General features: G+C 41.0%; 8 protein-coding genes and 1 long non-coding RNA gene across 17 annotated transcripts; 4 read left to right on the forward strand and 5 right to left on the reverse strand.

Annotated features, from left to right (window-relative positions):
- Positions 1-1,007: 1,007 nt before the first annotated feature.
- On the forward strand, positions 1,008-39,443 carry evla (Enah/Vasp-like a). 6 transcript variants are annotated; one of them, XM_085441875.1, is made up of 14 exons: positions 1,008-1,468; positions 21,435-21,603; positions 24,311-24,491; positions 30,034-30,091; positions 32,975-33,030; positions 33,908-34,843; positions 36,201-36,400; positions 36,537-36,652; positions 36,889-36,916; positions 38,176-38,218; positions 38,322-38,382; positions 38,605-38,662; positions 38,755-38,812; positions 38,894-39,443. In XM_085441875.1, the coding sequence occupies exons 1-14, from the start codon at positions 1,464-1,466 to the stop codon at positions 38,929-38,931; spliced, it is 2,007 nt and encodes a 668-aa protein (XP_085298001.1). In that variant the 5' UTR covers positions 1,008-1,463; the 3' UTR covers positions 38,932-39,443. The 6 variants fall into 6 exon arrangements, with proteins under 6 accessions (XP_085298001.1, XP_085298000.1, XP_085298003.1 ...); XM_085441874.1 differs by lacking the exon at positions 1,008-1,468 and adding an exon at positions 4,685-4,951; XM_085441878.1 differs by lacking the exon at positions 1,008-1,468 and adding an exon at positions 9,867-9,980.
- A 1,423-nt stretch (positions 39,444-40,866) lies between these two features.
- On the reverse strand, positions 40,867-45,980 carry degs2 (delta(4)-desaturase, sphingolipid 2). Its single transcript, XM_085441884.1, has 3 exons — positions 45,782-45,980; positions 42,563-43,305; positions 40,867-41,884 (listed from the first exon to the last, which is right to left on the reverse strand). The coding sequence occupies exons 1-3, from the start codon at positions 45,861-45,863 to the stop codon at positions 41,741-41,743; spliced, it is 969 nt and encodes a 322-aa protein (XP_085298010.1). The 5' UTR covers positions 45,864-45,980; the 3' UTR covers positions 40,867-41,740.
- A 716-nt stretch (positions 45,981-46,696) lies between these two features.
- Positions 46,697-50,864, forward strand: yy1a (YY1 transcription factor a). Its single transcript, XM_085441883.1, has 5 exons — positions 46,697-47,315; positions 48,260-48,410; positions 48,738-48,798; positions 48,951-49,109; positions 49,360-50,864. The coding sequence occupies exons 1-5, from the start codon at positions 46,817-46,819 to the stop codon at positions 49,540-49,542; spliced, it is 1,053 nt and encodes a 350-aa protein (XP_085298009.1). The 5' UTR covers positions 46,697-46,816; the 3' UTR covers positions 49,543-50,864.
- Positions 50,865-51,655: 791 nt separating this feature from the next.
- Positions 51,656-58,282, reverse strand: tpp1 (tripeptidyl peptidase I). 2 transcript variants are annotated; one of them, XM_085441882.1, is made up of 13 exons: positions 58,206-58,282; positions 57,711-57,785; positions 57,336-57,475; positions 57,093-57,243; positions 56,595-56,716; positions 55,485-55,651; positions 55,148-55,346; positions 54,781-54,969; positions 54,300-54,369; positions 54,071-54,191; positions 53,776-53,937; positions 52,867-52,992; positions 51,656-52,603 (listed from the first exon to the last, which is right to left on the reverse strand). In XM_085441882.1, exons 1-13 carry the CDS (start codon positions 58,214-58,216, stop codon positions 52,463-52,465), a joined length of 1,674 nt encoding a protein of 557 aa, XP_085298008.1. In that variant the 5' UTR covers positions 58,217-58,282; the 3' UTR covers positions 51,656-52,462. The 2 variants fall into 2 exon arrangements, with proteins under 2 accessions (XP_085298008.1, XP_085298007.1); XM_085441881.1 differs by having other exon boundaries at positions 57,711-57,788.
- Positions 57,849-61,596, forward strand: LOC146686530 (uncharacterized). Its single transcript, XR_014916778.1, has 2 exons — positions 57,849-57,939; positions 61,284-61,596. It is a non-coding gene; the product is annotated as an uncharacterized LOC146686530 (long non-coding RNA).
- Positions 60,369-66,489, reverse strand: mis18bp1 (MIS18 binding protein 1). Its single transcript, XM_085441873.1, has 16 exons — positions 65,529-66,489; positions 65,273-65,410; positions 64,859-65,145; positions 64,575-64,648; positions 64,283-64,404; positions 64,061-64,151; positions 63,784-63,899; positions 63,467-63,633; positions 63,317-63,386; positions 62,285-63,233; positions 62,029-62,207; positions 61,537-61,670; positions 61,306-61,448; positions 61,135-61,222; positions 60,988-61,042; positions 60,369-60,844 (listed from the first exon to the last, which is right to left on the reverse strand). Exons 1-16 carry the CDS (start codon positions 66,355-66,357, stop codon positions 60,741-60,743), a joined length of 3,546 nt encoding a protein of 1,181 aa, XP_085297999.1. The 5' UTR covers positions 66,358-66,489; the 3' UTR covers positions 60,369-60,740.
- A 1,160-nt stretch (positions 66,490-67,649) lies between these two features.
- Positions 67,650-73,742, forward strand: LOC146686532 (serine protease HTRA2, mitochondrial-like). The gene is made up of 8 exons (XM_085441859.1): positions 67,650-68,362; positions 70,403-70,607; positions 70,729-70,923; positions 71,038-71,070; positions 71,550-71,658; positions 71,796-71,865; positions 71,950-72,045; positions 72,596-73,742. The coding sequence occupies exons 1-8, from the start codon at positions 67,902-67,904 to the stop codon at positions 72,759-72,761; spliced, it is 1,335 nt and encodes a 444-aa protein (XP_085297985.1). The 5' UTR covers positions 67,650-67,901; the 3' UTR covers positions 72,762-73,742.
- Positions 73,743-74,224: 482 nt separating this feature from the next.
- hif1aa (hypoxia inducible factor 1 subunit alpha a) lies at positions 74,225-87,463 on the reverse strand. 3 transcript variants are annotated; one of them, XM_085441858.1, is made up of 15 exons: positions 87,144-87,463; positions 79,163-79,356; positions 78,685-78,836; positions 78,320-78,404; positions 77,646-77,755; positions 76,867-77,069; positions 76,563-76,669; positions 76,284-76,431; positions 75,782-76,128; positions 75,477-75,616; positions 75,242-75,364; positions 74,877-75,118; positions 74,682-74,781; positions 74,504-74,594; positions 74,225-74,413 (listed from the first exon to the last, which is right to left on the reverse strand). In XM_085441858.1, the coding sequence occupies exons 1-15, from the start codon at positions 87,173-87,175 to the stop codon at positions 74,253-74,255; spliced, it is 2,235 nt and encodes a 744-aa protein (XP_085297984.1). In that variant the 5' UTR covers positions 87,176-87,463; the 3' UTR covers positions 74,225-74,252. The 3 variants fall into 3 exon arrangements, with proteins under 3 accessions (XP_085297984.1, XP_085297982.1, XP_085297983.1); XM_085441856.1 differs by having other exon boundaries at positions 75,477-75,685; XM_085441857.1 differs by having other exon boundaries at positions 75,477-75,685; positions 79,163-79,353; positions 87,144-87,462.
- A 4,947-nt stretch (positions 87,464-92,410) lies between these two features.
- On the reverse strand, positions 92,411-122,083 carry prkcha (protein kinase C, eta, a). The gene is made up of 14 exons (XM_085440827.1): positions 121,506-122,083; positions 114,820-114,883; positions 111,453-111,600; positions 111,324-111,358; positions 111,127-111,209; positions 107,608-107,737; positions 107,383-107,516; positions 107,150-107,281; positions 105,829-106,002; positions 103,184-103,338; positions 97,605-97,743; positions 96,797-96,985; positions 93,248-93,394; positions 92,411-93,128 (listed from the first exon to the last, which is right to left on the reverse strand). Exons 1-14 carry the CDS (start codon positions 121,854-121,856, stop codon positions 92,979-92,981), a joined length of 2,031 nt encoding a protein of 676 aa, XP_085296953.1. The 5' UTR covers positions 121,857-122,083; the 3' UTR covers positions 92,411-92,978.
- Positions 122,084-127,319: the final 5,236 nt, after the last annotated feature.

Genomic DNA, 127,319 nt, shown 5'->3' on the forward strand with positions numbered 1-127,319 from the left:
GCACGGTTGAAGTTTTGTGGAGGTAAACAGGATGCCACTGTCGTAAAATTAAAAAGGACAGTGTGCTTTAATAAGGCATTGTGCGTGCATAAATTCTTAAAACAGATCATTTTAGCCCACTGAAAGGTGGTTGCTAGACAACGTGACAATATCATAAGATCTGATATAGATAAGAACCTTCAGGGATCTAATGCTGTGTCCACACTGGAAGCACTTCACAGCAGCGTGATAACTTCAGGCAACTACGGGAGAAATAAACACTGGGGATGCAAAGTGAGCGGAACCTCACATAAGTTTTTCTCAACTTGTGAGTGATTGAAGAGACTACCAGTGAGGATTCTCTTGACTAACATATGACCTGATGACTTGGTAGTAAACTTGGTAGTAGTACATTAAGACAATTATTTTCCACCACACCAGCCAAGCACCTCAGTTCTCTATAGCAACTATTCGAGGGAGTAATTTCTGTTAAGAGCCTGAGGTTAGTTAGAAAGAACAAAGCTGACCTCATAAAATAGTTGGAAAAAATTCAATAGAAATTAATAAAAGAAATGTAAAAAGCAAAAAAATATTTTAAGAAAATAATCATGTAAATGCAATGATGCAGGGCTGAGATAGATTGTGGTCGCCCGACCAGAGATATCGCTACCTCCAGGACGTCGGGCTAGCGATTTTGCGAGCCCTGATGCGTAAATCAATAAATAGAATGTAAAATCAAATTGGAAGACGAATAAATAGAGGTTTAATTAAACGGTAAAGAAATACACAAGCAAATCAAAATAAATATAAATATTTTTTTTTGTGTGTGTGTGTGTGTGTGTGTGTGTGTGTGTGTGTGTGTGTGTGTGTGTGTGTGTGTGTGTTTACTAACAATCATTTGTTTAGTTAGCTTTATTTTTGGCTCATGTGGGGCTAGACCAGACTACTTGTTTGCCTGCTGAGACTCTGACGGGTGGGGTACTTAGGGGGCGTCAGTTCCCTGCATGTGTGCGTCTTGGCCGCAGGTGGGCAGCATTGAGCCGGTCGGCTCGCACCCCCTCCCCTCTCCCTTTGCACGCCGTATTAGCATTTTCCCCAAAATCTGTCCATCTCACCAAAACACTCCGAATGGGAAGAAAATATGGCATGAAGGAGGCGGCTGACGACCACGGTTCACCGTCTTCTACCGAGTGCGAGCACCGACTGAACATGGACTTAAGGACACGCGGCGTAAGCAGCAGCGCGTGCGGAGAGCAGAGACAACGGAGCACAAAGCGGATGGAAGAAAACGCTCGGGTTGTCGCTTAGCGTTTCACGACCCATCCTCAGCCTGTGATATCGCCACAGACGCGCAGAGAGGACACAAGGTGGAGGCCGGCGGGCTGCTCCGAGCCTCACACGAGGGTATATACTGAAATAATAGCGGGACGTATTGAGCAGCCTCATCAGTGCCATCAGCCCCGGTTGAATAAAAGAGGAGGAAAATGAGGTAAGCACCGTATCGTGCGCTGTCATGGCAGATGCGCAGCGACACGGAGCCCTCTCCGGGGCTACATCTGCATTTCCACAATAACCTCGCTGGAATGATCATTTACTGAATAACTGCAGCATCTTCTCATATTTTATTGCCAGTTTTTCCTCCGGGTGCCCACCCACCCGGCCTCATCCCCTTCACCCACCTTCCATACGTGCGCCCTTTAACTGTGCGCTTTTATGTCATATTGTTAAATGGCGAATTATCGAAATGACTTCTCCGCTTTCCACCCCCCTCCACCCCCTTCTTTGTCACCGCCGGACCCACCCAGCGCATTGAAGGCAGGATTCAGGCCAGGTTGATGTTGTCATGGAAACGACAGCATCATGTATTTCCCTACATAAGCAATTCGGGTGCACCCGGTGAAGTGATAAAAAAAATAATAAAATACTGCTTTCGTTAAATGTGATTGATGCACCGCCGGGGTGAGTGGCTGCAGGAGGGGAGTGTGTTGGTGTGGTGGGTGGGGGACAGGATAAATGAGGGTGCTTATAACCGTGGCAAGAGGAGGAGGAGGGTGTTTATTCCGGTGGTTGCTAGGCAGGTTAACAGACCCCCACCCCCTCACCCACTTCCCATATACACCTACAGAAACCATGATGGTTGCATATATGCATACTATCCAGTCTGTGGCTCTTTTTGAAGTCATTCTACATCTGAGCTTATGGGCGGTATTTTGAGCCCTTTCCTGGTTGTGCTGGTATGCAGAACGCGCTGAGGCCCAGATCTTCTTCTTCAGCAGGAGGAGCAGCAGTCTTTATACTCTGTGCTATTTATGAAGCAGTCCTTTTATGTTTCCCCCTTCCTGCCTTAGTTTGACTCCTCCATGTCTCCGTAGCTGCAGTCAGCCTGCACCATTCCGTTTTACAGCCTCAGATTTACTCTGACAGCTCTCCTCAGATACAGTGCACTCTCGCTCTGCTTTTCCTGTAGCTACCAGTGTTGGTCTGTATCTTTGTGAGAGAGTCTGCTGAGAGTCTGTGGAATCAAAAAGGAAAAGGAAAAAGAGAGAGAAAGGGAACAAAAAATGGGATAAATCATATTTGTGAAGTGCTTCTGTTTTTTTATTTCCAGTCCCAATAATTCACCGTCATCCTGTAACCTCACCCAGCACAAAGCCAGTGGCTCAACTGCTCCAAGACGTAAACATGCAAGATTCATATCTTCCAGTCCAGTCAGATGAGCACGCCGTTTCCTCTTTTTCTGTAAAGCAACGCTGCTTGTATCCCATCCTGTGTGTTTGTCTTCACCCGAGGCAGATCTGCTCTTTGACTCAGGCCCAAAAGGGAAGTCTTAAATCTCCACAAAGCATCAGCGAGGGGCGACCTGGCTTTTATTTTTGCAGGGTTAAAGGAAAAAAAGAAAAAAAAAAGGGAATTACATTCAATTTGTTCAACCTCGCCGCTTCCATTTGCTGCATTTATGTGAGGGTGCGCATGCATTCATGTATGTGGATGCCCATGCACTTGCACATAAGTGTACACACGAGAGTGGAGTTATTTTTAGAGATTTCATTAAGGGGCGCTTCTTCTCTACCGTCAGTCTAGACCTGGCTGTTTCTGCATGCTTGTGCGTGCGTGTTACGAGTAGGCAGAGTGGACTGGGAGGAAGAACCGTGAGCGTGTATGTAGGCGTCTGTCCATTGCTATTATAGGACAGGATTATTTCTGAAGGGCTCGTTGTGGTGATTCACTGTGCAAAAAGTAGAAAGAGCGAGTGCACTCACTGCAAGGTAAAACGCTGAGTTATGCCTCCTACTGCAGGCTGATCAGAGAGCAGCTCCACGAGAGACGGCATCACCGCAGCCACAGCGCTCCCATTTGTGATACAATGATAAAGCCTGGATTTCAGGGGAAAGGAAAATGGCTTTTAGCTAGCAGTAATAGTGACAACTGAATATCACAAATGATTAATTGACTCTCACATGGCAGTCCTTTATGAATCTACCCTTATCTGGTTGTTTTCTATCTGCTCCTGTACATCATCCATAAGGCTGTGTCCTTTGGCGTGGTGGAGGTCAAACAGGTTCAGCCTAACCTTTAGTCTCTCCATTTTCACTCCCCAAGGGTTTCGCTAGATCCAAATATTGATTAGTATCAATTCCAAGGCTGGTATTGGTATCAGATCAATATTAACTCTCCAAAAGTAATCAATCAATATGGACGATACTTTTCTATCCTCTAAGTTCAGTATGTAGCCCCCTGGATTGTGTTAAATAATTCTTACATGAAATACAATAAAAGCTGAAAAGTGGAGTTTTTTGTGTGAACTCATTACTGTGGAAAGTAAAAATCACCGTGATTTAGTAATCATTAAAATGTCTTCAAAATCAGCAAACTGATGACAATGATTCATCTTATAAATCAAGACACGCTGCTCTCTTCTTAAAGGTTAAAAGTTCTGGTATCAGTATTGGTATCTGGCCCTGTATTTACTTGCAGTAACAACATTTTAACACTTTTTTTCTGTTTGTTGTGGAGTTCAAAGTCTGCTTGAAAGTTTTCGCTTAGGCCTCAGCCGAATGTCACTAATCCTGGATGCACATGAACTCAGACCTTCTGGGTGCCACTTTAGAACCCCGGATCCGTTGTGTGTTTCTGGCTATTTTCTTAAATCCATAAAGCTTCCTAATCTTTCAGTGGATCGCTCTTTGTTTGTTTCCTACACCTCGGCTCACTGCTGCAAAGAAGCTTAAAAGCCTTTAAGTTTGCTCCTGCCAGATGGACCGCCGTTGGAGGGCGAATTCTGATAAAAGCCACAGGGATGCCGCGAATATTACGCCACATCGGGGAAACTTTTGTTGCTCGTTACGCTCTGTTGTTCCTGCAGAGAACGGGAATGTTGTGTCCATTATGATATCTGAGCTGAATGAATGAACTGTTGCTGTTGTTTCCTCTTCTGTAGTTAATTAGTGATAAAAGGCTGACATGCAGAATCTATTTAAAGCTCCGGTATAGAAAGGGGAGTGTAAAAGCGCTCCTGTTTCCAATACAGGCTAACATGTAATTTCCATTCAGTGGAAATTATTCCTCGGAGGTTGAAAGACGACGACTTGGTCCCCGAAGCAGAGGGAGGTGACTGGTCTGCGCTGGTCACATGTTCTCTCTCTCTCTCTCTTGCATTCCCTTACTCTGTTGCAACACTCCTCATCTCTCTCGCTCACTCCTTCCCTCCTACTCTCTCTGTGTCTCATGCTCATGACTGCCTTGCTGGCGTAGTAGATTTTTTCTCTTTTTTTAAACTTTTTTAGAGGGATGTGAAGAGGGGAAAGACTGAGTTGACTGCAGCAGAGTTGGACAGCATGCGTATTGCTCTCTCTTCTCAAGGTTGACATTTCCCCCTCTCCTCCATAATCTCCCTTTTTTATACTTCCTTCCATCCCGTGCTCGAGGACTGTGCCCTCTTCTCCTGCGACATGTATTCCCTGGACGACTTCGGGTAAGGCAAAATGACTCATCAGTGATCGTCTCTTCTCTGTGTTTTTGGAGTTGTGTGAGTAAAGCTAAGGTTGGCTTTGGGTTGTGCGGTAATGATGTAGCCTCCTTCACTCTGTGGTGTTTCTGTTTGAAGCCTGGCTCAGCTTTCAGACCACACAATCTGTTTGCTCCTTGAAACAGAATTGTGCGCCTGCAAGAAAAACCCCTATTTCACCAAGCCCGACATGCCGCTGAATATGTTGAATTGGAGGAAAAGCTTGGAAAAAAATCTCCTCCAGGAGTTGCTGACTTTCTCTCCTTTCCTTTTTTCCACCCCTCTGCCTGTGATTCTTTGGAGCCAGCTGTTGCAGAGAAGTCTGATTGGTTACCCTCTAGCAGTCTTTCATTGGTTCAGTCTTTTCCTGGCAAATAAAGGAATGAGTTTCTTGCTGCCTGCCATTGAATCTGCTCAGCTGCTTACTCTTGTTCACGGGACTGATCCCATCTGACTCGTTGCATGTGCGTGCGTTTGAGAAAGGAAGTCGAGAAGAAAGAGATAGAAAGTGTTAATCTGACTGGCTGATTGAGTGAGACTCTCAAGAGAGGGTATAGTCCAGTATAATGTGGCCCTGCCAGATTAGAGCGGGTCATGGCGATTTGTTAAAGCACAAATACAGATACAGAGCCGAGTGGGGCAGAAGAGATAAGACTGATGGTTTACACTTGACCGCGTGCACTCTAGTAATCTCCATCACAGGGAAGATCTCTCAGCATCTCTCACAGTATGCTCACTATTTATGACAGTGTCATTCTGATTGTAATGTGGAAATAAAAACAAAAGTTGTCCAAAACGTAACCTCAAATTGTGAAATCAAACCTAATGCTCCGTTTTTCTACCGTCCAGACCTCGGCCCATTCTTATTCCCATCAACGACACAGGATACAAAGAAAAATACGAGCTCCGCAGGGTTGTATATTATTCTCCGGCTGAGAATGTTAATCAATCTGAACAGGCTAACGCTCGCTCTGTTCTTCCTGTGTTCTCGTTTGTGTAACCTACAAAGTATTTTCTCTCCAAACGGAAGCGGCGGATCCCTTTAAGGATCAGGATTAGTGACGGTGACGAGGACTGGAGAAGGTGGAGGAGAGTGGTGGGGGAAGGGTAAGACAGTGAAATGTGGGGTTGCCATCCATATTGTACTGTATGTGATCACAGTCGGTTAGCCTGAGGCCCAACTGGCATCTACAGGGTAATGAATAAGTGATGGTATTATGGAGGTCAGTGTGCTGATTTTACACATTACAGATGATCCGCCTGAATCTTTGTATGTACGATGAGATTTCCCAGTGTCGGTGGTTATTTCAGTTATTTCACTGTTCTCAAACATCGTGTGATGACGAGCTAAAAGATGTGACTACAGTTAAGTTACTGTTTCCCTGGCACAGAAAGAGGAACAGCAACTGGTATCTCAGGAGTAATGAATAAGTTACAGTATTATGGGGTTAGTGTGGGAACACTATTGACTATCAGGCAAACTGTTCATGTTTCATGATTAGTGCATCCCTGGTGTCGGTCTTTATTCAGCTCTACTTTATGTCTAGTTTTTCTTTCAGTGCTTTCAAATTAATTACGCTTTTTTTTTTTTGTTAAAATTCTGCACTTGAAAAGGACTTTGAGATTTTGAAAAATTTTGACATTTTCGGTGATTACCAGCAAAAAAAGAAAAAACAAACAAGCAAAAATAAATCAATTACAAAAGGTTTTTTTAGCTTTTCATAAGCGTATATGAGAGTAATGTTGTGAATCATCAAACACCCCATGACTATCACAATACTTCACCTATTGAGGCTTCTGCTGCACTGGAAGCCTCAGTAAAAGAATTTACTGCAATTTTTAACATTTTGCAATAAAATATCACCTTTTTTTAAACTGCAAATTATAATTTCGAATTTTAACTGTTAGTATATTTTTTTTATCTCACTTCAGTTATTTGAATGGGGTCAGTTTGGCTATTACATGCAATCTGATTGTGATGATGCAGCAGTTAACTGTGATAAATCACTGAAAATAATATATCTGCTGTTGTGTACATGGACAGAAATTCACATTTAACTTTCACATTTGCGCTCTGCAGCCTTCCTGTTCCAACAAGAATAAAACCAGTTGAGTGGAGATTTTTTCAGACTGGCAACACGTTGGAAATCTGTCTGTATCTTTGAGTGTTTGCAGTCAGTCCAACCAAGACTGCGACTGCAGAAAGGTTGCCATCTATCAGGTATGTCAGGAAGTGCTGTGTGGCAGGCAGGAGTTGGACCCAAGATGCAGGCACTCAGACTCGAGGGATGAACTCAAAAAACTCAGCTTTATTTGCTGACAGGGGAAAAGCATACTAAACTACACAGGGAAAATATAAACTTACACTTTGCAGGGAGGCACACGAGGAAACACACAGCTTGAGGGACGACACGACACTGACTCAGAGAAACACAGGGTTTAAATACACTGGGAAGTAAAGAGGGGAATGAGACACAGAAGGAGGGCACAGCTGGGGGAAATCAGAACTGACGAGACAAGGAAGCGTAAACTGAACACATTCATATAAGACACGGACCTTCAAAGTAAAACAGGAAGTATAACACAGAGAGGCGAACTTGACACGGTAGAGACAGCAACTAAGAAACACAGAGACATAACCATAAGGCAAAGAACCAAAAAACTAGAGATGATAAATAATACACAGAGGGAAATCCTGAAACACAAGAAGCTCAAAACATGCGAAGACACAGACCAAGAAACGCCGACTTTACACAGAACAAAAGGGGGCACAGGAAAACAACAGGGGCAAACTAGAAACCATAAAATAAATCACACAAGTACTCGACAAAATACAAAAATCACAAAAGAACTAAAAACGCTGGGTCAGGAGACCCAGGATCCTGACATGGTAAGGCAACCTTGATCAAAAGTGCTTGTGAGTGTGCAGTGACTTCAAGCTCTGGGAAACCATTTAGTCACCAATAGTTGCAGTCGGTCACAAAATGTGAAAAAATTCAATAAAATCATCAGAACGCTGCCAAGTTTTTGTGTAGAGGTAAGAATGTTCCTGTCTTATTTTCCCTCATGTGACTGAGCCATTAGCTTACTCTGATTAGGAGGTATTTTAGTGTCCAGTGTTGGATGGTTAATCAGTTCATTTAATGTAAGTTTGCTCAGCTAACATTAACTCAGGCTGGTGATGCATGAGATGAGCCCTCTGTGTAATAAAACTCCCAGACTATTTAATTTAATATAATAAAATTTAGATATTTGGTGTCCCTGTATCGATACAATATTGTCATGCAAAATATTGCAACACTATGCTTTAATTGCTATCGTCCTATTTTTTAAAATAAATATTATTTTGCTGTGGCATACATTTATTGGAAAAATCCTAAATAGAAAGAATAATAGCACCCTATGATCACTGTGAATGTGTCTTTTTCTTTCTAAGCAACAATGTGGCCTTCATGTTTGATTTTCGATGCGCTCGCTTTCCCTGCAGCAGTTTAGCTCTTTCCTATTATCAGTTTATAAATGTTAGTGAGCAGGCAGTGTCTCCTCCTCTGGGCACAACAGAGCCTCGTCTGCCACAGATCGAGCTTGTTAACATTTACCCGTCCGGCCACAGAAACGTCCTGCGGTCCAGCTGGGCCATCTGAGCCGCACACGAGCCAAGAGTAATTTCACTTGGCATGGCTGTTACCCCTGAATAACAAATCGCTGTTGATCGTGACCCCGGTTTAACCAATGTCAACGTGACACAGAGTGCCCTGTCACGCATCTTGGTGGTGGGACTCTGTCGTTTGGGTTGTTTGCTCTCTGAGCGGCATATGATGTCAGCCGTTAGAGCCGAGCGCATGTGAACCAGAGAGGTCAAAGGGTAATGCTCTGTCATCTTAACACTGGACTGCTGTCAGCCCAAGGTTGTGTGGATTTGTGTGTGAGAGCTTGAGAGGGAGATCGTTTATTTGTAGCCTGCAGGACAGCACACAGTGGACAGGGTCCTTTGCCAGAATCAAACCGGGAACGTTCTCTACCTCTGGTTTTATTACATTTGGATCGAATACTGCCGCTCCGCTCAACAATAACACCGATGCCTTCCAAAATGCCCCCACCTCCCTTTGCTGTCTCACCCAGGGAATCTAAACCAGATTGAGCGTTAGCTTGTGAGTTATTCAATAGCTTTTAATGGACATTTAGCACATACACACGCATGCACGCACACACATGCACACACCACCTCCAGTTAATGTGCATGCCCCGTGAGTGTTCATCCACTGTCCTCAGAGGTGGAGGACATCCCAGTCAATAGTAGCTGACCACAGTATAGACCACTGGTTGTTAATTCGGGCTCGGCTTATTTGGGTAGCTATGGCAACGGCAGGTCAGGAGGAGGGGCGGTTGGAGATAACAGCAGGACCCCCCCCCCCCCCTTCATACATCCAGTAAACTGTAGTGTGTGTTTGGATTTGTTAGGGGAGGGGGGGGTGCTGCTGGTTGAGACGGATATGAGGTAATCTCCCTTGGGTTTTCAGTACAACAATAGCGCAGAGGTTCAGTGACAATCGCACATTCACAATCGTGTGTTAGGGATCGCTGGCTGGTCAGTGACTTCATCTCTGCCAGTCTGTCTGTCCGTCATCGCCTTTGTTCCTGGATGGAGGGGCCATCCGTCTGGATGTGAATGCAGCACTGCGAGAACTCGGGAATGTTCTAAATCTCATTTCGCTTCTAAGTGGATGATTTTAGTTACTCATGCAGCTGTTGCTCTTGTGCGTAATTTCTCGCAGGCTTTCAGGAGAGGATTAAACCGCTTTTAATAGGTTAGAGTTTAAATGTAACGCAGCAGCACAGAAGGGAGTTTGTGTTATAGAGTGACGCTGCTGCTGCTGCTGCTTTGTTTTGTTTTCCTGTTGACCAGCATGGACATACACCGGTTGCAAGCGCTGCGTTACTGCCTTCCTCAGAGTGTCAGTGACTCGGGATTGTTTTACAGCCACATCGCTGCCAGGTTTGTGCTGACACTTTGTTTGACGTCTGTCTGATCATTTCTATTTCCTGTAAGTAAGTCAGTGAGGATGAAGGGTGAAGATAGGAAGGAAGATGAAGGAAGGATGTCAAAGATGATAAAAATAGTTTGGGATGAGTAAAAAAAGTCTGATTGTTTAGTCGATGAGGTTTGATTATCGTCCACAAAGAAAGCACTGTAATATTCCAGCAGCACAGACGGACAAATCTTTCCCTGCTGTATTTTAATCAGAGCTGAAATACTAATCTGTCATCTTAATCTGGCCTCAGCAAACTGACACAGAATGGAGGTTATTTTGGATTAGTTATTGTGTGCATGGAGAATGTTAACTTTGCCATAAAGGTGGAATGAATCAGCTCTCTGTTTTTATGTTAAAAGTGCACAAAAGTGTGCAAAGTTTTGACTCTGATGTGTTTTGATGACTGTTCGCCTGATTGCAGCATTCCCATCAAAGCCAGAGATGCTGCCAGAAAGATGCGGTTCAGCGTGTGCACGTGATGCGACGCCGAGCATCTTCTTTATTCTAAACACGCTGCAGCTTCACACAGAGCATCTCTGAATAGAAGAGCTCTGTAAGGGCTCTATACATGTTTAATTCACACACGTGTTAAAGACTGCTTAGCTTCCGGCTAGAAAGGCAGCCTTTCAGGCCAGTGCACTTCCCCCCTCTCTCTCCTGGACGATGAAAGATCGAGGGAAGACATGGAAAAAGAGAGAAAGAGGGATATTTGGTCGCTGCTGATGTTCCAAATGAGAGCGGTAGGATCAAACAGCTCTGTTGGCTGCCTTGTTATCACGAGGGAGAAGAAGAACGAAAGGGGGAGGCTGGGGGTGTGAAAATAAAGGACAATGAGGATTTTATGACGAGATGTGCAGCCGCTGCTTAAAACTGACTTCCCGTCTAATACATGCAACTCCTGTTGTGTCTGCTGCAGCACTGAACACTGAAAATGCATACGATATTGTGAGCAATGTTAAATTTTTAAGTAAGAACAGGCATTTCATACAAAAGTACTGTTTCATATTCATTCTAAACTGCTCTTCAGAAATTGTCCCCCGACTCCAAACTCCTCTCAGATGGATATGTATCCTCGTGGTAGATTTATAGCCCCTTATTTTTCACACACATTATTGGCTTTTCGTCTTTCGTCTGGTTTGAATTGAAGATTTATTTGGGGGTATTTTAGCGTTTATTGGTGGTTGGGACAGTGAAGCAGATAGGAAAGGAGGGGGAACAACATGCAGGAAAAGCCTGGGGTGGAATCAAACTCATGTGCCACAGTGGCCTTGTGCCACCTACCTAAGCCAGCCAACCCAGGACCTGAACTCTATATTTTAAGATAAGCAATAGTTGTGTATCTGTTTCTATTTATTTTTCTTATAATTAATTGACTCCTCGAGTATTTTAAAATCATTTTATTTATTTGACCTGTAGAGGATATTCATTTAAACCTAAACCTGAATGAACAGGGAGAGAAGTGGCAGTGATAGGGGCAGAAACACAGACTGACGAAGGACACCAAGTACACAAAATATACAACATATAGATATCAAGTGTAATAAGCAAACTGTCTGATCATTGTTTATGTTTTACATGGCTCTGAATGAAAAGGATTATGCTGCAGAAGGATTCAAACAACTGAACCTTTTCCACAGAACAACTGGGGCATTTGGCTAAGAACATAAGCACATTAATGCAGTTTGAAATTAATGCCATTAAGACCACATCATTCTGTTCTCTCTCATTTAGGCTTAGTTGCATTTTGCAATATTGTGCAGTATTCGTATATGAGTGGGGCGGGGGTCAGATAAATGCCCTGTGATCTATTAAGAGTGAGGCACAACATGATGGATCTGGGATGTGAAAGCCTTTGTGAATCGGCTGTGTGCTGTTGCTTTAAAATAGTCTTAGTTGTCTACTTAGCGGGACTGTGATACACGAGTTCAAAGGTCTTTTGAATAAGTACACCTCTGCTGTAGAATTAAATATATGTTACATTTGTTTTTCAGATTTCCAACTCCATATTTTTACTCTTGAACTCAGGAAAAGTACTTAAGGTGTTTTCACAGCTACACAAAAACCATCCTTTTCTGGGTGCAGCTGTCTGTAAAAAGCCCGTTTAGCTCCTCTCCCTTTAAGCCACACTTTTTCCGATTGGTCAACCCTCTGTAAAAGGAGATTTAAAGAGCTAAACAGCATGTGGGCGGGGCTCCAGGGCTCATATATTAAGGATATCCGCTCTCACTGACATCATACAGAGACAAGAGTGAAAAAAATCATGTCTGATACAGATTGTTTAGAGCAGTCTAAAGCCTGAGCTTCTCCCTCGTAGGCATTATTTGTACACTTACCCTCATTTTTTGAAAAACGTGGTCCATATTTGATATAATCTTCCATTATTATGGGACTAAATCTGTGACGGACATTAAAGAAAAGCAGAAATGGTCCCTTTAAGAGTCAGATTTGGCATGCTTGGCAAAATGCAGACAGCAAAAACACTGTAATTATAACTCTGTGAGTGTGTGTCACTCTTATTTATTTTTAATGACTGTGCTCCATATAGTTTAGTAGCAGTGTTAGGTTACATGCGGCAGTTACTACAACCCCTGCAATCTGGCCCCTGCCTCATATCTCACTGCATCCTTTAAACAGACTAAGTGTGTATAGCTTGCCGGGTTACCAGTGACCCAGCTTCACACTGTGTGTGAGCCACAGTGAGCTTGTGCTGTTTTTAGTTCCTCGGGCCTCCTTCCCTGCCTGTGCCTGTGAACACTACTTTCCCCCATGGAGCAGATTAGAGGTCTTGTACGAGAGTTAAGCCCGGGTTAATTTAGATTTAAGGCTGCAGTGAGGTAATGATCTGCCTGCTATGCTCTGTCTCTAATCCAGACAGACCTCTTCCTTCTGTCAGCCAGACCCCTTCACCCACTTAAACACACACACACAAAGAGAGAGTGGCATCCCGTCTCTAAATGTATGGCTTTGCCCTGCTCTAAAGCCACGGGGGCTATAATCCTCATTGTGAGCATAATAATAACACTAAACTGGATCCTTACTTTACAACCAATCTCTCTGTCCCTGTTTCTGGCCCTTCACTAAAAATATCTGTTACCATGTAATGGTGTATGTACACTATGGGTACCATAATATACTGTGTGTGGGTGTATAATTATGTATTTCTCTTCCTGTTTGGAAAAAAAAGGGGCAGCACCTCACATCACATCATAAGACTGACTGCCTCACCCTTAACGAGAAGATACTAAGAACCGAGGTGGATTTCTGGCTACTGTGCATGGTGTTAGTGGGTTATGTCTCTCCTTGTAGTTACAATTAATAATGTTTCAATGGAAACTTTTACAACAGTGGTTGCACTGTTGGTTGTTTGACTTCCTGACCTTTCCTACAACCAAATTTCCAATATGGGAGCAAATTCCTCTGCAGGAATGAAACATTTTTCACTTGAGGCTACTAATGTTTATTTCCCAAACATCTCCCTGACACTGACTGCATTTCTTTATTAGCTACAGCACCAACAAGGGATGCATAAAGCTGTGTAATTATCACTTCTGCTGCCTCTCTGGGTGCTTTATTCTCTCTCGGCTGGCTTTCGTTGTGCGGGAGGTTATGGTGGGTTTTTGTTTTTTTTAGGCTACTTAATTAGCATGAAATGAAACTCATTAGTTGGATAGATTAAGCTGTATTTGTGGCACCTCCAAGTTGCAGTGAATGATAACTGATGTGACAGTTGACAGAGTAATTAAGTGAGATTTATGGTGACGTGAAAGGCTGGGGGAAAGCAGAGGTGCTGAAAAAGACCTCGGGTATGATAGCATGGCATGTGTCTTATGTTTGGTCTCACTGCTTCTCCTTTTAGTTAATTAATTTTAGATAAAAGTTCTCCCGTATTATTAACCATGGCCAAAGTTTCAAATAGTATCCTCTATTGTGGTACATATGTAAAAATATACAGTAGGGAGCTGTACATTTTTATAGTAGATTACTGTTTTTTTCCCCTGCCAACGACAGAACTAATTGGATGGAAATGTTTAAGCACAAGTCATTAATTCAGAAGTGTTGTCATGGTTACTGCAGTCATTTTAGTTTTGCTGTGATTGTTGTGGGCGTGTGATGTGGTTCCCATTGATTACGTGCCTAAAAATAGTGTAGAGAAAAAAGTGTTATAGTTTAGCTAAAAATGGGCCACCGTGAACCAGAGTTCAACTTAGAGTAGTTGTTACTATGAGCAGTACAAGGGAGTAGGAGAAGAAATTGTTGTAATTTAACATGCAAATTTCTTGCAGTGCAGTGTTATTCCAGGAAAATTTAAAGGGAAAACTAACCTTCACTAACCTCTTTTTCTGTCATAGATTTGTCATGCATTTGTATCAACAGATCTCTGCTGACGGTGTATTTCTGTGACGCTTTAGTGTCCTTTAATAGTGTTTTTGACATCTAGTTTTCACAGAAACAAAGGCCTAACAATCCGATCCACGGTCATGAGCCGGCCATGCAGGGTCGTGCTTAATGACTCATCAGTTGTTCAGATCTGTTCGGGTGCCTTCCACTGTGAACCAGCAGGATGAAACAATTACCCCAGATACAAAAGCTAATTGCCATGATAACAGAAGCCCTGCCCCCCGGGTGCTACCCAAAGAAGACGCCTCGTGCAACCCACCACGACCCACTCGCATCCCTGCCAAGGTAGCACTAAATACAGCCAGTGATCTAATCTTTGATTTGCCAGACCTCACAGAAATATGAAACTTCTGTTTCTAATATGTCTCGACCCCTAACGTATGCTCTTAGTATTTTCTGGTCGTGATCAGTTTGAGGAGTCATTTCTGAAAATAACTGATCTCTGAGGGGAAACACTCAAATTGTATAATATAGGATTTGTGTGGAGGAGGGTGGGGTGAGGCAGGCACATATGTCTAACCATGTGTGCAGGGAAGTGCTTTGCTTAATTCAGAAGCCTGGGAATGTGGCCTCATTTTTACCGCTCGCCTATGAGGCTTTATTTGACATGAGGAAGGCTTCAGTGCACCAGAAGCCTTCATAGCTTTCTCTGTTCTTCTTTTATTTCTTTTCAATCACTGCCACTGTTCTCTTCTGCTACTTTTTCTTCTCACCGCACTCGGGCTGCCTTTGGGGTGGATTTATTATTCAGCTTTAGCCTACTTATTCCAGAAAAAACAAGGTGCAACGCTCAGATGGGATCTATTGGGGAAATCGCATCCACTTTTTCCAGGAAAGAACTTGAATATTCAGAGTACTTGTTTCCTCTGCACCAATACAAATACACCAGCCACTTTATTAGTTACAACTAGGAAGTCCTGGATTGGACTGCCGCTCGCCTTCAGAACTGCTTCAGTTCTTTATGGTATAGATTCAACAGTTGCTGGAAACATTTCTCAGAGATGCTGGTCCATATTTTGCACACAGTTGCTGCAGATTTGTTGGCTGCACATTCATGATCCAATCTCCTGTTCGACCACATCCCAAAGATGGTCTGTTGGATTGAGATCTGGTGGCTACGGAGGCCTTAAAGTGTCATCATCATTTGTGACTTCCAATTGTAAGCAGCCATTGATACAAAGAAGGATGAATGCATGCTTTCATGTTATTTACACCAAATTCTGACATTGCTATCTGATTGCTCAAGCAGAAATCGAGACTCATCAGTTCAGGCAATATTTTCCAGTATTGTGCTGTCCAGTCAAAACAGCATACAAATTGTAGCCTCCCTTTTGCTGTTCTTTCTGACAGGAGTAGCACCTGGTGTGGTCGTCTGCTGCCATAGTGCTTCTATGTGCATTGAGAGATGCTCTTCTGCATACCTACTACTTACTATTGCCTTCCTATCAGACCAAAGTAATCTGGCCACTCTCTTTTGATTTTTGCCCAGAGAACTGTGGATATTTTGTCTTTTTTTTTTTAGACGATTCGTTAAAAGGTTGTGCAAACATATCAGCAGTTTTTGAAATACTCACCAGCACGTCTGACCCCAACACTTACCTAAATCACCTTTTTTCCACATTCTGATGTTTAGTTTGAACTTCAGCAGTGGGTCATTTTCACATGTCTACATGCCTAAATGCTTTGAGTTCCTGCCATGTGATTGGCTGATTAGATATTTGTGTTAACAAGCAGTTCAACAGGTGGAGCCAGTTTAGAGGCTATTGTATATTAAATAAAACATGAATGTACAGGCTTATAGAACTGCTTTCTGCTGAATGCAGGTCTCATTAGCCTGTCAATATAATGTAAAAAACACATGTATTTCTTTTTCTATTCATGAGATGAATTATGCACTTTAAAGATATAAGATGTAGTCAATAAAGAACATAAGAGTGGCCTGGAGTCTGAAACTGCCCAAATGATCAATGCACTATAGTTCATGCAAGCTTTCTGCACTTTGATGAAATCGCTTTCATTAGCCATAATCAATACTTTTAATTTAGCATGCATGTAAAAGGTCACTTGTAATGATGAGGCCATAGTGAAATATTACCTTACTCTGCATGTCCTCTGAGCTCTACACAGCTCAACGATTTCTGTCTTTTACATTTTAACATGGCACATAAATAAAGTGCAGATGTGACATTTTAAAAGCAGACTGCTATATAAACAAAAAAGCCTGCTGCAGCCGTAATGTATGTCACAGAAATGTGCCAAAAAAATCAGTCTTTCACAGAAGAACTTTCTGGTCTATGTTGGCTGTCTCAGTTACATAAAATGAGCCTGGCTCCTGCGTTATAACATGCTACTGCCAGCCCAATTGCAATTATTCATGCAGTTTTTTAAGCTACTCTTCGTATTGTTTAGTCTTAGCCTAGCTTTATTATCACACCTGCAAAGTGTCTACCTATTTTCAGCTACTTATATCTGCAGTCGTATTCATTTGGTCACTACCCACAGCTTGGGACCATAAATGGGGGTGGTAGGCCTGTTCAAAAATAGTGTTAAGAATTGATTAAGTATAAACCTCAATATTCCGCTGTCCTCTGTACAACCTTGAACATCAGTTTGATTCAACATGTTAATTTTAATGTCACTGATTTTGATATTTAGCCACAGCTGACCTTTTTCAGATTATGCCATATCGCCTTTCGTCACAAACACATAGTCACAGCCTCTCCTGTGTGTCATCTCTTACTCAGTCATCTTTGCTTTCTGCCTGAAAATCAACCAGTTCACTTTCTTTTTTAAGGTGAGCTATCATTCTAATTTACAGATTTGTATTCTTATTCTTAGACTACCTATTTTTATTACACTGGGCCTTAATTCTGCACCTCAGTTCATCTGCTGTCCTCTCCTCCTCCCACTTCAAGCTCGCTTTCTTCTGACTTGATGCCTCTGGATTTCAGAAGGCTTAAACAACAGATTGCTGGGTTCATAGCCAGAGTTTTATGCCTAAGATGATCATATTAAAGATATCTCCTCGCTTTCACATCATGCGGATTCTTAACTGGAAATACAAACTGCCTGAAAGCAAGCGCATAGAGAGGTTTGAAGCCTCTGCTTTCAGTTCACCGGCATCATTTGCACAGTTTGTATTGTTGCGTTCTTTGAAACTGAGCATTTTTAATATGAGCATCTACTATCCTCATGCTCTACCTATTTTCTTTTCTCTCTTGTTCCTTGCCATATGATCTATACTCCAGCACCCCCAAATAGTAGATCACACACAGAAGCATTTAGCACACTATCGAAATTGGTGAGAGCTCCTGTGTTATGGTCCTAATTCACACTTTTATACTCCTACAGTCCTCCTGTTTTTCCCTTTTTTTGCTTTATATCACATGATGTGTTGATTGAGTAACATGCAATGTCTAAGGATCAACTAGACAAGACGGACATTTTTTTTTTTAACTTGTTGAGGAGAACTGAAACCATCCAACCTCTGGCACAAACTGCTCCAGAAATAGGGTCTGTTTTTGTAAGAAGATCCATCGCAGAGATGCAGCCGCCTCCCTTTTCCCCGCCCTGATCTGCCCCACTGGGACTGCGGTGGTCTGTCAGATCTCTGAAGTGGAGAGAAGTGTCTGTTATGTGATTAGAGGGTCCGTTAAACGTATTTAGAGGCCGTTTGTACTTGTCCCGCATCGTTTTGCATTGCTAGATTATAAGTTGATTTTAACTCTAAGCTTGGCTAAGCAGAAGCAATGTGTTTGTATCTATTTTAGATGCCAAGAAATGTGGAGGTTAAGGATGAATCATACCTATCAAATACACAGATCAACCTGCCCAATACTGTACGGCCCTCATCGTGCCACCAAAACAGCTCTGACCCATCAGGTCATAAACATGGGAGCCTTTTGGTCCACTTGGTTGTGGGTTAAGTCTTCAGTATTTTCAACACATGCTTGATCAGATTTGGATCGTGGGAGTTTGTGTGTTTTCATTCCTAAATAACATTCACTCAGTTGCCAGGACTCCTGATTTTTCCAGCATATCATTGCAGTGCAATGGCATGATCGGTGTTATTCAGGGGTTTTAATTTTGTCTGATAAAACTTGCAATTCTTTCCTGCAGCGGATTGCTTTGTGTTTCAGATTTGTGCTATTTTCAGGGGACTTCATATTTCCGTCTGCCCGCCTGAATTTCCTGTTTCATTTTGAAGTTCCTGTTTGTCCCCAGACAGAGATTTTTTTTTATTGTGTAACCATTTTCCAGGCATCAGCGCTCACTTTTGTCTTGCTTTTTACTCTCACATGGTGATATTGCTGCCGGTTAGCTCAACAGCAGTTGTGCAGTGGGGAGAGATGGATACTTGACAGAGGGAGGGAGGTTGTAACCGTGGGAGTCCGTCTGTCAAGCGAGTTTTAAAGTCTCCTCCCTTAGGAGCGCTGCGATGTGCTGCTCACTTTGTTCAGACATTTTTACCCAAAAATGATGCACTCGACACAGCTGTCATGTGTCAGAGCGGTGCTTTTATTTTGACATTCCCAGATAAGTGGTTTCGAAGGGATCGGAAAACATTTTGACAGCAGGTTATTTTATACCACTAATAACATTTCTTATTTTACAACGTCTTTATCAGAAAACATCACTTCCTTGTCTGACTTACATTTTCTGAATAATATAGGAATTTACTGCATGGGTGAATCCAATAGAAAATGCTGCTATCTCATCATCGCTGACTTTTTTGTGAGGCTGTTAAAACAACCACAAGGGAACCAGAGAGCAGCTGATTGCAGGAAAGTAAGAGGAAGCCGGCTGAGACCGAACATGTTAGTGCTGCACCGGGGGGTCTCTCAGGTGTCATGCTGTCTTCCTCCTGCAGAGCGGCACGTTGAAGGAAAGGATGTCAGAGAAGGGTCTCATACGGTGGCATTTCAGCGCTGATGTCCTCAGAGCCTTTGCAGCAAATCGTGGCTCCTAATAAATTCTGTGCAAACCAACCTTCTTTTCACATCTCCTGTATTCTAATTTTTGCCTCATAACTTTTGCACTGTCCACTTCCTGCTGTGACAAAACAAATTTCCCACGTGTGGGACTAATAAAGGTTATCTTATCTTATCTTAACTTATCTTAGCCGTCTGTTATTTTTATTGATCATTTAATTTTAGTAAATTGTTCTGTCTGTAACAAGGTGGCATATAATAAGTTCAGTGGCACTTTTAAATATTCTCTCTGCAATTTTGCATGCATTTTTTTGTCTTTTCAGTCATTTGAAAGTCTCAGTTGACTATATTCATATTGAATTATATATTCTATATTAAAACCATATCCAAACTGTAAACCTAAAGGCAGCTACAGTTTGTTCATTTATCCATTTTTGAAAGGACAAATGGGACCGGCACGCCCTGAATAATTCACAGCCTTTAATTGTGCAAGCATAAGAGAGCAGCTGTGTCAGCTGCTGAGAACCTTGACATTATTGCCAATTGATCCACTTGCCAACCAAAGGACGAGAGGACATAGACTGTATATAAAAGATGGACACAACAGACTTACACACTAAATATCTAATCTAACAGAGAAAAAGGTCATGCAATAGGAACCGCTCCTTAAAGCGTACCATGCCCTTTTTGTTGTATGTGTTCTTCTGACTGAGGCCATATTTTACCAAATGAACTTTATATTTCATTTAGTTGAAATGAACAATTGAGATGGTAAACTGATTTTTGCTCAGGTCATAAATCAAGTAAGAAATAGGGTCATTTTCCCATAGACTTCTGTACAGTCTTGATTTCTTTTATAGCTATAGCCGCCCCTTGTACCGGATGAAGGCGTCACTTTTCAGTCCCAGGTGCAATGAGAGGCCTCTTATAAATATAGTCTATGGTACCTCCCTGTGAAATGTGAGGAGTTTGCTGATTTCCTATATTGTTAAAGCTGGAATGAATTCTGTGATTTGTAATCTGTTTCTGAATATTTTTGCCAGCTAATCCACTCCTTCAGTGTGGGAAGTTTTGTTATGCTCTATGTTATTTTTCACAAACTGTTGCAGAGTTTAAGGCAATGTGCACACAACCAGCGCTTTGTTAGTTTTCTTTCTCCGGCCCTCACACCTTCAGGCTGCTAATGTGTCTAACGTCCAGAGAGTGTCAATCTCTGAGGTGCTGAAAGTGGAAATTTCAGGAACTTGAAGTTGTCACCTGTTCTTTTCCTCGCCACCTTCTCACATGTGCTTCTACGCTGTGGCTTCAGCAGCATGAGTTCACTTTTAGGAGCGCGTGCTGCTAAAGTCAAGGCGGTCGCCACACGCAAAAAAACGAGTTAAACTTTTACAAAGCTGCGTCCGCTGTAACTGATAATTTTGTGATGTGACTTGTGTAAGCCACATCAGTCAGTGGCCAAATGCATCTCTACACTGAAGTAATTTCTTTGCAGTTCTGTGGTTGTGAACACGGTTATTTAATGCTCACTGGTAGCCGTGTGTCCTCTGACTTTTCATTAGCTTCTTACCAAGGGTGCCTGTAGCTGGCAACATGTGTGCTGATCAAACACATGTTTTTAACACAGTGTGTCATTAGCCAGCACGCCACACACACTCACACACACCCTTCTGCATCGATGCCTGTTTTGTTTTTTTATGAAACTGCACCACAGTAAAGGCCACAAGGAAAAGGGGAATTTTCCAGAGTTTAGTTTTAGTTTGAGGTCTTGTTTATAGATTTTAAAAACAGCAACCCGTCCTTTACTCAGCACATGCACGGCACATATATAAGCTGTCAGATTCCTACAGTGGCAAAATGTTCCTCCTTAAGTGGTGACTGAAAAAAGGTGTGGCTCGCCAGTCCCAGTGGCCCTCGGCTCACCAGAAAATTACACACTAAATCTGTTTCACTGGTTTTATTTTATTGACTGCCGTTATATTTGCTTTTAAGGTCAACGCTGACAGTATAAAGAGTGAAACGAAGCACTTTTTCTAGGATGTTTACCAGACCTTCTGATCTTGTGTTCCCTCTCCCCTTCTTCTATACCAGTGAACAGAGTATCTGCCAGGCGCGGGCCTCTGTGATGGTCTACGATGATGCCAGTAAGAAATGGGTGCCCATCAAGCCTGGGCAACAGGGCTTCAGCCGAATCAACATCTACCACAATACTGCCAACAACACCTTCAGAGTGGTGGGCGTTAAACTGCAGGACCAGCAGGTGAGAGTCACAAGCAACCAGCAGCGCACGTCGCATGACGAGTGGATGTTTCGCTGGATAGTGTTAGTGACAATTCAGTATAAATACAAATCTATTGATTTTTCTATTTCCATATAAGGTTGTAGATTACTATTATTTTTATAATTTACTGTATCACTAAAACAGAGAGGATTTCCAATTATACACTCACCAGCTACTTTATTAGGTACGCTTTGCTAGTCCTGAGTTGGACTTCCTCTAACCTTAAGAACTGGCTTAATTCTTAATTTTTTATTCAGCAACTCTCACATCTGGAGACACAGATGTTGCTTGACAAAGACATGATAGCATCACACAGTCCTGGAGACTTGTCTGGTGCATGTTGATTATGTCCAGCACATCCCAGAAGCACTCTGTTGGATGTAGATCTGGTGACTGTGGAAGTAGAGAGAACTCAAACGGCATCTCAAGATGTAGCCTCAGTTTCCTTTTGTTAGCTGGCATTAGTGGCACCTGGTGTGGATGCTGTAGAACATCTGCTTCAAGCATCAAAATGCTGGACATTCAGAGATGGTCTTCTGCACTGATACTTACTGATTGTAACAAGTAGTTATTTGAGTTTCTGTTGCCAACCATCAACTCAAAGCCGCCTGGTCATTATCCTCTGACGTCTGGCATCAATAACTAAACTGCTGCTCACTGGATGTTTTTGTCTTTTTGGACCAATCTGAAATTCCAGCAGATGAACAGTTTCTGAGATACTCAGACTATCTGACACCAGACCACATTGAAAATCACTTAAGCCAACTTTTTCCTTCATTCTGATGCTCGATTTTAACTTCATCAGGTCGTCTCGACCATGTTTACATGCGTAAATCCATTCAGTTGCTGCAAAGAAACACTGCTGATATTCATGACTGGATTTGTGTTTTCACTCCTGTTTTAATGGTTCTTTAGTTTTATATGGTTCAGACTGCTGATTTCGTTTATCTTCATGCAGTTGTTATTGTGTCATACGCATGCAAGATAATAGCTCATGGTTTATAGATTGCATTTCAGAAAATGTAATCCCTCTTTTGCTCTGCACGTGGACTAGTTTAATGGCCGGCTGAGGCATACCTGCTCAGACGTGACTACAAATAAACTATAAACCAGGAAGCTTCAGCTACAAAAAAATCTTCCCTGCTCACGGGTCTGCATATTCATATTCATCATAAAGATGCAGTTAAATAGTTTTTATAAGGTTCTTAATAAGAGCAATCAATAAATCATTGCTACAGTCTACATACTAAATACTATGCTAAACCCTGTCCCTTATAAACACATGTTTATTCCCCTTTTTTTTAGAATAGTTAAGCCTGCAAGAATATTTATTAAGTAGGGGTGTTTTTTAACACATTTCACCGTGTATCTTCAGTATCATATGTATTTTCAGCTGTATCTTAATTTAATCGTTATAAGCTTTGATCTTCAAGTCCCTGTAAGCTTGTTTTTCTGTAGTTTGACCACAAGTGTGCAGTATAGAGTGAAATACAACATGATCTGAACAGAGACAGTTTGTTCATCATCTATCATTTGATCTGGAATAAAATGTACAAGATACATGATCTTGTTAAAGGCACTCAGATTATTATCAGACCGTTTAAAAGCAGGAATTCTTCAGTTCTTTAGATAGATGATATTTCGGAGATTGTGCTGCACACTTTACACAGAATATGCAGTACGGAGCTGCTGCTGCTGGGTGCGTTCAGCATTACAAGTCTAGAAGGACTTTGTTTAATGCTTTCAGTTTACTCAGACAGATCATCACTAAAATGATTTAAAAGAAGAAAATGTGGACAAAATAAAGATCATTAATCCCCCAAATGAGACAAAAACAACCTGAAATCTTTAACAAACAAGTTTTTACCTCTGTATTTGTTTATAGTTTCATTAGAGAGACAAGTCGGAGCCCAACATAGGTTTGAAACAAAAACTGTGACATTAATAAAATCATTTAATCTACGCAGCTGAATTCCTGCTAAACATTTCAGAATAGGCCTCATCCTCTGATGAACTGCTAACATTGAGTCTGATGGCTGTCGATCATGTTACAGACAGAAGCCGTCGTCGTAATAGCATATTTAGGATGTTCATCATAAGAGGTTTTATTGCTGTTGCTATAACTACAGTTATAAATTTTTTCCAAGTACTTATATCTTGTATGAATAAGGTTCATTGCCTGGGTCTACCTGCTATGACCTTTAGCATAATAATCAAAAATCTAGCTATTCCAGTTAGGATGAACTTCTTTATAATGTTAGCAGAGCTTACTGCCTTCATAAAAAGCAGGTAGACATGTATTTATTTAAGGATTTTTCTGGACAGCTCATATATATGTTCAGCATGTCACTGGTTAATATTATGCTCATCAGGTATGCAAGTAATTCCTGTGAGCACAGCAGCCTCATCCACTGTCTGCTGAAAGGAGGGTTCCCCTAAATGGATATAGCTTTTTCAGCCAGGATGAACTGAAAGCTCAGTATAAGATAAATAAATTGAACTCTGAGTCTTGTAAAAGTATGTCAGGAGAGTCATTAATAAAACATATGGATGTGAAAATTAGAATAATACATCTACTTTAACAATAATAAATTCTAACCTTGGCAGAACTAATTGGCAAATATTGAGTTCCTGTCTTAGATGATCACATTCACGTACACCTATTCTTTTCTTTCTTCCAACAAAGGTGGTGATCAACTATTCCATAGTGAAGGGCCTGAAGTACAATCAGGCCACCCCGACCTTCCATCAGTGGCGTGATGCCCGGCAGGTCTACGGGCTGAACTTTGCCAGTAAGGAGGAGGCCACCACCTTCTCCAACGCCATGCTGTTCGCCCTCAACGTCCTCAGCTCACCTGACAGCGGAGGTGAGCATTTGTCAGTAATGGAATAAGCACATGTTCTTGATCACTGTTGCTCCTTTTTCTAGCTATTTAAGCATTCACTCAGTTACCTTTTTATCATTCAGATTTCTCATTAGAAACAGGCATTCTGCTTTTGCGTTTCACTTCCTGGCAGGCTAAGGACATTTTCCGAATGCTTGATTCAAATTAAATCGTTCCTCTCTCCGCAGTGAAACGGGAGATGAAAGCTTCTGAGCTGTTAGCTGTTGGTGTTGGAGAACTTTAATGTTTTAAGTGGAACTTCAGGAGGATTTTGGGTCGTACTTCAGGCAGCTGTCTTCAGTTGTTCATCTGTGATCAATTTACATCTATTTTTATCTGAAAAGAATGTCAGGTTACTGCAATGAAATGATCCAGGTTGTTTTCAGCTTGTTTTCATTACCTGGGTGTTCTTCAGTATGGGTACTTGCTCATTCGGGGAAAGATTTGCACAGACAGCATGAGCTGGTTTAAGATACAATACATGAATATAGCAAGAAAGTATGTATGGCTGGTTACACCCTCAGAGGTCTAACTGCTATGCTAAGCTCTACTACACCCTGCTGGTTAAATGTATGTACTGCAGGTACAGGCTCAACGGTAAGCCAAACAGCAGGCATGAATTGAGTCCCTGGATTAATATTTTTTATTATATGTATTTGTGCACAGAACCATTCTAGAGATTTAAGGATTCAGATCCCGTTTCTGTTCTGACTCCAAAAAAATGTATTGCTTTGAGTGGTGCCAACCGTAACTTCAGGTTTCATGCAGATCCACCCTTGACCTTTCAAGAGACAAACGAAAATACATAGAAAAGAAAACAAAAAAAATTGATCGCATGATCTCCTCAGCAGAGGTAAAAATAACAACATGAAAGGGCTGTTGGTGGCTGCCTGAAATTTGAGATTTTTCAATGTTTTTTTTTAGAAAATGACAAAAAAGAGATCAGGATATTTTAGTTCTTTGTACAGCTAACTGAATAAATTCAGTTCAGGCCTAAATTCAGTTTAGGCCTGAACTGAATTTGACACTAACCTCACACTTATCTCTGGTTTACTAAATAGCTCCTGAGTATCTCTGGTTACAAGCTACTTATAAGCTCTGTGTGTGTGTATGTGTGTGTGAGTGTCTGTGCATAGATACTGTGGAGATACTGAGAGAGAATATCTGTGAGTGTTTAACTGCGGTGTCATCCCATCCCACCCTTGTGACCCACCCCCCATTGGTGGCTAAAATATCTCATAGGGAGCCTGAATGTCGTACCCCGTCATGCTCATGTGGCAGCTCTCCTTTTTTTGGGTGCATTTCGATGTGGGATCATGGGCCTCAACATGCAAGGCATTTCTGCTCCTGGGACACATATCTGTTCCTACTCGACAACGCTGTTTGTGCTAAGCTTCCACACTGACACTCTAGTGTCACGCAGTACTGATCGCTGGTAGGCTGTGGAAAGTTTCCCACCATGATCACTCCAGAGGTTTCACCTGGAGTCCTCAGGCAGGTTTCTTCAGCCATCATCATCCTCAGTAAGTGCCATACATGCATGACTGATTAAATCATCCAGCAGTTATGGATATCTTTGATCGTCTGAGACTGTTGGAAACATGGAGGGAAGTTAAATATTCACCATTTCTTTTGATAGGAATCGTTTGGTTATGAAGGTAATTGTGCATTGTGTTCCCTTCAGTGGTGAAATGTGTGCACTTTGGTCTAATATTGAGCAACTTCAGCTTTGTTTCAGTGTTTTTACATCCTTGCACTTCCTCTACATTACATTCCATGTTAAACATCCAACACATTCAGTTCAGTTCATTTTCAGATCTTTCTTTGTCTGCCATTTGTTAGATTCTCCACTCTGCTCTTCTCTAAATACCTCCTGAGACTCACAGGTGTGTCCAGTATTTTACATGAAAGGAAATTTCAAGATACAGATTTCCAGCTAATCATTGTCAGAACCCTAGATTTGTCTTTCTTTCCCTTTGAAGGTCTGCTGTGAACCTGCACTAAGTTACCACACTCAAGAAAAAGTTGTTAGACATTGACCAGGTACACCAATAAAATGCTACATTTACTTGAGTAGTGTTTTTATTGCAGGGCTTTTAGTTGATCTATCAGCACTTTGTTTTTTAAGCAAACAAAAAGAATTATGGGTACACTCAGTTAAACTGCAGGGATTTCAATCTGCTCAGTTAGGAAGGAAAAAAAACATTGTGAATCCTTTTGGCCTGCTCTGGTGCAAATGAAAGGAACAACGAAATAGAGTGGTTTAGCCACAGACCAATGCTCTCTCTTTATCCTGCCTCACTGATTTTTCTCTAGTCTTGCTTTTTGTTTGTGACCTTGTCACTGCTGGTAGCATCAGACCTGCAACCCATTTAGGTGGCAGGGGCTTCCTACCAGCCCTCTGCCCCCAGGATGGCTGCTAGGAAGGCTTGCTGTGTCTTCCAGCACAGTCTCGAGATTGTGAAGTAGATCCCATTATATGAGGAGAGCTGGGCAGGGCTGTAGAGTGGACAGCACCGGGTTATGAGCACATTTCCCACTAAAGATGTGGGGGCCTTGTGTCACCCTCATGGAGTCCGATTAGAGCAGTTTGGTGAGAAATCTGCACATAGCCCGATGGAGGTCATTTATTAGGGTTCTGGCAGTGATCCTCCTCTCACAAAGAAGCAGATACAGGTCCTGCTGCTGCGTTGATACCCTTCTCTGGCCTTGTCCAGCTCGCCTTGTGTAACAGACACACTTGAGACTAACCTAGGAGACACAGCAGACCTTCCTGTGACAGCATCCTGAAGCAGGTGGATTATCGGTGCCACATGAATGGGCTGCAGGTACTGTCACGAGGAGTAAAGAGAGAGCAATGGTCTGTGGCTACCACCTGTAAAACATTTCCCTTTTTCGGGGTCTTCTTGTTGCTTTCTCTTCAGTGCACCTGCTGTCAATTTCATTTGCACCAAAAGCAGGTGAATGAATTCACAATGGTTAGTGTTTGCTAACCAAGCATACTGCTTTGACTGACCTTCTGTCATATTGTGATAATCAAGTGTTCTCTTTTTTACTGAGCAATGCATTTAAGGAGCTATTTTACATCACTGGTTGTAGTGATGGTTGTAGCTTACCGGCCAGACGGCTGACGATCTGTCCAGACACTCACAGTCTGTGATTACAAGCAGTAAAAGTATCATACATTTGCACTGTCAGCCATAATGAGGCTATGAAGTCTACCTGAGTTGTTGCACACATCGGGAAAGGAGAAGCAGAATCTCATTACACTCTGTGATGAATTCATGGTAGTTTCTACTTGAGTAAATGAGGCAGGTTATCTAAACTGACAGCTTAGTGGAAAGTACAAATCAGAATCATATTTACATAATACTTAAAGTAATTTATTTGTGGTGATAGAAAGCATTGTGTATCCATTTGTCTGTTTTTGTCACCTCGTGCCTACGTCTATGGTAGCTGTTGTTTGTAATGTGTTATCTGTGTGTGTGTGTGTGTGTGTGTGTGTGTGTGTGTGTGTGTGTGTGTGTGTGTGTGTGTGTGTGTGTTAATGGAAGGGAGGGGGAGGAAGAGCTGCTTCTTTGTTTTTATCATCACATCTAATGTACACACAGTCAGTGGGCTCCTTAGCTCCAGTAAAATGTCTACAAGCATGATCAGGTCCCATCCTCCCCCGGGGCTCCATGTTCTTCCCTTGCCCTCACCATGACAACAGGAAGAAGCATATACGATGCTTCGTGTCAACAGCAGAAATACAAACAAACCCACATTTATACATATTCATGGACACACAAACAGCACAGCGCAGGCTGACGAGTGTCTCGTTAACATCTGCGACGTTACTATTTGTTGAAGGGTTGTGAAGTCTTGATATTGTGTTAACTGGCTCGTGTTTCACGATTGAGTCCCTGAAGTATCACTTTAAAAGTAATACATGCTGTAGATGTTAGCATGTGCATGAAGGAAAGTTAATAATTACCACGAGATAACGAGCTGAATTTATGGGAGCGTCAAAGACACGTTCAAGTCTTCTGTCGCTTCTGTCTTCTGTGCGTATGGTTAAAGCTAAAGAGCCATTAAAAGAATCGAAAACCAAACCGTTTTCAATTTGTCAGCATGAATTGTAGCTTGTGGTAACTGACAAGTGAGCCCTGGATTTAAATTTCTTTCTCGCCATTGCGCCCGAGTATTCTCACTGTACCGGTTCGACAGGTACACCTGTTCAGCTGCTCGTTAAAGCAGAAATTTAGTCAGCATTATGTCATGCAGGTGAAGGATGTTGAAAAGAGAAACTATTGAGCAGTGTTGTTGCCAGAGGTCAGAGGAAAATGGCTAGACTGCTTTGACCTATTAAGAAGGTGACAGTAACTCAAATAACCATTTGTTACAACCAAAGTATGCAGAAGATTCTGAAAGCACAACACCTTGAAGCAGACAGGCTACAGCAGCCCACTCCCATCAGCTAAGAGCAGAAAAGTGAGGCTACAATTTGTACGTGTTTTCCACTGCACAACAGAAGGAAAACTGTTGTCTGGTCTGATGAGTCTTGATATCTGTTGGAGGATTCGGATGGTGTGGTCAGAATTTGAGTAAACAACATGAAAACGTGGCTTCATCCTGCCTCGTAATAATGGTTCAGGCTGCTGCTGCTGATGTAACGGCGTGGGGGAAATGATCCAGACTGAGCGTCTCAAGCTGCGACTGTGCCCAGTGTTGACTGCCCCCATCACCCCGCCTGCTGCCCCACATCCTCCAGACGCAGCGAACGGAAATATCACCCGTCGGTGATCTTGATGTCACGCTGGGCGTTGAAGTTTAATGACTGGTATTCTGGTGATATGTGATAAGCGTTCCCCCCGTTAATAGCTGCTCCAGAATGAGGTGCTGACTCCTTCGCTCTGTCTGTAGTTGGTCAACAAGCAAAAGTGCTAAACTGAGATGATCATGTGGCTGATGTTGATTATCCAAAACCAGCTACTAACAAGAGAGATTAGATGTATTTTACTAAATGAATTTTGCTGTTTTGCACTATATGCAGTATTTTTTAGATTTTTCTGTCGGGTTTCTGTTTGTTCCACTTGTTTCAGTTCTTTTCTCTCGTGTTTCACAGTTGAAATTTCTGTGGCTGGCAACTTGTTCAGCAATTATAAACAGCTTGCAGGCCTCCAGGGCAGTGCCTCACATGATGCTGTTGCTATCTGTTTATTCAGCTTCTCTCCCTGAGCACACTACTTAACTGTTTTCTGTCATTTGAGTCCTTTTTTATGTGGTTTGTCTCAATATGAAAAAAACTCCCTGTTGAACTGAGAAATGTTGAACATTTTTGAAGCTGTCTTTGCTTTTTTTTCTGTCGGTGCGGTCACAAACGAGTGTTTGGTATGTGGTGCTATAAGGGGTGATATTCAGCACAAAGGGGAAAGTGTTGGAGATGAATAAAACAGTAATAAGGGCTTACGTGTACACGCATAGAAGCTGATTATTTCTGTGGTTTAATTGCTTTTTTTTCCTCTTATTTTGTGTCTTTCAGGCCCAGTCGTGCAGCGCCAAAATGGGCCCTCCTCGGACGAAAACGAAGCACAGAGGAGGTAAACTTTTACAATGAGAGCACGAGCAGAAATAGTGTAAAACATGTAAAGCTAGTGGAAGACTTTACAAAACAGTAAGCTAGTCTGTAGATCCAAACTCGCTAGTTAATGTTAAATGTGTAAGTATTAAATGGGACCTATTATGCTTTTTCTTATTTTCTGTCATATTTTTATACCGTTACAGTGGTGCATGCTCATTTTTGAGCCAATGATTCAAATAGTCCAGTCAGCATGCACAGGTAATCCCTTTGGGCCTGCGAGGCTTTAGAGCCCTGTAGACACTCTTTGATCTGAATGATGTCACTAACAGCAAACATGTCAGGCATTGGCTGTAAATACAGAAGCGATCCATCGTATTTTACAATCTCCTGTTTGCGAGGGTTAACCAATCAGGAGAAAGTTGGTTTCAAGGATGAGGGATAAGATAAGATAAGATAAGATGACCTTTATTAGTCCCACACGTGGGAAATTTGTTTTGTCACAGCAGGAAGTGGACAGTGCAAAAGTTATGACGCAAAAATTAGAATACAATAAGAATAAATACAGTACACAACTGTACAGAATAGAATAAAATAATATACTATATACAGTAGAATAAAATAGAATAAAAATATACAATAAGATAAAAATAGAATACGAATGCTATATACAACTGAGTAAAAATACAACGATGCCAGAAAAGATTATTGCACTTAGTGTTATTGCACATGTGTGGATGTGTGTGTTTGTTCAGTTAAAGTCTTTGTTGTGGAGTCTGACAGCAGTGGGGAGGAAAGACCTGCGAAATCTCTCCGTCCCACACCGTGGGTGCCGCAGTCTCCCACTGAAGGAGCTGCTCAGTGCTGTCACAGTCTGCTGCATGGGGTGGGAGACGTTGTCCAACAGGGATGACAGCTTAGCCGCCGTTCTCCTGTCACTCACCACCTCCACTGGGTCCAGAGGGCATCCTAGAACAGAGCTGGCCCTTCGGATCACCCTGTTCAGTCTCTTCCTGTCCCCAGCAGAGATGCTGCCGCCCCAGCAGACCACACCATAAAAGATAGCAGAAGCCACCACAGAGTCATAGAAGGTCTTCAGGAGTGGGCCCTCCACCCCAAACGACCTGAGTCTCCGCAGCAGGTACAGCCTGCTCTGCCCTTTCCTGTAGAGGGCGTCTGAGTTATGAGTCCAGTCCAGTCTGTTGTTCAGATGAACACCAAGGTACCTGTAGCTGTCCACAGCCTCAATGTCCATACCCTGGATGTTCAGTGGTTGCAGTGGAGAATGCTTGTGCCTGCGGAAGTCTACCACCAGCTCCTTGGTTTTACTGGCGTTGATCTGGAGGTAGTTCAGCTGGCACCGGTCCACAAAGTCTTGAGTCAGTCCTCTGTACTCCTTGTCGTCCCCATCAGTGATGAGGCCGACTATTGCAGAGTCATCAGAGAACTTCTGCAGGAAGCACTGGGTGGAATTGTGGGAGAAGTCTGCAGTGTAGATGGTGAAGAGGAACGGAGCCAGAACCGTTCCCTGTGGGGCCCCCGTACTGCAGACGACCCTGTCCGACACACAGCCCTGAGTCCTCACATACTGTGGTCGGTCGGTGAGGTAGTCCAAAATCCAGGTAGTGAGGTGATGGTCCACTCCAGAGTTCTCCAGCTTGTCCTTCAGAACCGAGGGAAGAATAGTGTTGAAGGCACTGGAGAAATCAAAGAACATGATTCTCACAGTGCTTCCAGCGGTCTCCAGGTGAGCGAGGGAACGATGTAGGAGGTGAATGACGGCATCATCCGCGCCAATGCCAGGCTGGTAGGCAAACTGAAGTGGGTCCAGTGATGAGCTTGTTAGGCGCCGAAGCTGAGCCAGGACCAACCGCTCCAGGGTCTTCATCAGGTGGGATGTCAGAGCCACCGGCCTGTAGCTGTTGAGGTCCTTGGGGCGTGAAGTCTTTGGCACTGGTACAACACAGGAGGTTTTCCAGAGCTGTGGGACTCTTCCCAACCTCAGGCTCAGGTTGAAGAGGTGCTCCATCACCCCACACAGTTGGTCCGCGCAGGAGCTAAAGCAAGGTTAGGGTGCCTTCTGGGCACCTGCTGGGCGAGGTGTTCTGGCCATGTCCTAACAAGAAGAAGGACCCGGGGTAGACTCAGGACTCAGGTGATTATGTTTCTTGGCTGGCCTGGGAACCCCTCTGTGTTGCCACGGATACGCTGGTAGCACTGGCTGGGCTAGACGGAGGTCTGGGCTCTTCTATTTAGGCTGCTGCCCCGCATCCTGGCCACAGATAAGATGTAGAAAATGGATAGGGGTTGACAAACGCCTAGTCTAGGACGAACAATGGAACATTTTGAATCATGACGAGTTTCTATAGCAGAGTGTAAGGATATAAATGGAGGTAGCTTCCAGTTCAAGAAAATAAAATCAATGTGGAAGTGTCTTAAACCTGCATTCTAACTGAAGGCCACCAGATGGCGATAGCTGTGGTTGCAAGAAGATTTGCGCTCCACTATAAGTCTATGGGAGAATAGTTTTCTGACTTGACCTCAGTAAACACTTTCCTGTTGAGTTTATGGGCTTAGTCAGTCATTGTGGGTCATATTGAATAAAAACTGAAATTTGTTTTCTAAATCTTTGTCATGATAGGTTTCAAAACGGAGGATTATCTTATTAACAACTGGTTAGCTAATGAGCCAACTGTTTACAATGAGACCTTTAGAAATGATTGGATGATGTCACGGTAGATGCGTCTGCTTGTTATACCATCTGTGATTTTAAATTAGCATAACAGGTCCCCTTTAAAACGATTAGTAGTGTTTTTAACAGAGACACAGTCAAAGCTACACATTAGGCTGATTTATCGCCACAAACTGCAGCTTTAAAGAGTCGTGAAAACCTTGCACTTGATAGGATGATGGAGCAACATCAGATGCACAAGGAGAGGGAGCGACGGACGTCAGGATCAGGTGAGGTTTAGACAAACACACCCACACCCTCATATATAAACATGCACTCTTTCTGACACTCGCGCTCACACTCACACACTAACAGGAAGCTCTAGAGACCAAAATGAATGGAAGGGTTTGTATTCACCTAGCTACACAAACATTTTACTGACTCTGGCTGTCAGTAAACAAACTGTTTGCCCCGCTTTTTGTTTTTTTGTTTTTTTTGTTTTTTTCCATTACATGATGGACGTTATCGCCATTTAGTCAGGCAAAGCACACTTTACTTTCCCAGAGCAAACAAGTGATTTCATCATTAATACATAGCAGAGATTCCATGCTAGCAGGTCCTAGAGGTAAATAGGCTTCCCCAGTGTGGTTTGTGTTAGTGTTTCCCCCCTTAGTTTCAACCACGACTCCCCAGTCTGTATGCCCTTATGCTTTTTTGAACCCATGCACACATATAAATGTTCAAGTCTGCCTGTTAAATATCCATACAGACTTAAACATCCTCCTTTTGTCCCTGCCGCCACCGGCAATATCAGTGCTCCCCTGCCCCTGCAACATGCTCTACTGCCATCTCTTTCTTCCAGCTACTGTTGGGGGGGGGAAATGCCATATGCTTTCCGATCATGGCTCAGTCATGTTGCATTCTGCTGCTTGTTCTTTTTACAATATTTTGATTCTTTCTTATTTGCTATTGGCTTCTGTTTTTTGGACTGCTCCTGATTTTCTCATCATTACTTGCTTGGTTGCTCAGTTGGTTGCTTTTCATTCTTCTCACGTTTATCTCTTTTCTGTTTTCCTTTGTTTGTTGCCCTCCTTCGTCTGCATCTCCTCCTCTTCCTCCTCCTCTCTCTCTCTCCTCTCTCTGTCTTTCTCTCTCTGCCCGTCACAGTCGTTTCCACTCTCCAATATAAAGTGTCCACCCCTCCCATCCACCCAGACACTCCTCCCGAGTACAGACATTACAGAGCTAGCACACTGCCACCCTCCTACGTCCGCGTGGCATCCTCCTCTCCTCCCACCTCCGCCTCCATGTCTCCCTCTCAGGAGAAGGAGGCGGGAGCCGCTAGGGACAAGGCCCAGCTCTCCTCCCAGCTCTCCACCTCGCTCGCATCAGCCTTTTCCCCAGTCCAGGCAGGAGTGACCACCCAGGGCCGACAGGTCCGTCAGATCCCCCTATCTCCACCCACCGCAGCCCGCCACCTTCACCTTCAACAGCAACAACAGCAACAAGACACCATGCTGCCCCCTAAACACGGCACCTGGTCTGCTTCACACTTGCAGCAAATGTACGCCCAGTTTCCCCAGTCCTCGTCCCCCCCAGTAATGATGGCCATGCCGGTGAAGCAGGGTTTGCCCCCGCAGCCGGTCCTCCCGGTGGCTCACCCCCTCCCACCTGTAAGCACTAGGATGAAGCCCCCACCTTTCGATCCCAATACCGTTACAACCCCTCACCAATACCCTCAGCACCACCCACACCCTCACTCCAACGGCCAGCCAGACGATTCCTACTCCCCTCATTCTCAGCACCTGCCACTCACACCACAGTACTGCGAGGCCATCCCACTGCCCCCTCTCACAAGTCAGACACCCCCAGGCCCTCCCCCCAGCCACCAGCCCCAGTACCCATCCACTTTCCACCCACAGCAGCAGCAACAACAACAGCATCAGCAGCAGCAGGTGTACCACCAGCAGGCCCAGCCCCCTACCACCACCACCACCTCTTCCTCCTCCTCCTCGCCCCCCTCTTACACTGCCATGTCTGACGGGGGCTCGCCCAAGAAGACCCCCTCCCCTGTCCCCCAGCCAACCCCCATGACCAGCAGCAGTAAGTATGAGGAGGAGAGCGGAGGAGGTAGTCCCTCAGCAGAGGGACATGTTTACATAGTGTGTGTAAATAGTGTATGTGTATGTGTGTGTGTAGAATAGGTTGTTAAATGCACCACACCTGCACTGTTAGACAAGAACATGAAAAATATATGTGTGGTATCAGCAGTTAAAGCCCAAACACACCCAGAGGTCCACCCACAGTTTTCTCACAGGGTGTCATCAGACTACTTCTCAGGATTGCTAGGGTGTGAACGTAGTCTGCTTAATCTGTGTAAAGCTGTCCCACTTACAGGGCGAGACGTGCAGTGCTGTCCAGTCGTTTTAGGCACTAAAAGTAAAGAGAAGATATTTTAATATGACACGGATTCATCCATTTAGAAAACAAAACAAAACGTCACCTTCTGCCTTTAAAACAACCAAGTTCTCCTTTCGCACTCTCACACATTTTCACTGTGCTTGGCAGGAATGTTTTCAAATCTTGCATAACTCTCCGCACTCCTTCTGCCATTATAAGCTCTCTCGGTTGCTTCAGCCTCTTTATTCCCGACTCACAGCGATCCGCTCCACAGTATGTTTAGGATTGATGTCATTCTAACCGAACAAATTCCCTGTTGGTATCTAATAACACATGACAATGAGTCATGTGTTATTAGTGCTATTGGTTTTATGACAGTGTAATTCCCAGGAGAACTTCAACCAACTTCCGTCTCACCAGGTATATAATCAAGCAGAAATGTAATATACTTGTGTAGGTGTGCAGAGCCTTTAAGACAAACATTTACGCGCCTCTTTTTATAAATATACATATTTCCGTCAATGTAGCTCAATGCAGCAGAACAATAGGCCTTTGCTGCTGACAATTTCTTCAAGATTCCCAGCAAATCATGCTTCACACAGTTACAGCGCACAACCCTAAAATTGAAGAAACACAGGAATTCAGGATTGTATTGACAAGTCAGTGGACCTGAAGTCGTTCCTGCTGTGCAGGTTTTTCACTTTGCCTGACTTGACTATCTGCCGTTATCGAACAAAATACATTTGAAGCTACTGTCAGATCTTTGGTTTTATTGCTGGTCCTGGAATTATTCAAAGCCTGTAGGAAAATTTAAAGCATACCTCTATCATCAGCTGGCTTTCACATAACCTTCCCACAAAATATATATATATATATATATATATATATATATATATATATATATATATATATATATATATATATATATATATATATAGATATAGATATATATATATATATGTCAGGCCCCCAACCTTTAATCAGGATTTAATCTTACTCCTCCCAAGTGTTCTCATCTCTGCACGTAACCCATCTCTGCTTTCTATTGCACCTCCTTCAGCCGCAGCTCCAGCACCTATGGCTGGTCCTCCAGCCCCACCACCACCACCTGGTCCACCACCCCCAATGGCCGTGCCGCCACCCATGCCCCCTCCATTACCCGCTGGTGGAGGGCCTCCTGGTGGCCCACCTGGGGTCCAACACCAACCCTCAGGACTGGCTGCGGCACTGGCTGGAGCCAAGCTACGTAAAGTGAATAGGGTGAGCCTCCCTGCTTTAGTCTGAGGAGGTTCAGACTAAAGCAAGGGAATGTTATTAGCATATTTTAGGCAGAAAGGTTCCACCTACCCCCACGGGAGAAAAAAAGGAAACCTTTTTGTAATGTGTCTGTGTTTAGGATGAGAGCAGCCCTCCTGGTTCTAGTGGCAAAAGTGACTCCAACCGGTCTAGCGGTGGCAGTGGCGGCGGAGGGGAGGGACTGATGCAGGAGATGAATGCCTTACTAGCACGCAGGTCAAACAACTTTCTAAACACACACAAACTTTTTACCCCTTCACCTGTCAGATCATGCAGTGACACAGAAACCTGTTCCGTTAGCCTTTTTGTTTTCCTTACAGTAAATATCTATCGAAAAAAATGTTTCTGGGTTCGTATCATATCCGTGTCACAATCTATTCATACTAGTTTCTGAATTCTCACTGAAAGCTCACTCTTTTTACACAGTTTCCTCATTCCCTTTTCTCTTTTAGACGAAAAGCTTCTGAGAAACCTGATGAAGTAAGTTTTGTGCTTAAAGATATAGCTCAACATTTTTGGGAATTTCCCTTATTTTCTTTATCATCGAGAGCTGGTAGAAAAGATACCAGTTTCAATTCATTCTTTTAAATGTGAGACTCAAGCCTAGAGAGATATCCAACCTTTGAAAAACAGATGATAACAGCTAAACTAACAAGTTATTGACAGATCTTATGTTTAGCATAGAGATTACAGACCTGATATAAAACATGGACCTCGCCACAGTTACCTGGACTTATATTTTTAGCACTGTAATTGTTGTTGCTTATTTTTTTTGGAGCCAGAAGTTATCATTTTTGGATCAACGATTGGAGTCAAACTGGGAAATTGCATGCATAAAGTTTATCTGTGCATCACATGGCCATGGATGGCTTCTCAGTGCTTGGAGCTAAGTAGCATATAAATAGAATAGCAAAGATTCACTCACCAAAACTTCAACACTGTCTTATCTGATGATTAGATCATTTACACTAAAAAGCCCCAACACTTGTCACTTGTCAGTCAGCACATTCATGCCCTTAGTAACGCATGACTTAAAGGCGCAATCCAGTTCAGCTGATGAGTTATGAAAGAAACTCATCCCCCACACACTAAAGGGATAAATAAGCTGTGGAGAACAGGGTGTAAACACGACTTCTAAAGGTCTAAATCTGAGCATTTTAACATGGGACTGACTCAGTGTTAGCACTGGTCTCAAGCGACCAGTCCAGGAATTGTAGTTTTTGTGTCATGAACTAGCTGTGTGGAGGCAGATGAGGACCCAAATGTAAAACTCACAGAGACAGGAACTGAACTCAAAATCACTGCTTTATTGCAGGCCTTACAACGAAACAGAACTAAACTGGGAATACTAACAGAAGACCGAGGGAACACAGAAAGACACACAGGTTCAGGGAGGAGACATTGACAACGCGACCCTGAACTGAGGGAGACATGCACATAAACACACAGAGGGTTAACGAGGGAAGTGGGAGCACACGGGGAACACCGCTGACACAGATAATCGGAACGAGACAGGCCAAGTAGACAGGCCAACATGGCCCAGGACCATGACATTTTGGCATTTTGCTGGCATGATTGGTATCAGTGTTTAAATAAAGCTCTAGAAGCGTGACTAGGATATTTTCCAAAATGTGCATTGTTTTAAGGATGTTTTTAAAATATTTCAGAGATGTATGAAATTACTTACGGTTATTAACAATACTCAATGTCTGATAATCAATATCTGTCTCTCCTTGAAGGATGACTCAGGTGGTCGGGGATCAGGTCAGCAGAACTCAACAGGTATTAACACTGATGCTTTATCGGCTTTATCTGCACATATTTCAGTATATTTTAGTCCGTGGCGTAGCCCCGTTATCTGATTGTAAGTATTTTACTCTGCAAGATGCTGTGAAGAGGCCATGGGAGCGATCCAACTCTGCAGAAAAGTCCTCACTGGTGTCCAGGTCTGTAGATAAGAGGAGGAGCAGGAGGAGCAATGTTCTGAATATGAAATGGATATCAAACCTCTAGCATTACCCACAGGGATTTAGGCATAAATTTGTTTCACTGGAGCAACAGTGAAGTGTTGAAAATTCACTTTTATCAATGCAAATGATAAAAATATGTAGCCTGTTCTACTTCACTGTCCACTGTGTTTTTAGTCACTTCACCCATTTGCCTTTCAGAGTAAGGCCCATCGGCAGCACTAGTGAAGCAGACACAGAGTTTGACAGGATGAAACAGGTTGGTTTAACTTCCCATGTAGCATAAAGCGCATTATGGGTTCACCCTGCGAAACTGAAATGAGACTCACGAGCTTGTTTACTGCCCCGCAGGAGATTTTGGACGAAGTCGTGCGCGAGTTGCATAAAGTGAAAGACGAGATCATTAACGGTAAGCAGCAGCCGTCCTTGTGAAGTTAAACAGCAGTGTAGCCTTTTTTTTTCTTAAATTGTTTTTTTTATTTTCTCTCAGCCATCAGACAAGAAATTGGCAGAATCAGTACATCCTAATCTCATCCGAGCGTACAGATGGAAGAGGAGGAGCAGGAGGAGGAGAGCGACGGAGGAGCTGGAGGAGGACGGACACGCAGATGCACAGACGCGAGGACCAGGGAATGTTCTCTCAATGTTTCTGTGACCTCATAGACGCCATCGTTCGAGTTGCAGAGACGTTGTGGCAACATTTAAGTCTGCTGGACAGCAACAATAAAAAGAAGAAACAGAGACAAGAGAGCGCGGATTAACGAGAGGGACGAGCAGAAGAAATGTGGGGATGGATTAAAGGAAGACTGACGTACAGGTTGAACTCAAACAGAGGTTGACAGATGGACTAAAAGAAGAAGTGAGGAAAAGAAGGACGTTCGTGCTGAGTTTTGGTGTTGTGGTCCTCTCTGTGCACCTAGACTCAGTCAGCCCAGTGTTGCAACTCTTTGTTTGCCGTTCAGTCCAAGTCTTAAGAAGAAAATATTTTTGTTTTCTAAGTTTTTACTGTTTTATTATTTAAAAAATGTGGTGATAATGATGATGATGCTGTTGATGACAATGAGTATTTTATTGATATTCTAGAGGGAGAAAGGAATCTTGCACACCCTACGTCAGCCTTTTATATTTTCTATTGTTTTTGTTTAGTTTATCCCTAACTCGTTGACGATAACAAGCACAATATGGGCACAGTGGCTCCGCATACCCACCTGCCCTCAACTGGCATATTTAAAAAAGAAAGAAAGAAAAAAAAGACTTTTTACGACCTTGCTCATACTGGCGTTGTGTATCTAACCTTTAAGAAAAAAATAGCTTAAACCACTTGAATTACCTTAATTTCCACCATATTTAAAGGCATAACAATTTTTTTTGTTTTTAGCAATGAATCAGACAACACACAAAAAGTCTGCTCTGCAACTCCAGTGTGACCGAGGTTTCTCTGTAACTGTTCGGACGTGCGAGATCACTGAAACTCGGGGATCATTCACAAAAAACAGGCCGATAACTTTAAATGTGCCACCTGGTTTTACCTAGGTATAAAAAAAAAAATGTAGTATTATATATATTAGTCACCCTATGCTTTGTGAACCCCACCCCCCACCAAGTATGCATGAATACCCCATCTCTATGAATAAGTTTATTTGGTTTGGGGACAAAAAAAAAAAAAAAGACACACACATGCAAAAATCTATATAAACGGTGGTACATTTACTATAGTGGTTTGTTTCTATGAACGTTCCCTTTCTACAAGATGTTAACCTTGATGATGGTAGCAATGTGGGGAGAAAAAAAAAGTGAAGAGGATTGGTTGCTCTGGCAATATGCAAACCTAGCTAAGTGCAAGAGATGAAAAGTAGGCCTTTGTGATGGTAGCTAAATGTGTATTTGCAGGAAGGCTTTGGATGAATATCAGTTGTTGCATTCTGTTCACTCTGTCCGCTCTCAACTACGTTCTCATTTAAAAAGCTGGAAGTAAATTCATTCATTCAAAAAAAAAAAAAAAATTGTCAGCTACACAGTATCCTGCTCACTGTGTGTGCGTGTGTGTGTGCGTGTGTGTGTGTGTGTGTGTGTGTGTGTGTGTGTGTGTGTGTGTGTGTGTGTGTCTCACTATCTTCGAGTTTGTCTTAAGCTTGAAGGCATATTTTTCTTCGGATACCACAGTGACAAAAGCATTAACACACTCAGGAATGCAGAGTTTCTCCTTATAAAGACTTTTTATGTAGTGCATTTTTTTAAATAGAACTTTTATAAACAAGATAATGCTTAAGACTGAATATACATTAGGTTGAACAGTCAGTGGGTGGACAAAACAACACAAACCCTGCATAAAAACAGTAGCCATGCTTGTAATTTACCGTTTGTGGTGGCTTGTGATTCTTGTAGATGCTTTCTTTTTCACCCCTGTGCTTCTTGTCATTTCACACGCTGGTATTTTATTCTAAGGATAAGCGGACGCGACTGGATGGATGGATGGTATTTTATTCTTTATACCAGTTAGTGTGTCACTAGAAAATAATTTAAAATGGCAAACACTAAATCCAAAAACAGAAAAGCTGTATGATCAAAGAGTGGTCATAAGAGGCTCCTTAGCAACACCGATGTAAATGAATACTTCATGAACATGTGTTCAACCTGAAGAAACACCAGTATGGTCATTTAACAAGCCTAACACTCTGAGATAAAATCCTTGTACGGCGATGCAGCTGCAACCAAGCAGAACGAGGCATCACAGAAGAAAAGGCTCCTCTTACTGGAAGGTAAGTTTCAATGCTTATTTTCCACTTCAGCATTGTTCTGCATGACGGATGTGCAGCTGCTAATCTAAGCGATTGTGCTTCTGCAGAAACTCTCACGAGGCTTGACGAACGCTTACAATCAGGAAAACTAAACGGCATGGGGTAGTGACATCTCCATAAAACCACATGAGAATGTATGTGACCTTTATCCCGAAGTTATGGCTTTATGTCGCCTTCAGTCACAGATAAGAAAAAATTTACCTTCTTTTTTTCCGCAATTCTTCTTTGTGCTTTCTGGGTACAAGTAGATTTCCACATTGCACAATGACACTGGCTGTCTTTTTATAGCAGGAATAAATAACATCCAGTCATATGAGGTGAAATCTCATTTGTGTAAAATATGCAGCTGAAATGTGCACATTGCCTTATAGTAACACGAGTGCAGCACTGATTAGATAACAATGTCAAACATGTTATTGGGCTTACGTATGGTAACATCCACACTATGCAACAAAACTAGACTTTCTGTTGTGGTTAGCCGACGTCTGACAACTACAATTCACATTCTTGCTTAGCAGATCAATCAATCAATCGGAGATCTATTCCTGTTTGCTCAGCTTGTACTCCCGTTTGATTCTGGAATAGGGCCCGATGCTGTCGTCAAACACAAAGTCCCACAATACACGGCTCCAGGAAGTGTGTTGAGGCAGGGAGTCGTAATACTCGGCTGCGATTTCCTTGACCTGCCAGTTAAAAAAAAAAAAAAACAGAAGTTAAAAATGAAAGAGAAGAAATATCAGTGAGAAAGAAGGTGGTGTAGAAAGAGTAAATATTGCAAATGGTGAGTGTAAAGCCTGCATCTGAAGTGCAGAGTTAATGTGTTTAGGATTTGAGGGCTTTTATTTATTCGACCTAATTCGACATGACTGTATTTGACTAGAACAAGTGCAAACAGAACAGCATATTGTATGATATTACACAAAACAGTACGTCGGGGTGAATGCAGCTCGACATATCCTGACTGAAATGTTTTACTAGACAATGAAAAGGGGGGCGTGAACGGGGGTTAAAATGTAACTAAACAAAATAGATTTTTAAAGAGTTCTTTAAACTCGTGGTCAACAAACCTAAAGGCAGTTAACTTGTATTAAGTGCCAACACTGTCCTGATAGAGGCGGCAGTTAATCATTTAAAAAACCTGCCCATTAAGCTCATAAATACTTGCAGTTAATGGGAAAAAGAAATTAGATTTTTGGCATTTCCCAGTGTCTGTTGTATTTAGGTTCTAAAAGTCAGGAGAGGCCCATATCATCTGTCCACAGTATTCAGTGATATAACTGTGCTCATTTTTCTACGCTCAGTACATTCAAGTCCAAAGTTATACTGTTATAAATCTATTTCTAACAGTAATATGTTCTCACCTGAGGTAGTTTACTGCCGGGTATGCTGGGAAAGTCGTGGTGCTCCATGTGATACCCAACATTGAAGGTAATCAAGTTCAACGCTCCATAGTAGGAATATGTCTCATGTCCTTTAAGGAACATGTAGTGCTCAGCTATGAAATGTCCAGAGATCGGATGCAGTCCCATACCCAAGATAGATCCCGCAATGAGGTAAACGATGGGCTTCACCCCCCATAAATAGTAGATAATTAGGTCTACTACAAGCTGAACCATTGCATTCTGGATCTCAAGCCGACCGACTGGCTTTGGGTTGACCACTAATGGGCGCAGGGCGTAGAATAATGGCTGGAGGAAGAGCCAGAGGATCTTCCTGGCTGGGGTGCAGAAGAACCATCCCTCAAAGTCTGTAGGTATGTCAACATCAAGCTGGTCCCCTCCAAGATACCGGTGGTGGTCGATGTGGTACTTTTTGAAGGCGGCAGAGTAGGGCAGCCCGATGGGTAGGTTGGCCCACATGGCGAACCAGCGGTTCCACTTCGCCAGCTTGTTACCAAAAGCCACGTTGTGGGAGATGTCGTGGATAGCCAGAGTCAGGGAGTGATTAATACAGCCTCCAAATGCATAGGCCCAGAAGAAGATCCATTTCCAGGAGAGGTCCTGGACCAGGAAGCAGGCCAGGAATTGGGTCAGGACCATGCCCGATACCACCCACTTCAACTGGGGGTCTGGACCCATCAGAGACTTGATCTGTGGATATTTGGCTGAGGAGAGAAGCAAGAAAAAAAGAGGGATGGAAAAGAGCAAAGGCAGGAGTAATGCGATTGTTGAAAAAGAAAGAAATCGCAGGAGTGGCAGAGGACATGTGAGGAAAGGGAATAATAGATTAAAGGAAGCAGTGAAGAAAATGAGGATAAAAGAAATGAATTAATTATTTTTTCTGAAACAGTGACTTGCACAGCATATGTTTCACAGTAATTTTCCTAAGGTTGCTCTCAGCAAACAAGCTGTGAGGTAGCTGCCCTTCTCTTGGGAAAACCATGCTGAGAAAAGTCAGCTTTAATTGGCAGAGGTGTTGTTTTGCTGCAGGAAATGAAACTCAGGGAGAAACAAAAGAGCATTTGAAAAATCATTCTTTTTTTTCTTTTTCTTTTTTTAAAAAAAAAAGACTTTTACAATTAAAAAAATTTAAATAATTAGGTCATACAGGTTCTGATTTGTTGCACTGGCCCCACCTTATGGGAACAGCAAAGAAATTTGGGCAGGTAAGTGAAAAAGCTTTGTGCCAAGTGATTCGGCTACTAAGACTTTACAATCACACCATACAGAGCATATCCTATCATGCATTACATCAAAGTTAGCCACACACCATTGCGGGATGTTGCATGCAAATCTGACCTACTTCCTTAGTTTCAGGTTGTGTAATGTCTCTATGCAAAACTTTCTTACCTTGGTGACTAATAGATTAAAGATACTGGGGCTGGGTCCCCGTGACCGTTTCATATTTTGATAGTCTCCTCTACGGACCAAATCCCCTTTATTCTACGAATGTTTACCCAACAAGAATTCCCTGTTGCTTCCCTGCAGTCTCCCATTGTGAAACAATCATTCATCAACATACAAGCATTACATCAGCATTAGTATTGCTTTCAAATCTGTGGCTCAATGTGAGCTCACCTCCAGAGCGTCCTTCCCTTTTTCCTAATTAAAGCCGTTTATGGACCATAAATTTTCAGATGCTGTCACAGCCTGCCTCCAGGGTATGAAGTTAAATCAATGACCAGGCATCATAAAACTCCAGTAATAACTTCTTAATGTGCCCATGCAGAACACATGTTGTAAAGCCATTAGAGAATTTTGACTTCATCATGTCAAACAAGAAAGGCCTTTCATTTGCCTTACTGTTAGATCATTTTCCAGCATAGAGTATCAGCCAAAATTAATTCACACATTATTCTGTTCAACATGTGGTGGTTGATCACATGTGTGGTCTCATAAGCATCTGTAATGGCAGGTACTGCTGTCCTTTGAATGTGCAGTATAATGTTAAGTTTATGGCCTGTGAGTCCCGCCTGAACCTTCAGTCTGCAGACGTGGAAAAAAAAAGCCATTTAATTTATTAAACTGTTCAAAAGGTGCCCCTTCCATCAAATGGTAAAGTAAAAGGATCTGAAGCACAATTACCTCTAACACATTTCTCCACCACATCCCTGTCCCCTCAGAGCAGAGGACAATAAACAGTTTAATAATTTAGGATTTTGTAGTGTCAAGAAACCCACCACCTACTAGGTGTGTCTTTCACACCCAAGTAAGCATGCAAATACTGGGTAAAGCCAAGATTAAATACACTTCAGCAGCAGAGCTTTTAAAATGGATCAAATGACGGATCAGATAACCTATTAGTTTGTGATACATATTTTATAGGCAAGGGAAAAATAAAAAGAAATAAAATGGAAACTCCAAACAGTTTGGATACATTCTGTTGGCTCATTCGTGTCATGATTAAAGGATTTCCCAGGAACCTGTAAAACCTTTCTTATCATTTAAGGAGTAGCATTCAGAGTGTGACAGTCATGATTTGGAAAAGTGAACTGTCACTACATTCCTATTATTTCACAAGTTAGGGGGTTTCGAAAAAAAGAAATGTTGAAGTGAATTAAATGTGTCACTATCACGAGCTTGAAACATGCTAATCCTCTTTCATAACCCGTGTTTCCTTTTAAGAAATAACTGACTTTAGTTTTAAAACCGCAATCAAAAGTAAACATGAAGACTGCAACATCAGATTTGAAATTCCACTCACAGCACGCTGTACTCGTATTTATTTAATTGTTCGTTTGCATTGATTTTAACTGGAGTACACTCCAGGTACACGCTATACCTTCGCCAATAAATACACGGATTTAAAGTAATAAGTAAATCGATCTCGTCGCACCTAAAACAGTACAAGTATGCGTAACTTCAAGTACAAGTAATAAAACTATGTGTTTATCATGAGCGGCATGTTCGTTTCTACGTTTTCACTGCATCCACTGTGAGCTGATAGCTCGTTAAGCAACTGCTTGTAAACAGGTTTAACCGGCTACAGTTTTATAAGTAGAGTATAGACAGGGAAAAAAAAAATTTGACCTCAACTGTTAACACGTTGACTTCTAAAGCGCAGTTTCTGGCGGATTTTAAAAAACAATCTGGACTTTTTTGGGTTGTTTTAAAAAAAAAAAATCTTCTGTCATTTCTTACCCAGAATTTCCTTTCTTCTTGAAGTGTGCGGCTGGTCAGTGTAGACCCATTCAAAGTCGCCTCTTCCACCTGTCTTCCCCATGGCTATCTACTCTGCGTGTGAGGCATCCGGCTCCGTGTCATCAAACCTTCGAAGTATCGGGACACACCCACCTTGACAGGTTGCAGACAGAAGGTTTAGGGTGTGGTCTCACGCCCCTCCTCCGAAAGTTGACGCAGGGCAAACCTGCTTGTGCACCTGCTGAAATGTATGCAACCCCGCAGCGAGTGTTTTCTGTCGTGGAGACTAGAAACCTTTTTTAATATGTTGTATTAAGGGGAGGTGGGACTGTAGTGGTACTACAGTAGGCATATACTCTCAAAGAATGAGTGAAGAATTTAACTGGAAAACACACACAGCTTACACACAGTTACATATTGTAACTGTCAAGGTCAGAATTTTTTGCTTTAAGGTTAGATATCAGTGTTTATGTGCTTCTTTTGTTACATTTCCAACTCATTTGTTTCCACTACACAAATTATCTGGCATGGAAAAAATAGCAAGCTTTCCCGCTTTTCAGTTATTTGCTGCTTTTTTGTTTGATGTATTTGTAAATTGAATATTTCTAAGTTTGATAAGAAAAACAAAAACAATAACTTGTCCCCTTTATTTAATTTATAAACTGGATCATCAAAAAACGCATTTTACTATATGATAAAAAAAACCCACAAACTGTGAACCCATAATGTATAATGATGTGTATGTTACAAATAAAGACATTCATAGAAGATGTGTATTATGCACATTTATATTTATTTCATAAAAATGTGTGTGTAATAATCTGTGAACTAAACATAATCTACCTGTCAGGGCACTTTTTCCTTGAATCTCGCGAGATTTCAGAACTGGAGCGTTGTGGCGGCGAGAATACACTAGTGAGACTGTGGAGTTGTTGTCGGAGAGAGCGAGAGGGGGGGCCGATAGAGAGTAGAGAGGAGGGAAGGCTAGAGTGTAAAATAAATAGCAATAGGAAGAAGCAATACACGAAAGTTATCATGGCATCGGGGGACACCCTGTACATAGAAACGGATGGCTCAGAAATGCCGGCCGAAATAGTTGAATTGCACGAAATCGAAGTAGAGACAATCGAGACCACAGTTGTTGGAGACGACGGTGAGCACCAGCCTATGATCGCCTTACAGCCTCTCGATACAGATGATCCGAACTCGATTCACCCGCACCAGGAGGTGATTTTGGTGCAGACGAGAGAAGAAGTGGTGGGTGAGGATGACTCCGAACTGCACACAGATGATGGTTTCGAGGACCAAATTCTTATCCCAGTGCCCGCCGTGGAGGAGGACTATATCGAACAGACTCTGGTTACTGTGGCCGGGAAAAGCTCGTCAACAGGCCGGATGAAGAAGGCTGGAAGCGGAAAGAAATCGGGCAAAAAGAGCTACCTGAGTGGGGGAGAAATGGGCAGAAAATGGGAACAGAAGCAGGTCCAGATAAAGACGTTGGAGGGGGAATTTTCAGTCACTATGTGGGCATCGGGTAAGTTAAGTGAATTCCTGCAAGCTGGCGCCTCGCTTTGTTCTCAGGATGTGTGTCGTGTGACTGGGCCCTGCTGGGGCCTTGTCCTCCGCCAAAGTAGGAAACATTCCCCAACTCCGAGCCACTTAAACTCCATTTGAAATGTTTTTGTTTTTATGGGAAGCCATGTTTTATGTGTCGATGGGCGCCGCCATATTTCCCCGGTCTAGAAAGTATGGCGGCCCGAAAAAATGGCGTTTATTTGGCCGACGAAGATGGCGGCGAGAGTGGGAGCGAGTGCAGCTAGCTCCGCTAGGCCGCTGTGGCGCAGTTCAGTTCAGCTCAGCGAAGTCGGTGGAGGTGGTGCATTCAGGAACCCCTCAAACATTACAGTTTTTCGTCTTTAGTCACGCGTTTTTAGTCACATGATTTTAAAAGTACAATAAACTATGTATTTTGTTTCGGAAACTGTATCATGTTTTTTAATTCTTTGCGTGAACCCTAAAAAGTGTGATTTTATCAGCTTGATATAGAAACTGGTTTTGAACTGGCTATTCAACACATGGAGAAAATGAAAATTGAGATGATTAAAAAAAAACACCGAGTTTTAATTTAAATTTTATTTGGAAAACATTTTTTGTAAACTTTGTGCAGCCAACCTCACCTTACTTGCGTTTCTACAGTGAATCGTTATGTATTTAACGCAAAATCTTTTAAATTTTCTGTTTTTCCTCACATTTTATGTTGAATAGACTGTCACACAAATGCACCATTCATACTGTTTGGAAAACTGTTTATAGTGTACTTTTGAGATTAAACCATTTGCAACTCAACAGAAATCACCTATTTAGCAACAACCGGATTTTCCGTAATATTTAAGTAGGAAATTAGTGAGGGCACATTGAGCTCAAAATGCACTGTTGTAGTTATGGATTTCTTTTAAAAACTGTTCCTCTATCTTTTAGATGACAAAAAGGACATAGACCACGAGGAGCAAATCACAGGAGAAAACTCTCCTCCAGATTATTCGGAATACATGACAGGGAAAAAGCTTCCTCCTGGAGGCATCCCAGGCATTGACCTGTCAGACCCCAAACAGCTGGCAGAGTTTGCAAGGTAAGTGGTGATAATGTTGAAACACATTGCAGCTTTCAAAACAAAACTGTATTGGCTCCATGAAAGACAGACAAGCAACACTGCTGAAAACTCTGCAGACCTGATAGATTAGATGCAGTTTTGCACACTCTAGTTTTGTTTTGTGTGAAGTGCAACATTGAGCATAAATGCAACTCCACTTTAACACATGTAAATGCATGCATTTACATGTGTTAAAATGCAAAAAAAAAAAATAGCACTGTATGCAAATAAATGCTATTTATCTGTTTTCTAATGCTAGTTTACATGCAGCTAGTTTACATGCAGCTACTTCCATTTCTGTTGCAGAATGAAGCCGAGAAAAGTAAAAGAAGATGACGCGCCCAGGACGATAGCCTGTCCACACAAAGTGCGTGTGCTCTGCATGTTGCAGCTCAGAAGTTTGCTGATTGCTGTGTATTTGTTATGACACCTCTTTTGAGAATATGCAAGTGTGTTATGCATTGGCATGCCATTATGTGCAAACAAGTTAAACTAACTGTGTTTCCTCTTCCCTGTCAGGGATGTACCAAGATGTTCAGGGACAACTCTGCAATGAGGAAACACTTGCACACCCACGGACCTCGGGTGCACGTCTGCGCAGAGTGCGGCAAAGCGTTTGTCGAGAGTTCGAAATTGAAGAGGCACCAACTCGTACACACGGGAGAGAAACCTTTCCAGGTGAGGTCTCACACGTGGCAGGCTATCAGTTATTTGGCTTTCTCAGACAGCCTGCAAATATTTACTTTGATTTAATAGTAGGACATAAAAATACTTATGGAAGTGTTTACCTTACTCGGCTGGGTTTGTGTGTTTTAAGAGTGGTTATATGCAAATTTTGCTATTTCATCATAAGGCTACTGAGCTAAGTTATACATGAGCTAAGTTGAGACATGAAGTAGCATTAACACTCTCTCTGTCTCTTTCCCAGTGCACATTTGAGGGCTGTGGCAAGCGGTTCTCCCTGGACTTTAACTTGCGCACACATGTGCGTATTCACACTGGAGACCGTCCGTATGTTTGCCCCTTTGATGGCTGCAACAAAAAATTTGCCCAGTCCACCAACCTGAAGTCTCACATCCTCACACACGCCAAAGCCAAAAATAACCAGTGAATGAGCCGCGCTTCAGACGAACGACAACACAAGGAAACACTGGAGGATTTGACCTGTATGTCCGCTCCTTCGACAGCCAAATGATCCCTTGGCCTGCTTTGTTGTGACATAAGAAGTCCCTTTGTGTTGCCTCTAGGGTAAAACGTTTAAACGGAAAAAGGCGTCTTCACAAACTTTTTGATACACAGAGGTTTTCAACAAGCAACTTGTGAGAACCCCAACCCCCTCAGGCCTCTTACCCTACTTTGGCTCTACCTGGATGGAACAACTTAACAGTTTCTTCTTGTGGAGATGTTATTTCATGGATCTGCACCCAAGAAACTTATTTATATCTTAAGACGAGCAGTTTAAAAAAAAAAAATGTTTTTGCAATATTCTTCAAATTTGCGTCAATCCTTAGCAATGACATATTTTCAATTTTGTACTTTTCCCCAAGTGTGCATATTGTACACTAATGAACAAAGCCCTTTTCAGACATGGGATCTGTGAAAGTAATGGTTTTCTGTCCTTCAAATGTAGGTCATTTTTATGTTTATGTTTTTCTCAAAGTTTTATTTAGACACACATGACAGTGATTGGCAGAGTCGCAGTACGCATGCAGTACTTGCCCTTCCTGGAAAAGCCTTGTTGACTCTGTGACAGCAGGTTTTCTCAGGATCGACTCTTTTCACTGTGTTTTTAGTTTCTTCTGTCATTGTCACTAAGAGCAGGTTGTGTGTATATGTGCTGCTCAGAGAGCTGCACACAGGCTCAGAGAAAGAGAGATGTCTCTTCTGTTTATTGAAAGAGGAATGTCTTTATCATAAATTAGAACCTGATTTTGGAGAGATTTGTATGTATTGCTGTTGAGGGCATTCCCTCATGAGTTCAGCTTCAAAGAAAAGTTTAAATGGAATCATGCACAGTCAAAATCACTCAGATGCTCCTCTCTTAATTTGACTGCATGCATTCAGATTTGTCTTGAAAAGTTAGAAGTAAACGTTTCCAGGTCCGACCTAACAAGATTGCCATTTAAGGATAAGTGAACATGCACTTGGGCAGGTGACGCATTCAGGTGCCCTCAAAATTAAAGAAAGGGATTGCATGTCTGAAAGGGGCTGTAGGCTCTGTGGTGATGTATGTAGTCAGATTGTCTCTGTAGCTCTTCTTCGAAGAGGTTTCGGTTTGTTTTACCTCCTCCCTTTCTTCCTCACGAGTGTGTTTCGAGGATGTGACTGGGTGGTCTCTGCATATTTTCATTTTCTACAACACAATATCCTGTAGATCATAGACATGTGATTTTCAATAGTAATCAGTGATTAAAATGTTTCCCCCTTGCACTACCAATGCAAAACGGTGTCATTTGTTCTCAGTTTGAAATCATTCTCAAATATTTTATACTTAATTTAAAAAACAAAACTAAAACCTCCATTGTCATATAACCGGGATACTTGTACATGTTTGATACTATAGAATAATAACAATGTAACAGGTTAACTTGTCGAAGTCTTTCACAGGGAATTACCGAACTTTGGTTTCCTCTTTCATTCAAATAGAAATAAATAAGTGGAACTTCTTTTTGTTTAATCCTTTTCCATAGTGCGTACACACAAATGGTAGTTTTGTCAACTTTTGCAGTTACAAAGGTTCATCTGTAAAAATTAGTTTGTCGGCTTGTTTTTCTTCGCGTGCCAGGATACTGAAAACAGTAGAGGCCAGAGGCCGTGTTGACATTTACATTGGAAATGACAGGGCAGAATTTTCAACTTTAACCAGTTTGTATAAGGTCTTTAGTCATAACCCACTTCTATTACATTTATCTATTTACACTTATTTTCAATGCATAATTTGCAGATTATTCTTGATTAATAATAAATTAAAATGTTAGCTTCAAAGTGTGGCGATTGATGAATTCACCCACAGGTAAATGATGATTGAGACTGGGAGGAGACAAAAATCCCTGAGAGGGTTGTGCCACAAAGGCTGATTGTTGTAAAGTCAAATATGTAGCTCCGGCTCCTGTGGCAACCCATTGTGACAGCCAAAGGAAGCTCTAATAAGCTCACATTTCCAAACTGCAACCATCATAACATACTTTCAAACATCGAGGATAATACTGAACACCCATCTGACATTTTGTTGTACATAATCTGGCTTTAATCAGTCCACAAAAATAGTAAAGGCAGTGCTTTCACAACAAGTACAACAATGCTGGTGGGTAGAATTGCTGAATCACTTCAAATCCACATATTACAACACATCTTGTCATTTCACAGCAGCAAATCAAGATTTCAAAGGTCCTCTTAATCAGCACACCACAAAGTATGTTCCCCTTTTTAGTGCACATACATGAGCGGTGTTTTAAAAATCTCAAACAACACGATGACTTGTACCTAGTTTATCCCTGCCGAGTAGTTAGGAAGTCTCATTCCCTGTACAGATCAGATATTAATCCAGCTCACAGTCATTAAGAATCAACAGCACTATTTTAAAACAAGCCGTGCATAAGAAGTGATTACAGTATATATTTCCACCTTTTCAATAAAGTTATTTAATCTTTTTGCATAGCCAACTGTACGTCCTCACTGTGTATCTAAAGGGATGGATGTAAAGCCAAGAATATCTCAAATCTGGGTCAGTTATAAATGCAGTGAACAGCAGAAAATGGCAGCTGTAGTGCAGTATTAAAAAACTACCACTATAATTATCCCTGGCAAACATACTTGAACAGTTTGAAGCCTTAAAATGAGATGCGATGCAATTATCCTTAAATGATTCAGCAAACAAAAATCTTTAGGAGTTCAATAATCCTTCAACTTCAAACGTATACCTGAATAAAACCAAAAGAGGCAACCTAGAGTATAGCTATTCGACCCTTTTGCCTTTGGCATTGTGTGTCTGCCGTCTACTCTCAGAGCAGGCGCTGGTGGGTTATTTGCAGCTAATCACTCAGGAGGACAGCCAGCAGGGCAGGATAGTTTGGCGTACCCCAGCCGGTAACAGGATCCCACGAAGGTGCGGCACAGAAACCCTGCCCTTGAACCTGCTCGTCCAGACAGCCATAGTGGCAACCTTCAGTTACCTTGAGACAAAAGTGAACGGCATTTAGGAAACAGACCTCGACCATGGATATTTGGTTTCTTGTTTTAAAAAAATGCCTTAGTGAACACCCGTCATAACAGTAGCAGCGTAAACAAAGCTTGTTTTTCGGTTAAAGCGTCGCAGTGTCTATGTTGTGTAATCTATACAAGTGGAGCATTCTTCAATAGTTTGGTAACAACAAGAGTCCTCCAATAATTACTTCAAGTACTTATCTACAGTAATAGTATAATTAGCTGCACTTACATCAAATAAGGCCTTTCCATTCAGCTTATAGAGTCGGGGGTTGAGGAAGCCCAGGGCAGGCAGGCCCTTCATGAAACGTTGATCATTGATGAGGGAAAGCATACCTCCGACTACAGGGGTCGATGCCTGGATGGGTAAGCAATGCATGTGAGATACAATGAGCCACAAGAAGCAGACATTCAAAGCAAGTGATTTAAGGTAAGTGCAGACTGTTGGTGGTGCAGCAGGTGGTGAATGGGGGTGGCTACACTCTGTAAACACAAACATTTCTTTAACTGAAATAAACCTCCCATGATGTGTAAGGCTTTTGTACCAAATGTAAAGGAATCTGAAGAGCGCAACATGGGGGAATGAAGCATCACCCTTTTAGACCTTCACTCATTTTAAAGCAAATCCCCTGTAGCTATTGAGTTTGCCTGCTCAGATCCATCCTAACTGCACAGAGTCTGTTCTGGAAACTACAGGTACAGGTATAGATATTTATGTACAGATGTATGATTGTGCATTTTTGTTGTATGCATATCAGTGTGTAGGTATGAATGCACTTGTCTTACTCTATATGAGCCATTGGCTGGTGATTTGAAAGTCAGATGAATATTTCTATTATTCATTAGACGGGACCAACTCAATTTCAACCACAGAATCTGTGTTATTTATATAGAGATGTCTAATGTATTTGTTATGTTGCTTCGATGAATGTCCATACACGTCAAGTGTACTTTGTTGGAAATAAACTTATCTGTCCAAAAAAACTAAACCTGCAACATTTTAGGAGCCCATAGAGGAAAAAAGGCACCAGCTTCGTTTAGTCTGTCAGTTTGCCCATTGGGCTAATTTTATGGTTCTTCTGTTTCTTTTTTCCTCCTCTGCTACATTGTCAATTCTCTATTTGCTACAAAGGATACTGACCGAGGTCCCCGACACCCACGGGACAGGCACTCTGTTGATGACCACCCAGTAATTATCAGATAGGGCAGCCATGTCTGGGTAAGCCCTTCCGCTGGTATTGAAGTATGACTTAGGAGGGAGGGATGCCGCTACAGTCTTTAGATAGCTATTCACCGCAGTGGTCTGTGGGAACACACACAGAGCACAGATAGCACTGTTTACACTGACTTTTGGGGGGGGAAAAAACACACGATGATCACTGGATACATAAATGAACGGAGATGTATCATGTATCACTAAAGGCTGATGATTTTACCTGGTAGTCGGGCATCTTAAAGATGTTGCTGAAGCCTCCACCACTGATTGAGTCTGTGACTTCATACGTGACCTTATAGGGGTTCTTGAAGGATGTGCCTCCTACTGTAGTCACATATGGGCTGGAAACAAGAAGCTCTTTAAATCAGATTTTTTTTAATATAGTAAACTATCTGTTGCAAATAATTACACGCTGCTTTAGTTTCACAAAACTGGAGTTGATGTTTTACCTTGAGGCAGGGAAACTGGGCCTGAAGGTGTTTTCTTTCCCCAGATGTCTGCATCCAGCACCACTGTCACCTGAACACGACACAAGATCAGGGTGATTATAAGTGAGGTGGCAGGTGATGGTGCAGTAAATTTTACTAATGACTGGCAGCCTATTGACTGTTGCTTTGGAGCCGTGATAAAAAGCAAGCAGAACAAAAAGGTATCGCGTACACATGCCGTGCCATCAGGGGTTCAGTATGAAACAATGGTGCTGTATTCATGTTTCAAGTGACATAATGATCTGACAATGAGAGTGACTTTACAGTCAGGTGACATATTGCCAAGGAGACAAAGCCTCTTATTTTCTTTACACGATCAGGTAAAGAATTCCCCAGTTATTCAAGTCAAGTCTCATTTTTAACCAAGGTGACGAAAACCACAAAAAGCACCACAACATGTCACACACATGTTACTATTACAAATGTTACTGTTATTACTGACCAGAAGCAAAGAGCAATGAGATTCCTCTGACGCCGGCCTTCATGAACTCTGTGTTGATGCGTGTCATGTAGGCTGCAGAAAGACTGTCTTCATCATCTCCATAGCTGATAGTGTGAACCCAGGGCAGGTCAGTCATGTTGCTGAGCAAAATCATCCACTGGAGGAAAGGCTCCTGGGACTCATGGCGACCTGGAGGCACAGCAGAACAATTTAAAGGGAAAAAAGAAACGTTACTCTGTGTGGAGGTTGGTTTTTTTTCTTGCTTTTAACTCCAAGCTCTGACCTCTTTGCTAAAGGGTTTATCATTTCTATATCATGATTTTGTTTTGAATAATCTAAAAACAGAAAGACAAACTCTTTCTCATACCTGGATTGGTGAAGACCCAAGTGGAGATGTTTGCCCCTGTGCTCATGATGTACTCTACATCCAGACTGGCCTCTATACCAGCTTTTCCTCCCCCCTGGGTTCCTACAACTCGATCCACCTCAGACCGATGCTGGAAGGCACCACCGAACATGGCCATGAACTCAGCCAAGTCGGCGGGATGGTAATATTGCTCCAAAAACTAAAAGAGAAAGCAGCTAGCTACAGTGAAAAATTACACCACGTTATAGTCAGATTAAAGACTTGGAGCTGAAGGTTATATGGCTAGTTGCAACATTTAACCTTTCATCCCTTAAATAATAAGGTGAGTGTATCATACTTGAGCTACAGCTTGGCTGTTGTTCTGAACTGATCCCACATCAGCTGATGTTAGATTGTAGCGAGTCCTTAAAACAGCAGGAGTCACCCCGAGGTGAAACCCTGCCTTAGACTTCTGCTTCTTGCTGAGATCCAGTCCCTTAGGAGGAAGACGGTGAAGTCCTCCAACTGCAGAAGCATACACAAATTTAAAAAAAAAATTAAATCCCACATCCACTTCCTTAACCACTTATGTACTTCAGAGTCACGGGGGCGGCAGTGTCAATGCAGATCCAAACCTAATCATATGAGATGCTCTCATAAAGTTCAAAGACTTTGCCATAAAAATGATGAAGTCTTTGAACCCAAATATATCTCCTCACCTGCATCTCAAACCCACTTTTTGTGTAGTTTCTATTTATTCCTTTTTTGATTAGTCACTGAAGTGCCATTCTGACCACTTGCACGTTGGTATTTACGATTTCAACAGAAATATCCGAGAGAAACCCACAACTTCTGTGTAAAAAATTACCCTGTGGCTAAGCACCGGCACCCACACACCAAGCAACAGTTTCTAAGGAAAAAGTGGTTAGCAGCGTCACCTTACACCAGCAAGGTTTCTGATTTCAATTCTGGCTGTACTTAAGGTGGTTAGAATAAAGCACTATATGATGATTAAAAGTGTGATTTGTAGGACTTTAACAGGTCATTAACACTGCAGAAGCACTGAATACATGTAAACACACACACACAGGTCAGGGTCAAACTTGGGTTCTACTGTAACACCCTGAAGCTTGTGAAGGAGAATATTTGGTGCCACACTGGAGTTTTCTTGGCCACAATGACAATTTAAGTAACCACCCAAAAATTTAGGCCCTATGCGACACTATCCTCTTCCCCAAAATAAAATTCCTGGTAAAAAAAAATGTAATGAAAAGGTTATTGAGGATCCAGTGGGCAGTAGTGACATCTATTCAAGTGGACTGAACGGGACAAAGAAGCGATCTAAAAAAAAAAGTTTTTGCAGCAAAATGTGAGTAGGTGTATTTTTTTGCAAGCAATCGTAGAACTTTATGACCTAGGTCTAAAAAAAACCAACATAATAATTAGCAGCTTTTGAAATGGAGCTCACCAAAGTCAAGGTGATGATGAACGTCATCGGGAACCGAGTATGGAGCTGAAGACCTCACTAAATAATGTCCATCTCTCATATAACGGTGAAATCTGCTTCCTGGAAGTAACCTCTCTGCAGTCCTGAGGGAAAAAAGCAAACAAAAGAATTCAGTACAACTATCATTTACTGTCATTACCATGCAAACACATGCAAGTCCATTTATGTGTGTTTAAAAAGGAAACAATGTAAAACAGATAAAACAGGAACTTCTAGTAAGTGAAATCGACTCCTTGTCTCAGCCTTGATTTATGAATTTCATTTTACTCCAGGTCAATGTCTGATTTTTTTTTTAACCCAAAACCGCATAAAGAGGAACTATATCACAAGATACAAGCATTAGTGGGAGATTTACACTGCTACAGAACTCGTGTTGAAGAAGTGACTTTGCGCTTTAACTGTGTCATGAGCAAGTGAGTTGAGTAAGCAGAACAAATGCTGCCAAAGAAATATGCTTACTCTGCAGTCATGGTGCACTGCAAAAAGTCCTGAGTGCGAATCGTAAGGCAGTTTGTAATCCCATGACTCTGCAGCCAGCGATGCACCACTTTCTCGGTCAGGTCAGAGGGACGCACGAGGGAGGCTACTTCCTCTAGACTGAGATGCTTACCTGGAGTGCAAACGAGCACAGGTTAACGTTTAAAGGAGTATTTCTTTCTGTTTTTAAAATGTAAAGGTTGCAGTTATCGGATAGATCCATACCATACTGAACTGAGTCAGGGTCTGACACCAGCCTGAGCTTTTCCTCCAGCAGGTGAACATTCTGCTGCTTTAGGGCAAAGGTCAGTTCGAGCTCTTCTGTGGGACCAACCCGATCCACATGAGCCCACTCCTGTGGTATCCTGTGTAAAGAGGAATAAAAATTTTGAAAATGTATTTTAACAGTCAGAAATTAATGGGAAGCATTTAAATGGCTGGGAGACCTGGTATAACAGACTTATTAATAAACACGGCACCCAGTAATTAATTACATATGAATCATACCTCACTTTACAGTCTATAGCTAGCAGAAATCCAGATGTAACTTAAAGTAAATAATACATATCATAACAGATTTAAAATTGTATGTTTGCTCACAAGACATCCTGGTCTGACTCCAGATATCCACTCCAGACCACCGAACTGAATAAAAAGGGCAAGGAGAAGACCAGTCTGCTGGAAGAAAGGAGAAATCAAAGCATTGAAAATCAGATACACCCAAAACAAACCCGGAAGTTTTGTCAAAACTACAATTAGCACCTAGTGTTATTTCAGGTCGGTAACAAAACATGTCTTGGTGCATCTTTGACGTCTCAATGTGATTCAGGTAAGAAGGTAAAATTAAAATCATACGCATTTCTTCATGCCTTCATGCACACATAGCGTTATGCTAATGCTACATCTATTACAGAAAAGCGCGGTTTAGTTTATTACAGCTTTAACGTCCCACGGCCACTTTAACCTGCTACATTAGCAGCAGCTATAGGTCACCAGTGACGTAAAAAACGTGGGTTAGCTACGTTTAAACAGTTCACGGTATCGCACTCTTCATTATTTATGTAAATAAGCTCTGAAGTTATCTAAAGCACTCACAGTTTGTTCATGGTGTCCTCTCCTGTTTCAGATTTCCAAACTCAAGCGACCAGGTTAGTGTATGCGCACTAGTCATGTGACTTTGTTTTCACGTGATTAGCAACCGCTGCCCCCCCCTTCCCCCTCCCACCACCGATCCTTTAACACGTTTGTAATGTAGTATGTTCTGCTAACTTTTATTTTTGGTTTATTTATGTTTGTTTTGTTTTTTTTACTGCACGTAAACGCTGCTCCTTAACAGTATTCAAATAGAAAAAGTAAACTGGGTTCAAATCTGTGTCACAGCTTCACTTTTGCTGGTTTGGAGGCAAGTTTTGTAAATTTCCTGCTATGGTTTGGATATTTCTGTCCACTCACACTTCTCCTTCACCACTGTGGACTTGGAATGAAAGAAAAATTGTCTCCCCAACTAAAAGCAAAAGAACAAAAACAAAAAAACTAGCTAACTTAAAATAACTAGACGGTAGAAAATAACTAAAATAATATTGCAAACTTAAAAAACCTAACTATAATAACACATACCAGTGTGGAAAGACTAAATTGAATAATACACATATATTTACTAAGTTTGTATTGTAAGTCTGGTATATTTCTGTTGTGGTACAGTACTGTGCAAAAGCCTGGAGTCAGCTCTCATATCTCAATATTTTGCTTCCAAGTACCCAGTCCTTGTACCTGGCCTTTTTCAGAGGAATGCTTTCTTTGTTTGTTAAACCACTTAACACTGACTTATGAATCGTTCAAAGATAAAACAGGCACTTAACTCAAGGACTGAACCAGCGTTGTGTCTACACATAACAGACAGGTCAACAGCAAAGAACTAATTTTAAATGGTTTCTTTAGGCACTTTGTTACTAGCAGCCTGTCACAATAGGCACACAGTTTTGCAGCATTAAATAGTATTTTGCACCAACAAGGTGATTCCTAAAGAACTGTTAGCCAAAAACTTGGCATATCTTGGCATGGTGTGCAAAAAAATTGAGGAAAAAATTGAAAGTGGATAAGAAACGGCAGGCCTAAAAAAAAAAAGATCCACAGCAGGAAAAGCAGTTAGTGAAGGTTATATCCTTCAGAAAAAGGAAAAATCCAGCAAAGACCTGAGAAATGCATCTGCTATTCACTGAAGCCTCATCACAAATGTGGCTTCAGTGAATAGCCACAGGAAACAGCAAGAAAATGAGGACTGGGATAGGTCTTTTCTATTGGAACTGGACTGATCTTATGGAGGGATTAATCCAGTTTTGACATTTCTGGCTCATCATCATCAGTATGTACAGAAGAGAAATCTTGTGGTACAGTATCTGTACAATGAAAATGAAAATTCTTAAAGAATCAAGCACCTTCTTACCTTACAGACCCAAAATACTGTATCACCTGAATAGAGTACTTTGCTCTACTTTTCATTCCTAGATTTAAAAGTAGAATAGGAAGCAGAGCAGAGAGGCCCCTCTCCTGTGGAACCAGCTCTCAGATTTGGGAGACAGACACCCTCTCTACTTTTAAGATTAGGCATAAAACTTTTCTTTTTGACAAAGCATAAAGTTGGGACTGAATCCCTTAGTTAAACTACAAAAGGCTTAGGTTGCTGGGGCTCCCATGATGCACTTTTTCTTCTTGACTCACTATGTGTTTATACGCCACTCTCATTTAAATATTAGTTATTAATAACTCTTTGGCTCTCTTCCAGTGTCTTTTTGTTCTGTTTCATTACCTCCAATCAGTCGCGACAGATGACTGACCGCCGTTCCGCTTGAGGTTTCTTCCTGTTAAAAGGAAGTTTTTCCTTCCCACTGTCATCAAGTGCTTGCTCATTGGGATCTGATTGTTGGGAGTTTTTCTGTATTACTGTAGGGTCTTTACCTTACAGTATAAAGCACACAGACAACTGTTGTTGTGATTTAATGCTATATAAATAAAACTGTACTGAACTGAATTTTAATCAGTGGTGTTAAGGATCTTGTCATAATTATGAATGTGGACAGTACCATGTGGAAGCATTACTGAAGCAGTGTGAAATCGTCTTGACAAAGAACAGAATAAAAGGCAGCCAAAAGAAAGTGTTGAATTTCCTTCAGGAAGCCTGTAGAACTCATCCTGAAGACTACTTGAGCACATCAACACCAACAACCTCTGTGCAACTAAAGCATAAAACAATAATTAACAATGGGGGAAAAAAAGGTTTATTATAAGTAACCCTTTGGTATATAAAAAAAAAAAAATGCAGATACACAAAAACTATATTTACAAGGATGTACTGCAAGACAGCAGCAGTTCTTTTTTTATTCTCTATTAAAATTGATTTTACATTTGCAACTATTAAATGTAGACCACATTGTCTCAACACAAAAATATTTATACGTTACAACATTGGAAGTTATGTACATTGAAGTGGTGAGGAAGACTGGCAACAGATGTTTGGCTGTTCATGTCTCAAGGTGGGGGGATCCCACCTTTCCTCTGCTAATTTTGACTCATTTGAAGAATTTCAGATTTAAAAATAAAATGAACAACATGACATTTCATTTCTGGCTTTGATCAGTCGTTATCTGAGAAGTAGAAATCCTCCTCCTCTTCTTCACTTTCAGACAGCGCCTCATTGTTTCCAGGGAACATCTCCCAAACCACGAATGTATCGTTTTCTAGTGCAAAAGAGGGGAAAAATAAATAAAACATGTGGTCAAAGACAAAAAACCAAAACTCTACCTGTAAAGTTATGAACTCTTTTCCTTTTATCTATATATTCCTTTTGTACAACTGTTACCTAATTCTTAAGGACACTTACCCGTGTTGCCACATCTTCTCATTGTTCTTTTAGCTGATGGTGTGGGTGTGAATCTCTGAAAGTCAAAAGAAATACAGTGTTGTGTGAAACAAACTTCCATGATGAAAAATGTCACAAATTACACCCAATCTGTTAGGAAAGAAGTACCTTTGAAGGAAGTGGGAGCTTGCAGGCGTTAAACTGATTTTTTTTAATCCTCTTCTGCAGTTGGTACACGTACTTATCGTCATTGTCCCTTTAAAATCGAGGCAAAAATTAAGTGAAAACGTTGTTTTCCTGCACTCATCTCATTTCAGGTTAGAACAGACGTTCGCCCACCTGTTTGGAGAACCCATCATGCCTGGAGTGATATGCAGACACTGAGGAGTCTTTACTTCAGGGAAACGTGCCGACATTGGGGTCAAGGGTTCCAGGTCCGACACTGCCAAGTCTTCTTCGTCCTCGGAATACAAGGAAGGGAGCTGCGTGTCGAGGCACGGTCAAGAGGAATGGTTAGTTGTTGTTTAGTGTAACGACTACTCATAAAAATCCTGTGAAAGGGAGACAAACCTCAAAGCGCTTGTTCTGCATGTATTCAGAGCTGAAAACGTCATCAACATTGTCCCTGGGCATAGTCTCCAAAAACTGACGCACTTGCTGTTTTCTCTTTAGGGTTCCCACTCGAGCTGATATCACAGGATGATCTGTAACCAAACACAGGCAGATAGGCATCACCGGCTAAGGCTATGTAAGAGTGCTAAATTTGTGTATACTTTGTTCAAATCTGTGTAACAAAACAAGCTCTAGACTGTATTTAAATTTTAAAGAATTTATTACTCAAAGAGAAAACAGTAGATCAATAATGAAGGTACCTGTTGGCTGTATGCATGAGATTGTCCCATTTTACTTAAAGAGTATAATGGGACACAAAGTAGTGAATAGTGAAGTAATACTTTTCAATGCTGGAAAAATATCCCTCAAAGTTATTAATGAAACACCTTAAAATGGTACACAAATTAACTAACTTGCACAGTCGACATCCCAGAAGTGTCTATTCCCTACCTGGAGCTTGGGGCGGCTCAACCTTTTTCTTTTTGGGTTTCGTGGCTTTCTTAGCAGGACTGTACGATGCTCCCTGGGATGTGTGCTGGCTGTGGCACTCTTCTGCAGAACGGGTTCCCACCATCCGTGCTACCTTTGCCCAGTAATTTGCCATGTGCTTAGGATAGTAAGACACAGCCCTGGCAAACAGAACATAGAAAAACACGATTATAACCACAAGAGAGCGACAAGGCTTTACTGCGGATACAAAACTCACTCTTGTAGTCTCATCAGCTCTGCCTCTGTCCACTTATCCTCATCGTGCTCCGGCGGTATGCTGCCCTCGTTCGTACTGTGTTTCTTGCTGGATTGCGTGGGCGCAGCCAAAGTCTTTGTGGGTGCTGGTGCTCTGGTGCATTTGCTTGACTTGTGTTTTGGTTTGTGCCTCATCAAGTTATCTGAATCCTCTGACTTGGTGGATGAGGACCCATGTTTTGGCTGAGGCCTGCTACGAGCATTTCTACTGCTTTTACTGTGCGCTCCTTTCCTTTCCCTCCGTCTCCTTGTGGGTAACTCATTGTCCGATGACAGATTCTGGGATGTTTCATCATTCACTGGGGGAGATTCTAGGGGATTTGTGATCCGTTTTCTTGTATTTACTCTTTTTGTAGGCCTGCGAGTGGCATGTGACCCATATTTTTGGGACTTCAGTGCTGAATGCTCTCTGTTATCTTTTTCCTCTTCAGATCCTGGTGAGTTGTTTGTGGCAGAGCTGTGGCTCGACTTTGACTCCCTGTGAGTGCTCCTGCTGTCTTTACTGTGTCCTCGCTTCTTCCTCTTAATAGATAACTTATCATCTGATGACAGATGCTGTAATGTTTTAACTGAAGGAGTTTCTGGGGAATTTATGATAGCCTGTTTACTTTTAGATAATCTTGCTGAAGCACTACAGCTGCCCTGTGACTGTTTCTGTGATCTCTGTGCTGAAGACTTTTCATTATCACTGTGGTGTTTTAGGACAGTGTCCACATGTAGTTCTCTTTCTTTAGCAGGACACTTTTGGCCAGACCTTGTTATTCTTCCTGCCCCCTCCTCAGGGCTTATTAGTAGCTCTGCAGCAGGTTCGAGAAAATCAGAGTGATTCCTGTCTGGTTTAGCCTTGACTCTGTTGCGTCTGTGAAGAGGAGCCTTGACCTTCCTCAGTAGTACTGATGCCTCCTTTTCACCTAGGATCAGAGAACACAGTTTTATGCAACATGTACTTTAAAATCTCACACTGCTATGACTAAAGCTCCAAGAGCGTCTTTACCTTCACTGCAGGGCAAGAACACACGGACGGGCTCCTGCGACATCCCTGTAGACAATGTTGTATTGACCTCCTGTGGAATATCAAAATGAATATAGTTGAAGTAACTCACCCTTAATTATAACACACACAAGCCCAACTTTAGGTGCTTACAGAGTTGCAGATGGAGGTATTATAACATTCATGGATGGTAACGTTCATGAACGCATCTAGAATGACGCGCCCTCCTTTCCAGTACTCCAAAGGTGGTTTGATTACTCGACCGCTTCGAGACACTTTCATGCTAGAGGAGGGGGCACCCATGGGAGGGCAGGATTCAGCTAGAGAGAATTAACAGAGAAAGTAAAATTACTTTATTGTAAAAACAAAAACAACAACAATTTATTCATGCCCCCAAATCCACTAAAAACAAACAAACAAACAAACAAAAAACAAACAAACACGTCACCAGGTTTGTATCGTGTACTTACATGTCATAAAGGAAGTTTGCTGGTTCAAAGAACTGTTGATGAGGGAGGCCTCCGATTTTTTCTTCGATTTGATACCACTACTTTCACTTTTCTTCTGTCTTCCTCTGCCTTGGTTGCTACAGGAAAACAAAATTTAGGTCTTAACCAAGCCCAAAGGTGTAAAACAACCAATCTAAACAAATTATACAAAAAATAATTAATTTAGTCACAATCCCCCTGCAAAAACAAACACAATATATTGACCGCAAGAGCAGGGATGTGAAATTAGTGTTCTTACTCTCTCGACTCTGTCAGCATCTTGTTGTAAAGCGCCTTCCAGTCAGGAGGAAAACCCTTTTCAAACTTTTTCAAAAACCACCTGGGAAACTCTGGGAAAAAAGAAAGAGTAAATCCATGTAATACCATGCATAGGACTCTCTCTATACAGCTTTGCTTCACCCTTTTATCCATTTTTAATTTCTTCCCACGCACAATTGGAAAAAGGTTCAAGTCAGCTTACCGGGTTCAACTTTCAAGTTCATCTTCCCAACCAGGATGTAAACCCTGCCGGAGACGGTCTTTATCATAGAATTAGAAACCCTGTGCATGATGACGTTACTGTTCCATGGTATGTTGTCTTCCCTGGGAGGAAATGACCAGCAGTTAACTATGAACCTCATTAAAATCTTTTGGATGAAACCAAAAAAATGTCTAAGTCTAATGTCTAAATGTCTATCAAATGAGAAAAGCAACCTGACATCATGTCATTCTCCTCATTCACAAAGTTCAAAATTACATCAAACAACACTTACCCGTGGATTCCATCAACAAAGAGGCCCTTGCTGTTCTTCCTCAGGAACCACTTTTTGAGATAAATCACACTCTCCTACCAAAGGAGGGAAACAAGGGGACAATGATGAACCAGAGAAAACTTGTATAGGGAAATGCAAACTGCCGCTGACCTACTTTTTCAATTTGCTCTTGAAATGTAAATGTATCAGTAACTGTTTTTCTTCAAACAGTTTTCAGGCTCAACCGACACAAGGCCTGCCATTTGTTCACTTATATTTCATTAAGAGGCATTTGTTTTACTCACGCTGGGGAATGTTGCTTGCTTAGGCCACTTGTTGCACTTGAACACAGTCTCTTGTCTCTTCGGAATCAAGATCTTCGGAGAATTGAGCACGAGCGGGTCTTCGAGCAAAACGGGCTTCGATGACACAGCCGAGGTCAGAGCGTCAGCTGAGTGGCAGTCAGCTGACTCTGATATGCGCCGGCTTACAGGAACATCACTTTCTGAGGTGTTTGTAAACACATTGTCGTCCCTCTCACCAACACTGTGAGGTGTGGAGAGAGGGCTGTCTCCGGACTTAAGGGAGTTACCTATGGGAAAGATATTGTGCCATAAGCAAAGGTGTGTTGTGCACAGTGACCTGGGAAAACTCAAACTATATCTATAGAAACTGCTTAAACCGGATGTGCTGCTTTTTTAACACCATGGCACACTCACCTGCATTAAAGATGTCCCTCGTGGTATTGATAGCTTCATGAACTCCCCGCAGTTCCCTTTTGCTTTCTCTCTCCTTCATATAAGCAAACATCTTAGCTGGAGACATTATAGGAATTTTTTCCAAAACAACACCACAGCCTGTTTCAAAACAGAAGAAATATTTTATTATTATTCTATTGTAGACGTCTACCAGGTGATTTCTATACACCTCTATATTCTGATGTAAGGTGGGGAAAGGCAGGAAAAAATGTCTCACGTCTCTCTGCCACGGATTTTCTTGGTGTGAACATGTCTTCGGGGATCCTCTCTGGTTGGTCAGTGGAGCATCCTCTGATGTTCATCCAGGTGCTGTGGGTGTTCTCCTCGCTGACAGCAGGGGCTTTCCTCTGCCGAGGCTGACATGTGAGTTCATTTCTCACCTCCTCAGTGCTGTTGGTGTTGACTTTGTTAAACTCCTGCTGCTCCCATTTTCTCTTCCTCAGCCTCTTCACCATGGGGGAAAAGGCACTGGCTGTAGACAGGGGTTTGTGGAGAGGAGCGCATTCTTCATCAGAAGCAATGCTCTTGCAGTCACTTTCGACAGGTTGAACCTTCAACGGAGTCGTGCTGGAGAGGATGAACTGATCCGCGTCTCTGACCTGAGGAGGTTCTTTGTGGATATGATTAGTCAGAAAGAGAGGGTGAGATATGGCTGTCGACTCCAGGAAACGTCTCTCGCTTCTTGTGCATCCAAGTCCCATTTCAACCACTGGAAGCGTTTCCTCCAAAGGTTTGCGGATAAAGTCTGAATACGAATACGGAGAGGTTTTCTGTGGACTCTTAATGGGCGAGAGAATCAAAGGCTGGGCTTCGTTGCCGAACCTCTGATTCTCATCGAACTCCTCGGTCACCCAGATCCTCTGCTGCTGCTTCCTGGGCGACTTTAAATTAACTCTGTACTCCTCTCGAGCGTTGTTCGGCGGACCGTTGTCGTCTTTTGCGCACATCGCTTCCTTTTGCACCTTGGATTTGAGCTTAGCAAAAACTTTGGCCGGAGATTCAAACTGCGGTTTTGTCTGTTGTAATAAATGAAAATACGAAGCCATGATTCTCGAGCTGAAGTTACCTGACTGTAGATCCGAGGCGTTAGCTAGCAGCTAACGAGCTAGCCCGCAAATTTTAAATTTCTCATCACCGCCGCCTTTGGCTCAAACCGTGTGACGTACTTTCACAACAAGTACGTCACTGCCGCTCATCTCTGGAGTTTTGTTTTTATGAATAAAACTTTATTTAAAAGTTTGAAAACGTATTCTTGCAGTCTGTAAGGTTTTTTTTTTTTATTATTATTTAACACGAAAATACAAATAAATATGATACTTTTATTACTCACCAAAGGTTGAGCATGTAAAAAAAAAGTAAATAATAATAATAAATGGATAAACGAAGAACTATACATATATAATATTCAATATAATTCAATCTAAAAATGTCAATTAAATTTAAGACTAAAAAAATGATAACCAGTGTAATATGACTTCAGAAAAGTAACTGATAATTAATTTCTTTATGAAGAATTTAAAAAAAAGAAGATGACTCTTTCACGTGAAACATACAGAAAACATAAATACATAATGTTAATTTCTTTCCCTTTGTAATTTTCCCAAAAAAAAAAAAATTTGCTGTTGAGTTGATATATATATATATATATATATATATATATATATATATATATATATATATATATATATATATATATATATAGCAATGTAATTGATATGTTTGTGTATTTTAACTTATATTTGTTCTTTATCATGTAGTTTAAATTATTAAATTCTTCTAGTTTTACACACACATTCTATTCTCTTTAATTGTAGCCATGTATTACTCTAACCACTTTCCATTTGTGGATAAGAGCTCCCCAAGAGTAAAATCACTTAACTTAAAGTCTTTATTTGCATAGCAAATAATATAAAAAGATATATCTAATATTAGATTCAGACAGCTTTTCCTTAACTTTAAGGATTTATCTGTAAAAGCAATAATATTTTGGAAATTTTTATGTATTTAATTAATTTATATGTCATAATTCATAGGCCTAGCAACTTATCATACTTTCCATTGGTACTTGTACTTAAGGAGAATACTATAACGCAATTAGTATGCACAGGCCTTATTTATTGTACTCTTTTTATTGTACAGCGCTTTGTGACGGTTTTTCTGTAAAACGCGCTTAATAAATAAACTTTACTATCTTGATAACATGCATATACATGCAAAAATATGCAAAACCTGACCGTTTCTGTTGTAACTCACAGACAGTTTTGATTTTTTTTTAACCCCTGCATTTTCTCCCCTGCAGAGGGCAGTAATGAGTAAAGAACCCACAAAAGTCCAGGGAGGAAAAAACAGCACCGAAGAAGAAGGTGCCTTACCACGCAGGCGCAATCTTAGTGACATTACCGTGTTGAGTGTGTTGTGCTAAAAATTAATAGGTGGGGAATATTTTTTTGTATTTCCGTTATTCTGACTGGGCTAGATAACGGTACACTTTAAATGAAGGCGCGTGAATAACAGACTGCTGCAAACATTGGGATATAAAGTGCTTTTTGGCTGCCTTCAAACCGACGTTGAGCGAGTAAAGTGATGCAACATGGCAGCAGCGGCTGTCAATAGGGGCTTTCTTTCAGCATTAAGGACTCAAAGTTGGTGTCAGACCCGAGGACTTAACTCGTTAGCTGAGAGGACAACCAGTCGTGTCTCTGCTGTGATATGTAACCATGAGGCTGCAGGAGGACACACAAGCCTGGACAGGAGAGCTCAAGCTGGGGAGAGAAGAAGAAGAAACGGTCGGGACAGCAACAGAAGCTCCTCTTTGCTCACCTCTGTGTCGGTGGGTTTGGGGCTCTGTGGTGCGGTGCTTCTGGACACTGAAAAAGACCAAAAGGGGGACAAAGAATTGGCAGTATCCCGGGGATTTCTCCAGCACATCCTCCCATCGGCTCAGTGCGCTTCTCCCTTCAAACCAGACAGCCCCCGATTTAAGTACAACTTCATTGCAGATGTGGTGGAAAAATCTGCTCCAGCTGTGGTGTACATTGAAATCGTGGGCAGGTGAGTTAACTAGAGAGGTGCCATTGACGGTAATAAATGTCAGTGAGTTTTTTTTTCCTGTGTCTGCGTGTGACTTATTCGGTTATGTTCCTAAATCAAGATTTCAGACAGCTGTGAGAGCACACACTGGAGTTAAACACTCAGTCCCAGAAGCTGATCTTGCTTGCCCGGACATGTACCAGAAAACACGAGAAAAGGGTCTTGTTTGTCTGTTTGTTTTTGTTTTGTTTTGTTTATTACAGATGTAACAGAAAAGGACCCAAAGCATTTGTGATTTTATTTTCAAAAAACATCATCAGCTGCTGATATACTTTAGCAGTGGATAGTCTTGTTTTTATCAGTAAGTGGAATCAGGTAAAGTCCTGACAGTCAATCCCCACCTTTACTTTTTGTGTCACAATAACCTTTTACTGTGTGTGTTTAACTTGAGCAACAGTTCTCATAAAGGTCCTTTTACCTGACCTTTTTCCTGAAGAGTTTTTCTTTTTTCTTTTTATTGTTGGTTAAGCTACGTAATGCTGACTGATGAAGCTGAAGTAAGATTAAAAAGGCACTTAACTCACTGGAGGAATAATGGACAACTTGCCTGAGAACCAGTTTTTGAATTGTGTTTTTAGGCACTTTGTTAATGCAGCTTGTCAAAAAAACACATAGTTTTTTTTTTTCTTTAACTGAATCTATGCAAAATGCCAAAGATAAGAGTTTGAAAAGCATGAAGTAGTATTTTTGAATCAAGATGACTCCAAAAAGGTATTAGCTGAAAAATATGTCTGTGAAGGTTCTCAGTCATCCAGGTCATCGTTGTCTAAGGAGCTTGGAAAGAAAAGCGTCTGGACTTCTTTAAGTTACTTGAAGACGTTTCACCTCTCATCCGAGAAGCTTCTTCAGTTCTAAGGTCAAATGGTGGAGAGTCCCAGATATAAACCTAGTGGGAGTATCCCCCCACAGAGGGACAAAAGGACCCCCTGATGATCCTCTAATCGCCTGAGCCAAGGTGTGAAACTGGGTGTGGGTCCCAATCAGCCAGAGTTTCGGGTGTGTTCATTGTGAAACCTGGCCCCACCTTATCATGGGCCAGGTTTCACAATGAACTCATTTTTGTCCACACCCAGTTTCACACCTTGGCTCAGGCGATTAGAGGATCATCAGGGGGTCCTTTTGTCCCTCTGTGGGGGGATTCTCCCACTAGGTTTATATCTGGGACTCTCCACCATTTGACCTTAGAACTGAAGAAGCTTCTCGGATGAGAGGTGAAACGTCTTCAAGCAACTTAAAGAAGTCCAGACGCTTTTCTTTGCAAGCTCCTTTGACTATTAGCTGAAAACATGACACATCTCAGCAGTGCGTCCTTAAAAAAATTGAGGAACCTGGACAAGTGGAGGACGTTTCCTTTTTTCTTTTTTTTTCTTTTTTAAAGAAGAAGTGACAGGCCTGTCTAACAGTCTGTCTAAATAAAATTCAAAAGAAGACAAAATCCAGCAAAAAACCTGACACAAGACCTGAGAGATGCATCTTTAAAACACAGTGCACTGCATTTCAGCCTGTGATGTTGGGGATGTCAAAATTTATGCAATCGCAAACAGAAAAGTAGCGTCAGATCTTGATGCTACATGCTACATCTGCCAATCCATCTTTTGATTGGTGACAGCTCTATTTTTTTATTTTTTTTATTTTTTTCAGTATCACAATGATGTCAAACAAAATCAAGCATATCTGGGTAGAAAAACAAAGACTATTACTGAAAACTACAAAAATGATTACAAGAGAACTTGGAGTGTGTTGATGAATGAAGGTGATCACACCAAATATTGACTTTAAAACTAATTAGAACTGTACAAACACCGTTTTTGCCTCATATACCGTTACTCTATGTTTGCACATGTTTCAGTAAAAACAAGGAACTTATATTCCTTTTTCCTAGACACACATAAAGAAATGAGGGGTGGCTCAAGACTTTTGCACAATACGGTATCTCCTGCCATATAAACTAACCCTGAGAAACCAGGGTCAGTAAGATAAGCTGCATTTACTTCTTTACAGACACCCGTTCTCAGGACGAGAGGTCCCAGTGTCAAACGGCTCCGGTTTTATCATCAGCAGCGATGGTCTCATCATCACCAATGCCCACGTTGTAGCCAACAAGCGAGGCGTCCGTGTGAAGCTCACCAATGGAGAGACGTACAATGCCATCGTGCAGGATGTCGACCCTGTGGCGGACATCGCCACCATCAAAATCTCTGCAAGGGTGAGCAAGAAAATACAGGCCAGTCTCAGTGAAAGGAGCTAAACTAGCATGTGTGCTTTCACCACAGACAGAGAAACACAGAGCTTTATTTCAGATGCTCTTTCTCTCCCCTGACATGCAGAACCCGTTACCCACTCTCACACTCAGCCAGTCGTCTGACATCCGACAGGGAGAGTTTGTGGTTGCCATGGGAAGCCCATTTTCGTTACAAAATACAATCACATCGGGGATTGTCAGCTCAGTGCAGAGAGGCAGTAAGGAGCTGGGCCTGTCCAACTCCAACATGGAGTACATACAGACCGATGCAACCATTGATGTGAGTACTTGAATAGAATATATTTAAACTGGAATATGTTGATAGTGTATTTTCAGTGACTCAGGCAGCTCCTGTCGTGTTTCTAAATGCCACATTTGACTAATTGTTTTTCAGTTTGGAAATTCTGGAGGTCCCCTCATTAATCTGGTGAGTCACAAGTCCTGTTTGTGTGTCTCACTCTCACACACTCACTCTCTCTCTCTCTTTGTGATGCAATACAGTGGCAAAACCATTGCGTTGCAGCCTGTTTCCGATTGATGTATTCTAGTCTATTGAAGTGTTTATTTTAAGTCACACAGCATGCAGTGCTGGAATTAAAGTGCTCTCCAGTAAGTAGTCATAAAATGTGCCTTGATTTCAGCCACAGGTATATACAAACACATGCTGATTGGGCTAACACCACAGAAACTAAAACCATGATAATACTTTGAGTGTTTACTGAGCACACCCATTAAACACTCAGTGTCCTGGTGAAAGAAGTGTGGGGTTGATGTGCGATTAGCCCGAACAATTTAAATGGCCAAGTCATCTCAGTTGATGATGCGCCAGGTGTTTGTTGACTAAATGTTGTTGGATCTGATCTCATAGTTCCGCAAATCAGAGTGCCTTATCTCTCCTTTTATTAGGATGGTGAAGTCATTGGTATAAACACCATTAAGGTTACCGCTGGCATCTCCTTTGCAATTCCGTCTGATCGTGTGAGGCTTTTTCTGGAGAAAGCAGCCAAAAGAAAAAGTAAGAAAACGATCAAGAATCAAAAGCAATGCATCGCATCTTTTTATGTGGCTTTCTACCTCATGGTGTTATAAAAAATATGTTAGAAAACCTGCAGTCTTTCATGAAGTTCACACATCTTTTCTCACCTCTCCCAGGCACTTGGTTTCATAAGGATGAGACGAAGCAGCGGTACATTGGTGTTATAATGCTGACGCTGACGCAGAGGTAAATGTAGCGAGCGATGCCCCGTTAGAGCAGCAGTGCGCAGTGTTTGATCTAAAACAAGGTGTTTTCTGTGTGTTCCTTTAGGATCATTGCTGAGCTGAGGTTGAGAGACTCATCTTTTCCGGATGTGACTCACGGTATCCTGATTCACAGGGTAATCAAGGGCTCTCCAGCTTACAGGTAAGCATAAAGGATGCTTCTTCTTTCAGCTCCTCAAGTTCAGCAACTTATATTGAGGTTGCTTTAATCTAATACATGTGTTTGTGGTTGTAATTAAGATGCAGGCATATGTGAGATGTTTGTACAGACTTATAGTGACTTGGTGCACACAGAATAAATTTTTACTTTTGTCATTATTGCTGTATTAAGGGGAATTTACAGTGGCCCTGAGGGTTCAAATGCATAGCAACTTAAGAAAGCACCAGGAAATAGATGAAAAACACAAAGTCGAAGTTGAATGAAACACAGTAAATGTAGACAAAAAAAATCTCACAAAACACAATGTTTTTGGGGACACAATGTGACGGACAACTGCAGAAGTGACAGAAACCAAAACGTGCGAAGGATTGCACTGAGACATCAGGATTCATCTGTGTGAAGAAAAGGCAAAGTTATGTGTGTGTTAATAGCAGGATTCATAACTGAAGAGGGTCTTTTTGTTTTTAAAGCTGTAGATATACGTTATACGTTTGTTTTTGTTGGTATATAATTGTCGTATGTCTTGTTTCAGAGCTGGCATGCAAGCCGGAGACATTGTGCTGGAGATAAACGGGGCCAAGGTGAACACCTCAGAGGAGATCTATGAGGCCGTCCGCAGCAGCGACAAAATCACTATGCAGGTGCAGCGAGGACAAGAGATACTCCGCCTTCACATAACTCCCGATTATATAGATTAATGCAAACTGCATTATTTCATGTCAGCCGCTGGACAGAATGAGTTGTTAGCTTGTGTACACCAGAAAACTGTGAAACCTTACAGTGACTGTGTTCAAAAGAAAATGTTTGCTGTTTAATAAATTAGATTTTATGTAAAAGTTTTCTTATATTCTCCAGTATTTCACTAACATTTGGAGAGGTGTCAGCTTACAGTGAATGTGTAGGCATTTTAGCCATAGTAAGTGTTACCTGTTTAAAACTACACTGGTGCAGTCTTCATGGTGCCATTTTTCATTAAATGATAAAAGCCATGATCACTGTTTATTCACGGAGGGGTTCTTAGTGAATTCTACCTCTTCTTTCTTACTTATTGCTCAGAGTAGCCAAACTTGTGTCTCTTGTAATGATTTGTGTCAAATGCATTATTTGTAAAATAAAAGCTCACGGAGCCTGAGAGGGTGCACTTTATTAAAGCCATTTAATGTTGTTAGGACAGCAAAAGGAAGCAAGAGAGACCCAACACTATGGCAAGGATGAATGGTATTAAACTGACTACCATTACATGAGCACAGAAGTCACAAATGTTGCCGCTATGATGATGATGATGATAGTAACATATGAAGTCGCACTGATTTAAACTGCTTTGAGTATGTCACACACAGTAAAGACCAAAAAGGAAAAAATTACATGAATTCAATTCATGAATGTTTAAAATGCCAATTCTGCATGAGAAGTAAACGTGAGGAGGTTATTCAGATTTCATTGAGCACTCTGAAGCCATAATGAGCAAAATAAAATTTCCCTGGTATATGTACAGTAACACACACTTACAGTAAAGTAATAAAGTGACATGTACTGGACTGCTACACAATTTCATGTATTAACCTCAAAGACTGATAGCTAATAAATTGAGATAACATTTATTAAACAATATTTTAAACAATATATTCATACTTCTGGACTAAAGACATCTTATTAGGTACGAGTACTACAACATACAAGTATGGGAGGAAAAATACAATTGTTCAAACCCCATTAAAACTACTTTAAAAAGGCTTAATATATATTGCTGGTAATATTTTTTCTTTTTAAGAAAATATAAATTGTGCGACTGAAGCTTACAATACACTGCTGGCAGTGGCGCCAGATTCTGTGGTGACCAGCTGGGAATGGGTCATCCGTCAAGGCGCCGTGTGCTGAGAAACTCCCAGGAAGAGAGGAAAGAAGAAAAAACTAACCAAGAAAGGACAGCTGGACATCACGCGATGCCTGAATCGCTCGCACTTAAACCCAATTGCTGCTATGGTGTTTGTCACGGTGGAATGCTGCAAATATCACAAGATGTGCACAAACAGCAGCCAAACTATAATAAACTCATACAGATACATAAATAAGTGGGGGTGGGAGGTCTTGGAAACGTGTGTTTGTGTTTTGGAGGGGGCGTTGGGGGTTTGGTTGACAATGTGAGGAACAAATTGTAGTGTCCAGCAGTGAGCAGGCTAAATATTGACTCAGTTGATGTGGTCCAAAGCACGAAGCAGCTCCTCTCCCTGCAGTAAGTACTGACCCTGTAAGGGTGCATTCACCTCGCAGTCGTCGCGGGTGAGGAGCGGCAGGCCGAAGGAGGAACTGGTGGCCTCTGAAGTGCTGCCAAGCAGGCGACTCGCCAAATCTAAGATCGGAAAAGATCCAGTTGAATCTTTGATGTTCAATTTCAAGTAACACAGTAACACTACTTACAAAAAAGAACTAGTTTATTCACCTGAAGACAGCAGAACGATGGTCCTGGTTGTACCAGACCCTGAAGGCTTCAGCTTTTTGCCCTTTTCAACCTGCTGCTGGAGCGAAGTTCCCTGAAAAATAAATACATAAATAAATAAAGACGGTCCCACTTCCAGAAGTCAGATTATACCGACTATGCGTATGTGCTGAGGACTAACCTGTTCTATAATCTCTTTTAGGTCACAAATTTTTCTTTTGCGCTGTGCATTCTGAACTGCGAGGGTCCTCAGCGGCATCTTTTTCTCCAAATGTGGGGCTCTGCAGCACACAAAAAGTAGGCCTTAACTAGCCTCTAAAAAAGGCCATAAAAATGTAATTTGGCCAAAAAAATTAAAACGTTTAAGAGATGTTACCCATTTGCCAAGATGGTGGGAGGATGAGGAGCATCTACAGGCTCCACAGGTGGTGCTGGGGAAGCTGTGCGACTGCCTGGCGCACTGAAGGGGGAGCTGGGATAGCTGTGGATTGGAGTACTCTCAAGGGACTTGACTGATCTACAAGACAAAGGCTCTCCTGGGGGCAGGCTGAGCAGCTGGAAATCATCATCCATGGGAATGTATGGAGCTAACATCTCCAGATCAAAGTCCTCCGTTTCCTTATGAGGAAACAAAAAATCAAATGGATAAGAATACAGAAAACTCTGGTGTTTATGTGATTCATGACTAACTTAATTTAAAAAAAAAAAAGTAAAAAGTGATGCTTTTTCTAGATTTACTACCTGTGTGTTGAAGGGTGTTTTGGGCTCTGTATCAATAGCAAACAGCTTCTCAACCAAGTCTAGCTTGAAGTCCGAGTTCATCTCTGAATCCATGGGGAAGCAGAAGTCCAGTGGACTGCCGGGCTAAAAAGAAGAGAAGTCAAAGGTCATTTTTTTCCAATAGATATTACTGAGTGGTTAAAAATATTAACTGTCAATGTCTTATGTTGACAACAAAATAGTAAGTCAGTTTTACCGCTGGGGGCCTGTGGCTGGTTGTGGTAGTAGACTGGGCTGGAGCATAGCTCTCAGACTTTGAATCTTCAGAGTTAGTGCTGGAAACATCCAGAGGCTCACTGGGTGGCAGAGGGGAAAGAGGCAGAACCAGCTTGTCATCTGTGGAGGGAAGCATTACATCGTTGTAGAGAGGGACATCCTTCAGAAGATGGATATCTGATTCTGTACCTGAGGGTAGACAAGGTCAGAATCGTTTCATTTAGCAAGAAATAAACCAAGTTATGCTGTTTAAAGAAGTTTAAGTATGTTTAGTCGGGTACTAACCGGGGCAGCTGAAGTGCAGGGAGACGATCGTGTCTCCGGCAGCTGGTGCCAGCATGGTGAGGGCTTCAGGCTCTCCCTTTAGGTGGTCATACAGGTTAATCGGCAGCTGGGTGACTGCCGAATCAGTAAGGATTTTGAGTATGTTCATCTTTGGGCTTTTCACCACCTCCTCCTCCTTCTGCACTTCCTCCTCCTTCTCCAGTTCAGCCTTCTTTGGCTGGACTGGAGAGAGCTCGACCTGGCTGATCTCGACTACAAGCTGGTCTTCCTCCTGCTGTTCCTCCTTTACCGGCTTCAAATCTGCGGTCTGCTTCACTGACAAGATCAGTTTCTCCTCCTGGATGCCACTACAACAGAGGAAGGACACGATGAAATTATGCTGCTGTAAAATTACTACCAGTGTATCTCAAGTAAAAAGATAATCCTAACCCTTACCTAAGGGTAAGGGTTAGGATTATTGTGTTTCCTCTGAAAGAATGACTTCAGTGAGACTTCAGTGTACCTGAGCACGAAGTTGACACAGACAACACACTGTGGCTGGGAGTTCTTGTTGTTGTAAATGACAGTGGCCTGTGTTTCCACCCACACGAAGCCTCCTTTCTTAGCCAACATTCGGTACTGGCCTGTGCAGACTTGGCCTTTTGCAAACACTAAAAACATCAGGGGGAAAAAGAAAAAAAAAAGAGGAGAGAAAAAAAATTAAGTTAGGCAAAATTAAACAGCTAACATCTGTTTTAAACTTTTAAATCCAATTATGTTTAACATTTTTGTTTATTCTTACAGTTTTGGTGGGTCTTGGTAAGGTGGTCTGAATCCAGAGCATGGTAGTACTCATACACAGAACGATCCAACAGGTCCTCTGGATCATAACCCATGAGATCAGTGATCCTAGAGAAACAAGCAATTTATTTAGATTGAATTCTGTAGTACCTACACTGAGCACTAGATGGCTCTGTGTCACTACACTACAATAGATAGAGCGACGCTGATGAGCGGCAATAGCGAGAACATAGGTTTAAGGAGCTGATTTAGATTTGATCCCTGTATCTTAAGCATATAAGACTTACTCCCACTGGCAAACTAACCTCTCATCACAGTACGTGAACTTCATGTCCATCGTGTGGCGGCTGAGGAAGGTCTTGGTGTCCAGAGGGACCTCAATGTTGGAGGGGTGCGGGATTGGATCGCAGATCAAAACCAGGTAGGGCACAGGTGGCTCCTTTTGCCCGTTGGTGCCCTCTTCGTCCGGGCTGTCATAAACGCGCACGTGACCTGTGCAGTGAAGCACCTGCAGGAGGACAACAGTTGTGTGATGATTATGGGATGTACTTTTGTATTTTGTGACCACAACATATTTTTTTTACTTTCAGTCCTTTGACATAATCTGTAAATGAGAAGCATTGCAAATTTAAGTATGTTCATTTCCTTCACACAGTAACATTGTCTGCCATAACTCAATGTAGTTTGCATCATTCACTTTTATGGATGCAAACTAGTTTTCAAACACACTGATCATAAGCTACGCTGACTTTATTCTCCCTCAGTCATCAGCACCTACAAAAATGACATCACGTGGACAGCTGCTTACTAGTCTTGTTTTCATCACTCCTCCCTGCTCTTTAGCCCACAATAGCTGTCATCACGTGGCTTTATTATTGCCAACAGCACAGTGGTCCAGCTCAAAGGAGGCCAGGCTTTATTAAAATGTTCTGTGAAATGTGATTGACTCAGCCAGCAGCCGTGGTGTTGACAAACCGAGATGAACAACGCACATTGGAAACGGCAACACAAATAAATATATTATCACTTATTACATTACTGCTTCTGATGGCAGGTCTGCGAGTGTGTTCCCACCACAGCCTACCTTCCATGTAGCAGATTTGACGTTGACAGTGCGGCCCCTGCTCGTGAGGGTGCACTTCATCCGCAAAAAGAAGCTACGCTCTGTATTTGGCTCCTTGGATTTCTTGGAGCCTGAAATCACAGAAGCAGGAATAATGGAGCCACAATTACAAAAGGGGGGAAGCTGCTTCTTACATGCTGTTTCAATGGTGACCACTTCCATTTATTACTGCCTCTATTTTAAATCTTCATATTTCAGTGTTGGGCAACTGCCAATTTGCATACAGGAGACACCGGGGTGCAAAAGTGGTTGCTGCAACGCTACCAGCCGTTATAAGTGCACATACCATCAGTGTGCAGTGAGTCCAAATCCAAGCAGTACAGAACCACGTGTGGGTTCCAATTAGACCTACTGTTAACAAATTACCAGTCACACCAATGTTATGAACCACAGGTGTAAGCACAATTTGTGATTCACCACAATCACAAAACTATAAGCTGACATGACCTCATTGATCGTGCTGACCTCGTGACTAGATAGAGGAAATGATCAATTGTTCTCACAGCTTCTTGGTATGAATTTATCGGCTCAGATTGAACTGCGCTTCCTGCTAATTGGTTGACCTGACACAGTGCTGCGCTCGTTTATTTCTCCCTTCCTCTGTGTTGTAGGTTTCATAAAGAGACACTACTCACCGGGTCTGTGGATGAGCATCTCCCTCAGCTCCTCTTGGTCACAGGGATGTGTGAAGTCAAACACACTGTGTCCAGTCAAGTCAAACTGCAGAGTACAGAGAGAGAGAGACAAAAATGCTTAGTAACAGTTAACAAATACAGGATCTAACCTTTTTCTAGAAAGAACCAAATTTCAAATCACTTTAATTCCAAAGACACACAATTCAGATCTGTATTTGCACAAAATTAACTGTAGAAAATACTGTACTATATTATACAGTCAACGCAAAAACTCCTCCGCCCTGAATTTTGCACTTTTGTCTCCTCCGATCAATCTCTTGCTCTGTGCTTCTCCCTTCTGACACAGCAGGTCAAATCAAACCAACCTGTGCAAGCCCGAGGCACTTGCTGACATTCTCGGAGAGATAGATCATATCTCCATCCTCGGACAGCACCATCAGAAAGCCCTCCAGAGCTTTTAGGTAGGAGCTGTTTAGCTGAATATCAAGCTCTGCATCTTCCTCTGTTGTTGGCTCATCTAGAGGAGAAAACAGAAGGAGGAGAGGAGGGAGAATTTGAGGTAGAGGGAGGCAGGGGGGGAAAAGCAAAGGAAAAGGAGATCAGGTAAATGGCATGGAAATATCCTATTATTATTATATCACAACACGTTGTTGGCAGAGTTTATTATAAACAATTCAAATTTACACTACGGACCTGTAACTGAAACCTTATGGGGCTACATGACATAAACAACAATGGCTGCACAATTCAATAATCAGAAGAGTGTAAAGAAACACAACTGTGCACCAAGCTGAACTTCTCATTATTAGGTGGAATAGCATACAGATATATACAGATACCTACCAGTGGAAAGCAGTTTTCTCATGCGCAGGTAACTGATGGCGAGTCTCATGATTGAGGCCTTGTCCAGGCTGGAGCTGACACTGTGGGGCAGGGGCAGCTGCTGGGCCAGCTCGTAAAACACCTCTGACTCCTTCCCACGCCGACATCGTGCTGCATCCCTTGATTTCTCCTTCCTGCGCTCTGAGCTCGCTCTGCTGGACAAAGGTAGTGGATCAGCCACAGCTCTGACACATACCGGGTTTGTTATGCACACTGCTAGACCTGACATCCCTCCTTTCTACAGCCTACAGTGTCTAGAGAATGCTGCGGCAGCTGGAGTCTGCAACAAGCAACCTCACGGCCAAGCCACCGTCTAGACCCCCGTCAGACTCATTTACATGCATAGCTATCTGCAAGCATCTTATTGGCTGTTGACCAAAAGAAACTGAGTCCTCCCACTCAAAGTGATTGGCTAGGAGGATAGTCATAGATTCTCCTGTCTCTTGGTGCACGGCCAAGCTACAGTGCAACATCAATCATCATGATGTTTACAAGCCTGGTTCAACCAATCTATGGGGACGAGAGATGACAATACCTGCACCAACACAGGGTAAACACACAAGCACACTAACACAGTGACACACTGCGAGTGACCTTCACCTACCAGGACTAACAAATGATCACAGTTTCTTTCATTTATGTTAGTGGCTCATGACTGCTTCTGCTGACCATAGCTCCAGTTTCGATCTTACATTTAATCCAGGCAGTGATCGAAGGTCTGCCTAATGGACTCTCAGAGGACTGTAAAGAAGAAAAAAAAAAAAATCACAGGAGCTGACGGTACTTTAAAACACCCAAAATCTTTAAAGTGATAAAAATAGATAGCTACTATATATATATATTTAAAAAAAAATTAAAAAAAATCATGCTCTTGTTTTTATATTCAGCTGGACAGAAAAACATTCAACAAGGCACTGATTTGGTGTTTTATTTGCACTGTTGTGCAATACAGATTCTTTTATGACCACAAACATAAATACACTGGAAAATCATCATCCTAATTGTCAACCACACTGCTCTACTTCAACCCAAATGCATTTAGCTGACACTGGACCAGCATGACAAGGAAATGTCATGGATGGACGCTCAAAAGCCCTTGGCTATGAAACACACACCTAATTGAAATTGATCTGTTACGCACTTGCAGCGCTGACCAAGGCCATGCTGTTATTTGAGGCTCTCCAACAAGAAAAGGGGCCGGCTAACTAAAATTAGCTTACTGTATATCAAATCACCTGGCAGGGTGTCAGGATGCATTTTTTCCATCAACTATATAATATGTGCAAACTCCTGTGCAACGTAATTAGTCCTTTGGGGCAGAAGGATTTGCACAAGTCTAGGCAAAGCATTTGTCCCCCAGGAAGTCGCAAACATGGTGCTGAGAGCAAAAAAAGCAGTCTGTAAACATGTGAGGCATCTCCCAACAAAGCTGCACAAACAAAAATCTAAACATGAATGCAGTGACCACTTTTCAACCCAGGGAAAAAAGAGAGAGAGAAAGAGCAAAATCATACTGGATAACAGCCAATCCACACATGTACACGATCTCTTTCCTTCTTACTCCACTCCTCAACCGTCAAACCATGCATGTAGATATAAACTGGAGAATCTTGAATTCTACAGTGAGGAAGCCAGCACCTCTTTAATGTTGGGGGAATGTCAACCCATACCTTCATCATCTGGTAAAACATTTCTATCCTGGAGTAAGTTCGGGATACAATACCCACATGCACAGGGCATGAAGGTCACTGAGTGGTTTGATGACTATGGAAATGATGTGAGTCATATGCTGTGGTCACAGTAACAAATTAAACACTTATGGGAGATTTGGGTCCGGATTGTAAGAGGGCTTCATCTTCTTCACCCAAACACCAAATAAGGGAATATCTTCTGGAAGAATGCTTTCATCCAGAGTTTCTGAGAATTGACTAAATCAGTGCAAAAACATTGCAGCCCACAAACCTTAGTAACACACTTCCTTGTATTATTTTTCCACTTGTCGCCCCTTTTTAACTGTAGCAATTGAAAAAGCATATGATGAAGTAGGGCTGATTGAGTATGACAAAGGTCACAATAAAGATAATTTTGGCTAATATTGATGACAAAAATATTTAAGGTTTCTGAAAGCTCATGCATTTGTTGTTCGTCAAAGTTCTTGAAACCAAAATCTTTCAAGAAAAACAAAAAAAACTTTTACTAGATTTTGATAATCAAAGTCTGTCTTACACATCTTTACATTAAATGTACTTTTTCTCAGTTTCTTTCTTTCTTGCCAACCAAGAAATCCGAACTCAATTTGCAACTCAAGCCAAAACCCAGAGCACATTCAGGACTTTAGTGAGCAAGTTAATCATCTTCCAAATGAAGTGTGCAGGTAGCCACAGTTATGCTAATGCAAACTGAGCAAAGTGGACAAGCAAAGAAAGAGAGAGCGGTTCTGTTAAAAACAGCCAGAGTTGGGACAAGATAAGGCTAACTATATTTACTGAGGAGACTCCATCTGTTGCATCACTGCAAAGCAGAGGGACATTTGACGCTGAGCATTTTCCATTTACCTCGCTATACACCAGCATGGCGAGGTGTATAGCTCGCTATGCTGGACCATCATAAATGTTGACAAAAACAGCAGCAAAACAATCAAAACAGAAATGAGGAAAAAGATTAGACGAGACTAAAACTAACGCACATTATCATCAAAATACTTTGAATAAAACTAAAACAATATCAAGTGACAAACTGAGACTTTTGGTTGTGTATTAACCAAGAGGAAACCTCTTGAAGATTGTTTTTATATGTAATGTAAACAGATTTCAAGCCAAGCAGCAGTTACACCCATACATGCATGCAGATTCACCGTTACTATTGTCAATACCATGGACAAATATTTACAACACCCTCTGTAAACTCTGTTGGACACAGCCAGGATATCTGGTCAAAATAAGAGCAGTTCTGTCTGTATGTATCACACAATCACCTCCAGCCTACTCAATTAATTAGGTCAATTTATCATTACAAACTAAAGGATCACAAATGGTTAATATAGCTTTATACACAGGACACACACTGAGAAACTTCTCTTGCTGAGCAGCTCATCATGACTGAACCATTAGCCTGCCATACGCATTTTCTTTTGTAGTTGTATCAGGTCCTCATGCAAATCCTGCCCAAATCAAGCAGACAAGTAATACTGCACCAGAATACAACCCTACTGAATAAAGAGCCATTACAAAGGTTATTTATCTCATTTACCTAAGGCTTCATTGAACAGAACAGTACTGTGTACCTCTTATGAAACCTTTAAAAGCACCACTGATAAGGATACAGTAGAGAAGTAGTAAATTTATAGGTCATAAACAACAGCAGACAGTTTCTAAAGTTTCCCATTTGGACAATAGTCAAACACCACCTTCACTTTTGTGCTTTTCTAATTCAGTTGTGACACTAAATTCCAAAAATCTAAAACCGCTACTATTTCATAACCGCCTCCACCATTTCCAAGCTTGAAATCAGCTTCCCTAGGAACACCCAGTTCACTTGATGTTAAAACTAAGGCCACCAGAGAGGCCATCATTATGCAACAGGATTAAAGCACGTGGTCATGTCTGCCCAGCTGCCCTCTACTTGCCCTACAGCAGTCACATTTTGTAGTATTGCTCACTTTAGACTTGTTTGTGAATTGGCGCTATTACATAAACAAAATGTATTTGGCTTGTAGCCAAGTGGAGTAGAGATTAATAGAAAAACAAAACACTCCACAATAAAATTCAGTGTGAACAACGTTAGCAGTTCCCTATGAAACTTGTTACTAGAGGCTGTCCCAATTATTATTATTTTTTTTTTAAAAAGACAAACACTCCGTCCTGTTCAGTGTGACACCAAACTATTATATAACCAGCTCTGGAGAAACAACACTGCCCAATGTAGGGAGAAAATCAGAGCAGGGCTCAAAATAACTCATTTAAAAGTCAAATTAATCACTTGCATTATAGCTACATGAAGTAATATTTTTGTAAATAGCAAACATACACAAACTCCTGTGTGTTTAGTGTGACATTTTAGCACATCGTATTGGTTTTTAAATATTTTGCACACAGCAGTGGATCAGAAAAGTGAAATTCTGTCCAATAAAGAGCCATCTAAATAAAACAAACAAACATTAAACTGAATGAACATTTGTGGTGACTGTAATAATACACAGACACTTTATTGGACACACCTTGCTTGTACTGGGTTGGACCCCTTTTTGCTTTAAAAACTGCTTTAATTCTTTGTGGCACAGATTCAACAAGATGCTGCAAATTTGTTTGCTGCCTATTATGCAAATCCTCCCAATCCACCACATCCCAGAGGTGCTCTACTGGACTGAGATCTTGTGACTGCGGAGGTCATCAGAGTACAGTGGGTACAGTTTGACATGACTTGAGCTCTGTCAAATAGCGCATATTCCTGCAAGGTGCAGTCACCAGAAGATAGATACACTGTCGTTATAAAGAGATGGACAGGGTCAAGAACAATACTCAGGTAAGCTTTGGTGTTTAAACAATGCTCAGGGAAGCCACTAAGGGGTATAAGATGTGTCAAGAAAATGTTACCCGCATTATTACAACAGCAGCATGAACTGGTGCTACAATGCAGGATGGATCCATGCTTTCATACTGCTTACACCAAATTCTATTGTCCAATTTTTATGAGCCCATGTGAACTATAGCCTCAGTTTCCTGTTCTTATTTGGCGGGAGTGATGCCAGGTTTACAAAGACAAAAAAAAAAAAAAAGAAGAAGAGTAATTTCACCTCAAGTTAAAATAATTTCAACAAGCCATAGTTACTACAGCTGATTACATTTATTCCATGAACACCCACTGACTCAACTGCAGCTTTGATAACAAGAGCAACTCAGCAGGACTTCTGGGTGTTCTAGTCTGACTGACTCACCAGAAGTGGACGTTACAAATCAACTTCCTCTGGCTTCCCGTGTCTTTGTTGACCATGCTTTGATTTTAAAACGTGATCAAAGGGGGGGAAAAACAACTTGGAATCACAACATGAAATGATAAGTTTAAAAAAAATGGGCCTTTCATAAATCTAGTAGGCTCTTACAGCTTTGACTACAAATATTGTTTAATGTGGAATTATCACAATTTAGCTTATATGCTCCTTCTCACATGGCAAAGATCACTGACTTTACTGTTTGTTCGTGTGCGACATGTTGCCCTTCACACTACAAAAGTACAATTACTTTACAGCAAACCATAAAGATATTTGTGACCTAAAGTTTCCGAAATATAAAAGTGGAATATAATATGGACCAAGTTTCATTGTTTATACAACAGTTCACAACACAACTCCAGCAGGGCCTTTCCACTACTTTTCTGTAAAGTGCTTTTTTTGCTTTAAGAAAATCAGTCATCACAATTAAAGCTTTGAAGGCCTAAAGTGAATGTTTATTCAGCACACATTTTTAACTTATCTGGAAAAACAAAAAAATCCATAAAAAACAAAAACAAACATACCCCCTATGCTTCATATTATCAAGTAACCCAATTTCTTTTTCAAGTTCAGACTAGCCTGCTACTTGAATCCCTCAAGGGAACCAGGAAATTACAAGCTAGCGAATTGCTACACACACACACACACGGCCACTCCTATTGACGTCAAGCCCTAGTGATTAAGAGATGAGACAGAAGTAATACTACAAAGGCACCTCACAGACACCAGCCAGATCTGCATCAAACCAGACTGCACACTGGAATTTTTTTCCAACACATTTTAATCTACATGTCAACCTTTCACCTAAACTCCAAATTAGGTGACAATAAGCAAAGCCCCTGAATGCAATCTACATTAAAATATGGTGACTGCCTGGAAATGGAGTATTCATTTGTTAAAAATATCTACAGGGTGACCAGCATCACAGTTACCTTCCTTATGTAACTATGGAGGTAACAGACACACACACAACAGTCATGATAAGATCTTAACAACAGCCCGGTGCGCTTTTTAGGATGTTCCATGAAACCAGTTTGCACCCATGTTGAGTTGCCAATGTTTCAAAAAATGTTGTTCTGACAATTTTTTCACCAAACGTTTTTAGAGATCCACCCACCATATTTTGCATCATTACAAATAACATTTTTTCCTTAAAGACAACTGTTTGCATATACACACACAGCAAGCTTTTCTGAAAACAGTGTTATTCTTACTATTTTGCCATCAGCCTACATGCAGGTTGTTTTCTCTTTCATGACTTTCACCATCTTATGACCACCTTTTTTGGGGTTTTTAATCTCAGGATTCACTCTGTTCATCAGACTATTTTTTGGTCTTGTGACTGCTTATAACCATCTTTTATCCTCTTGTTTTTTTTGTAGTCTAATCTAAGATTTATACACAGAAGCATAATCTCATCACCTGTCTGCCTATTTTAGAACATCTAAGAATGACAGAAAGGCCTGGATGAGTAATCTGCTTGCTGCAGAGTTATCCTCTTCTACAGTCAATACTAATAACCACTTTTTCACTCAAGCACTTCAATAAAACTCATGAAAATCTGCTACATATTGCAGTCGATGCAGACTGTCTGGCTGGATTAAGAGTTTACAAATAATCCCTGTGCAGTTGAGTTGTATTACAGTCCTACACATTTTATTTGTTGTGGGAAAGTAATGGTTGCAGTGGCTAGATGTTAAGGATTTCCTACATTTAAAAATAAAGGCTCTGGCCACCAGACCTGTAATAGAAATATGTTAACCACTTTTAAGTAAGGTTTACTTATAAATAATGCCAACCTTAAATATTAGGTGTTATTAGCTTTTTTGTTTGACTGATTGTTTTTTTTTTGTATGCACTGTAAGGTGACATAGACTGTTTAATAATGTGCTTCTCACCGAGAAAGGCCCGTTTGGGGCCTGGAAAATCTTCTTTTTCCATCACACACCTTTGGGCTCTGATAACTTATAATAGCCATACTTATTTGTTTTTGTTATTTTTTGTTTTGTTTTGTTTGTTTTACCTAACCATTAATGAATTAGTTATTTTTTAAGATACAACTCAACTTATTTATGTCAAAAATGGTTTATCAACTTTCTCTTGTTCTACCACACAGACCTCCAAATGAAGCCTTCAATTGGGCTTCTGTATAAATAAAAGTTACTAGCCACTAACATGATATTATGGCACTCTGATGATTATTAAAGTTGATCACTCTGGTGGTGGGATTTTGTGCAATTGATATTGCTCAGTATTGAGGGGGTACAGTATATTCTACAAGGCCTTCCAAAACAAGATAATTATGCCTACTTCTGGTTTTATAGTTAAGCACAAATTAATACGCGGAAATCTCAAACCAAGGCCTGCTCCCCCCCCCCCCCAAAAAAGCCTCAACGTTTCAGCAGAAACCGCACACCACACTGATCACATGAGCGCTGGCAGCCTTTCACTGAAGTGTCAAGGTTGGCACCTAAAGTCCAAACAGTACACCACCAGTGATACACTATTAATAAGCTATACAATAAGCAAAGTGTCACACTCAAAATAAATGTAAATAACGCTGATGTTGCATGCAGGAAGTCTTAGCAATGGTCACAAACAAAAACGTTGCTGGCTAAGTAGCACTTATTTAACGCAGATTTAATCTAAGTAAAAAAAGAAGAAGTCTAGATTGATGTAAAGGGTAGTGACCAGTTGATGCTGTTTACCTGTTAACTCGACATTTTTGATAGTTTTTATCAGGTTGACCTACATTTGTAGGCTAGCTGCGTTAGCCATTGCTAACAGCGCCGCTAGCCGACACATTTTGACGAAACACACCGAACTAGCCTCTAACCTTGAAAAAAGGCCACAGTGTCGCAGGTCTCACAATAACCAAACGTTAAATAGAGACACATTTTCCAGTTATGCTTAAAAACTGGGCACATACGTAGCATTAGCCGGCACTGCTCTTACCTCTTCTTTTCGGGTACAGTTCCTGTGTCCATTTCAGGACGAAAAGACCTGTGTGGAGTCTCTCTATCGGTATAGAGCTGTGTTCGGGCCCGTCAAGAAATGAACCAAAATCCCACGATTTTCTACCGATATCAGTCCGTAAATCCTTAAGTGGATTGCATAAGAGTCCTCTCTTTGTGGATTTAGTTTAACAAATCAAACTCTCGACCGCTAAAAACAGATCCTCCGTCGACTTTCCTTCAGAAATATTGCCACGCTGGAGAGACGTTCAATTGCCGAGACAATGTTGCTTCAGAGTAAAAGTGTTCACTCCTCCTCCGTTCCGCGGACGCGCAGTCACACGCTTCTTTTCTTTTTTTTTTTGCATCGAGGACGCGCACAGGAAATCCGAGCGTCCCACCGACAAACGACAGATTGCTGTAATTTTCAAGAAGATCCTACAACAGCGAGACATACAGCGACTGTTAATAGCTAAATATCACTCTGAGGTAAATAAACACATGTAATAAAATTAAAAAAGCACTGTTTTAAATAGTGTTAAATGTAGAGCTCTTTACAAAAGCTGTTCATAAACAGTCACAGTGAGTTATACCACAAATAGTGTCACAGCACTGTATTTAAGCCTAAACAATAATATCATTATGCACCAGTATTTTTATATGCAGTTACAATTCATTACAGGCTTTTTAGCACCCAACAAAGGACTGACATTAACAAAACTCCTCAGTGTTGTAACATTTTGTTTGTTTGTTTTATAATATTCGAGTTTCTTTGTTCAAACAAACAAAAAGATCAGAATCACTGCTTTATTGTGCGTTGATGGTAAGTTTACTGTTGTGTCGCCCCTTGAGTCTGAGCCAGGAAAAATTCTGAAATGTTATTAGACTTTAGAAGTTAAAAAGTTCAAGGGCAGATGAGGATTTCTTTGGTCCTGGAGGCGGGCTTGGTAAATTTCCTCCACTGCTCTGGATATTTCTGTCCAATCAGACTTCCTTCACCTCCTCCTTCACCCTGTGGAATTCATTTTACAATGAAATCTGTGATTCAGTTTTACTTTGGAAATGAAAAATAATAGTAAAAGAAAAGCAAAAAGGAGGAAACTGTGTATGAAAAAACGTTTTGGTTAACTGTAAATAACTGGACTGAAAAATAACTAAAGTAATATTATGTACTTAGAAGAGCTAATTATGACAACATAATAATGGACACCAAATGTCTTTCACTTTAGTCTTTTCACATTGCTACAACACTGTATGTACCAATAAAATACAAATATATTTACTAAGTCTGTATTTTTTACTTTATGGCTTGTTAGTTACCTCCACAATGTGTTATAATCCTTTTAGTATAGTGTAAAAGCCTCATGTCTTTATATTTTGTTTCCAAGGAGACCGACTTTCTTGTAAATTTTAATGTGGTCTTGAGCAATAGCTCTCCAGGCTTTGTGAAGGTCTTTCCAAGGTTTTCCTTGGACATTGGCTGCTTTTTTTTACTCACTGACAATCCAATTGTTATACCTGACCATTTTCAAATTGTTTTCAAATTTCAAATTTTTATATTGTTTTGTTACTATCAGCCTGTAAGAAAAACATGTTTTTTTAGTTATTTTTAAAGATTCATCTGTTAAAAATGCCAAAGATAACACAGTTTGATGGGCACCAAAGCGATGATTTCCAAAGAACTATTTGCTGAAAACTTGGTATATCATAGCAACAATATCTGAAAGCCATGTCCTTAAGAAATAGGAAAAATTCTGCAAAGACCTGACACAGGACCTACAGAGGATTATCTGACTCCTCAGTTGAGTCACGTAATGTTCACTGAAGCCTCATCAGTTTCAGTGGAAGGGTAGCTATCAAGAAGCCATTGTTAAGGAAGAGAAATAGGGAGAAAACGCTGAGATGTGCCAAATTACATCACTTGTAACAGGTTGTATGTAATGTTGAATCGAAGATTAAAATTTTGGGTTCAAATGATCATTAGTTTGTATGGAGAAAGTCAGGAGAGATCCATAACAGTGAGTGTCTGCATCCATCTTTTTGAACAGTCCTCTATACCAACGGTTCACTCCTAAGATTGTGTTTAACAAATACTATCCATATTATAAGAAATAATAATAAAACACATATAAAGAAAATGGTAGGGCAGCACGGTGGCACGGTTAGCACTGTTGCCGCACAGCAAGAAGGTCCTGAGTTCAATTCCACCATCAGGCCGGGGTCTTTCTGTGTGGAGTTTGCATGTTCTCCCCGTGTTTGCGTGGGGATAGGTTAATTGGTTAATCTAAATTGCCCATAGGTCTGTGTCTCTATGTGTTAGACTGGCGACCTGTCCAGGCTGTACCCTGCCTCTGGCCCTATGACAGCTGGGATAGGCTCCAGCGACCCTGGAAAGGATAAGCAAATGGATGGATGGAAACAGTAGATATTTTTAAAACTCAACGGAAACCAGAAAATCACCTCTGAAAGTAACTTAAATTACACCAAAAACTAACTAAACTAAACTTATGTTTACTTTGGGGCGGCAGGGATAGCTCAGTAGGTAGAGTGTTGGCCCCATGATCGGAAGGTCGGTGGTTCAAACCCACCGAACGGCTACCCTGCGGTACCCCTGAGCAAGGCACTGTCCCTACACACTGCGCTCAATGGCTGCCCACTGCTTCACTGATTGAATGGGTTAAATGCAGAGAGGAATTTCCCCAAGGGGATCAATAAAGTATACATACATTCATGAACTCGTAGACTAACGATTCTGTTCTAAATCACAGAAAAAGTTAGTCGCAGGTTAGTTTGTTCTTTGTGTTGCCTTACAATGCTACTAGGTGAACACATATTGATTGTTGCATCTGGTCACGATAGTTAGACAAAGCCTTTGCAGTGACTTCCCGTTAGATAAAGGGTGTGTGGCACAACGCCCCTGAATTGAACTTTATCTTGACGGTTCATATTGAAACCTGGGAGGGTTACATTTTTATTCATTACACAAGGCAAAAAAAGAGAGAAAAGTGTAGAAATTGAAGTTAAATCCTGATAAAATCCTTTATTACTAGACCTAGAAACTAGAGAGACCTGAGGAAATTAGTTTAAAGTAAACCATGCATGTCTACATAGGATTAATTGTGTGTGGGTTTTTTTATATGCCTATTGCGTCCTTTAAATGTAAATCTGATGGATTTTTTATTTTTATTTTTTTATAACATAGCTGTGCAATATGTGCTTTGGCAACACTAACTGAGCTTATAGGTTTATTTTGCCTCATTATGCTACTATTCAACATGAAAGTCAACAATGACCTTTCACTTTAAAATTCACAGAAGTGTTGAAATGCAAAAGGAAGATTGCATTGTCATTGTTATAAAAGACACCATCTGATAGGAAGCAGTTTTCTTTGTCTGAATCACTTTACGTAAATTCTAAGAGTTTATGAGTAATGATCTTATATTAACTATAGGTCAGAGTGAATATGAGGCCATTATCTATTCATTTACTGACAAAAATGAAGCCATTGATTTATAGATTTCTATAGGGAATTACTTATGTGACGTCTGTGCAGAGAGACTTTTTTTCCATTATCGGTCGCTACTTTGGGGGTTACCAATCAAATGCATAGGACAGCAGGGTCAAACGCTTATTCAATCAGTCATTGCAGAGACACTGCTGGCAGCTATCAGGAAGTCTCAGTAATGAACGCTGAAGGAAAGATCATAAATCTCTCCTTCACTGAGACACAACCTGGGGAAAGCTGCCAAACTGAGGCACAACAAAGGATAAACAATAAGCAAAGTTGCTTAATCCAGTGTCCTATGCTTTATATAGCACATGTTGACCGTCGTTGTTAGGGAAAGCTTAATGTAGATTAGTGGGCTGCTGTAAAGTCCACATCAAGGCTCTTCTAAATAATGAGTGATCAGAGGCTTAACAGGGGTTTGAACCGCAACGGGAAGAAATTTGTGACACACCACTGGCTCAAATGTATAGACAGGCAGCAAGTTGTGCTGGACCAGGAAAGTTTTCAGTGCAGTTTAGTAGCTAAAACACCATCATTTTAACAAAAGATCTTTCTGCATTTGATTTTTTAATGATGGTGGTGGAGAATCGTCACCATAGCTATTTCTTTGGGTTGAGATGGGTTGCTATGGAGGCCATACTCATGTAAGCTTCCAGTCCCTCATCATGCCACATGGATGGAGCTATTTTCATCATGGACAACTGCTCTGACATGTTTCGTCAAAGGGTCGAGGTAATCACTCATAAAAATTTGTTTTCATTTCATGGTGTTGCTTCACTCAGAGGGGAGAACCGGACTGAAAACCACACCAACATAGCAGGTTCAAGCAGGTTCCTTAGCTCAAAAGGTTTGTTCTGTGCTCAGAAAGCAGAGGAGGCTTCGTTTTGAGGCATTTCCGAGTATTAAGGTGCTAATGTGCAGTATTTAGAGACAGAATCTTCCACAGGACACCCAGCTGAAGAGATAAACAGATGTTGAGACCCAAACTTCCTCATTCAAACTAACAGGAAGACTCCGTCCTGGAGGGCTGGGCTTGTTCGTGTCTGTGCAAGTTCCGGAGGAAAGAGATTCATCTCAACACAGGGTTTTCTTTTCTTTTTTGTCATTGTGTTTTCAAAGTTTTTGCTTTTATTTCCAACATCATGCAGTATACAATACTGCATTTATATATGAATTCAATGTCACCCCCCTGAAAAAAAGCATCACTTTTTCCTCTCTCGTGTCTTCCTTTTTCTAGCAAAGGCGACAGTAGTGACGCTGTGTGGTTTCCTGTTTATTCTCTGCTGGTTTGCTGGCCCTCCACTAGACGCACAGCACAGAACTGCAGGGTTTCAAGACTTACGTGTTTTTCTTATATTTTTTATGGATAAGAATAAACAAACAACAAACAACAAAAACGTGAATTCACTTATCCAAGCAGGTCTGTAGAAAGTGCTGGAAGCTTTCAAACACTCTGGCAACAGTTGGACAATACACTAACAGTGTTGTGAAATCTATAGACTTTTCAATATTTCACAGTTACCATGAATCATCGAGCTGCTTTCACCTCAGATGAAATCTTGCATCATCGTCTACATGCCTGGCGGAGCAATTTACATGGAGAATCACTGCGACGGATGCCAAGTTTTTCTTACTGGGTGTGGGCCACAAATAAAAAAACACAAATACTCTATTATCGGGAATTCAGTGCAGTGAAATTCTATCCTTTAACCCAATTTCAACCTTTATCTCATTTCAAAACCAATATTTCAGGCTTCAGGTGATTTTAACCCTTTATTTAACAGTGGATGGACTCAGCTGTTTCTGTGTGAATTTGTGTTTTTTCCAGAGTGGAGACGCATCACTCAGAAACTATTCCATCTGTGCATGAAATCATTCCAGGATTTGTGTAACTTTGACTCTTCTGGGAATCTCCAGCAGATTTAGATCCCAATTTTTTCCCCCCCATCTCTGAGCAGCAAAAGAGCAAAAATTGAGCAAATAGAAGCAATTTCATCAGAATACAACATAATAAAATACATCCTGTCCACACGTACATACACACTTGCATGAATGTGTAAATGAAGCCAAAACTAAATGTTATTTCAAAAGCTGGCCACACTCCACATTTGGGTCTGAGGTACAAGTTCTTACAGTTCAAGTGCAGCTCGGGTCCTTGTCAAGCATGTTTTGGCTGGCCACTTGGAACTTTCGCACAGTTATATCTCTGGGAAATGTGTCCGCACCGTGTTTTATATGCCAGTGGAAAATGTTTTAGGCAAATGCACAGACACTGAGAAGAGTAAGGGTGACCGCACGCACGACTGCTAGTGGATCAGTCTCTGAGTCTTAATTCTCCAGCAGTTCAGGTGAAGTAAAGGAAAAGTTTCTGAATTCCTCCTGGTTGATGGAAGGGATCATAGGGTCATCGATGGGCGTGAGCGTGGGCTCTTCCTGAGTAAAATCTGGGTCAAAGTTGTTGACGTCCTCCGGGGTTTTCTGGAGGACAACAATAGAGTACAGTCACACACACAGAATGTGAGACAAAATCATACACTGCGTAATGTCTGGTGAGTACACCGATTATCATTTAGCATTAATAAAATCATGTGACTTACAATCCTGGGCTTGAAAGGTGGCTCAATTTCTCTACGATTTAGCTTCTCCCAGTCGATACCTGTGAAGAAAGCGTGGCTGGTCACAGCCTCCTCTCCACCCTCTGTGGGCACACAGCCCAGACGCCGTGCCGGGTTTTTGGTCAAGAGCTGCGAAGATAAAATGCGGATGAATTAAAAACAATTGATGAATTAAAGACCCAATTTCATCTAAGCTTTAGCTGTCGGACAGATGGCCTCACATCTGACTCTAGAATACTTTGGTATAAAGAGTCCATCGTGAACTCAAGGCCTGCAAGGTGCTGTGGCTGCAAAAAAAGCCCAAATCAACACCCCTCCACCACCATGTTTGACGGTTGTTATGAGTTTGGTCTTCTCCAAATATGACACTGTGCATTATGGCCAGACATTTCCACTTTCGTCTGTCTAAAGGACATTTTTCCAGAAGTCTGTTTGTTCAGATGCAACTTTGCAAGTCTAAGCTGCGCTGCCATGTTCTTTTCAGAGAGAACAGGCTTTCTCCTGGAAACCCTTCAAAACAAGCCATACTTGTTCAGTCTTCTTCTAATTGAACCGTGATGAACTTTAACATTTAACACACCAACTGAGGCCTGTAGAGTTGGGATGTAGCTTTTGAGGTTTTTTTCCAGTTTCTATGAGCATTGGATAGTCTGACCTTGGGTTTAATTTGCTGCGACTTCCACTCCGGTGAAGATTGGCAGCGGTCTTGAATGTTTCCCTCTTGTGAATAATCGTTCTCTCTGTAGAATAATGAACTTCAGATTGTTTATAAATGGCCTTGTAACCCTCCCCTAGATTGATGGACAGCAACTTCAACAACTTTTTAAAGACCATTGCTGCTGTCTTTCATCCTTGGCAATGTGATGACACATACCTGAATGCTTCAGCGCCAAAGCTTATGCTTATACTTCCTGACAAAAAAAGAATTAATCAAATGTTGATTTAGCAGCAACTGCCTGCTACTTATCCTCTTATTTCCTATGGAAGCAATAAGGGTCTACCTAGTTTTTCACACACTGTTTTGGGATTTTTGCTTAGGTTCTGTTAAATAAATACCACAGTATAATATGTCATGTTTTGGAAATCATGTGAGAATGCATTTACCTTAGCAAGAGCTGCTAAATGCCAAATTATTTTTGTTATGTTAACTTCAGAATATAAAGCGAGTTTGCTTTCCGTTTACCATGACTGTGTGGTTGGTGCAAAATAGGGAAATGTGTAGCACCAGATCAGATTAGATTTCTCTGGAGGGATGCCAAACAGGGCTCAAGTTCATCTAGTGAGTCCTTCCCTCTCAACTGACAAAAAACACACACCCTGAATTGTGTTAAGCTCCTCCCACAAAGTCTTAGTTGGCCAGAGTTCAACTAGTTTCAGTAAAGTGCAGCTGAGGTGTCTCAACTTCCTGGGGTTGTATTCATTAAAACAATAGTGAATCAGCCATTGAACTTTAACCGTTTCTCTCTGACCAAGGTCGGGTAGGTGGTGCAGGTCTTAGGAAGAAGCCCAAACAAAAACAAATAAAAGTTAAAATAGTTTTAACTTGCCTCTGGGGGGGAAACAGAAAAAAAACACCACTTTGTTTTGGAAAACCGTCTCGCATGGTGACTCTGTGTGCACCTCAGGGATAATGGTGACCTTCAGACCCAGCATAGCAAACTAATGAGTCCCCGTCTCCATTGTGACAGTGTTAAGATTAACCTGAAGACACTGATTAATACAGAGATTAATACATCTCATTGTGTCAGCTCCAAACGATATTAACTACCAGAGACTTTGCCTAAACAAAACCACATGTCTCAACAATACTGAGCTCCAAGAGAATGAGGAAGCAGCTGCGGAGGTGATGGGGCAATGCCCAAAAAGACACGAGGTGTCCCAAAAGCATCAAGCTACAATGAACAATAACGAGGATTCATAGAGACTAATGAAACTCTGATGCCTTGCCATGCGTAATTTTATATAATAAACAGCATGTGTGTCGCTCTGCTGTAGTCAGTGTCTCTGCCAATAACGCCTCCAACATGATTGATTGGGAGATGCACAGTTATTGTTCATGTAAGCCTTTTCACCCGTTGCTTTTCCTTTGTACATCTATGTACTGAACTGCATCAGCCCATGGTTGTGACTGTACTTTAAGACAAAAACATGCTTTGTTGAAATGTTGCATTTGTCCCTTTTATACTCATCACTGCTAATGAATAAAGGTTTAAGGTTACAGCAGTTAAACTCAGGGATTTGCAGCTGTGATGACATTATTTCCAGTTACTGAATTAAAACATGTTTGAAAAAAGAAAAAAGGCACACCAGTAGACACCAGTATGGTGCTTGAATTGGAGTTAACTGTAAGCATGACAGAGTAGCAGAGGTGACTCAGTTCAGGAGCAAACTGACCACAAAACCAAAGAAAAACTTTTCCACTAAAGCTGATGCCATCTTTCCATGGCTGCACGTCAGTTGTGCCATTCTCAGAGCCAGACCTGCCATGTGGGCATTTCTGCATGAAGAAGCCGTTCTCCTCTACACTCGCAAAAAAGACGTTTACGGGAAGGCGGGGAATATTAGAGCTGAAACTTTTAGTCAATCAATCGGTCGGCTGGCAGAAAAATCAATTCAACACTTCCAGCTCCTGAAATGAAAGGTTTGCTGTTATACAACAATATAAATTGAACAACTTTAGATTTATTTCTTTTTAGATTGTTGATGCTGGGCTGGACAAAGCGATCAAAAGCGCTTTGTTTCAGCTCTATGTGATAGTTTAACTTGACCATTGGCATCTACCAGCCTTCAGGTATTTTCACCATGACTCACAAACTCGTGACATTTCTGCAGCCATTGTCACACGACCTTGAACAACCTGACAACTGAGCTCCATGAACTTCCTTTTAAGAACAAGGTGATCTTGGCAATGGATCTGCCTCCAGTAAAAATAGAGCAGCAGCGTTTAAAATCCACTCACACCAGTCAGTAACGTGTGATAGTGGGGGGCAATGACAAATCGGCATGGGGAGACTGATTTGGTGCTTCCTCAGCCATGCGGGAATAACAACAAGGACACGAGGAGAACAGTGTGAGAGAGAAGGAATGGAGAGGAGGTGCAGTTGTATTTATAGCTTGTGTGCTGTGGCTGGGCAGTGAACCATGCCTTAATATAGTTATGTAAAGACCCCAGCCAAACAGCTGGCTGGAAGACTGTGTGGGGTTGCCACTCACTCTGCAGTCAGACGGTGTCAGTCAGGCAGACAGACAAGAATCTGGCTACTGATACAATATCCAGGCATGGAAATGCTCATCCGTTTTTCTCCACAGAGATGTCACAAATCCACTGACAAATTGATTTCCTCTATCATTACATGAGTTAAAAAAAAGCCGTTCTGACATTTCCTGCAATTGTATAAAGCAAACACAGTCTGACGGCGCTGGTCTGAGAAGAGTGAGACCTGGCCTTCACCCAGCTCCATTTATCATTAAATTTTTATTGCTGGTGACCGCAAAAATGTGAATAAAAGATATTACTCCTGGCAGACTCACAGCTTTCAGTATATTGACTGCCTCTGTGCTGAGCCAAGAGGCATAAACAATCTCTTCATTGAGGATGGATTCAAAGAGGTCATCTTCATTTTCCGCCTCAAAAGGAGCATGTCCAGAGAGCATCTCATACAGTAGCACCCCGAGGGCCCACCAATCCACAGAAGGCCCATACAGCATCTCTTGCAGGATCTGTGAAAACATGTCAGAGTAGAAAAATGAAGTTGAGCATGAGTATGAGATTTTAGAGAGTCTCAACAGCAAATTTAAAACCACTTTATGAAGTTTAGTTAGGGGTATGTGCTGGATTAGCGGAGCTACACACTGAGGAGTAAGTGTTGAGGGCAGCAAAGGGGTCTTTCATAAACGCAGATGCACATTCTTGGTTAGAGAAAAAGCTCTCAAACACGAGGATGCAGGCCATCTTAATTCCTCATTATGAAAGCCAAACACGCCTCTGAAGGCGCAGTCTGAAGAAGTGGAAATCTGGGCTTGTCAAGTCAATAAGTTGACCTCACAGGTGTGCTGCCTTCCAGTCAGGAGGGAGGGAGCTTGAAGTGCCGGGCAGCGACCACAATGTTTGCTCTTAGTGAGGTGGTGTGATGGAAATTAAACATATGAACTCAGAGAACCTGAGCTGCTGGAAGCTAAAGATGGCCAAGTTTATTCTTTAGTGTCATCTTAAAAATGGAAATGTGAAAACATTGCTTCAATATATGAAATGTTCTATTATAAATCTGGAGCTGAAGTATCTGTTATTTTGAGTGCCGACTATGTTTTCTGCTGGTTAATGTAGGGGGGAGAAACTGACCTCAGGGGCAATATAATCCGGGGTCCCGCAGAACGTTCCCGTGGCAACACCTTCAAATATGCCCTCCTTGCACATGCCAAAATCTGCCAATTTGCAGTGACCGTCTTTGTCAAGAAGAACATTGTCCAACTTTAGATCCCTGAAAAGAAAGGCAAACGCAAAAAGGAACAAATAGATGAGGTATTTGCTCAGGGACTGTTATTCAGCACCTATAAATCAGAAGCCTGAAATAAGCCACCAAAAATCCAATTCAGTGCTCAGACTCCAGTCGCATCCTGCTGGTCTTGTTTCTAATTATATGTGAGGAAGGTAGAAATTTGTGGTGAGACAAAAGGAAATAGTTCTCTGAAGACAGTGACACTTAAAGCAGAGGGAGACACTGACGGACAACTCCCTGACCCTTAACTGGCAACCAGTAAAAAAAGAAAAATCGTTGGAGCTGGGGTTAAACACCGGTGCCCTTGTAGCTTACCATCTGCACGGAGTCAAACTGGATGGTACACAGAGAACCACACAGAGCCATTTGTGCACCCACTGATGATGAAATGCACTTCACACGGATGAAAGCAAACCCTTGCATATTTGACACCAAGGGAAAAAGTGTCTGTGTTTATTCTGCTCCCAAGAAAAGCAAAACTTCTTCTCCCAGTTATTCCATTTTATTGCTCTGCCTTTGTGAAGCAGGCTTAGCTTAAAGCAAAATACGTAAGTTGTGACCACTTGATAGAAAGATGCATTTTGTTTTTTCTGCCACTCACTGCTAATATGCACCGTCTTCACAGTATGCCTTCCACGGGTATATTTTCCCCTCTGCTGACTGTGCATGGGGATGTCTCCAAACCAAACACTGGAAAAATCTCCTGTCCTGTGTTCACGTCAGCTGACAGAGCGATTACAGCTGTCGAGTGTGGGCTCTGGAGTTAAGCTCTAATCTGTGATCAGACAGTGTTACATAGATGGCCTGATCCTAGCTGGACAGTGATACTGTTAATGTATACATAACAGGATGAGAAAAACCAAAATACAGAAAGCCTGACTGTAAAAGACTGAGGGTCAGGAATAGAGATGGCACGATACCACTTTTTTATGTCCGATACCGATACCGATATCATAAATTTGGATATCTGCCGATACCGATATGAATCCGATAGTGTTTTTTAATCAACAAAACTGTTTTTTAAATATCTTGCTGCATTTTGTATAAGTTCATACTCAAGTTTAAAACAACAACTACACTAAAGCTATTCTGTTATACCTGTATGCAAAAAAAAAATATTTCATAGTTCAGCAATACTGATCAATCTAATAAACTTAAACCTACACCATCCTCCCTATTGTGGTATTTTAAAGAGTACTTAGCATAAATATTAAGCAACCTAACTAATAGGGTTCCAACTCCCAGCAACAACAAAAATAAAAAAATAAAAAAATAGGGAACCACCCCTCACGCTCCACCTCATGATGCTTAATCGACGTAATCAACCTTAATTTGATGCAGTGTGAAAAAAAATGCACAGAAATCAATTATTTTTCAAGAAATATTAAATAGATTCAACCTCTTTCTTCAACAAAATTGCAGACTGCACAGATGGTACCTTCCCAAAGGAAAAAGTACTATAGCTTACTAGGGTATATATATTAGACTTAATAGTCACTATATACAGTAATGGACTTCTATTCATTTTGCATCAAATTAAAACTTTGGGTGTCAGATAATTATTTATTAAAAGCTCGACATTTTAAATGAGAATAAGAAAGAAAAGTATGTCTTTGTGCCCCCTTTTCCCTGTTAATGCCCTATCGGCCCCCCTGGCTAAACTTTGCTAGATCCGCCCCTGCACAGTTACCAGCGTCAGCTACGTAGAAAAAGATCCTGGTGTAGAAAGTAATATTAAATACATTCTAACAACAGCTGATCAAGCTTAAACGTGCTTCTGTTGTTCAGCCGCTGGTTTCCTCTTTCTGGTGCAAAGTGGGCCAAAAGCAAACTAGAGACACGGACTCGCGACAGAAAAGCCGATCAGCTGATCGTTAAGCAGTTTCATGATCGAAGTAGCAGCAGGAGAGGCAGTCGCTTGTTAAGCTTAACGCAGGAATGCTTTACAAACATTCAGAGATGGACTTACAAACTTGCTTTACTTCTCTCGGGATAACTTTGTCGGAGATGAAATGCCGGGTTGCTAGCGAAGCTCCAAATGCTATCCAGACCACCGACAGGTCCTGCATGCCACAGCCGCTCTATCAAGTGATGCATACTACTCGACGTGCTAACGTTCTGAGGTGAGTTACGGCGTGTTGCAAGTTTTGTGAGGTGCTTTCGTGATATTTAATGGATCGGATTACATTTTTTATTTTTTTCTGATATCCGATCCAGTAATTTAGGTCAGTATCGGACCGATACCGATACGTAATATCGGATCGGTCCATCTCTAGTCAGGAACCAGTTTGGTTCGATTAATCTAGTCTGCCGTTCTCTATCTTAAGCCGATTGTGTAACGCTGATCACACACAGTCTAAAACATGGCAAAGAGAGCAGCTCTGACACTCACACATCACAAAGTACACACAGACTGTGTTAAGCTGTGTTAGGGATAATCACAGCTAGGAAAACAAAACTGGGAAACTGGACGCAGGAGAAAGTATTTTTAAGTAGGTGTCTGAGCTCTTCCAGTTATATGGCCAGTTCTGCTTCTTGATAATCGTTCGCACACTGCCAAACCATTTCCTGGACCATTATTGGGGGGTTTTTTCAGTATGAATGTGTCCAGTGGGAAATTTAACCGCCTCTTATCACTGAGCTACACAGAACCATACATCACTCACTGCACCTAATCATCCTGTATGAGCTCCTTCATCCAACGACTTCACCACATGGGAGAGACAAGTCTGACTTGAGCCAGTTTCACACATGAACTCTGGCCGATGTCAGGAGAGAAAATGTTGTCACTACTGCCAGTACTCTCTTTGATTTAATTTAATGTAATGTTTACCTGCATTTTCCACCTGCTAAAGCAGAGAAAATGGAAGTGCTGCAGTGCACGGGCGAAAACGACTGATGATGGAAACAGGTCAATCAAACAATGCGATGTCTGCAGAAAAAAAAATGCTGCGGTGCAAAATGAGTCACTGAGTAGGAGATAGAGTTGCACTAATAAAAGAGATTCCAAAGAAAAGAGGAGGAAGTTCAGAAAAAGTTCTGACGCACAAACTTTGTTTTTTTCATTATGGTAAGAGTCTAATCAAACTATCAAAGGCTCCTAAAATGTTATGCATCAACCTAAGGATGCGATATATATCACAACTTGCATAAGCCTAAAAAAAAAATTGAGTATTTTTTTATCTATTTTGTTCAGTCTTGAATTTACTTGTTCTTTGCATATGTGGGTCAGGACAAAACAAAGAGACACACAACACCTCCCTGGCGGAGTTCAAAACAGGCCTCACAAAGCATGTGTTTATTGCACGACACTGAGCAGCTGTTCGCCATACAGCCTTTTTAATCCTTGTGGATTTAATTGGCTCTCCTCATGAAACGTGCTCTCACTCTTAAAAGCAGCCAGTGTGGATTCAGACTGCAAAACTGAGTTTTCATGTCTAAAACCTCAAACTGAAACCTCGAGAACTGTACACGTCTTTTTAAGGACAAATACAGGAAACGCAAGGACACGCTGTGGCGTCAACTGAGAAGCTTCAAAGCCTCAAAGCCTTTACCTGAAGCCAAAAACCCCCACACACAGTGTAAAAGACACGCATATTACACAACACAAGGACCGAGGCTACAATTTTATTCTTCCCACACTTGCCTGATGTCAGAGTTACTATTCTGGATGCTTTTTACTTATTTAGTTATAGCACGCAAGGTGCATGCAACCTCTTCAGCTTGCTGTCATGCTATGCAGTGCATGCTGAAAGGAGACTCAGACATACTACTAAGTATAACTCAGGATTTACTGATGTTCCTTTTCCTTTTTCATTGTGTACTGGCAGGACACCAAAAGATTTCCCACTCAACTTTCCTTGAGCGGACAGTCCGAAAAAAAGGTCTTTGAATATATGTAGCTATTAGAAGCTGAGGAAGGGGGATCGTTATTGGTTCATCTATTCATAATTCTTGGTAAAAGCTGGCGTTCTGTCACAGAGCCTGACATGTGTGGACACAGTGTGTTTCTATAGAGATGAGAATTCTCAGGAATCTAAAATGTAACAACATTATCACAGCTCAGGATGAGATACACGCATAAACACAAATATGCGTTTATGCGTAGCAACATTATTGTCAGAGTCTTCTGTGTCATTAATCCTTATCAAATTCAAGGTTACAGGGAGTATTGGAGTCTATCCTGATTGTTGGATACACTCTGATCACGTCGCTAATCTATCACAGGGCTAACATAGAGAAACACATAACCATTCACACTCGCATTCACACCTACAGTCATTTTAGAATCACCGTAATCCTGCACATGTCTTTGAGAGAAAGTTGGAGTACTTGGAAAGAACCCACACAGACACGAGGAGAACATGCTAACTCCACGCAGGAAGGCCCCAGACTGGATTTACAGTGTTGCCTGCCTCTCTTTTTGCCTGCCTAAATAACCGTGGTAGTTTATGCTGAAACCATAACAGTGAAAAGTGGCAAGTTTTCATTTATTCTTTTATTTACAGCATGTTTTAAGTTCATTATAGATTCTCAGCTTGAGGAATACGCTTCATTTGTGCACGTCGTTAATCTGTATCCTACTAAAACTGCTGAATGAAGCATATAATTGTTAAGTAGGTGATGCAGAAAATGTGTAAATGTTTTACTTGATTCAAATCTGCTGCTGGAAAATATATATTTTATATTTAGAGCCTGAAGCAGAAAGTCTGACTTAACAGAGAAAGATGATAATTACTGTCATCATCCGTTACTTTCAGCTTCGGTTTTAAGCTTTGTTGAGTCAGCGAATGCAAAGACACACTAGATGTGTTGAACGTAGTTTGTAGTACAGTGTGTGTTTGTGTGTGCTTGCGTGTGTGTGCGCTGACACAACAAGATTTAGCAGCATTATCCTCCTTGATATGATTTTATCATTTGTAACTTGAAATTTGGATTTTTCTTTTTATATATAAATAAAGACATTTTTAACACAAATTGATGGCGAAAAGGCAAAAGTGGTGCATAAAGATGAATCAGAGAGCAGGAAATGGAGTGCTTCCTGGGAGAGAACCTCCACACCCTCCGCTTAATGCATGAATTAAGCAAACTCTCATTAAACCTGCAAGTATGCTTGGTAGCACATTTTCATTGGATGGTTCTCAGCGGCAGTCTTCTTTAACGTATGAGTCTCAGGATTGCAATGTTCTGATTTAGTGTTCACAGCCATGTAGTACTTCACATGATTAATGTATCATATATGCAGTTTCCTCTTGATAATAAATTGATTCCGACATCCAAGAGAAGAAACTGCATAATTAGTGTCTTTGCAGTAATATTACACTCTTTATGATATTAAAGTTTTTTTTTAAATATAGTAAACTATGGTAGTGAGCGCTGAGCTCGCTATAAAGGCTAGTTCGATTGCTTTATGTATTTATACCTGTAAATGATGCCTTTGCTGTGCAGGAACATGAGCGCAGAGGTGATCTCGGCTGTGTAGAAACGGGCTCTGCCTTCTTCGAACTTCCTGGACTTCTGGATGTGGAACATGAGATCGCCGCCGTTCACAAATTCCATGACAAAAAAGAGACGGTCCTGCAGTGAGAATTAGGAGATGACATTTACACGTGTGCACACAAAACCCCCATTGGGCACACAGAAGCTCCCACGTTATTAAGCAGTCCAAGGAGCAACGACCGCAAACATGCTGAGGCTGCTTCAAGGATGTTACATGGCTGCTTCTCATTAACTTCAGATGCCTGTATAATGTGTTCCTGTGCAACCAACTGCAGCTTAAAGTTAGCAAAAAAACCAAACAAACCCTAATCTAACTCATAAATCTTTCTTTCTTTCTCATTACAGGCTACGGTCGATAGGTGATCTACAAAATGGGAACCTGGGGAAAAGACTGCAGTACGACATGATTTAGAGATCTGCCTCTTGAAGTGATCTGGGTACTGAGGCACAGCTGACTCTGTTTTACTGGTCTGTGGTTTAGAGAGGTCTGGCTTTTTTTCCCCCCTTTTTGCACATATAATGTCCAATAAGGACGTGCTGCACAGGCAAAGTAGGGAGCACTTTGTATGTTCAAAGAAATCTCTCTGGGTTTTTCTGTCTTATACGAGTCAAACTGACTTGTCAGGCCATCAGAGATCTGGCGTGACAATTTACTTTGCAATACTAAACCCCTCCATAGATAACTGCTCAAACATAAAAGCAAGAATGGACGTCACTTCCTGGATCAGCTCTTTAATTTGCCAATATAGTGGTTACTGGGATTTCCAAAGTTTTGCTATCCAAAGAGTTTCTCCATTCATCCTGGAACCTGACGAACATTAGTCTGACTGTCTATTACTACTAATTTCCTGGTTAGCACTTTAGATGACCTGTACACATGAACACAGCTCCACTTCTTAAACCCTCTGCTTCAGATTCAGGTTATGTTTAAAATATATATAATACATTAAAACTACAACAAAGCAGCCTTTTTATTAATACAGTACTTGAAGCATTCATGCCGGAGGTCAGCATGCCGACTGTCTGATCCCTGCTTGCAGGTAGGAGTCGTGGTTAGGGTTAGGTTCTTGTATCGGACTAACGAGGCTACTATGTAAACACGGCAACTTTTAAGCATACTCACATGAAATGAGCTACTAATCTCTTTTGTTTTTGCTTATCTGTAGAAACAAAAAATTATTACATCGAGATTTGTTGCGATTTAAATGCCATCCATCCATCCATTCATCCATCCAGTCGCTTCCGCTTATCCTTTTCAGGGTCGCGGGGGGTGCTGGAGCCTATCCCAGCTGTCATAGGGCGAGAGGCAGGGTACACCCTGGACAGTTCGCCAGTCTGTCGCAGGGCCAACACACAGGGACAGACAACCATTCGCACTCACATTCATTCGCACATTCACACCTAGTGACAATTTGGATTTTCCAATTAACCTATCCCCACAAGCTGCATGTCTTTGGACGGTGGGAGGAAGCCGGAGTACCCGGAGGGAACCCACGCAAACACGGGGAGAACATGCAAACTCCACACAGAAAGACCCCGGCCTGGTGGTGGAATTGAACTCAGGACCTTCTTGCTGTGCGGCAACAGTGCTAACCACCGTGCCACCGTGCTGGCCGATTTAAATGCCTTTTTTTAATATTTTAAACTTAATCTGAAGACTCCTCCAGGGCAATCAGTGTACCTACAAAGTGGGCCTTGAAAATGAAAAATATGCATATAGTTAGCAATGGAATATCATCTCTAAAAAACATTCTACATATTTTAGTTTGAATTATTGTGAAATGGAACTATATGCCATGCAGAAAGTGCCGCTAATTGTCCCTTGCAACGTGATTTTGTGGTATTAGTGTGAACTGAATGACTCTATTATCAAAATATAGAACAATTTTACACTTCTGGTATAATAAAAGGTGCTTTTAAGTATTTTGTCAGGAAACAAGTGACAGGCATTTAAATAAAACAAGGCGTTCTCGTGGAACAATAGCTGTTGCATTGTTTTGTCTGGGTTTGAAACTGTTTGCGCAGCAAGCTCACTTCGATCTCAATCAGTCGTGGTTCAACCAACCAAAGCAGATTAGAAATATCCCGTCTGAGCCAGAAAAACAGCTCTGTCAGTCAAGCATCATTCACTGGCTTGTGCCAGGAGTGAACAGACATAAGATTGGGGAACTGCTGCCACCTTCTGACCACATGATGCACTGGCATCTATGGAAACAGACCGATATTTTTCTATTTACATTTAGCACCAGAAACCAAAAGTAGGGTATGCCTGAGTGCCGTGACCCTTACTTGAACCAGTTCTGTGGATCATTTACTGGTAAGCAAAGCAGTAAAAATGAAAATAAGGTCATATGAGGCCACGACATTTCTAAAGCACTCATAAGGAAGATCTGTGCATGACACAGACATCATGAGCCAAAACATCCCCTTCTATTTTTCAGCAGAAATGTCATCATCATCACAATCTTCAGCCATTTAAGGCGGGGTGAAAGCTTCTCATGAGTGAAGAGGGCTAAAAGTCACAAATGAGTTTATGTGAAAGAAGTGTGCGGCCATGCTTTCACTGACCGGTGTCTGGAAGCAGCAGTACAGCTGTGTGAGGTACGGGTGACAGCGGGCCAGTGACAGCACCCTCTTCTCTGTCATGGTGCACTCGACGTCATCATCCTGCAAAATGATGTCCTTCTTCAACACCTTGACCGCGAAAACCCGATCTCTGCCATTTAGTCTCGCCAGCATCACCTGGAGAGTAACACAAACATAGTAACAGGAAAAGCCACGTGAGAAAGTGAATGATTTGCTTAACTGCTAATAAAATGTGCTAAACTTGACAGCGACAGGATTTAGGGTCCTTCCTGGAAACACCTGCTAATCATTTAGAGTGCTGGCAAGTAAACTTAAATTTAGTATTTGCTAAAAGTGTGTTTTTTGGCAGCAGTTTCCATTAGTTATCAATTGGACCGATGCGCTGTTTAGAAAGTCGCATTGTAATGATGCCTAAACGAACAGGACTTCCTTCCACAGTATTTCTGTTTAGGCTTTACAAAAGGTTTTGCAGTAATCTGCAGAGCAGCCATTCTGATATTGTCTTGTGAGATATCTTAAATTCACATAAAAACTCCAAAAATTATGGTACTTGTGCTACATTGATCTTCAAAAACAAATCAGCCAAAAACATTTTCCCACTGGCATCGTGGACTGTCCAAGCTTAAGGGACACAGTGAGGTTCTTCTTGTGTCAGGGTTAATAGATTCCCTTTATTAATTCCTGCAGGGACATTAATTCTCTGCTTTTTATCTACTTTACCATCCTTGATATTATGAGCAGTGGGCAGCAATCGTGCATTGCCCGGAGTAAGTCTGTGCATCGGTCAGAGGAACAGTAACGAGACATTTGCAATGGCGAGATAAACTGGAGGACGAAGCCAGCACAAGCATGCTAAAACCGACCCAGAAGGGTTTTGGCCTTCTGTGTGGGTTTTGATGAGGAAACAATGCTAACCACAAACCACCATGTTGCAGTTGGCTCTTTAAACCATCTCTATTTGCAAATTTTGGACTCATAATTGAAGCTTTTAACCTCTTTAAGTGACCGTTTTGAGGCCTCAGTTGTTAATGTGGGGGAGGCATTTCAACAACACACACTCTTCAAGCATTTTTTTGAATCTCTTTAGCCACTGGTGAAAGGGTTTGCTCACTTTTCAATATATGGAGATCAAAATTCAGTGTTTTTTAATGCCAGTTGTATATTTTTGTGGTCATGTAAATGTTTTATTAGTCAAACGTTAGAATTAAGCTGCTCTAATCCATTTTTGTCCAGTATGAGCCAATGCTCATCATTACACTAAGTGCACAGAGTACTTCCTATAATCTTATTATCTCATTCCTACCTTGCCAAAGCTGCCCTTGCCCAGCACTTGAAGGAACGTGAAGTCTGAAATTCCTAGCCGTGGCAACTGCTGCTGAGTTTCCGTACAATCCCTCCCCTCAGATGGAGTCCTCGTCTGTTCTGCGTTTTTCACCTGTCAATGCAAAGAGAAAAAGACATTTCTCTGATTACACTCACGTTTGTGATTAGGATTTAGAACTGTTCCGTTATTCTGGAAAACTCAGACGTTTGTACCACTGATTTCCGTTTGGCAAGTCCTTCTGCCTGCAGACCCATCTCAGCGAGCTTGTTGGCCAGTTCCACACTGTTGACCCCACAGTTGGGAGCAACGTTGCATTTGCAACGGATGTGGACGTTCATTTTGCAGACTGAAGAGAGAAATCACAGAAACGGTGACTCTATATGAAAGACAACTTTTGGATGCAGATATTGAGACATGAATGCTGATGCGAGTCTTACTTTTACAGTGCAGCCCCTGTCTGACAATCCCCCACAGCAGCGAGCCACAGTGGTCACAGAAGGTGGGCGACTTGTAGTTATGCATGTTGAACTTGTGAGGGATGTTGATGCTGAAACCTTGATTTATAGGCTGCAGAAAGAGAGCACACGGTAATTACGAGATGTAAAACTGCTTTGCAACAGCATCGTCCACAATGCATTTTCAGTTCAACTCAGTTTTATTTGCACAGGCCAACATCACATGTAGAAGTTCAAAGGGCTTCGCAGGTATAAAAACACATGAGAAATAAAGTCACTTACATATTAAAACATTTAAACAAACAAGCAACCCATCAGAATACACATTTACACACATATATAAAACCACAAACGCAGACATACAAATAACAAAAGGAAAATTAAATCGTAAATAAAATCCTGTGAAACAAACAATCTTGGAAGTAATAGAACCAGAAGACCAATATGTTGATGAATAATGATGCCTATCTTCTGTATCTACCAGATTACGTGAGGCTCTACAGTCGAATTATAGCACTAGTTTAGTGCTAGATTAAAAGAGATGTATTTTTTTGTGTTTCTTCAAATCATCTGTAGAGTTTGCTTCCCTATTTTTTTGAGGTAGGTTGTTCCCAAACTTTCCCTACTCAATAGCTCTTCTAAATGTTGGGATGGGTGTTGTTTTCTAGAAACTCAATGTGCTGGATTTCTAGAAATTAGTGGAATTTACTTAAAACTAGTGCAAGTGTCAGGCAATTTTCAGACATGTACCAGGTGGATCTAGTGAGCCATATTTGTTTTTTTGTTTTTTTAAGAAAACAAAACAAAACCCCACACTCTATTTTAAACGTAGAGCAGCAATACTAAATGCTCTTTTGGATCTTTCCACAATTTCGTATATATTATTATACAGAGCTATAGTAAGAAATTGAACCTGTTTATAGACTTTTAAGACTAGACATTGTAAAATATTTGATCATCTTATGACATAGCAGTTTTTTTAATTTATACTTGAATTGCAAATATAAGTGGTTATTTTTATTGGAAGCGTTATTAATGCTAAAATAAATTTAGTAATTCAATATTTGTGATTTATTTAAGTTTGATTAAATTAAGTGTAATAAAAATGAGTAGTTATAATTGCAGTTGTTACTTTTTGTTATGCAGTTACAATTTCTATGTCAATATATTGTTTTTACTGTTTCGGTTTTCCTACAAACATGGAAAATGTCAGGACATTGTCTCAAAGATGTACTCATGTTTGTGGAGCTGTCTACTTGCCTCTTTTATATAAGTGCCATGCTCTAGGACAGCACCTGTAGTAGGATGTGCACACATGCTCAGTTCAGAGAATTCAATTTTATCTTTGTAGAAAAGTTTAAATGTTTAGTCACATGATCTTATTGCAGGTACTGGGAAGCAAGTTGCTTGTGTCTACTCAGGGCTGTACTTTGCTATGTTTGTTACATTTATGGAAACTGCCAATGTGCATCAATAAAAATGTTCATACACTAATGTTCCTTTAAATGTATGAGGAACTGGTATGTTACTATGTTAACTTCACTGACATTGATCTGCAACATAAAAACATCCTACAAGTAAAAAAAGGCCTGTAATACGCTCCAATAACACTCGAGGGTTGAAATTTTGAATTTCTACGTATTTTAATGAGTCCTATAAAGGGGAAAGAAGTTTTATTTTAAAATCAGTTCTGTGAGATAATGGAAGTCATTGTAAGTCTGCTAAGAAACTGTAATGATGTGTTCTGTTATTTGTTTTAGTTAATAACTTCACAGTCAAGTTTCAAGTAAGCTGCAGCCTTCTCGCAATCTTTTTGGGAAGTCCAACAAAAAGAGCATTGCAGCAAAAGACAAAACAAAAAAAACAACCAATACCTGTGCAATACCTTTTAGACATATGATATTTAGTAAAAAGCTGTTATCACTTAAAGGTAGTGCGATTTGGAAAAATATTCCAGCTGTAATAAGAGAATACATTTAAAACTCATCTCAAATGATGGCTAAAAAGGAACCAGACCTGTGACCATTCATTTTATACTAATGTGTGTTATCTTTAATGCCGTATGTGTTTATATTTATTTGTTGTTCTGTGTTTTCTTATTGTACTGTGGATTTCATGTATTTGTTGTCTGGACTATATTGTTGTACGCTGTCTGATGGTGTTTTAATTTTCTTTGTTATTTATCTTTTGTCTGCCCTGTCAGGGACTAGAGCTAGAAAACTGTTTAAGGTTCATTCTTGCACATTTGCGTGATAAGTTGATTAATCTGCACTGTCCCTTTTGAATAAATACATTCAAAATTCAAACTCGTCCGCAGGAAATGAATGCATGAAGAAGTTTTTTAGAATCATGGTGAGTCTGGTACTGTCAGACACATCTTCCTGAAATGGAAGAAGTTTAAAGCTTGCATCACAGTAATGATCATAAGACTTAACTTTTGGTTTTATTCTGTCGGCTCCTAATTTGCAAATGAGCAGATCATATTTTATTTTAGGACTAAGCAAAATTTTTATCTTTAATTTTTTTTAAATTGCAGTCATCCATTTGTTAAAGTCAGCCACCCACATTGGTGAATGAGTTCAGTACACTGTCACCTGGCTCCACAGAAATACGCTGTCTAGCATCTGTGTAACTACAGTAACAAAAATTTATGCTGTCTAATAATGTTTCCATGCATGTAAAGAAAAAAAGTAATGGACCCAGACAGCTACCCTGTGGAGCTCCAAAGAAGAAAATGTGCAAGCACCTTCCATGAAAAGAATTTCATCTGTTTTGACAATATGCCTCATACTTATGTTTAATTTCTTAAAAAACAAACAAACAAAAAACTCAATCAATTACTCTCTGTCACTTATGATCAAATAAGACTTTTAAAGGAACATAGCATAAAAGAGACAATAAGTCTAAAGGAATTATATAATGATGATTATACTATATTTACAAAATTTGTAAATGGTGTATTAAAAATAAACATGCTTAGCGTATAAATTTTTATTATCCTGTCAGATTTTAGGGAAGAGAAACTTGTAATATTCAGCAAAATATAACAAAACTAAGGGACTCTCCACCATTTGACCTTAGAACTGAAGAAGCGTCTCGGATGAGAGGTGAAACGTCTTCAAGCAACTTAAAGAAGTCCAGACGCTTTTCTTTGCAAGCTCCTTTGAATAACAAAACTAAGCTACATAGTTGCGTTCAAACTGCTAAAACTGTCATGGATGTATTTATAGAAGCATAAAAATTTATAGTGTTCATATGTGGAAAATAATAGTGTAGTACAGTGTTCTGCCTCAGTGACCAGTCTAGACAGAATATAGAAACAGGAAACAGCCTACTGATCACTGCAGGTGTTAATCAGATGCGTGTGTGGATGTGTGTGTAGGAGGGGGAGGGTGCTTTTTTTTGACATTCTGTATTTAAACAAAAAAAAAAAAAAATCTGTAAAGAGAACAATTATTTAGAAGTAAACATGCTGATTAGAGTGTATTAATGTGTCGTTACCTGTTCTTTTGCTGTTTTCTTCATGCGTGGACAGACAGTGACGACCTGCTGGTGGCATCGTTTGTGCACCACACAGGTACACACTGAAAAACAAAAAAAAAGACAAGACAACGAGTCAATGGCGGACTCATAACAAACACAGGTGTGTTTAGGCAACTGTGGTAAAAGGCAGAAAGAGAAAAATAAGTTCTGCTTACCTTGACACTGGTAACCCTGCTTTCCAAAAACACCCCTATTAACATAAAAGAGAACACATTTAGATCCAGTTTACATTCTACACAGAGATGCGCTGCCAGCACTGAATCACCCATGCGTGACTTTCTCACCAGATGAACTCTTTGCAGTGAAAACAGAAGGTGGGCTGACGGAGGAAAGTGGACATAAACTTGTGCCCATTAACCTGGTGTATCCTTCGCCTCACGGCTCCCTGCCGCTTCCTTGTAAACTGCTTGAAATTCTTCACTACGGCCTCATCTGGCAACAAGACAAGAACATAAGTTTGTAACATAAAAAGCACAGAAGAAGTGCGTGAACTCTTAGAATGGATTTATCACATTATGGGATTTCTTTAAAGTGGATATAAAGTCTTTATTTATACTTGAATGTGAAATATGAATTATTAAAATCTGTGTTTCTGCTCAACTCTTAGGATATTTCAGCTCAACATCACTGTTTTGCATTAATTCAACAGTTTGTGATTTTTCTGGTTCTTTTAGATTTGAAGTTTGATGACGTATTATTTAACTGTATCTGACAGTTACATGTGATGGTGCTGCATTACAGTCTGTGTGGTTGCGTGATTTTAGCGAGGGGGTGTCTGGGTTACTTCTTTGGTTCATTTTGACAGCTTTCATCAGGATATTTCTGGGCACCGCAGGGAGCCACTCTCACATAAAAATGTCCTCTACACACCCACTACAGTGTATGGACAAGCAAGAAAAAGGTGGAACGATTAGCATTTAAAAGCAGACACTGTTATCTCTCACAGTTCTAGGACTACTCCCAGGGACTGTAAAAAAACAACTTTTTTATTTTTAGGATGAATTATTGTCAATCCTCTTATCTTTCAATCAACTGATGAACTGTCTCACAAATGACGTAAAAAATTGCCATCGTTGTTTCCATGAACTGCAAGATGGCATCTATGATATATTAGTTTTGCCCAACCAGCAGAACAAAAGTAAGACAGACAACCAACAAGCAAAAAAAACAAAAAGAAAAAGAACCAAGCCCTGAATTATCAACCTGACAAGCTGGAACAAATAAATGTCTGGCATTTCTGAATGATTTTTAGAATACAAAACAACAGTCTGATATTACTTATTTGTAACCATTTAAGCCAACGTAACAGACAGACACTGCCTACACAAAAAAAAAGTCTAACAGAGAATTTTCCATAACTAAAAATAAAAACTCCTGACACTATTAAAACATGACTTCTTTCCCATATCACATAACCCTAGCATGATTCACAATATATTTTATTTTTATTAAATAAATTAATTCAGTCATCTGTCAAAGATCAAACAAGACTTTGAAAGGAAGGCAGAATAAAAGAGACAAAGAGTCTAGAGTTGTCATATTGTAATTTATGTTGTGAACATCTACACTGTAACTGTGTGTTTAGACCTAAGTAATGAAAGTCAGTAAAGAAATCTGCAAAACCACACAAGCATTACACATGCATTACGGAAACCTTTTTGCTGAGCCCACACCCCACCCCTGCAAACAACACATAGATGTAGTGTGGTTATTGTATGAAAAGGGGGCGTTCATTTCAGACTAAGAGCCTCTACATATACTGCAAAGCCCAATATACACACTACACATATTTAGTCCAACATATATTTTGCTTCAGGTGGTAGTGCGCTCCACGGGCGACAGGTATTTCTTGAAAATACACAACATCTTAATTTAGATTTATGCATTTGATGTGGTGTTTGTTGCTATTCATTGTGCTCTTGGCTACTCTGTTACGGTCTTGTCATTGAATATATATCTATACATCAAGAAAGAGACTCTGTGGAGCAATGCTTCAGATCACTGAGGTTTGTGGGTATTTGTTCATGCACAGCTCTCATGGTCCTGGCACAACATTTCAATCAGGTTGAAGTCTGGAATTCAATTGGGCCATTGCAGCTCCTTAATTCTTTTCTTTTTTCAGCCATTCTGTTGTAGATTTGCTGGTTAGGTTAATCATAACGTCCTAAACCTAACCATTCACCCACTTTTTCAAATAAAATAGTTTACAAAGGAGTTCGGGGTTGAATCAGTAACTGCAGATTGCCCAGGTTCCCATAGTTGCAAAACAAGCCAAAATCATCACTCCTCCAATGTGCTAGATAGTTGTTGTGAGGTGTTTGTGCTGACAGATTGTGTTTTGTTGCTAAGTTGTTCGGCCTTGCACAGCTCTACTGTACATTATATCCACACATCTCCACTTTGGTCTTGTCTGTCCAAAGGACATAGTTCCTGAAGTCTCCTGGTTTGCTCAGATGCCCCTTTGTAAACCTAAGATGAGCTGCTATACTCTTTGTTAGAGGGAAGAGGCTTTCACCTGGCATTCCTTCCAAACACATCATTCTTGTTCAGTCTTTTTCTAACTTTGCTGTTATAAACTTTAACACTTAACATGCTGACTGAGGTCTGTAAAGTCTGAGATGTATTTCTGGGGGTTTTTTGCAGTTTTTCTGAGCATTGGACAGTCAGGGTGAATTTTGCTGAGCTGTCCACTCCTGGAAGGATTTTGGCATTATTTCAGCACACACCTGAATACTCCACAGAAGCAAACTTCCAAAAAAATCTGCTTTTATAAAGCTGGTCATACTTGCTGGTGATCAGTTAATCAAGTCAATTTAATGAGCGGCACTTGGCTGCTACCCTAGTCATTTCTATGGAAGCAGTAAAGGTGCACTTTGTTTTCACACAACTTTAAGCATTTCTGTTTGCTTTTCCTGTGTTTTCTTGACTGTAGGCTCTTGTTTCTGAGAATTAATTAATTGGGAACTTGTGTGAGGTGGCATAGATTTGCCAATGATGTACAGTCTCAGTGTAAAAAAAAAAAAAAAAAAAAAAAGATTTCAACCACACTGACCTACCCTATCACAAAATATCATCTTGATATGTAGAACTGGATGTTTTGTGGCTATCTGCATCCTCCTTGAGGTCAATCGCATTAATGATGCGAAAGCTTTTGATTCAGCTGTTTTGGACGTGGATTATGTCCACAAGGGAAGAACATGAGAGGAAGAACATTAGGAGAACCTTTTTTAGACCTACATGAGAAAACTGACAGGAACAACAGAGAATGTAGCCCAGTGTTGTTTTTAATCAACTTCTGCTTTAACAGTCCTGCACCATCACTTCCCACTCATCTCATTTAAATGGCCTTGTCTCATTGGTGAAAGAGTTTGTACTTAAGTTAGCGCCTTGATGTCGACATCTAAAAAAGGCAAACATTTTTCACATTCACGTGCATGCGCACGCACCTATCAGAGCCTTTGCATTGACAGACATTGGTATTTAATGAGTCAGATAATCATTATTCATAAGGGCAAGTGGAGTTTCACAGTAGAATAAAGGTGAAGGTAACACAGTGGAATTGTTTAAATAGCTGGCATTGTTATGTTGCTCTTGGAGGGTGTTGACATGTAGGCACGAGGAGAACAACTAGACTGTGCGTTGCATACATACCATCTACAAAAGATCCGGTGAGTGTGATGTGAACATACACCTTGCCCTCTGGTTCCAAGTCCATCTGCAGATTCAAAGACATGACACGAAATGATTTCACTACACCCAGACAGTAAAACTGAAACACACATCTGCCACAGTGAAACACGGTTCTAAAGTATCTGGCTAGAAGCAGAGATATCCAAACCAAACTAGCTTAACCAAACTAGCTTACTAATATTACACAAATAACAAATCAGCCATTTATATACACTTAGATTGTTCAATCTCAGATCACCACATTTTTAGAAGATTTTTGCTCAGTGACCTTTGATTTAGCTGAATTTTTTATGCTTTTGGTCATATATAATAAACAAATATGACCAAAACTGTGACTTCTTCCCTCTTCTTCTTCTTCTTTTTTTTTTAAAAAAAAAAGCCCGTCCACCCGCTTTCAGGCCTTTTTTTCCTGCCTTGAAATCCGAAGCAAAACATGTATACCTTAAAACACCTTTAAAGAGCCTCTCTCAACATAAAAATGAATCAGGGTGTGTAATTTGGCACAGATACATCAAAATGACCGAGTATTGGCTAGTTACAATATGGGGAAAAAAGTGAGAAGTCCTTAAAGTGTCATGTTTGAAGAAAAATAACTTTAAATAATTCAATAAAGAAATTACATTTCAGAACACAACTAGTATAAATTTTGTATGTAAATGTAAACAGTATTCTACACGAACGGAAAAATAAAACATGTAGAACAGTTTTTAATTTGAAATTCGTAACTATTTACATCACATTCATCTTCTGTGCTGGATTGAGCAAATATGACATTATGGCAAAAAAAAAGACCCTAAAATATCAGCGAATATGCATACCGTTCATTTCCATGACCCATGGAAGAGTCTTATAATTCAGGTAGAGTGTAAAATATAATGAGACTAGGGCACCGGTTTAGCTCAGCGGGTAAGCAGGCAACCACATGCCGCCTGGCTCGAGGCCGACCTGCAGCCCTTTGCTGTGTGCCTTTTCCGATTTCCTGCCTGTCTTCACTTACCAAGGCAAGATATATATATATATATACATACACACATGTGTGTATGTATGCATGTATGCACGCACGCACACACACACACACACACACACAGAGTTGTACTGATGTACAGTTTTTCATACATACAAATAAATAATATGAATTTATGTGAGTAATGTCATACGAGACCCTATCCCTAATCCCACGACTGCTACAGGCAAGCAGGGACCAGGATCAGATTTTAATATAAGAAATGTTACAGTGTTGCATTTATAATGCCTCTTAGTATATTCAAAATTTTACCTCTTATATTTCATAATTTTTGCAATATTTATGTCCAAACATTACCTTATATTTCAAAGTGTAGGAAAAATACATTACCTCACACGTATACAAAATGTTATAAAACTTGTATAGAAAAATATTAGAGTTTTAGAAACAGCTGTTAGATCAAAGAATGTTTGGATTTAAATAGCATTGAAAATAGAGCTCGAGTCCTTCGGGTGTACTATCCCAGACTCACAACTATGGCACGACATTTTTGTGTCATTCTTCAGAGTGTACATACTGTCGCAGGAATCTGGACAATGGGACTGAAAGACTACAAAGCAGGCCTGACAGGTCTTACATGTCAGGCTACTTACAGTGAGAGTGGTGCCAAGCTATTTAACCATAATTAACAGCATCACCATCTGCATATATAAGTTGGCCTCTTTAAAGCTGGACAGAGATGAGCAGACAGAAAGAGATACTTCCTTCCTGCAGAAACCACTGGATGGAAATTTTTATGTCACCGTATGGTCGAGCAAAGCTCTATTTATACACATAAGCCCTTCCTGGAAAATACTGACAGCAAACCAGACGATGACACGGAGTATAAATATATAGTAAGCTCTGAAAAAAATGACTTGGTGTAAAAGTTTAAAATGAAAAAAGAAAAAGATAATTTCAGTTAAGAAGTGAAGAAACCTCAATTTTCTTTTCAGTTGCCGCTCATATCCTGTCTCAATCTACAGTCTAGACGACAGGTTTGACTTGTCCACTGTGAGAACTTCCTCTGTGTGTGTGTTTGTGTTATGTTATCTTTGCCTTTTTGACTGCGGCTTAGTTTAAGTGAATAAATAAATAATAATAATAATAATAATAATAATAAAAATCAACAATACATTAAGAGGTTAGAATTTGTTTCCTTCTCACTGAGTGACAGAGCTCAATTGGGCAGATGGGCAGATTAAAGGAGGTGTCCATATTGTTTATCTTTATACAAACACATAAAGAACTGTGGTGCTACAGAAAATTCAATCTGTGATAACAAGGTTTTGGTTTGACTTTTGCATCTATTTCAGGACATGCAGACATTTCTACTTACTTTAGAAAGGGAACCATTGCAAGCTGTGCAAGTGCACATTTTTTATACAGACCTTAAAGTAATCTCATAACTGTGGGTAAAGGTAAAGGACAGCAAGACGCTGTAGTTAAAAAGCAGAACACTGAATGCTACATCATAGAGAGGGAAGTTTCTTTTTCTTTTTTTGTAAACGGGAGGAGGGTAGGGTCCCTTTTTCAGCCAAGCGAGCAGCACAATAATCAGTGGTGGAAAATGTTGAGGGGCCACATTTAACCCACTTTTAGTTTCATAGCTTGTAACCCTCAAAAACCACTGCATGAACACATCCACAAGTACTTCAAGACTGATTAGAGCAAACACATAAAATAAACAGCAGCTAAACAACCGAATAATAAGCAAAAGACATCACAAAGTAGTGCTGGGTACTGTCAGCAGGTGGGAGTCAAAGGAGCTGGGCTTGTGTGTGTGTGTAAATGCCATGTTAAATGTCTCTGAACGCCTTTGGGTTAAATGGAGGAGTTGAGTAACTTCCTGAAGAATTCTGCTTAAGCTGTGCTTTGAGTCCAGTAAAAGCCAGAAGAAAAGACACGAAGAGTTTTGTGGAGGTTTCTTTCCTGGACACAAGAAGGTGTGAAAAGAAGAGACAGAGAAAAAAAGGCAACACAGAAAGAAGAGCATTTGAACACAAGCCAACTGAGACTAACTATTTTAGCAGTAAGAGAGAGAGCTGATCAGCTGCCTGGTGAGAAGACTGATAAACAGCAGTGTGGGCGTGTGGAGGCTTGCGCCTCATGTGAAACAAACCAGCCCAGCACTTCTGCACAACAAAGCCCTTAAAGCCTTCACAGTTCAGATCTAGCGGATAACGGCTTAGAATTTGTGTCTTGAAGTGAGAAAGTCAGCTGCACTAACCAGCCACTTCTTCTAAAACTGCAGACCAAGCTCCACTTTCATACCACTTCCCCTACACTTCTGGGGTCTTGGTGTAAATGTGTGCAAAAGCAGTCTTGAAAGTCATGCTTCTCTCTACAAATGCGACTCTCAGGGGACTTTAAAGTGCTGATTCTTGCCAATAAATACATGCACTGCTCATGAAAATCAGTTAATTACCTTATTAGTAATTCTGTGTGTATATATATATATATATATACATACATATATATACATACATATATATACACATATATATACATACATATATATACACATATATATACACACACACACACATATATATACACACACACACACATATATATATATATATATATATATATATATATATATATATATATATATATATATATATATATATATATATATATATATATATATAAATAATTAACCTCTGTGCTATGTGCAAGGGCAGAGCTGTTTCCAAATGTGAGATAGAGAACTACTGAAGGTTATAGCACTATTGCATTATATTGCAATTTGCATATTATTGCTGATTGATACAAAACCGCCACATTAAATGGACTCTATGAGGCATTTGTTTCTAATGTGCTATGACGTAATGAGAAAGTGAGGAGACAGCGTAAGGGCCATGCTCAGGTTACATTCACACCTGCAGTGGCTTCTAGTCCTGAAGGGATGAGAGTAAGTCTGAACAGGGAAACTCCAGTTTCAAGAAGCACTTTTTTGTGTTTCAGTGTAAATAAGAGTGAAACCACTGTGGTACTTCACATAAGGCTTTAATTTAAGCTTCATGAGGTCATTTTTTCCACTGAAAACTGTGCATATATGGTATTATAGCAACAAAATTTTGGACAAAGTTTCTTTTACGCCTCAATCGACAAAGTTTTGTGAACTGTGAAACTCTGTAAACGGCTGAGAGCAGACGTGTGGAAGTTATAAAAATACATGTCTCTAGAGGCAGCTCGTGCAGGCCTGGGTACTTCTCTGTATTTGCTTGTGAGTTAGCAGGTCTTATAAGTAAAATTAACACCTCCCCACTGCAGTTGCATGTGTGGTTTGTGACCATGGTTGCTGCCAATAACAATTCTAAGGCAGTGTATGAGCAACATTTATGACAGAGGTTCTTGACCCAACACTTTATGTTGAAAATGAGTTAATAAATCTTGGACTCTGTTTAAACCTCTTCCTCCTGTAGAAGCAGGGAGGACCTCAGTGCAGATGGGATGGTGTTATTGTTTTCAGGCACAAAAAGAGGGAAAATTAGTCACACACTGAGGCGTGTAGGGAACAGCGCCCTGAGCTTAATAACAGGCTTTGCCTTCTAAACCTGCTCTAAAACGCTGTTCATAAAGTATTAAAGCTCTGATGTGAAGTTAAAATAGCGCCTAATGTGAATGTGACTTTAGAGGTTAACTTTTTTTTTTTTACTATAAATCAACCTGGAACTACATTTTTAATCAGTCTTATAGCGTTGTCTTAAAATTGCTTAGGTATGGATAGAAGAAATTAATAATTTAAGCAGGATTAGAAAATATAGGATGATTTTTTTCATCATAAGGTCCATATTTTGATTCCGGGACTTTAAATTCAGAAAAGTTACCCTTGTAAAGTAAAACAAAACAAAAAAAAACTGACTTAAAGCACACTTGTCTGATTGGCCAGCGTTGAGAAAGCCTGCTGAGGAGAAGCACCGCGTGCCTGTGAGCAACACTTGTTTATTTTTGCATTTGTTCACTGGTTTGTTTGTTCTTGATTAAAACTTGAATCTCAACTTAACTTGCTTATTTTGGAACCTTAATCTAACCAGGAATAAGCGCATGAACAACATGTGTAACATGTGACTGATCTGTAAATATTAATGCCCTTTGCATTGTTTGTTTTCTCGTGTTCGGTCAATTAAGTCTTTCAGTCACAAGCTGCAAAAAACATATGTACAGCTTTTTTCCTGTGCATGCTTCAGTTAATTGGCATACAATGCATGACTGACATGGGAAAGGTCTGCTGTCAGGAACAACCAAAGCTAACAAAGCTAGCATGGTATTTGCTGACAAGAGTAAATTAAGTGTCAGTAAGACTTCTGAAGAACACTGTTTTACTGAAATGTTTACATATATATTGGCAGCAAGACGACTTTAGTTTGGCTTCGTAGGCCTGAAGATGACTATAAAGAAATCTCTGTAACATTTTTGTTGCCGAAAGTAAAAATTTAGCATTCCCAGTACAGGTGGGTCAATAAAATTACAATACTTTTTTTTTTGCCATGCAATTACAGACACACTGGGGGGTGTTACTCAAATGAATGAGGGTAAAATGCACAGAAGCTTTAGTAAAGATGGTGAACATCCAGCTGAGAATTCACTGAACTAATCAGTTATACACTAATGTGACACCGCAGTGTACGTACTGCATATAAAATTCCAGCTTTTCACCCTTTAAAAAAAATTATCCTTCAGTTACACAGAATACTGTATTCAAATGTTATTGTGGGCAATGTATCAAAATAATATCACACTAGCTTCTGAGATACTCTTTGAGTAATTCAAAGCTGTCTGTATAATGCATTTTTAACATAGTTAAAGCCTTGTTTAACATGAATATGCAATTTAAATTGCATATATATCTGACAAAAAATAAGAATAAAAGTATATGTTCCCATTAAGCCATCCATAGGTTTGTAAACAGTAGGCCCATTTCACATTACCAACTAAAAGTGGATCAGTGATAAATTTCTTTAAGAGCTTTTGACACTAAAGTTTCTGTATTATAAAGAATTGTAAAAGTCTCTTCCTTTGCATTATTTCTCATACATATACTACAATAAAGCTACATGAGATGGGACAGGCAGAAACTTTGGGTCAGTTACTGCTCCAGCAAACAGGAACTGGTTCATGTCTGGGTATGTGGCAGCTGTAAGTGATGTGAGTGATCATGCTGGAAATACTAAGTATTGTTGGTATTGGACCTTCAGGTATATTGATTCTGGCTGTTATTTAATTTTCCAAGGCAATGTATGATGGCAGGAAATGCCATCATACTGTCATTGGATCTGAGGCGTTTTTGGCTCCGGGTTGAACCAATAAACTCTGCTTGGAGGTGTGTGTACTTTAATAATAAAAACATTTTATTTTTCTTATTATTATTATTATTATTATTATTATTATTATTATTATTATTATTATTAGGCACTGTTCTCAGTACGAGACCACAGGCCTGCTCTCATATTGTGAGGTGTATGTAGTGGTGTGTGGCCAGCTGCACATCTGTGCCCCAGGGCATCCTGACAGACGAATCCACCCATGTTTATGGTTAAAGGATGGTCTAAATTTAAATGGAAGAAATAACACTTAAACAGCCATTAAATGACAGTTTCACTTAAACAAAAAAAAACAAGGGAACCCTAAAACTTACCCATCCCTCAAAAGTCTCCCCTGTGTTGGAAGTTTCGATGAGGTCCTCGAACTGAATGGTGCAGTTGGCCACAAAGTCATCATATCCGATTGGAGTGTCGTGGAAAACAGCCAGCTCGATCTGTTTGCCGTCGTTCACGTTGAGGCAGAACTCCTCGTTGTACGTGGGCATGTTGGTTTTCTGCTTGGTGTGAGTCTGCCCAATTTTGTAGTCGTCCACCTTCACCACAATATAGGGGTCCATGGCTGGAGGAGCCTTGTTGAAGATGACAGAGTGGCGGAGGGAGAAGGTAGTCGGTTTCAGATCCACCGCCTCGCCGATCCGGAGCTTTAGATACCCGTTAAACTTCATGTTTACTAAGCTTATATATGCGCTAAGTTAAAAAGACAGCAGGCAAATTAAAAATAATATTTTAAAAACAATATGGAGAAAAAGTCATTCACGCTCACTTCAGGTCAACAACGACCAAATCTGTTCACAGTTCTTGGTGTCAGCTCATCCTGACCTAAAAGTTTTTGTGCTGACCGTCTGTGCAGCGCGTTTACTGTGAGCGCAAAAAGCTGCAGCCAGTATGGGTGCGAACCTGCTTCAAATGCTTTCAGTAAATAGGAAGCGACAGCATGCTGGGGAGGAGGCACAAGTTCCGCATAACATTTGACACACACACACACACACACACACACACACATCAGCAAACCTCTCAACCTGTCACTGTCGGGTTGGTGTGTCACGTGGTTGTATTGTAGTTCTTTGTGTAGAAAAAAATGGAGTCTGGTACTATATAGACCATGATGCAACACTCTGTTTGTGTAAGGTGCTGTGGTGCTTCACCTGTCCTTCACTCTGTGATGAAATATCGCCCCTTTGGCTCTTATCGTGCACTACAGAGTCCGAGTTTCTCATTTATAACTTCAAGGGCTTTATCAGGCTTTAAAAAGATTTAAAAGAGATTTTTTCTTTGTCAGACTTGACTGGCTACTTTTTACATGCAGTTGTCATAGCTCGTGTAACAGCTGCTTAAGTATACTTTAATCTAAAGCTTGCTAAAACCATAAAGAGTAGGCTTGATTAGTTCTGATCAGAACCAGCACAGATAAGCTGACCACAGGCTGTCAACAAAGAAAATCTACCCTCGCATCAGAGCTCCCGACAACAGCTTAGCCTTGCACTTCTGCAGAAGTGGAAAAAAAAAATACAACAAATGAAAAAAATCTGTTTCTAAATTAAAGAAAAACAATGCAAATAACTAATAAATAAAGAACTGGATGTACTTTTACACAGTGTATTGATAGTTTTATGTTTGCAGTTTGCTCTTCATCCAGTAGATGGCCATGAAAGATCAGTAAATACAATGAAACACCCTGAAACGAACATGAGACGTGACACATAAGTAAGTATGCAAAGCTCTACTTTTTGTCTTTATATTTAGAGCCTTAATGGATTTTATCAGGACACACCAAGTAAAAATCAATCAAACAGACCAGTTTGGAACGAGACTTGATATTTATTATTTAGTGTATTGTTGGACGTTATGATGAGAAATATTTCAAAAATCTAATGTAATTTAAACCAAACAAGCAAGCAGGAAGTATCGTGCTTCCAGTTAGAGCCATAGTGACGTATTTTCATGCAGTTTGGCGTCTGTGCACCACCGCAGGGGATCTGAAATCAAAGACTGAAGATCTGATTGAAGTGCAGACTTTCAGCTTTAATTGACTGTTTAAGAATTGCAGATATTTTTTTACATAGAGCCTGTCATTCTCAGAAGCTCAAAATTAATTAGACAAACTAACATAATTTTATACATAAGGCTCTTTCCCCCCTCTTTATTTATAGAGTTTTTACATGCAGTTTGACATATCAGGCCTAATAAAACAAGTACCAAACGATACAAAGACATACCTCAATACATTCAGGCCATTACAATTTGGATGATTTTTGAGAACTACTGAACAGCATATAACCAATCCCCATCCCAAGCTCCATAAGGATCATTTTTAATATTTCATGACTCCATGACGTCTAGAACCCATCACCAAATGCTGTGTTTCGTCTCCTGAGATGCTATGTCAGCCAAACCGAGTTGCTGCTGGTTTGTGGGTATTTTGGTCTCCAGTTGACTAAAACGCACGCTCTATTAGCCAGAGATCATGTGACCGAATTGACTCACTTCTTTCATTTCATGAGAAACTCTTGGGTGCTTCTGCAGTATGCTTTGGGTCATTATCCATTTGCACCATGAATTGCTGTCCAGTCAGTTTGCAGCATTTGACTGAACCTGAGCACACCTCACAGTTCATTTTGATACTTCTATCAGCAGCCACAGTGGGACCTGCTTCCACTGGCAGCCATACATACCCATGCCCTAACACTGCCCCCACCATCACAGACGGCATGTGTAGCAAGCACCCGACAGACACAGTGTTTGACGTGTTTTTGCATTTCTTTATTTCGCTTGTTTAGCAGTTCGCTGTGACTAAGGCACTCGAGCAAGGAGTCAGCTCCTTCTGTAGCTCCTCCACTGCACACACACCCCGTCAGTCTCTGCCATCACTCTATATAGGGAGAGAGAGTCATCAGTCACAGCACACACACCTGTCCCCACCCCTCCACTGCAGCATACCAGAGACCACACTCCTGCCACAGTATGTTAAGGAGAGCTGTTTCTCTTCTCCATACTCCCATTTGAATTGTACAAGTTAATCTTGATTTAATCTGTCCATATATATATATATATATATTTTTTTTTTTTTTCAGAACTGTGCAGGCCGTTTAGCTGCTTTTTTGCAAAGTCTAATCTGGCCTTCTTGCTCTTCGGGGAAGCCAGTGCTTTCCACCTCATTGTATAAACTGCATTTATATTCACAAGGGCTTCTCATGATTGTAGACAATGATACACATGCCTCCATGGGAGTGTTATTGACTTGGTTAGATGTTGTGAATGCTTTTTCTAGCCAAGCAAAGCATTTGTAATCATCCATTTTAGTTGTTTTCTGTGGTTTCCAGGTAGATGCTGAGCCGTATAGGAGCATTTATTCTTTATAAGAATGCACCAGACTGTTGATTTGGCCGCTCCTAAAGCTTTTACTATCTTTCTGATAGTTTTATTCCGGTGTTTCAGACTAATGATGGCCACCTTTACCTATATCTTTGGACCTCATTGTCATGGCTACTGAACGGACTCACGCGCAGACAGTTCTTTCTCAGAGAACAAAAGGAGATTTATTTACAACAGGGATCACCTCAGTGCTATATATATATATGTACAGTGAGTTGGGAGGGGGGTCCAGGGCTCCAGGAAGAGAAGCAGGGGGGAAATCCACACACACGCTTCCTCTTCCACACAGTCACCGCCACAGCTCCTCCGCACACACGCACTCCTCTTCAGCCGCACTTGCTCCAAAACTCCACACACGCTGCCACACCCGGGCAGGTCCCGTGATTTGGTCCAGAAGAGGGATATCTACACACAGAAGTTAACGTTAGTTCCACAGCAAAATACACACAGGGCATTCTTTTGAAAATGCTGAGCGCACGAACTCAGGAGGTTCAACGTTCCAGCGGTGAGCTGCTCTGTGCCACTGCCTTAAATAGCAGCTGGGGAAATCAGCCAGATCAGCAGCAGGTGGACACAATCACACAGGTGCGTGGGCCAAGAGCGAGAGCCCGTAACGAGCTCCGCCCAGGCAGAGAGGAGGAGGAGAGACAAAGAAAACAAAAACAAACAACAACAACAAAACCTGTAGCCAGCGTGGGCCAACCAGAGAGACACGGGGACCATGACATTCATGTTGAGAGCACTTGCTGTGCTAAACATGTATTTGTCTATCTGTGTTAACACTTAACAACTACAGATTTTTATCTGCTTAATTTGTCATGGAATAATGAGAGAACAGATTCCACTTGGCCATGAAAGTGCTTGTCAGTCAAGCAAGCACTTAAATAGCACTTGTGCCTGAAAATTATAAAGTCTGTATATAAAAAGGCTGCATTTCCTGAACAGGGAATGCAATATTTTTGTTAAACCTCTTGAATTAAAGCTGCACTTTCCTCAATATTTACAGCACACACAAAAAAGCAGTAATTCAAATTATTATTACATGCACATCTGTGCTTGTTGACATCCTCTGACTGGGCTCAGTGAACCAGCAGGAGGCAATGGGCTGTAAAATAAATCCTGAAATGAAAGTAAAAGTTCAGCTACTTAATTTCTTTTTCTTTTTTCTTTCTTGACCGGCTGGTTCACCTAACTGCAGGAGTGCTCTTTTTCTTTATTCTTTAAACACCACTCTCTCCCACTCTGAGGGTGCTGTACCTCCTCTATCCATAAATGCCACGATCAAAGTCTTCACTTTATTGGTGTTAGACTTGACCTCTCACCCCACTCTGCCAAATGTCAGGACTCCACATCTCTCTGGTCCAGCTGTTATAAATAAAGGGCTGGGGTCCCAGAACTTGCACATCCCCTGAATCCAGGATGTCTTGTAAACGGCCTCTCAGACATGACCTTACTGAGAAGAGAAGGTCGTAATGCCAAAGCGGGCCGATAGCAGATTGATTCAGTGCAAAAAGTGTCAGTGCACTTACAGCAATCAGCGGCAGGACTCTCAAAGCTGGTGGTTGAAAATAAAACATTTTGCCCCTTTAAATTTTTGTTGCAGATCACCCCGACCAGCAGGAGCAAATGTTCAGGTATTCTCACATGGCTTTTTTTTTTAAATACATGTTAGAGTCGGGGTATTTTAGTTCTATTTCTGTGCACAGTTTGAGAAAGGTCATAAGAGTGTTCCTGCTTTCAGCAAAGCCTCAATGTTGTTTTGTTGAACTGTCCAGCAGAGGGCAGAGTAAGACTGTTTAATCCATTGATCCCCCTCATCTTCCACCCCCTCCTCTTCCTTTCTGCTCACATCCCTCTTATGATAAACTTTAAAAATCTATTTTTCTTCCACTCGCTCATACTTTACCCCAGAACGAGAGATGGCACTTTTACAGCTCAGGATGATTTGTTGTCTTTCTTTGTTCTACGAGCAGTTCCCCCTCTTTTTCTCCTTCTGTCTGCCAACTCAGTGGCTCTTTGCCCTGCATGGCTTCCCCCTCATTCCAGCCTAACATTCTCTCTCTCTCTGGAAGAGGCTGTCACGGCCAAATCGTGAATTTATGCACCCATGGGAGACGTCTGCAGCTCTCCATGACTCCAGAGACTGAGAACACACAGACTTGTGAGCTTCATGTGTACATATACATTAGACATGTGCATGCTTTACACACACAAAGGCATGAACACACACTTCTGAGGTACGGTGGCCCCTAGAGACAAAGCACGTACAAACTCCAAAACACTTACAAAATCCAAAACACATGCAAGCTCCAAAACACTTACAAAATAAAAAACACATGCAAAAGACAAAACACCTACAAAATACAAAAAACATGCAAAATCCAAAACACGTACAAAATACAAAACACGTACAAAATACAAAACACGTGCAAACTCCAAAGCACTTACAAAATCCAAAACACGTGCAAACTCCAAAACACTTACAAAATAAAAAAACACATGCAAAAGACAAAACACGTACAAAATACAAAACACATGCAAACTCCAAAGCACTTACAAAATCCAAAACACGTGCAAACTCCAAAACACGTACAAAATCCAAAACACATGCAAACTCCAAAACACGTACAAAATACAAAACACATGCAAAATACAAAACACGTACAAAATACAAAACACGTACAATATACAAAACACGTGCAAAATCCAAAACACGTGCAAACTCCAAAACACTTACAAAATCCAAAACACATGCA

This window comes from Copadichromis virginalis, linkage group LG19 (genome assembly GCF_057382275.1).
Source record: "Copadichromis virginalis isolate Kocher_CV1m ecotype Utaka linkage group LG19, C_Virginalis_male_GT1.1, whole genome shotgun sequence".
Lineage (NCBI taxonomy): Eukaryota > Metazoa > Chordata > Actinopteri > Cichliformes > Cichlidae > Copadichromis > Copadichromis virginalis.

Excerpts from the sequence above, each read along its gene's own strand:
- evla (XM_085441878.1), top strand. The coding sequence starts at position 9,892 with ATGGACATACACCGGTTGCAAGCGCTGCGTTACTGCCTTCCTCAGAGT. Across the intron at positions 24,492-30,033 it reads CAGCTCACCTGACAGCGGAG|GCCCAGTCGTGCAGCGCCAA; the intron begins GTGAGCATTTGT and ends TGTGTCTTTCAG. Across the intron at positions 36,653-36,888 it reads AATGCCTTACTAGCACGCAG|ACGAAAAGCTTCTGAGAAAC; the intron begins GTCAAACAACTT and ends TTTCTCTTTTAG.
- degs2 (XM_085441884.1), bottom strand. The coding sequence starts at position 45,863 with ATGGGGAAGACAGGTGGAAGAGGCGACTTTGAATGGGTCTACACTGAC. Across the intron at positions 43,306-45,781 it reads AAGAAGAAAGGAAATTCTGG|CCAAATATCCACAGATCAAG; the intron begins GTAAGAAATGAC and ends TTCTCTCCTCAG. Across the intron at positions 41,885-42,562 it reads CCGGCAGTAAACTACCTCAG|GTCAAGGAAATCGCAGCCGA; the intron begins GTGAGAACATAT and ends TTTAACTGGCAG.
- yy1a (XM_085441883.1), top strand. The coding sequence starts at position 46,817 with ATGGCATCGGGGGACACCCTGTACATAGAAACGGATGGCTCAGAAATG. Across the intron at positions 48,411-48,737 it reads CAGCTGGCAGAGTTTGCAAG|AATGAAGCCGAGAAAAGTAA; the intron begins GTAAGTGGTGAT and ends TTTCTGTTGCAG. Across the intron at positions 48,799-48,950 it reads CGATAGCCTGTCCACACAAA|GGATGTACCAAGATGTTCAG; the intron begins GTGCGTGTGCTC and ends CTTCCCTGTCAG.
- tpp1 (XM_085441881.1), bottom strand. Across the intron at positions 57,476-57,710 it reads GAGTCAGACCAGGATGTCTT|GATACCACAGGAGTGGGCTC; the intron begins GTGAGCAAACAT and ends CTCTTTACACAG. Across the intron at positions 53,938-54,070 it reads TTAAGATGCCCGACTACCAG|ACCACTGCGGTGAATAGCTA; the intron begins GTAAAATCATCA and ends GTGTTCCCACAG.
- mis18bp1 (XM_085441873.1), bottom strand. The coding sequence starts at position 66,357 with ATGGCTTCGTATTTTCATTTATTACAACAGACAAAACCGCAGTTTGAA. Across the intron at positions 62,208-62,284 it reads GAGCTGATGAGACTACAAGA|GGCTGTGTCTTACTATCCTA; the intron begins GTGAGTTTTGTA and ends TCTGTTTGCCAG. Across the intron at positions 61,449-61,536 it reads TGCAGAACAAGCGCTTTGAG|CTCCCTTCCTTGTATTCCGA; the intron begins GTTTGTCTCCCT and ends CTCGACACGCAG.
- LOC146686532 (XM_085441859.1), top strand. The coding sequence starts at position 67,902 with ATGGCAGCAGCGGCTGTCAATAGGGGCTTTCTTTCAGCATTAAGGACT. Across the intron at positions 71,071-71,549 it reads GAGGTCCCCTCATTAATCTG|GATGGTGAAGTCATTGGTAT; the intron begins GTGAGTCACAAG and ends TCCTTTTATTAG. Across the intron at positions 71,866-71,949 it reads ATGCTGACGCTGACGCAGAG|GATCATTGCTGAGCTGAGGT; the intron begins GTAAATGTAGCG and ends GTGTTCCTTTAG.
- hif1aa (XM_085441856.1), bottom strand. The coding sequence starts at position 87,175 with ATGGACACAGGAACTGTACCCGAAAAGAAGAG. Across the intron at positions 79,357-87,143 it reads ACTGTACCCGAAAAGAAGAG|CAGAGCGAGCTCAGAGCGCA; the intron begins GTAAGAGCAGTG and ends ACCTTTGTCCAG. Across the intron at positions 77,756-78,319 it reads GATGCTCATCCACAGACCCG|GCTCCAAGAAATCCAAGGAG; the intron begins GTGAGTAGTGTC and ends CTGTGATTTCAG.
- prkcha (XM_085440827.1), bottom strand. The coding sequence starts at position 121,856 with ATGAAGTTTAACGGGTATCTAAAGCTCCGGATCGGCGAGGCGGTGGAT. Across the intron at positions 107,738-111,126 it reads AGAAAACAGCAAAAGAACAG|CCTATAAATCAAGGTTTCAG; the intron begins GTAACGACACAT and ends CTCTTTCTGCAG. Across the intron at positions 93,129-93,247 it reads CACCTTTCAAGCCCAGGATT|AAAACCCCGGAGGACGTCAA; the intron begins GTAAGTCACATG and ends GTTGTCCTCCAG.